Below are 144,179 nucleotides of genomic sequence, written 5' to 3'. Positions count from 1 at the left end.
ATATATATTTATTGAAATATATTTTAAAATATATTGAATATGACCAAAATTGTAGCATTTCAAATATATGGCAATAAATTTTGGGAAGAATATTTTTAAAATATATTTCAAATATATTTTTCTTCCATGTAGGTTGGTGCCAAAGAGTACAAGTCCCCACCCCACTTCTTCCTAGAACACCCACCTGCTTGAAGTCTTAAACCTTCGCCATCTTGTGCCCAACTCCTGGCCAAAGGCCTTTCCATGACATCCCGGGCCTTTAGCCTTTATATTCCGAAGAAAGGAATGTCCAAGCAAAAGAAGTATAGTTGCTGCACTTTACTGGTGTTGCTTCAGGAGATGGCATTTACAGTCTTGTCACAGACATACTATCCCGGGTCACTTGACAGTACTTTGTCAATCACATACAGTGGATGAACTGCAACAGTCACATGTGAAAACAGTATACAGCAATTCACCCTTCAGCCATCTGGGCTCCCATGCCCCAAGTGTCCTAAGGTTCCTTCCGTGTGGCTTATACACTCTCCAACCACTTTATTAGGTACGCCAGTTCAATTGCTTGGTGACACAAATTGCTAATCAGCCAATCACAAGGGCAGCAACTCAATGCATTTAGACATCTAGACGTGGTGAAGACAACTTGCTGAAGTTCAAACCGAGCATCAGAATGGGGAAGAAAGGGATTTAAGTGACTGTGAATGTGGCATGGTTGTTGATGACAGACGGGCTGGTCTGAGTATTTCAAAAACTGCTGATTTACAGGAATTGTCACCCACAACCATCTCTAGGGTTTACAGAGAATGGCGCGAAAAAGAGAAAATATCCAGTGAGTGGCAGTTGTGTGGAGTAAAATGCCTTGTTGAGGCCAGAGGTCAGAGGAGAATGGGCAGACTGGTTCAAGATGATAGAAAGGCAACAGTAACTCAAATAACAAATCGTTACAACCAAGGTATGCAGAATACCATCTCTAAATGCACAACACATCGAACCTTGAAGTAGATGGGCTACTGCAGCAGAGGACCACACCGGGTGCCACTCCTGTCAGCTAAGAACAGGCAAAAGAGGCTACAATTCACACAGGCTCACCAAAATTGGATAATAGAAGAAAAATGTTGCCTGGTCTGATGAGTCTTGGTTTCAGGTGCGACATTCACATGGTGGGGTCAGAACTTGGCGTAAACAACATGAAAGCATGGATCCATTCTGATTTGTATCAACAGTTCAGGCTGGTGGTGGTGTAATGGTGTGGGGGATGCTTGGCACTAGCAAGATGTACCTAATAAAGTGGCCGATGAGTGTATATGGGCACTGACTCATCCGTGACATCACTACAAGAGGGTTCTTGCTAAAAGGGACCTAGCACCTGATTACACTATTCTCTGTCATCACATGCTATTCTGGGACAGAGCCACCTAGTGGCAGACTAGATAACTGAACCTGCTTACAAAAAGTGCCCATGATGACATGTTCACAGCCAAAAGTGCCTACAATAGGCATGCCTTGACAAGAATGATGTGTACCTGATCCTGCAGCTTCGGGCAAGCGGCACAACGAGGCCAGACAACGTACTGGTACGTTGCACCCGAACTTCTGGGTTTGGGGCATGCATGTTTGATTGAACACAGCATGAGTTTGGCAGTTGATTTCAGGTAATGAGTTTAGCTAAAATCAGCTGATCGGCTGTGTTCTGGCTGTTTATTCTCCTTGGTAGAATAAACAGCCATAAAGTAAAAGGAGTACATATTACACACATTACACATAATTAACCCCTTGATTGCCCCTAAATGTTAACCTCTTCCCAGCCAGTGTCAGTAGTACAGTGACAGTGTACAGTATCAGCATTGATCACTGTATTAGTGTCACTAGTGATGTCAGTGTCAGTTAGACAGTTAGTGTGCCTCCCAGCCAGCATCAGCTAGCACCAGATTGCCCACCACACTATCACAGTGTGGTGGGCAATCTGTGGTAATAAGTGGTTGATCACCGCTATTACCAGTATAGAATAATAGCTGTGTAAATTCCAGTATATATACTGTAGTTTGTAAATGCTATAACTTTCACACAAACCGATTTATATAATCGTTTTTTTTACCAAAGACATGTCGCAGAGTACATTTTGGCCTAAATTTATGAAAAATTTGATTTTTTAATGTTTTAAAACAGAAAATAGAAAATATTTTTCCCCAAAATGTTCAGTCTTTTTCTGTTTATATAGCAAAAAATCAAAAAACGCAGTTGTGATCAAATACCACCAGAACTTTCACACAAACCAATTTATATAAACTTTATTTTTTGTTTTTTTTTACCAAAGACATGTAGCAGAATACATTTTGGCTTACATTTATGAAACATTAGATTTTTTAATGTTTTAAAACAGAAAATAGAAAATATTTTTTTCCCAAAATGTTCAGTCTTTTTCTGTTTATATAGCAAAAAATAAAATAAAACAGTTGTGATCAAATACCACCATAACTTTCACACAAACCAATTTATATAAATATTTTTTTTTTTTTACCAAAGACATGTAGCAGAATACATTTTGGCCTCAATTTATTAAAATTTTTTATTTTTTAATGTTTTAGAACAGAAAATAGAAAATATTTTTCCCCAAAATGTTCAGTCTTTTTCTGTTTATATAGCAAAAAATAATAACCGCAGTTGTGATCAAATACCACCATAACTTTCACACAAACCAATTTATATAAACTTTTTTTTTTGTTTTTTTTACCAAAGACACGTAGCAGAATACATTTTGGCTTACATTTATGAAACATTAGATTTTTTAATGTTTTAAAACAGAAAATAGAAAATATTTTTTTCCCAAAATGTTGTCTTTTTTTGTTTATATAGCAAAAAATAAAAACCGCAGTTGTGATCAAATACCACCATAACTTTCACATAAACCAATTTATATAAATATTTTTTTTTGTTTACCAAAGACATGTAGCAGAATACATTTTGGCCTAAATTTATGAAATTTTTTTATTTTTTAATGTTTTAGAACAGAATATAGAAAATATTTTTCCAAAATGTTCAGTCTTTTTCTGTTCATATAGCAAAAAATAAAATAAAACAGTTGTGATCAAATAACACCAAAATAAAGCTCTATTTCTGTGGAAAAAATAATAATTTGGGTACAGTGTTGCATGACTATGCAATTGCCAGTTAAAGTTGTGCAGTGCTGAATAGTAAAACAATGGCTTGGTCATGATGGGGGTAAAACCTGAGCTCAAGTGGTTAAATGAACTTCCTGTTTTAGTCAGGTATTCATTTGGAAGGATGTGGACACTTTTCATAAATCTCACAATGGGTATTGTACACGGTGTAAATGGGATTTCGGTCTATAACTCTGCACAGATTCCCTGGCAAAGTTGGCCCAAAGAGAGAATAAATTCCAGTCTACTTAGTCCTAAAATCGCAAGCAGCTGCCAGAAACGTTTTGCTCTTTTCAGTGTCTCTTTTCAAATAAAGCATCATTATTCTGTAAATGATTGGTGTGGCAATATCTTTTTGGGAGTCAGCAAATTCTGCTGGTAAAGAACAAAAAAAGTGCGGTGGCACAAAACTTAAACAGAAACAGTGACAGATTATTAGCTGGCACGAGTATTTTACTTCTGGTGATTAAGGTTGCTGTTTTTTTTTTTTTTTTTTACAAAGGAATGCATTTCATCCACTTAAAGCCACAATCTGTAATAAAAGAGGAAAAAAAGAAAAAAAAGAACTGTCTTCTTTATGATTGAAAGGTGAAGATAATGAGAGCTGATATATGATACACAGAAGAGGGAAGTAATGTGAAAATCTAACCAGCCAAGGATGTGGAATAATCACAAAGAAGTCAGAGTTGACTGAAAGTTTTATGGACCATAAAGCTATCTGGATGTCCTGGAGGAACTTATTAAATCAGTATTATCTCATTGCTGGCCTTCTGAGAAACAAACCAGTTAGGAGATAAATGGCCTTTTATTAATAAATTAGTCATCTTGAGTACTAATTCTTAAAGCTAAAATCCAGACAAACAGCTTAAAAAATGTTGGGAAAAAGCCAACACTCTCTTCTAGAGTAGACCTTTTACAATGTATCAAAGAGGTCCAAAACATGGTGTAAGCGGATTGTAAAGCTGGGTCAGTGAGACAGCTGGCTGTCCTAGTTGGGAGGGGAGAGTTAATGCAGTTCCTGCACTTTTTGCTGAGCTCTGCCTCTCTCCCTGTGCTGTAAATAAAAGGGGAGAAGGCTCTGCCCAATCTGTCTGCTGCATGGGAAGACACAGACAAACCCCAGCATGTAACCTCCAGCTTTTCCACAGAAAGGGGGCTCAGTCCTGCATTGCTAGCCCTGCTTGCTGAAGTCTGCAAAGACCACTCACTATGTAGGAAGACCGTTGGGACTTGCAGTCCACCCTGAAGATACCAGTTCTGGGGATCCGCCACTATAGACTTTCCTTGTCATGGCCTTCACCTGTGCCGGTATGCTGGGGAAGCCACAACCTTAGTTAGGGAAAAGACTGTTTGCCCTCTGTGCACTGTATGCTAAGGTTTTTAAAACTTTGTCCTTGCCTGGTCGGAAGTTACTAAAGTAGTGTATGCAAGTAACCGACACATGCTGCACAAGTCTACAACGTGGGTCGAGTTAAAACACATTGGGGTATGAAGACAGCTCCGTAAGGGTTAACACAGTGTAGAGTACAAGCAAGTGGTTACCAATGGTAACGGAGGCTTAACAAGCAGCCTGTCATGAAGCACGTTCCTGTGATGGGCAATCCTTCCTTTTGCAGCGAAGAAGTTGCCGTTATCTACCCTGGCGGTCCATCTCCCATAGCAATGAGAGCATATCAGCATTGCCAGCCTAAGCACTAGGTATGGAAGAGAAACAGTTAACAGAGCGTGCATGGAGTACGCGCTATGTGCTTTGCAGGACTCCAGTCCATTACTAGGAGTGAGGTAGTGGAGATACGTTGGACAGGTGGAGGGGGCATCGACTCAGTATGTCCCTCCAAATGGCAATAACTGACAGCGAAGGGGTACATTGACATGGTGATGAAGTCCAGTTTATTGTTCAGTGTACACGATGGAGGTCCACCTTAAGGTTCAGTTTTCCTTGAAAATGGCCTCCTCCCTGTCCTGGGGCACTGATGGGCACAGCACAAGTAAAGGGAAGGCCTATTATGTGACCCACACTTTGCACCCAACAAAGACGGGAAAATGGAGGACGTACCACCCATCTACCCCCACAGCTTACAATGGAATACCTCCGGGCACTGTTGAAAAACACTAATAAACTTTATGACTCTGGGAGCCCTGGAGAACATAGTTACATAGTTAGTCTGGCTGAAAAAAGACAAAAGTCCATCCAGTTCAACTATTAAAAAAAAAAAAGTTATAATCCTACACCCACAGTTGATCCAGAGGAAGGCATAAAAACCCAGCAAAGCATGATCCAATATGCTCCTGCAGGGAAAAAAAATCCTTCCTGATCCCCAGAGAGGCAATCGAATATTCCCTGGATTCCACTTTGCCTATAAATGTTAGTATCCAGTTATATTCTGTGTATCTAAGAAAGAATCCAGGCCTTTATGGAAGCAATCCACTGAGCTGGCCAGAGCCAACTCTTGAGGGAGTCTATTTCACATTTTCACAGCTCTCACTGTGAAGAAATCTTTCTGTGCTTGGAGATTACATTTCTTTTCCTCCAGACGTAAAGAGTGCCCCCTTGTCCTCTGTGATGACCTCGGGGTGAATAGCTCTACACCGAGTTCACTATATGGACCACTGATGTATTTATACATGGAGATCATATCCCCCCTTATTTATTATACATGGAGATCATATCCCCCCTTATGTATTATACATGGAGATCATATCCCCCCTTATGTATTATACATAGAGATCATATCCCCCCTTATGTATTATACATAGAGATCATATCCCCCCTTATGTATTATACATGGAGATCATATCCCCCCTTATGTATTATACATGGTGATCATATCCCCCCTTATGTATTATACATGGTGATCATATCCCCCCTTATGTATTATACATGGTGATCATATCCCCCTTATGTATTATACATGGAGATCATATCCCCCCTTATGTATTATACATGGAGATCATATCCCCCCTTATGTATTATACATGGAGATCATATCCCCCCTTATGTATTATACATGGTGATCATATCCCCCCTTATGTATTATACATGGTGATCATATCCCCCCTTATGTATTATACATGGTGATCATATCCCCCTTATGTATTATACATGGAGATCATATCCTCCCTTATGTATTATACATGGTGATCATACCCCCCCTTATGTATTATACATGGAGATCATATCCCCCTTATGTATTATACATGGTGATCATATCCCCCCTTATGTATTATACATGGAGATCATATCCCCCCTTATGTATTATACATGGAGATCATATTCCCCCTTATGTATTATACATGGAGATCATATCCCCCTTATGTATTATACATGGAGATCATATCCCCCCTTATGTATTATAGATTATTATTATTTTTATTATACAGTATTTATATAGCGCCAACAGTTCGCTCAGCGCTGTACATTACAATGGGGGACAATACATGAGACAGTACAATAACAATACAGTGCGATACACGAGGGATTCGAGGGCCCTGCTCCTTGGAGCTTATGGAGATCATATCCCCCCTTATGTATTATACATGGAGATCATATCCCCCCTTATGTATTATACATGGAGATCATATCCCCACTTAATCTCCTCTTCTCAAGAGAGAATAAATTCAGTTCCTCTAATCTTTCCTCATAGCTGATCTCCTCCATGCCTCTTATCAGTTTGGTTGCCCTTCTCTGTACTTTCTCCAGTTCCCCAATGTTCGTTTTGTCAATTGGTGCCCAAAACTGAACTGCATATTCCAGATGAGGTCTTACTAATGATTTGTATCGGGGGAAATTATATCTCTCTCTCTGGAGTGTATACCTCTTTTAATACAAGAGAGGATTTTGCTCGCTTTAGAACCTGCAGCTTGGCATTGCTGCCATTATTAAGCTTGTGATCTACCAGAACTCCCAGATCCTTCTCCACCATTGATTCCCCCAGTTGTACCCCCCTAGTATGTATGATGCATGCATATTCTTAGCCCCCAAGTGCAGAACCTTATATTTATCAACATTAAACCTCATTTGCCACATAGTTGCCTAATTACACAGAGCATTGAGGTCGGCTTGTAAATTGAAGACATCTTGTAAGGACGTTATTCCACTACACAGTTTGGTGTCATCTGCAAAGACTGAAATGGGATTTTTAATCCCAGACCCTATATTGTTTATAAATATATTGAAAAGTAAGGGTCCCAACACTGAACCTTGGGGTACACCACTGATGACCCCAGACCATTCAGAGTAAGAATCATTAACCACTACTCTTTGAATACCAACTTTTAGACAGTTTTCGATCCATTTACATATAGATTTTTCCAAGCCCGCAGACTTCACCTTACACATTAGCCGTGTACGGGGAACTGTGTCAAATGCTTTTGCAAAATCCAAGTATACCACGTCCACCACCACCCCTCTGTCCAAGTATACCATGTCCACCGCCACCCCTCTGTCCAAGTATACCACCTCCACCCCTCTGTCCAAGTATACCACATCCATAGCCACCACTCTGTCCAAGTATACCACGTCCACCACCACCCCTCTGTCCAAGTATACCACGTCCACCACCACCTCTCTGTCCAAGTATACCACATCCATAGCCACCGCTCTGTCCAAGTATACCACGTCCACCACCACCCCTCTGTCCAAGTATACCACGTCCACCACCACCCCTCTGTCCAAGTATACCACGTCCACCACCACCCCTCTGTCCAAGTATACCACGTCCACCACCACCCCTCTGTCCAAGTATACCACATCCACAGCCACCCCTCTGTCCAAGAATACCACATCCACCGCCACCCCTCTGTCCAAGAATACCACGTCCACCACCACCCCTCTATCCAAGGTTTTGCTCACCTCCTCATAAAAAGAAATCAGAACAGTGGAAGGTTCCATTCACTTGGAAAGGACTATCACCCAAAAGTGACTTATGGTCCTTTCAGTAACTGTGGAACAGTGCACGAGTTGTACTAACAGCTTTCTGTAGGTTTACCTTCACTGAATATAATGTGCAGCCCTTTGGTGATGTCAGAGTGGTTGTGCTTGAGACCCCCTTTATCGGGAAAGTTGACTACCACTGTATAAAATACTAGTGATACTTCAGGGAATCCTGAAGAGTTTTCTTTACAGATATCCCTACACCCATGAAACCATTAATTTGCCTAGATCCCCTCACTTTTCAACTGAAGGCAGAGCCTGTGCTCCCTAATTTTTTAGCCAGTGTGGTTAAATCAACTACAAATGTTTCTACCTGTCTTATTGCCTGTTCCCTGAAAGTAAGTATAGACTAAATTCTCTCACAGGGAACAACTTTTCTTTTAAAGAAAAGCAACAACGTCGCTTTAAAACTACATTGACTTTAAAGCTAATTTCCACCTTTCACTATACTTTTGGGCCAGCTTGGTCCCCCACTAACCCGTGAGGCAGCTGGATGTGTGGTATAAACTGTATATAGCTGTGGCTACATATAGCATACCGCACTATGTTCTGGGTTTGAACTGAGACTTCCAGTCTTAGATCTGGAACACATTAGAGTCTATTACAACGCTCAGCCATTCAGAGTAAGCAGTGTATTCTATCAATAAATACAAAGCTTCCTCTGATTGGCTGAGTCAGAGAGGCGGGCTCATGATGTCACAACCTCTGACTCAGCCAGTAAGAGGAAGCTTTACAGTCATTGATAGAATACATTGCTTACTCTGAATGGCCAAGCGCCACTGTGATAGACACTACTGTGTTCCGGGTATGATACTGGAAGTCTTGGCTCGTACCTGGAACACATGCAGTATGCTGTAGCTGCAGCTACATACAGTATCTCCCAGAAGTGAGTCCACCCCGAACATTTTTGTAAATATTTTATTATATCTTTTCATGTAACAACACTGAAGAAATGACACTTTGTTGCAATGTAAAGTAGCAAGAGTACCGGTTGTATAACAGTATAAATTTGCTGTCCCCTCAAAAAAACTCAACACACAGCCATTAATGTGTAAACCGCTGGCAACAAAAGTGAGTACACCCCTAAGTGAAAATATCCAAATTGGGCCCAATTAGCCTTTTTCCCTCCCTGGTGACATGTGACTCCTTAGTGTTATAAGGTCTCAGGTGTGAATGGGGAGCAGGTGTGTAAAATTCGGTGCTATCGCTCTCACTCTCTTACTGGTCACTGGATGTTCAACATGGCACCTCATGGCAAAGTACTCTCTTAGGATCTGAAAAAAAAAGAATTGTTGCTCTACATAAAGATGGCCTAGGCTATAAGAAGATTGCCAAGACCCTGAAACTGAGCTGCAGCATGGTGGCCAAGACCATATAGCAGTTTAACAGGACAGGTTCCACTCAGTGATTCCATACTTTCCCTATAATAGAAGCTGGTGAAGGTTATCAGAGAAAAACTCGGATACTGGTCAAACACCAATATTCTGACAGTGACCCAAACTAAACTGACAGGTGCCACTCAAGGCTCCATTGGGTCCTTTTATGTAGCAACCACTTGGAGTGCGGACAAGGACAGAGCTTGTTCTAGCTCTAAACATCTAATGAAAAGGGAGCAGTCCTGGAAGGATTGCACTTCTCTGCAAAACCTTGTATGAAGGTGTATAACAGCCTCAGCCCGGGCTCCAACCAGGGAAGGTCTCTAATGCGTTTCACTCCGTCCAGGGAGCTTAGTCATACGGATAAGGATCCCATGCATAGGGGGGAAATAAATGCACCATTGGCTGCCATTTAATTAAGAAAAATAGGTATCAGGTGAACATGAGCCTTACACTAGGATTACACAGCATAAAAAAGCTAAAGTGCAAAATGCAAAAAAAAAAAAAATGCCAAAAGCATACAAAGGATAAATATGGGCACTAAAAAATACAGTGATGGCGAACAATGAAAAAATAATAAAAATGAATTTGTATCCAAATATCCAAATACATATTCATTTTTATTATTTTTCCATTGTTTACCATCACTGTTTTTTTTAGGGATTATGTTTATCCTCTGTGTGCCATGCCTCCACTGGACACCAAAATGTAGGATGACACAGAGATATACCCTGATGGTGGGTTCATGAGGGCTACGCTAGGCTGGGGTCACTCGTCTTGCCCATGGGGTACCTTTGCTGTGTCATGCTCATCAATGCCCCGAAACAAGGCAGAGACCGCTTTCAAGGAGACTCAACCTTGAGTCAGTGCTCTAACTTAGAAATGTAGACCATGTATACTGATCAAATAAACTGGGCTCCAGTTAACTCTTTTATCAATGCACACCTTGACTGTAACTTTTGCATTTAGGAGGGACACGCTGAGCCTATGCCCACTCCACCCAACCAGCGTATCTCTGTCACGTCACTCCCAGTGACAGAATGGAGTCCCATTGTGCACCTAGCAGAGACCTGATGCGTACACTTTGTCTTCTTACTCTCCCGTACCTGGCGGTTAGGTCAAGGGCCTCCGTAACGCTGATATGCTTGCGTTGCATGGGTTGACTCTAGGGGAAGGAGTCCCAGAGTCAACCTTCTTGCTACCAAAGTATGTTTCGCCTGGAACATGTACCTCGCTTCACGACAGGCTACTTGTACTGGTTAGTATACTTTTGTCACCCTTGGCAACTACTTGCTTTAGTCTGCATCGTGTTAACTCTTGCAGAGTTATCTTCATACCACGATGTGCTTTAACTTATCCAAGCTGCAGAAGGCTGTGCATAGACTACCGGTTACTTTCATACACTCCTTTAAATAACTTCAAACCAAGCATTAAAATGTTTCAATGCTTTAATAAAGAAACTCAGCAAATACAGTTTCAGAGAACAAATAGTTTCTCCTAACTGAATCTATAACTGTGGCTGCCCTCAGCATACCTGCACAGGTAAGAATCCTTTATTAGCAGAGTCCATAGTGGCAGAATCCAGATACTAGTGTCTATGGCGGCCGACTTGGCCAAGTTAGAGTACAGGGAAGCCCTGACCACACAGTGACGACAACGGACACGACAATGACATAGGTATCCCTACACAGATGACCTCTGTCCCTTTTATAATGCCACAGGATCAATGGGTTGGACCCAAAAAAATCTGCCAAGAAATCCCTGGAGCAGCAGCATAAAGAATTAACTCCTTCCCTCTCATTAGGGCACCCATATTAGCTGACGACCATAGGCAACCTGCCTACAAACAGCATGTACTTCAACTTGAAAGGCGAATCTTAAAGAAGAGCTAAACTCTGTAAGTTTGCCAAAAATAATGCAGGCAGAGGGCACAGGACTAGACAGCAGTATTGTCTGTGGCCTCTCTAAAGCTGCTCTTTTTCCATTACTGACCCACCATGAAAATGGTACAATTTCAGGGCACTGCTTAGGCACAATTAACATATCTAGATGCAAAATCTTTACTTTTTTCAGTTTCAATTTAACACTGGATTTTGCTGCTAATGCTGGGCGATTTCAATGAAAAAAATGAGGAATTAGTTTTGTTTGTTTTACAGAAAGTCACGTTATTCAAAAGAGACATTTTTTTCAATGCTCAATCCTAAAAGATGTAGATTTTAATCTTTATTGTTCTTTTAGGCTTAGTCCTAGATTATAGAAGGGTCACATAGGTCATGTTGCAGGCATCAAAATAAAACACAACGGATTTTTTTTTCAACTAATATTTATGTAATATACTATACATTTATATTATAAAAGGTGTTGTGACCTCTGTATGCACAAAAGTTTATACCATAAAAAGGAGCATGAGAAAGTCTAATTGAAATCTGGCCCTATGCAGGCTAGTTATGTTGTGACTTCGATTCTTTTCCAGTAATTCTCTACAAATCGGGCTTTAGTTATAACCAGGGGTGTATTTACCACAAGGCAAACAAGGCATTTGCCTAGGGCGGCATTTTTCAGGAGTGGCAACACTGCCCCTTGGAAGAAGGAACCTGGTGGGTTCCGAGAGAGTCTGTGGGTTTCATGACGGTGTAAGCACAGCCCGACTCTCAATCCTGGGGATGTCTGGAGCTGTGAAGGTGGCTGGTGTATGGGGGGCAGTGGTAGTGGAAGGCTTGGGTGGAGGGCAGGGGTGCTCTTGGTCAATGTCAGGCTCTTTCTGTGGGGGGGGGCCCAATTTTTGTGTTGCCTAGGGCAGCACAAAACCTAAATACACCGCTGGTTATAACTATACCAACTACACAGCAAAGGCAAATAATGAAGAAGGAAGTCTGGAATGCGACACTGCTGAAAACACCATTATTACAAACGTTTCATAACACTTGGTAAAGCATTAAACAGACAGTAGGGAAATGAAAGGAACCCATTAACGTGTTTTATGTTGTACTAGCACCTACTCATAGTCATGCTTGCTATGAATAAACACTAGCACACTGCGAAACGCATTAGTTTTGTTCCTATCATTCCCCGTCTGTCTCTGATGTTTTTATGAAACTTTTGTAATAAAGGTGATTTCAGCAGTGCGCTAGTCCAGACTTCCTTCTTCATTAGCATTTCTGCTGTGAGCTGGGCTGGTACCTAAATATAAATAAATAGAACCTTTTTTGTGTCAATCAATGAATTGAAAAATAAAGTCCACAAAAAATATTATTTACAAAAATTACTCTTCTGTGTCCAACTTGCACCTTCACATACTGTAAATCCTGTGTGTACCTCAAAAATAAAATACTACATAGTGCATTACCTTCAATAACAGCTAGTATATACTTTAGCAAACAATAAGTATATACGTAACACAAATAAGTGCAAAAATTAGTGCAAAAATTAGACAAGATTCAAATCGTGAGCAACACGTGAATCATGAAATCATTCCATGTACACCTTAAATAAATTAATGTGAGCAAAAAAAAAAAGAAAATCAATAAAAAAATATATAACTCAAATAAAATAAATAAATAAATATTGCACTCTCCTGATTCTTTCTGCATTCTTCTGATCCCTTCAGAAGTAGTCCGGAAGTGACGAAACGCGTCAGACCATGACATCAAAAATAACGGCGCAAACCGTAAGTCGCGGAGCAGCCATCTTTACTATTGGAAAACTGCATTAGAATGTTCCAGGAAGCTGCTCAGGCTATGTCATGGGAATATGCAGCTGACAGATAAGATGCCTATGTAAGATTTATTTAATAAATGTTTATGCTCTTTGATACTACACTACACGGGCTTCCTTTCTATTTTATGAGGATGAGGATACATTAGATGTTTGCCTAAAAGTGGAATCCCACCTGTATTTACTGGAGTGAGAGTCCAGGGAGTGACTACTACACTGGAGTGACAGTCCAGGGTGTACTCTACAAAGGCTTGTTATTAGTCTGAAAGGGTAATTGTATGCATTTCAGCTTTACAGTAGAAGTGTTCATGAAGAGTGCACTATTTATTTATTTATTTTATTTGAGTTATAGATTTTTTAATTGATTTTTTTTTTTTGAGTGTACACTGATTGCTCACATTTATTTATGTATTCAAGGTGTACGTGGAGTGATTTCACGATTCACGTGTTGCTCACAATTTGAATCTTGTCTAATTTTTGCACTAATTTGTGTTAAGTATATACTTATTGTTTGCTAAAGTATATACTAGCTGTTATTGAAGGTAATGCACTATGTAGTATTTTATTTTTTTTTGAGGTACACACTGGATTTATGTGGAGGTGCAAGTTGGACATGGAAGAGTAATTTTTGTAAATAATAATTTTTGTGGACTTTATTTTTCAATTCATTGATTGGTACAAAAAATGGTTTTATTTATTTTATTCACTTTCAGGCAGGGTGGATACAAATCAATGATTTTTTAAAAAAAAAAATCAAAAAAATAGGATTTTATTTATTTAAAACTGATTTTTTTTTATTTAAATCTGATTTTTTTTAAATAAAATGCTTTTTGAGGAAAATATATTACCATCCAAAGGTTATTCCATCATGAAATAAAGATTAGTTTTTTAATTATGTAGAATAATATATATTTTGTTTAGCCAAATTAGTTAACAAACATGGATGTTTAAGCAAATTACATATGCTGGAATGTGATTGTTTCAGTTGAATAAATCTATTTAAATTGTTATTAATGATTATTTTTCTCCTTCCTAAGTACAACAGAAAAGTTGTCCAAATATGAATGATTAACCTATTAAACTGGGGATAAAAAAACTAATATGAAAAGTTGTTATTCTAAAAATCTTCATCTACTTGCATATTAAAGTTATACCAGCAAGAATTAGTCTTTATGTAGAAAACTAGGATTTAAATCAAGCCTTTCTGACTAGTGATTTAAATCGTGATTTAAAACGTGATTTAAATCAGTTTGATTTAAATCAAATCCACCCTGCTTTCAGGGGTGAAAGTGTGACTTTTTTGGACTCTTTTTGTGGATTTTTGTGGGACTTTCTTAGAATTACAAAGTTTAAAGTATATTATAATGAATTATTTTTCTGGATACCGGAATTATATATTTGTATGGTACCTAAATATGCTACTGTAAAATAAAATGAACTAAAAGTAAAAAAAAAATATACGCCACATTTTTTTACCTGTGAGCATTCTATCTACATCACTGTTCCTACAAAGTTTATTCCCAGAGCTGTAGAAAAGTCTGGGCCATGATATGCCTTCTTTCCCTGTGTATGAGAATGTAGTTACCAAGCAGCTATATCGCTGGCACCACATTAGGAACCAAGACATGAATATGATCCAGCTTTATTTAAATCAGAGGTGCACCAATCGGATATTTATAATGAGAGGAAAAGCACTGAGTGTGTAATGTGGGGCCCTTTCTATTACCACCGGTTAGAATGTGGAGCTAAGGACCCGTATGTGTGGATAATGACTTGTGAATTCAAAACAGGGTTGACCCATTTGCTGTGGAAACTGCCAGAGGTGAGATGTAGGGACGCACACAGAAGACCCCTTTGTGGCAGCTGAAGGTTTAAAACTTAAATAGGATGTACAGCAGTACAGCATGAGGTCTGTAACCACCGAGGCTTCCTTTGATCTCCGTCATTAGGCAGGGAGTTTTGTGCTTGATTTCCATGTTAAGGATGCATATGATTGCCTGGCATACTTAATATGAAAATCAAGGAATAGCTTGGTGACAGTGCGGGCTCAAGCAGTAGCCATTCATCTGCTTTAAACAGCTTGAATTCAGGCACGATCTACAAGTCAAATGAGTTTAGTGGTGTCTGCTCCTTAATAAGCAGCCAGATGAGAGCAGCCCAGCATTCCCTTGGCCCTTTTGGGCTTGGGAACAAGGAAAATGTAAGCTCTTAATATGAAATGTTCTAAGTCCAAGGGCAGAATATTCTTCTACTTTGGCACCCGCTTTGCAGGCAGCTGTACCATCAGTAATCTAAGATTAGCTTTTATAGAGAAAATGACTGGACACGGAAAGATTCTTCGACATCGTGATAATGAAGATGTGGTTAGAACACCGAAACATGTCATTTGATGGCAGATGAAATAGTCTCTAAAAATCAACACTCACCTGCCTTCTTTTTGGAGACTGGATAATATATGAAGATTGCAGTGGGATTCATTCTTAAAATTTTATTTTTAAAACAAGGTTGGAACTGGTTTAGGTCAATACTGACCCCCAGTTCCTGTATGATGAAGTCATCAAGACTTTCTTTACTTATATGCATGAACGAGCAGACATGGTGAATTTCACCACGTTAAAGAAGAGATTGGGAATAGCAATGGTAATCTGCAAAGTGCTAATACCCATAGCAGTTCATTTTTCCTTTACTGTAGTAAGATAGATTAAGAAATTATTTCTTTTCTTTTCTTTTTTTTTAATCTAAACAACTTTTATTGTCAAGATAATAGAGAAAATGGAGCAGTACTTGCAGAATCCACAATGACAGTACTGCAACAGCAGGATTACACATAAATAGAACAACGTGGATATGCAAATCCCATAATAAACAGAAAAACAGAAATGGTAATCAAACAAAACAGAGACCACAAGGACCCAAAACTTTCTTGACAATATCTTGCTTTTTCTTTTTATGTCTTATACCTTCCCGACCAGATGTAAACAGAAAAGGGGGAAATGAGCAAAGCCCAAAACATGTCTTCAAACAAAAAAACAAAACAAAAAAAAAAATCAACAACCACCTCTGGTTCTTCCGACACGTCTCATCAAAAAGAATGGGAGATGCACATGAACTCCCCCAGGGGAAGGAGTGGAGCCACACACCTGATATAAAATATCACACCTGCAGAAGTTGGTCCACTATCAATTGAGGAGGGATGAGCCTAGGTGTATCCAGCCAATGCTGCCATACCCGCTGGAATTTACGATAAGCATTGCGACTTTGTGACGTGAGTTTCTCCCATGGGAGTAAAGAATTAACATAATCTATCCATTACTTACTAGTCGGAAGAGCCAACGATAACCAGTACCTTGCTATTAACTTACTAGCCGGATATAAAAATCTAGATACCATAATATACCCTCCTGGTTGGAACAGTACTTGGTCCAGTGCCCCCAACAGACAATGCAGGGGATCCTGGGGAACAGTATATTGCGATACTAGAGAAATAAGAGGGAGAACCTCACTCTAATATTTATGTAACTTGAGGCAATGCCAGAGCATATGAATGAAATCACCCTGTTGGACCCTACATCTCGGACAATCAGGTGAATCCCGCCTGCCCCACCAATACAGTTGCACAGGGGTCCTATACGCTCAATGAAGAATAAACAATTGAGACAATTTATGAGAGGGAGAAAGAGAAATTCCAGGAACAGATTCCAGGGCAGCCTCCCAGACATCTCCAATATCCCGGGACCACTGCGCTCTACTCCGGAGACTAGCTAGATCCTGTACTATAGACAATAGCTGGGAGTATACCCAAGAAATCATGCCCTTCTTATGGGTTGCCTGTGTGACATCCTTAAGAAAAACCGAGTTTGTCAATGTGAGATTAGAGAGCGAAGACTGAGCCTGTATCGCATGGTGTAGCTGAAGATAACGATAAAAATGCTTATGTATAAATGTAAATTCCATTTGCAGTTGAGAAAAGGACTTTAGGATTACCCCCAATTACAGCTGATATACAAATTTCAGACCTCGATCCCTCCAGTTGTGAAAAACCTCCAGTTTAGTCAGTTCTACATATTGCAGATTATTCCACAAGGGAGTATAGGAAAGAAAGCCAGTAATATGAAAGGATGCTTTTACCGTACTCCAGACGTGCCTGAAGAGGTCCACAGTTGGAGCCGTGGATGGAAGGACCGGTAGAGCCATCTCAAGACGTGAAAGAGCCTTGTGGGATCAGCCTGGTGGGATCAGGAAGGGAAATCAAACTAATAATGGGATCAGTATTATCAGGTGAATCCCAGCCAACCAGTTGCTGCAATTGGGCTGCCAGAAAATAAAATCTGGGCTCAGGAACCGCCAATCCCCCCGACTCCTTGCCATATTGCAACGTAGACAAGTTTATCCTAGCCACTTGTTTTTTCCAAATAAGACTCCTAAACTGGGTCTCTATGCGATGAAACCATTTCTTATGAATCCATATGGGAGAATTATGAAAAATATAAAGCAGTTGATGGGCCCAAATCATTTTAATTAAATTGACCCTACCCACCACTGACAGAGGGAGTTTGCACCAACTGTTACACTTTATTTTCTGCTGATAGAGTAGAGGTAAAAGGTTAAGAGAAATATACTGCTTAGGATCAGGAGAGACTACCACCCCCAAATACTTAAATGTAGACACTACTTGGATGTGTTGTGCACAGGACGGGAGGGGGAGTTCTACAGGATCCACGGGCATCAACTCCGGTTTATGCCAATTCATTTTAAAGACAGAAAATCCACCAAAGCGTTCAATAAGAGACATAACAGCCTGAACAGTTGATACAAGATAGAATGGATCCATGATTTCATGTTGTTTACATCAAATTCTGACCCTACCATCTGAATGTCACAGCAACCAGTCTGTCCAATCTCCGCTGACCTCTGGCATCAACAAGGTATTTGTGCCCACACAACTGCCACTCACTGGATATTTTCTCTTTTTCAGGCCATTCTCTTTAAACCCTAGAGATGGCTGTGCGTGAAAATCCCAGTAGATCAGCAGTTTTTGAAATACTCAGACCAGCCCATCTGACACCAACAACCATGCCTCGTTCAAAGTCACTTAAATTCCCTTTCTTCCCCATTCCGATGCTCAGTTTGAACTTCAGCAAGTTGGCTTCACCATGTCCTAGATGCCTAAATGCATTGAGTTGCTGATTAGCAATTTGTGTTACCAAGCAATTGAACAGGTATGCCTAATAAAGTGGCTGGTCATAGTTAAATAGTTACATAGTTAGTCTGGCTGAAAAAAAGACAAAAGTCCATCCAGTTCAACCAAAAAAAAAAGTTATAATCCTATACCCACAGTTGATCCAGAGGAAGGCACAAAAAAACCAGCAAAGCATGATCAAATTTGCTCCTGCAGGGAAACAAATTCCTTCCTGATCCCCCGAGAGGCAATTGGATATTCCCTGGATCAACTTTCGCTATAAATGTTGGTATCCAGTTATATTCTGTGTATCCAAGAAACAATCCAGGACTTTTTTAAAGCCACTGAGCTGGCCAGAACCAACTCTTGAGGGAGACTATTCTACATTTTCATGCACAGTAACAAACAGATAAAATAATTTCTTGCATTTCTCACAAGTCTACATGTTACATATTCAAAGTAAAAAAACCATCATAATAATGTAAGAATGCCAACACTCTCTAGAAACAAATAAAGCATGGTGGGTTATGTTAAAAGTGTTGCTTTTAGCAAATCTGATCTCTGATTCTTCCCTACCCAGCATCTATCATATTAGCGGATGTCTAGGCTTTTGGTTATGGAAGCTGCACTAGAATGAATTAGGACGCATCGCACCTCCACATAATACTTCACACACTTCATCAACACATTACAAAGTGCACTCACATCATAGATAACACATTCCACAGCTCTATGTTACAAACCGCACTCTTCAAATCATGACTCCACTCATCCAACCCTAACATCTTTAGCCTGTTGAAGAGTGGAGGATCTTTTTACCTGAACGGTACATTTCATACCAGATAAAACAAGCTTTGACCCATTTGTACACTATGGGTTAAAAACTATATAAGTGCATATCTGTGTGGGACACGGGAAATTTTGTGGAGTGAAGTGCAGGGGCGGACTGACCATTCGAGCACTCGGGCACTGCCCGAGGGCCCGGGGTCAGTAGGGGGCCCCATGAAAGGTCCCTGGTACCTTTTTATAGGCTTTTTTGGGTGTGCTTTGAGTGTGGGCAAGAAAACAAGGGCCCCATGATCCCCTATTGCCCGGGGCCCCATGACTTGTCAGTCCGCCCCTGGTGAAGTGTCACATCCATTGAAATTTGGTACACAGACTTTTTCCATTGGTGTGGAACCAGGGTGGATTTGATTTAAATCAAACTGATTTAAATCACAATTTAAATCATGATTTAAATCACTAGTCAGTAAGGCTTGATTTAAATCCTAGTTTTCTACATAAAGACTAATTCTTGCTGGTATAACTTTAATATGCAAGTAGATGAAGATTTTTAGAATAACAACTTTTCATATTAGTTTTTTTATCCCCAGTTTAATAGGTTAATCATTCATATTTGGACAACTTTTCTGTTGTACTTAGGAAGGAGAAAAATAATCATTACCTTAATAATAACAATTTAAATAGATTTATTCATCTGAAACAATAACATTCCAGCATATGTGATTTGCTTAAACATCCATGTTTGTTAACTAATTTGGCTAAACAAAATATATATATTTTAAGAAACTTAGACTGTCAGCCCCTTCCTCCTCACACTTAGTTTCACTTTCTTCTTGTGCAGATCTATTGCACTCCAAACAATCAGAAAAATATTGTTTCTATTCTGTTCACTGAACTTCTTGAAACTTAGCAGTGAAGGGGTTGATTCTGTATTCATAGGTTTGTAGAAGTTAGGATGAAGGTCTTTTTCTTAACTCTGTTCATGTTATAACATTTTTGCTGTGAAGAAGAGGCATGTGATCTCCGCTGAGTCAAATTCAGTTTTGAGAACTGCAAAAGTAAACCGAACATCTGTGATAATATCTTGTAGGCAGAGAAACTGCCCAATAATCTTACAAAAACCTCTGGAAGAGCATGACATTGTGAATGGATTCATGGAATTTATTTGCCAAAAAAATTAAACATATACAGCCTTATTCTACATAATTAAAAAACTAATTTTTATTTCATGATGGAATAACCTTTGGATGGTAATATATTTTCCTCAAAAAGCATTTTATTTAAAAAAATCAGATTTAAATAAAACAAATCCGATTTTTTTGATTTTTAAAAAAAATCATTGATTTTTATCCACCCAGTGTGGAACACAACAGTTGTGGATTTTAAGTACCAATTAAAACCACAACCCTTCAGAGGATTTACCCCCCCCCCCCCCTTCCTGACCAGGCCATTTTATGCGATACGGCACTGCATTATTTTAACTGAGAATTGCGTGGTTATGCAATGCTGCACTCAAATGAAATTTTACGTCCTTTTTTTCCCACGGTCCTTACAGTAGTATTTGATCACCTGTGCGTTTTTTAACCATTTCAATACCAGGCAATTTTACACCTTCCTGCCCAGGCCAGTTTTCAGGTTTCAACGCTCTCTCTTTGAATGACAATTGCGCGGTCATACAACATTGTACCCAAACTAAAATTTTATCATTTTCTTCACACAACTAGAGCTTTCTTTTGGTGGTATTTAATCACCGCTGGGGCTTTTATTTTTTGCTAAATTAACAAAAAAATACCAAAAATTTTGAAAAAAAAACCCACGTTTTCCTTTGTTTCTGTTATAAAAGTTTACAAATAAATAATTGTTCTTCATAAATTTAGGCCGAGATGTATTCTGCTCCATGTCTTTGGTGAAAATAACCCAAATTAGGATGTATTGTTTAGTTTGAAGGAAAGTTATAGAGTTCACAAACTATGGTATAGATCTGAAAATTGATCAATCCTGAAGTACTGACAGCCAATCTAATTTCTTGAGGTCCAAGAATGTCAGAATAGTATAGATATCCCCCAAATGACCCCTTTTTGCAGAGTAGACAGTCCGACGTACTTCATAAGAGGAATGGCAAGTTTTTTGAAGTTGTATATTTTTTGTCATAATTTTTCGGAAAATGAAAAAATTAAAAAAATTATTTTCACTATTTTTTTTTTTACATACTGTCACCAGTGCAGTACAGCGTCATCATATAACTGGCATGGCGGTGAACAGGGACACTGACTGGTGACAGTATGAAAAAAAAATATATATATATTTTTTTATTTTTTTATTTTTAATTTGTTATTACATTTTTTTTTATTTTTTTAAGATTTCTTTTTCATATTTTACTATGACCAAAGTAGTACAATGTTACCATAGTAACATTGTACTACTTTGGGGAAGTGATTAGTATTTTTTTTTTTTACACAATTTGCTTATAGCAAAGAATTACTTTGCTATAAGCAAGCATTTACCTGAACGACATCAATTCATTCAGGTTTTTTTTTTTTTTTTTTTTGTGCTTAGCTGTGATTTGGCCACAGCTAATCACATGGCATGTGCATGTGACCTGCTGTGACCATTCACAGCTAGGCACTAGTATACAATGGATGGCATGAATGAAGCCATCCATTGTATACAACTGTCATGTGACCTGCTGTGATTGGTCACAGCAGGTCACATGGTACCGGCAAAGGGGGCCGGTACTCAGATCTGTCATCGGCCGTGTCCGAGGTACACGGCCGGTGACAGATCGCGCCGTTGCGCGGCTCTGCAACCACGTGAACTGCGCATGTGCGGGAGCACGCCAAATGGCGTGCACCCGGAAAGCTGAAGCATTTTTGCAGCCGCCAAACGGCTGTAGGCCGGGCGGCTAATGGTTAATTTTTGTACTATAAACAAAAAAAGACCAACAATTTTTAGAAAAAAACAATATTTTTGACTTTTTGCTATGAAACATGTCCAGTAAAAAAATTAAAAAATAAAATTTCGTTATAAATTTAGGCCAAAATCTATTCCGCTAAATGTCTTTGCTAAAAAAAATCCCAATAAGTGTAAATTAATTGGTTTTTATTGATTTTTTACTAATAATGTCGGCGATCTGCGACTTATAGCGGGACTGCCCCCTACCTGGAACTGCGAAATCAGGTATATATACGTGATTTTGCACAGCCGTGCCACCCTGTAGCAGTATTTGTGCTATAGGGCGCCGCGGAAGTGGTTAAGGATAAATGGACACTTTTCTGATATTTATGAACTTTTATTATTAAGCTAAGAGCACATTGTACTGTTCTCTGAGCACATCTGTGGCACCTAAATGTGTCATTTGACTTGGTGGTACAATTGATAGGAGTTTGGTTGTGATTTGCAATATAAAATATAATTTAGTAGTGTTATATTTTATTTTATTAGTCACTAGGGTAGTGCTGCTATCTATTATATTTATTTACACTAGAAGGTTACAAAGTGTAAACCTAGGAAAGTGGTCTCCAAACTGTGGCCTGTGGGCTGGATGTGGCCCCTTACTTGCCCTTATCTGGTCCTTGGGGTACAATTTCTCCCACTTACACCAATGATGGGAAACTATTCCTCCCACCAACACTAATGATGGGGTAGCATTCCTCCCACTGACACCAATGATGGGGAAATATTCCTCTCACTAATACCAATGATGGGGCACTATTTCTCCCATTGATACCAATGATGGGGCATTATTCCTCCCACTGATATCAATGATGGGGCACTATTCCTCCCATTGATACCAATGATGGGGCATTATTCCTCCCACGGATATCAATGATGGGGCACTATTCCCCCCACTGATATCAATGATGGGGCACTGTTCCTCCCACTGACACCGATGATAGGGCACTATTGGGGCACTGACACCAATGATGAGGAACGTCTTAGCAACCTGTACACTGTACAAAAAGATGTGGATATGCAAAATATAGCACTGTCTCTTTAAGGAGCTCAAAATTCTCCTTGGTGTACCTCCTCCGACCCCAGATAAATCGTTCCTCTTCATCTGGCTGCACTGATGGTATCCCTGGGTTCGGGATTCCAAGATCTAGCAAAGATGTAGTTCCAGATGAGAACTAGTTGGGTCTTGCACCTGATCACCCTCTCCCTTTATCTGGCCCAGGGGGTGTAGGAGTACTCACACTGTCCTGTCAGTGTGGTGGGTTGTTAGCTGCTTCCAGGCCTTTCACTGGGTTGGCTCCTTCCGTGCTGCTCAGGATGTCCTCCCTAAGAGACTTTGGTAAGTGGAGATCCTCCTTTGAGCATCCTGCCTATAGGTGGGCCCCCTCCCTGGCTCCACACTCTATCCTTCTCTCAAACCATCTTCCACCTGATTCCCCTGCTGTTCAGGCTCTGCCACATTTAAGGGTTTGCCTGGATTCCTGCCTGGAGATCTGCCAAGGTCCCTCAAACATGCAGATCTGGGCCTCCTCCTCTCCTCCACCCCTCTCTGAGTTCTCTGAGTTTCATCAGTGCTCTGATGATCAGTGTAGATGCCCCCTCTGAGTAATGATTAACGGCTCTCCTCTCCTCACAAGCTGTCAGCGTGACAGCTCATGAGGAGAGAAATGGCGATAACCGGCAATTCCTTATTTACATGCGATTGGACACAACTGATCACATGACAGAACCAACGTCTTCATCTCTATTCATTGATCGGTGACCTGCTGTGTCCCAGGGACACAGCGTACCACAGATCGCAGCGCTGCACTCCCCCAGGGGCGCGCACACGCGGTTAGAGTGGGATGAAGTCATATGACGTCCTCCCAGAACGAGAGAACCGCCTTGCGCCCGTCATTTCCTTATATGGTAGGTGGGAGGCGGTTAGAATACCAAAAACAAATATGGGGAACTATTTCTGTAGCTGTATATGTAATCATTGTTATATGAATTCTGAATTCAAGTATTTATAAAGGGTAAGCAAATGCATGCCACAACACTAATTACACGTATGCTAATTTTTGTGTGATTAAAAATAAAAAATAGCATTTTATACGCAGAATTAAAGCAGAACGTCACTCTCTCAATCAACACTGACTATTTTTAATCCTTATGCTGCTAGAATTAGTAAATAGATAGGAAAGTTTATCATTTATTTGTTTTAAAGTTTTACATTTCTTTAGTTGCTTCCTGGTTTCTAGACCGAGGCCAAAATGATGTCATACATCCCAGGAGTCTTCAGGAGTGAAGGAGGGGTTTTCTCAGCTACCGTCCTGCCTGCATGCCTGAGTTAAGGGCAGATGGATTCTGTATTTACTCAAGAATTCCACAGCTAGAAATGCTGGGGGGGGGGGGGGGGCTGTTTTTAAAGTGATTTCTTAGCAAAGTAAAGCATGGAGACATGGATGGATGGAGGAGTTTGCCTTGAATATTAAAAATGAATTAACCATATGACATCCTGGGAGTGAAGTGGTTATACCAGGATGATGGGACCATAGAGGAACCTTCTGTGGCACCGCTCCAAGCTGGAACTAAGAGAAGGTCACCCCTCCGGCATGAGGAAAAATGAGGGAGCAGCATCCCAAAGTGGCCCCAGCAATTCTGATATAGTGGAGGGACAGACACCACTCAAGACCGACCCTGAGAGTCAGATGTGTAGGATGGCCTGAGCTCCAGCTCCAGCAGCGCCCTCTGACGCATTTTGTCCCACCCATTGCGGCTTGATCACAGAGGCCATCATACACATCTGACCCTCAAGGTCGGTCTTGAGCAGCATCAGGGGCGGACTGACCATTTGGAAACTCTGGCACTGCCCGAGGGCCCGGGGTCAGTAGGGGGCCCCATGAGATGCCCCTGGTACCTTTTTCATAGGCTTTGTTGAGTTTGGGCAAGGACACAGGGGCCCCATTATCCCCTATTGCCCGGGGGCACCATGAGTTGTCAGTCCACCCCTGAGTGGCGTCCATCCCTCCACTATATCAGAATATACTAGGATGATGCCTGCACCTGAAGGCATCATCCCGGTATCAAAGTTTTAAAGCCAGGAATTCCCTGAAGAGCCACACAATCAATTTTGTTGGCAGCGGAAGGGGGTCTCCATCGATCTGACTGGTGGCATCTGCAACCATGAACAGAGAGAGAGAAACTGACATTGTTTTTCCCTTTCTGTGACCCCAGAAACTGGAAGCAACAAAGATTTCAACTCTTTGTTTACCTGGTCATTAGTGGCCAGGAAGGCAGCCAATCAGACTGATCTGTGTCTGATCAGTTGCACTGGAGGCCAGAGGAGAGATCTGGGGTCTAATAAACCCCATATCTCTCCATAAAGAGGACCTGTCTCAGTCCATGCTATCACAAGGGATGTTGTTCATCCCTTGTGATAGCAATAAAGTTGATAAAAATAAAACAAAGGGACAGTAAAAAAAAAAGTAAAAAAAAAAAAATTAAAGCACCCCTGTCCACCCATGCGCACACACAAATGCAAACGCTTTGTAAGTCCCACATGCATATGTAAATGGTGATCGCACCACACTTGTGAGGTATTGTTGCGAACGTAAGAGCAAGAGCCGAACTCCGAAATGTCAACCTGTGAAGGCAATTAAAGCATCACCTATTGAGATTTGTAGCAACCATACCTTAGCATTGTTCCACGGGTGTATGCAGTTTTAAAACGTGACATTTTAGGTATGTATTTACTTACTCGTAACATCATCTTATATATTTTACCAAAAAAATGGGTATTACACTCACCGGCCACTTCATTAGGTACACCTGTTCAATTGCTTGGTAACACAAATTGTTAACCACATGGCAGCAATTCAATGCATTTCGGCATCTAGATGTGGTGAAGACGACTTGCTGAAGTTCAAACTGAGCATCAGAATGTGGAAGAAAGGGGATTTAAGTGACTGACAGGCTGGTCTGATTATTTCAAAAACTACTGATCTACAGGGATTTTCACGCACAATCATCTGTGGGGTTTACAGAGAATGGTCCGAAAAAGAGAAAATATCCAGTGAGCGGCAGGTACAGTTGTGTTCAAAATAATAGCAGTGTGTTGAAAAAAGTGAATAAAGCTCAAAATCCTTCTAATAGCTTTTATTTCCATCCACACAAATGCATTGGGAACACTACACATTCTATTCAAAACATGAAGAAAAATATATCAAATTTGTGTTGTCCCTCTAAAACAAATTAAAGAAAAGTGAATATTAGATTGTTCAAAAAAATAGCAGTGTTTGTATTCTTCTTTACAAACTCAAACATTCACTATATAAACTGAAAAATGTTTGAAGATTTTGCTTTCCTTTGAATCATTTAATGAATATTTGGTTGTAGTCGCACTGTTTCTGAGAACTGCTGTACATCTGTGTTGCATGGAGTCACCCAACTTCTGGCCCCTGTGATCAGGTATTCCAGCCCAGGATGATTGGACTACATTCCACAGTTCTTCTCTATTTCTTGGTTTTGCCTCAGAAACGGCATTTTTGATGTCACACCACAAGTTTTCTATTGGATTAAGATCCGGGGATTGGGCTGGCCACTCCATAACGTCAATCTTGTTGGTCTGGAACCAAGATGTTGCACGTTTACTGGTGTGTTTGGGGTCGTTGTCTTGTTGGAACACCCATTTCAAGGGCATTTCCTCTTCAGCATAAGGCAGCATGACCTCTTCAAGTATTCTGATGTATTCAAACTGATCCTTGATCCCTGGTATGCGATAAATAGGCCCAACACCGTAGTATGAGAAACATCCCCATATCATGATGCTTGCACCACCATGCTTCACTGTCTTCACAGTGTACTGTGGCTTGAATTCAGTGTTTGGGGGTCGTCTGACAAACTGTCTCGGCCACTAGACCCAAAAAGAACAATCTTACTTTCATCAGTCCACAAAATGTTGCGCCATTTCTCTTTAGGCCAGTCAATGTGCTCTTTGGCAAATTGTAACCTCTTCAGCACATGTCTTTTTTCCAACAGTGGGACTTTGCAGGGGCTTCTTGCAGATAGCTTGGCTTCACATAGGCGTCTTCTAATTGTAACAGTACTCACAGGGAACTTTACACCTTCTTTCATCTTCCTGGAGCTGATTGTTGGCGGAGTCCTTGCCATTTTGGCTATTCTTCTATCCATTCGAATGGTAGTTTTTGGCTTTCTTCCACGTCTTTCAGGTTTTGGTAATGACCTCACTAATAGAACTCCACACTGCTATTATTTTGAACATGCCCCTTTCAATTAGTGATTCAATTACACAGAATCAGCAGCATGCATGTCATGACTGTTGGGTCTGTTGGATTTTTATTACTCTATTACACCTGCTAGTAAATTATTTGCCATGTAGAAATATCATTTCTACCAAAAACAGTGATTGATCCAGTTAGTGATGTCTGACTGCTATTATTTTGAACACAACTGTTTGTGGATGGAAATGCCTTGTTGATGTCAGAGATCAGAGGAGAATGGGCAGACTGGTTGCAGATGATAGAAAGGCAACAGTAACTCATGTTAATATGGACCAAAATCTCTGAGGAATGTTTCCAACACCTTGTTGAATCTATCTATTCCATGAAGAATGAAGGCAGTTCTGAAGGCAAAAGGAGGTCCAACCCAGTAATAAAGTGGCCGGTGAGTGTATATTGTGAGTATATTGTGTGTGTGCGCAATAAAATTCAATTAGGTGTTCTTTTCCAAAATGAAAATTGTGTTTGAAAAACTGCTGCGTAAATACAGTGTGAAATAAAAAAAATTGCAAAACCCACCATTTTATTCTCTGCTAAAAATATATATTATGGTTGGGGTTTCTAAGTATTTTTTTAGCAAAAAAAAAATGTAGATTTTTACATATACAGTATGTGAAAAGTGCCCAATATTAAAGTGGTTAATCACTTGCCTACCAGGCACTTTTACCCCAGTCCTGCCCAGGCCAATTTTCAGCTTTCAGCACTGTTGGATTTTGAATGACAATTGCGCAGTCATGCAACACTGTACTCATATTAAATTTGTATAGTTTTTTTGAGACAGAGCTTTTTTTGGTATTTAATCACCACTGAGTTTTTCATATTTTGCTAAACAAACTAAAAAAGACTGGAAAAAATATTTTTCTTTAGTGTCTGTTATAAAATTTTGTAAATAAGTAATTTTCCTCCTTTAATGATGTGCGCTAATGAGGCTGCAGTGATGGGCACTGATAGGCGGCACTGATGGGCACTGATAGGCAGCACTGATGATGAGGCACTGGTAGGTGGCACTGATGGGCATTGACAGGCATCACTGATGGGCACTTAAAGTTAGCACTCATATATGGCACTGATAGGCGGCATTGATAGATGGCACTGACTGGCACTGATAGGCGGCATTGATTGGAACTGTTAGGCGGCACCGATAGGCAACACTGACTGATGGGCACTGATGGGCATTGACAGGCATCACTGATGGGCACTGAAAGGTAGCACTCATATATGGCACTGATAGGCGGCATTGATAGACGGCACCGACTGGCACTGACAGGCGGCACTGATTGGAACTGTTAGGCGGCACTGATAGGCAACACTGACTGGGGCTGATAGGTGGCACTGACTGGCACTGATATTTGGCACTGAAAGGCAGCTCTGATGGGCACTGATATGTGGCATTGATGTGCACTGATATGTGGCATAGATGTGCACTGATGGCAACTGGTATGTGGCATTGCTGGACACTTACAGGTGGCATTGATGGGGACTGACAAGTAGCACTGATGGGGCTACACTGATAATCAGGGCCTTGATGATCAGCATACATATCCCCTCTGAGGAATGCCGATTACCGGCTCTCCTCTCACGTTGTTAGCAACAGGGACACCCAGGGACACAGTGCACCATCGATCGCCGTGCCGAGTGCCCCCGGGGGCGTGCAAGCGCAGTTAGAGTGGGAGGACGTCATATGACGTCCTCCCAGAACGAGAGAACCGCCACCCGTCCATCATTTCCTTATATGGTGGGCAGGAGGCGGTTAAACAGTGTTTTTGGGTTGTGGTGCTCAGATGCATTGTAGTCTTGTTTTTTCGATGTCATATATTTCAGTGATATGCCTTGGGGTTCTTGATTTAATTTTTTCTCTTATACAAAGCTTGTATATTTATGGGGTTACATGTGTTTCTGGTGTGCTATGTTCCTTCCACACTCTGGTGTTATATATACTGGCAAATAATCCACTTCTACTCAAACAGTACTATGTTAAAAATATTAGACTGTAAGATAGCCTTACGTTAAGCAATTTTATTTCCCTCAACCACAAGAAAGAAAATCTCTCCATTTCCCTATCAACACAGTTAGTAGTGATGGGGGAGTCCCTCCTGCAGTGCTATCGTGTTCTGCTGATGGGAAGGGGGGGGAGTTTTCCCCACCGGCAGACTACAATGATCACTGCTAGCAGCTATAGCTTATGGCAGTGATCACATGATAACTATCCGACAGGCTGGTTGTAGATTGACTTGAGTACAACCAGCCTGCCATAGATGGGTCGCAATTTGGGCTGTCCCTGCTGAACTGGCCAAATTTCAATCCATCTATGGCTGTCTTAAAGTGGTTGTAAAGGCTCAAGGTTTTTTTAATCTTCATGCATTCTATGCTTCTGTGTGCAGCAGTCCCCCTAATACATACCTGAGCCCCATCTCGATCCAGCAATGTACACGTGAACAGCGACCCTCCTGGGTCTCACCCTCCTCATTATTTGAGACAGTAGCAGTTGTACTAGGAGTTGTACTGAAGTAGATCAACTTTGAGTACAACTGGTCTGCCAACGATGGATCGAAATTTGGCCGGTCTCTGCTGAACTGGCCAAATTTCAATCCTTGTATGGCCTGCTTAAAGTGGTTGTAAAGGCTCAAGGTTTTATTACTTCATGCATAGAAAAAAAAAACCTTCTGTGGGCAGGAGCCCTCCCAAATACATACCTGAGCCCCATCTCGATCCAGAAATGTACACGTGAACAGCGACACTCCTGGGTCTCACCCTCCTCATTGGCTGAGACAGTAGCAGTTGTACTGAAGTAGGTCGACTTGAGTACAACCAGCCTGCCATAGATGGGTCAAAATCAATCCAGCAATGTACACGTGAGCAGCAACTCTCCTGGGTCTCAACCTCCTCATTGGTTGAGACAGTAGCAGTTGTACTACCAGTTGTACTGAAGTAGATCGACTTGAGTACAACTGGTCTGCCAATGATGGGTCAAAATTTGGCCAGTCTCTGCTGAACTGGCCAAATTTCAATCCATATATGGCCTGCTTAAAGTGGTTATAAAGTCTCATGGTTTTAATACCTTCATGCCTTTTATTTATGAAGGTAAAAAACCTTCTGTGGGCAGGAGCCCCCCCCCAATACATACCTGAGCCCCATCTCGATCCAGAAATGTACACATGAACAGCGACCCTCCTGGGTCTCACCCTCCTCATTGGCTGAGACAGTAGCAGTTGTACTGAAGTAGATCGACTTGAGTACAACCAGAGTGCCATACATGGGTCGAAATTTGGCAAGTCTTTGCTGAACTGGCCAAATTTAAATCCATATATGGCCTGCTTAAAGTGGTTGTAAAGGCTCAAGGTTTTTTACCTTCATGCATTCCTTCTGAGCCCCATTCCATACCCGAGCCCCATCTCGATCCAGTGATGTACATGGGAGCAGTGGCTCCCCCGGGTCTTGACTTCCTCATTGGCTGAGATAGCATTGGAAGCCATTGGCAATTACAGCCAGTGAGCCAATGAGGAGAGAGCGGGGGCTGAGTCATACTTTGTGTCTGAATGGACAGACAGAGCAGCAGCTTGGGAATGAGTCTGCTTGGGTACCCCCATAGCAAGCTGCTTGCTCTGGGGGCACTGGGAAGGAGGGAGGGGAAAAAGGAGGGAGGGGAAAAAGGAGGATCGGGGATGCTGTGTGCAAAACCATTACACAGAGCTGGTAAGGAAAACAAATTTATTTATTAAAATATAGTCTTTAATGTGACTTTAAGTTCTTTCCAGGCAGGGGATGATGTGAATGGTCTATGCGTTCATTCTTCCTTTTCATAGAAAATGCTTACAATTAAATCAAAAGAGTATTGGCCATGGACAAAGGCTATTTAGCGCCACATACTAAGTTTAAATGCTAATTGCATTAAAGTAAAAAACACACCCTAGTCATTTGAAAAGATCTCAGCACAAGACTATTTTCTTGAAGCAAGCATGTTTTACTAAAGCAATGTCTTCAGCTCACCTGCACAATTTGTCAGCTGGTCATTTGTATCAGTTTAATTGAGAGAATGGTCTCCATTCAGCCATTGTTGTACTTTATTGTTTCTATTGATTATGTCAAAACAATTCTCCTCCAGACCTCACGCCATCTGCATTTTAAGAAAGACTTTGGGCTACTCTTGGGTTTTATTGACTAACTAAGACATTTTTTTTTTACAAGTTACAAGGCAGGTTAAATTACTCTACATAGCTCCTTCTTTTTTTGCTAGTTGACCTTAATCCCCATTCTGGGCTTCTAGTTCCCACACAGTGGAATTCTGGCTTGCACCAAAGGCATGTCTCGAGGTTACAGCCCTTCACTAGCTAGAACATATGTCCACTGGGTCTTCGAAAGACAATGCTGGAAGATGGGGGGTTGGTGTTTAATTGATCAACTGTCTAGCTGGGCAGATGGGACAAACAATCAGGGGGGTGGAGAAGCTGCATGTACTATTTACAATGAAACTACTTGACCAGCTGAAATTCAGCCATGTTATGACCTTTCTTATACAGCTTTATGGACATCGGGAAAGTGGGGTCATTCTTTTGTGACCAGTCCATAAAAACGTTAGCAGCAATTTAAAGCCAATTAGCAAGCATTAGTCTACATGGCTGTGCACGCTTCATTAGGCAACCACAAGCAAACTTTAGTCCAATGCCTACATTCTGTTAACAGTACATCCCCAAAATATGTAATTGGACCGAGAAAAACGATGTGTCTAACAGCTAGAATGATGCATTATGCACTGACTATACCTGATGTTTTTTTCATTACGCACCAAACATTTGAGACATTTCTCTTCCTGTATTTTAGTTGATGATATTTATCAGAAATTAGAAAAAACACCAAAGATTCAGGGAGAACGATAATAAATAAAATAAATATTAATAAAATATATAAAATAAAAAAGACTATGATGTAGTCATATCCAAAAATGTTTTCAAGTTTTTAAATTACTAATAAAGGTTAATAATTAAGAAACATGGAAAAGAATGTGTGTATGTACATTTGAAGCTGAACTACTGAGGAGGAGCAAGGGAAAATGTTTAGAATAATTCACGAAAATATCAGCATGTGGGAAGTTGAATTAAATTATAAATGTTTGGTAAGATGGCACATTACACCGAATGTAGAGCACAAATTGAATGGGGAGATCTCACCATTGTGTTGGAGAGGATATGGGGAGGTGGGTACGTTTTATCATATATGGTGGAAGTGTTCAAGAATACAAGTGTTTTGGCGGAAAATAGTTTATTTAATAAGGAAAATTACCGAAATTAATATTGGATTGGACTCAGAGCTATGTCTTCTCTATACAACAGAGCGCCCAGTGAAATCAGAAAAGGATTCGGGGATATGGCACTTTCTGAGTGCAGCAAAGAGGTTTTGGAAAAAAAAGGAGGTGCCGACAGAGGAGGATTGGATGGGCAGAATGAATCAGATCTGTGGGACGGAAAGATTGTACTATATGCATATAGATAAGATGGAGATCTATAATATAAAGTGGAAAAAATGGGAAGAGTATAGAGAAAAAGTGAAATATATGAGGATGTAACACCCCTAAAAATGGACATTAGAAATAATAAAAATGTTTGGTGTAGAAGAAAAGAGGGAAACGCAGAGTGGGGGGGGGGGGGGGGGAGAGGAGTGGGTTTGGAAAGGGGAGGAGGAGGGGAGGGAAGAGGGAGGGATGGGGTGCGGGATTAAGATAAATTATGTTAATAGGAAGATATTGTCTGGATGTCTTTTTAATTGAAAAAAGGTGATTGTGATTTGTATTTGGTTGAAAAATTAATAATTATTTATAAAGAAAAAAAAAAAGAAGCTGAACTACAGTACCTATATAAATAACATTTAAAAAGGTTATGTATTCGTCAAAATAAATTACCACGTCAATACCGAGCACTTTGACCCCCTTCCTGCCCAGGCCAATATTCAACTTTCAACGCTGCTGCACTTTGAATGACAATTACGTGGCCATGCAATACTGTACCAATATGAACTTTTTATCATTTTTTGAACCAGAGATTTATTTTGGTGGTATTTTATCACCACTGGGGTTTTTATTTTTTGCTAAACAAACAACAAAAACCTGAACATGTTGAAAAAAAAACCTTTTTTCTTCATTTCTGTTATATAGTTTTGCAAATAAGTAATTTTTCTTCTTCACTGATGTGCGCCGATGACGTTACACTGATAAGCGGCACTGATGTGCACTGAAGGGTACTGATAGCCAGCACTGATAGGTGGCACTGATAGGCATTGATATGCAACACTTTTCTTTCCTCAATACAGTGACAGTGCTGAGGAAAGGAAAGACCGATAACCAGCAATCTGTTTACATCTCTGAATCTAGGCATAGCTGATCACATGGTAAAGGGCCGCTGTGATTTGCCCTTTACAGCGATCTGTGATCAGCTGTGTCCCAAGGCAAGTTCTGGGAGGATGTCTATAGACACCCTATTAGAACGAGAGAACCAAGCCATCTTTCGGCTATAGCGCAGTAATGAGGAGGTTAAATATGTTTATAAAAACTAGCATAACCAATGAAACTACTCAATATTATTATTATTATTATTATTATTACTACGAGTTTATATAGCGCCAAAGGGTTTGCTCAGCGCTGTACAATAGGGGGGGACAATACATGGCACAGTACAACAAAGACAGACAGCGTACGAGGGGTAAGAGGGCCCTACTCTTACGAGCTTACAATCTAGGAGCCAATATCAATCAATATCAGCCTCAATCCCCTGTAAAGAAGCACTAGGACAGGAAGGAGGTTTATAACTCTCATAACTCACCTTACTAACCGCTCCGTATCCACCCCCCTCTGCCAATCCCTCCACTGGCTTCCGATTGCCCAACGCATAAAATTCAAATTACTAACATTGACGTACAAAGCTGTCCATAACACTGCCCCAAACTACATCACCAACCTGATATCCATCTACCACCCAAAACATACTCTCCGCTCCTCACAAGACCTCCTACTCTCTAGTTCCCTGGTCTCCTCCCCCCATGCCCGTCTCCAGGACTTCTCCAAGGCTTCCCCCATCCTCTGGAACTCACTACCCCAATCCATCAGACTGTCACCTACCCTCCTCACCTTTAGTCGCACCCTGAAAACCCATCTCTTCTGGGAAGCCTACCCCGCCCTCACCTAATTACCGATCTCCTCCACTCTTCCTACCACTCCACCCCCCCACAGCTATTTCGTCCTGTACCACTATCCCCTCCCTCCTAGATTGTAAGCTCCAAGGAGCTGGGCCCTCGAACCCCTCGTGTTTTGTATTGTATTGTTACTGTACTGTCTCGTGCACTGTCTCCCATTATAATGTACAGCGATGAGCAAACTGTTGGTGCTATATAAATACTGTATAATAATAATATTAATAATAATAACAACTCCAAGCCAGTCAGGGCTTTGACAGTTTTAATTTTTTATTGAAAACAAAAAGGTAAATAGGCAGGTCTTGGATGTGGACAGTAGCTGATATAAACAAGTGTATAAAAAGAACAGTAGTCAAGAAAAACAAACTTGCATACCAAATAGAACACCTTAATATGCTGATCTCCCGGTATACACACTTGTGGGAGAAAGGATAAGGTGTATCTTGTCACAGCAATAGATGTAGGGCAATGAATGGAAAGATACTTTGTTGACCCTGCTATTGAAAGTTGAGGAGGGGGTACAGAAAATGGCCATGGGGGGAAAGATAGGGGAAGGGGGGGGAAGAAGACAGTGCTTTTCCCAGGGAGGCAAGTATAGTATTCAATGGGTCATGCAGAATTCTTTTGTGTAGACAGGTAAGCATCAATGTACACAAAGTAGTGTTAGGATTTCCAGATAGTTTGGAAGTTTTCCTCCGTGTAAGGTAGACGTAAGGTCCTCCATGTCCCTAATCTCGATTAATTATTATTATTGAACCATAGAGACTTTGTTGGAAGACTAGGTTGTTTCTAGCAGAGTGGGATACATGCCTTCACTGCATTGAGAAGTGAACGGTCAGAGAGGACTTGTATGTCTTCACTGCAGCAGGCATGCCGTCAGGTCATCACCTATGTTTTCGAAAGTAAGTTTCTTGATCACACCAGTCACCTCTTGCCAGAAAGGCGTACTTTTTGGGCATTACCAGAGGATGTGTAGCATGGATCCCCTATCATCCCCACATCTCCAGAAATCACTCGGGATTTGAGGGCATATGCTGTGGAGTGTTGTTGGAACCCTGTACCACCTTGTAAGGATTTTATATTTGGTTTCATGGATTTTAGTGACAATTGAGGATTTTGTATTGAGGATGAAGGATATGCTTTCATTGATTAGATATGAAACAGGTTCCAAGATCAGCTTCCCAATGGGAGAGAAACGGAGGAACATAATCAGGGTCAGGCCCGGCGAGGGAGGTGTACATGGTGTAAAGGCAATGGCGAACTGGGTCTCCATTTCAACAGATGTTCTTGAGCTTGGTGAAAGGACGGGCAATGCCCGATTGCTTGGAAAATTGAAACTGAAAATGGTGAAGTTGCAAGCCTGTCACCTCCTCATCCCTGGAGGATGTCCCCTTTAGAGCCATCATCCCTCCCCTGCACACAGCAGAAGTGAACTGAGATCCTGGCACCGGACAAGGTCATTCACTGATCGCCTCCTGCTGCAGCTGAAGTCAGCCAAAAGTAATGGAGGAAGAGGGGAACTGTCCGCTATGGGGGACCATAGCAGAGATGAAGGAGTTCAGGCATAGGGTGGAGAGGCAGCTGAAGGATGTGCTGCGCCCTTCTCCCGGTCCGTCACCAACCTGCAGAGCAAGAACAAGAGGTTGCAGGGGCAGGTGGATAAAGTCAGCTGCCAGGCGGAACCATAGAATTACTGACCCAGGAATGAACATGGATGGACAAACCACGTACTCCAGCCATACACTGCTCACTATATCTGGCAAGGAAGCTCAGATCAGTTCAATGAGGGGGATCAGTTCAATAAGGGGGAAACACACATCACAGGGGGTATAGAGGTAAAGAAAGTATATTTTAGAGGTATAGAAGTTTTTTTTTTGGGGGGGGGGGTTGCAAGTAGTTGATCATGCCTAGGTAGAAAAATAATCTAGCACCAGAGTTAAGAAAACCAGAACCAGATAGACACATTGAGAATATTCCACTCCTCAAATAGATATCACACCAATTGTATTTGTGCACCCATCATCTCATTTAACAATCCAATCTCCCCTCACTCTCCAGTGCCTCTGTAGGTATCACCTCTAATTCAGATCATGCATCCACTTCTTGCACCTTAAAACTCGGCATACATTTTCAGACCCAATACTTTTGGAAACACAACAAATCTTTAATCACTGACCCCTAGCTAGCAGAGGTAGTTCAGAAGGAACAAGATCAAATATTTCTTACCATGATCATAACTCTGCAGGAAACACACAAGTGGTACATCTGAGGAATATTAATCCAATTAGGCTTCCAACACAAAGCAGCCCTAACACACTCCCTACTAGATAGGATCATACAACTTGTGAACACATAAGCAAAAGAACTACATAGCTGAGGCACTGAAGATGCCAAGAGAGAAACCTAAGCACAACCTTATGATCAAGGTTAAAGCGCAATTGACCAGATGCAAGAAAACTATGAACACTGCAGTAACCTTGGAAGACGTTTCAAAAATACTACCACAGGTTATCCCCATTCACTTAGAAGCCTTTAGAGCCTACCTGACAAACTCTAATCTACCCATCCTGTCACCATGTCAGGAGCAGGATCTGGACCCACAACCTCTGCTGTGCTTGGCGGTAGCTCTTCTCCCTGATCCACCGGGGATACTGGACAGATCTCTGTCTGAAACATTGGACGATTGTACCTTGTACCTTGTTTCTGGTGAACCTTGACCTCCTTGCTCCTCCCATGAACTTCCTATTTAAGCCATGCCTTTGCACTTACTGTTTGCCAGATTTTTGTGTTCTTCATCAGCCAATATCTTGCATTTGATCACAAAGCGCAGGCATTCGTTACCAACCTTTGGCCTGTTCCTTGACTACGCTTCCACTTGATCCCAAACTGCAACCACTTATTACAGACCTTTAACTTGTTTACTGACTACGCTTCTGTTTGAGCTCTACCTGCTATATCTGCTATTGGACCCTGGCTTGCTCACCTCCTAGTGGGGTGATCTTGAGGACTGCGACCTGCTACTAACATGCAGCAAAACTAAACTCCACCATCAAGAGCTCTGGAGAATACCGGTTATTACTTAGACCCTACACCTCGGGTGAGCCCACGTTATCTGCCAGGGTGATTTGCTTGTGTACTTGCTGGCCGATGGGAGCCTCTCTAATTCTATAGCTACTGGTCTTTGAGCCTGACCCCAGACCGTGACACACCAGTCTGGAAGATGTGATCTCTGCGGATTAGCTTGGCAAAGACCCAGATACCAAAACGGTTCACGTTATCTTACTATAAACATTTCACAACATTCTCATCCACAGGTTCATTAAAACATTCAATGTCGTGTTTTTACAGAAGTAGGGACACCATGCAATGGCCCAAACAGAATCTGAATCAGCTGTACCTGACTACCAATCAGCTTCTTTATTTTCAAAGCTTAAATGAATAGATTGAAAATAGAAGCTGCTTTCCATCTGCCTTGTTGGATACCTGCAAGAGGGACTTCAGTAAGTACTCCTAATACAGATTTACTGCCTGCTGTTGCTTGATGAGTATCAGGTGGTAACAGGGTCTCTTTAAACAGTCCCTTATAATCCATCTTTCTTCCCAATATAGCTGAAAGATGGCTACAGCATGGCTCTTCAGATCTGGGAGGACATACATGGACATCCTCCGATGTATGTGCTTTGGGCTCAGCTGATCACGGATCGTGATAAAGGGCCAATCACAATGGGTCACATGAAAAAATCTTGCCGGTTATCAGTATTTCTTTCTTCTGTCTCTGTGTGAGGAAAGGAGAGCCAATAACCAGCAAGTCTGACAGGGCACAGTGAGTACATTGTGTACACTGAAAATCAGGGCACTGAAAATCATTGCCCTTATTATCAGTCGAGCCCCATCAGTGCAGCTTATTTATGCTCATCAGTGCAGATTATCAGTCCTCATTAGTGCTGCCTGTCAGTCCCACCTCATCAGTGCCCATCAGTGCAGCCTCATCAGTTCCCATCAGTGCAGCCTCATCAGTGCCTGTTAGTGCAGCCTTATCAGTGCCCATCAATGTAACCTCATCAGTGCACATCAGTACAGCCTCATCAGTGCCCATCAATGCAGCCTCATCAGTGCTGATCATTGCAGCCTCATCAGTGCCCATCAGTGCAGCCTCACCAGTGCCCATTAATGTAGCTTCATCAGTGCCCATCAATGCTGCCTCATCAGTGCAGCCTCATCAGTGCCCATCAATGGAACCTCATCAGTGCAGCCTCATCAGTGCCCATCAATGCAGCCTCATCAGTGCTCATCAGTGCCCATCAATGCAGCCTCATCAGTGCCCATCAATGCAGCCTCATCAGTGCCCATCAATGCAGCCTCATCAGCGCCCATCAATGCAGCCTCATCAGCACACATCAGTGAAGAAGAAAAATTGCCTAAAGTGGTTGTAAAGGCTCAAGGTTTTTTACCTTCATACATTCTATACATGAAGGTAAAAAACCTTCTGTGTACAGTATCCCCCCCAGCCCCCCTTAATACCTAAGCCAACCTCTCAATCCAGCAATGTGCACTGGAGTCTTGACTATCTCAGGACTCCCTCTCCTCATTGGCCGAGACAGCCGAGACAGCAGCGGGAGCCATTTGCTCCCACAGCCAGTGAGCCAATGAGATGAGAGAGGGGGCAGGGCCAAGCTGTGGCTCTGTTTGTGAATGAACACATGGAGCAGCGCCTGGGGGAGTGCACCTGCTCAGGTGCCCCCATAGCAAGCTGCTTGCTGTGGGGGTACCCGACAAGAGGGATGAGCCAGGAATGCCGGCAGAGGACCAGAGAAAAGGAGGATCTGGGCTGCTCTGTGCAAAACCAGTGCACAGAGCAGGTAAGTATAGATATGTTTATTATAAAAAAAAAAAATGAGCCTTTAGAATCACTTTAATTGCAAAATGTTATATCAGAAACTAAGAACAAAAAACTTTTTCCAAGACTTTTGGTCTTATATTGTTTGTTTAAAAAATTAAAACCCCAGTAGTGAATAAATACCGCCAAAAGAAAGATCTATCTGTCTCAAAAAATGATCAAGATTTCATTTGAGTACAGTGTTGCATGAGCGCTCAATTGTCAAAGTGTGAGAACTGGCCTGGGCAGGAAGTGGTAAGGGTGGGAAAGGTGTAAGTGTCTGGTATTGTAGTGGTTAAAATTATCTATCGATCAACTTCAGCTATTCCCTTTTATCTTTGCTATTTTATCTGCATTTCTCTATCAGCATTTTATAGACAATTTACTGTGAGAATGTCTCAAGCATTAACCAAGCTCATAATTTGTGTAATATGTTTACTTTCTATCATCGTCAGCTCCATCTAGTGGCCATAATGCGTTATTTTCCTGAAATACTCCCATCAGGAAAATACTGCATCCATCTAGTGGCCATAACGCAGTATTTTCCTGGAACTAGATGGAGATAGATGATGGTCATAGAAAGCAAACATATTCCACAGATTACAGGAATTATTCTTGGCAGCTGTAGAAATGCTCGAGAGATTCACAAAGCAATTCCTTAAATATATATACATAGATCTCTTAGATTACAAGCTCTTATGGGCAAGATTCTTTGCCCAATTTTTTTCTGGAGTTTGTCATTCGCATCCTTTATTATTTAATGTAAATAACAGAGAATGTGAAAGCACACAAATATTACTAAGCAGCGTTTGCAGATTTCTTCATACATGTCTCATAATAAAACATGTGCTTCATTTAATTCACTAAAAAAAAAGTCTTCTACAATTTGAGGAGTGAAGTTTTCTGACTGCATTAGAAGCAATTTGCATGTCATTGAACAGTGAAGAGGATAAGGGCCTTTAAATTAGTCAGCCTTTACCTTCACTCGTGGCTGTCATTAGCACAGCAGTCTCTCTTTGTCAGGTGTGCCGGCACTGGAATAAAAGCAATGCACTCAGCTTTACTGCAGAGGTTACATCATCGCATATGGCGGAGAGTAGAACTGGTTCTCATGCAGTATACTTAAGGTGTTACTAAACCCCGGACCCTGCATTCACTATATCCACTCACCCCGGACCCTGCATTCACTATATCTGGTCTCCCCGGACCCTGCATTCACTATATCTGGTCTCCCCGGACCCTGCATTCACTATATCTGGTCTCCCCGGACCCTGCATTCACTATATCCGCTCTCCCCGGACCCTGCATTCACTATATCTGGTCTCCTTGGACCCTGCATTCACTATATCTGTCTCCCCGGACCCTGCATTCACTATATCTGGTCCCACCGGTCCCAGCATTCATTATATCTGGTCCCACCGGATCCTGCATCCACCATATCTGGTCTCCAGGACCCTGCATCCACCATATCTGGTCTCACCGGACCCTGCATTCACTATATCTGGTCCCACCGGACCCTGCATTCATTATATCTGGTCCCACCGGACCCTGCATTCATTATATCTGGTCCCATCGGTCCCTGCATCCACTATATCTGGTCTCCCCGGACCCTGCATCCACCATATCTGGTCTCCCGGACCCTGCATCCACCATATCTGGTCTCCCGGACACTGCATTCACTATATCTGGTCTCCCTGGACCCTGCATTCACTATATCTGGTCTCCCCGGTCCCTGCATTCACTATATCTGGTCTCCCCGGACCCTGTATTCACTATATCTGGTCTCCCAGAACCCTGCATTCACTATATCTGGTCTCCCAGACCCTGCATTCACTATATCTGGTCTCCCCGGACCCTGCATTTACTATATCTGGTCTCCCAGAACCCTGCATTTACTATATCTGGTCTCACCGCACCCTGCATTCACTATATCTGCTCTCCCCGGACCCTGCATTCACTATATCCGGTCTCCCTGGACCCTGCATTCACTATATCTGGTCTCACCGGACCCTGCATTCACTATATCCGGTCTCCCCAGACCCTGCATTCACTATATCCGCTCTCCCCGGACCCTGCATTCACTATATCTGGTCTCCCCGGACCCTGCATTCACTATATCTGGTCTCCCCGGGCCCTGCATTCACTATATCTGGTCTCCCTGGACCCTGGCATTCACTATATCTGGTCTTCCCGGACCCTGCATTCACTATATCAGGTCTCCCCGGACCCTGCATTCACTATATCAGGTCTCCCCGGACCCTGCATTCACTATATCAGGTCTCCCCGGACCCTGCATTCACTATATCAGGTCTCCCCGGACCCTGCATTCACTATATCAGGTCTCCCCGGACCCTGCATTCACTATATCTGGTCTCCCCGGACCCCACATTCACTATATCTGGTCTGACCAGACCCTGCATTCACTATATCTGGTCCCACCGGATCCTGCATCCACCATATTTGGTCTCCCTGGACCCTGCATTCACTATATCTGGTCTCCCCAGACCCTGCATTCACTATATCTGGTCCCACCGGACCCTGCATTCATTATATCTGGTCCCACCGGACCCTGCATTCATTATATCTGGTCCCACCGGACCCTGCATTCATTATATCTGGTCCCATCGGTCCCTGCATCCACTATATCTGGTCTCCCCGGACCCTGCATCCACCATATCTGGTCTCCCGGACCCTGCATCCACCATATCTGGTCTCCCGGACATTCTATTCTATTTCTTTCCTTTATTTTCTATTCTACGCTATTATTTTCTATTCTATTATTTTATTTTTATTTTGTTTTAAGGGATAAGCAGAGCCGGAGGTTACTACTGAGTGGGGGATCAGCAGAGCTGGGGGTTACTACTGAGTGGGAGATCAGCAGAGCTGGGGGTTACTACTGAGTGGGGGATCAGCAGAGCTGGGGGTTACTACTGAGTGGGAGATCAGCAGAGCCGGGGGTTACTACTGAGTGGGAGATCAGCAGAGCTGGGGGTTACTACTGAATGGGGGATCAGCAGAGCCGGGGGTTACTACTGAGTGGGAGATCAGCAGAGCTGGGGGTTACTACTGAGTGGGGGATCAGCAGAGCCGGGGGTTACTACTGAGTGGGAGATCAGCAGAGCCGGGGGTTACTACTGAGTGGGAGATCAGCAGAGCCGGGGGTTACTACTGAGTGGGGGATCTGCTGAACGAGTGTACTAATAAGCTGAGGATCTGCTGAACAAGGGTACCCATGCTGAACAGGGGCACTAAGGAGCTCTGGATCTGATAAGTGGGGGTACTACTGTGCTAAGGTAATCTACTGGGCCTCTCTAAAAAAAACAGGGCTTTTTTTCAGTGGGGTGGGAATGCGAGGGAACGCAGTTCTGGCACCTCCAGCACTGAATATACTGTATGTAATGACAAGGGGTGCTGGGGGGTCTATTGATGCTGGCTGCTGGGGGAACTAGGCTGCTGGAGGAAATCTATTTTTGCAGAGGGGGGATCTATTGTTGCTGGGGAGGTCTATTGTTGCCGGTGCGAGATCTATTTTTTTGTCTAGGGGTGGGTCTTATGTTGCTGGGGATCAAGCATTGTTGGGAGGGATCTACTGATGGGAGGGGCCTATTGATGCTGGCTGTTGGGGGTCTATTGTTGCTGCGGTGGATCTGTTGTTACTGGGAGGTCCATTGTTGCTGGGGAGGTCTATTGTTGCTGGCTGCTGGGGATCTGTTATTGCTGAAGAAAATCTATGTTGACAAGAGAAGGAGGATGTATTGTTGCAGTGGAGTCAATTGTTGCTAGATACAGGGGATCTATTTTACTGCATTTATTGTCTTCGTTAAGAAATTCCATACAAATTACTTATCACCACAAAATGATACTTGGTTCTGTATTCTGTAAAGGGGCGGTACTGGGAGGTGGGTAGGAGGTGGAACCAAGAATAAGGTGCTTGGAGGTGGGTAGGGGGCGAAGACAAGGGGTGACTTGGATGGGGGGAGTTCCTGCACCTATTGTCTGAGAAAATAAGCCCTGAAAGCAAATTTAAAATCAACTAATCACAGGGCATCTGCCAAGATTCATTAAAGCTTCACAAATCACTGAAGCAACACCGAAGCATCAGAAACACATAAAAAAAGCATGTTGAAGCACGTGTTGAAGTAGAAGCAAGCGTAAATAAGCCCTTAGTGTCACTGGAGATGTCAGTGTCAGTCAGTTCCCACCGAACTATCGCCGTCCCATCACTAATATAAAAATAAATAAAAATTCCAGTATGTATATACAGTATATACACACATACAGTGGGGCAAAAAAGTATTTAGTCAGCCACCAATTGTGCAAGTTCTCCCACTTAAAAAGATGAGAGAGGCCTGTAATTGGCATCATAGGTAGACCTCAACTATGAGAGACAAAATGAGAAAAAAAATCCAGACAATCACATTGGCTGATTTGGAAAGAATTTATTTGCAAATTATGGTGGAAAATAAGTATTTGGTCACCTACAAACAAGCAAGATTTCTGGCTCTCACAGACCTGTACCTTCTTCTTTAAGAGGCTCCTCTGTCCTGCACTCATTACCTGTATCAATGGCACCTGTTTGAACTTGTTATCAGTATAAAAGACACCTGTCCACAACCTCAAACAGTCACACTCCAAACTCCACTATGGTGAAGACCAAAGAGATGTCGAAGGACACCAGAAACAAAATTGTAGACCTGCACCAAGCTGGGAAGACTGAATCTGCAATAGGCAAGCAGCTTGGTGTGAATAAATCAACTGTGGGAGCAATAATTAGAAAATGGAAAACATACAAGACCACTAATAATCTCCCTCGATCTGGGGCTCCACGCAAGATCTCATGATTGTCTGGATTTTTTTTTCATGTTGTCTCTGTTGTCATAGTTGAGGTCTACCTATGATGCCAATTACAGGCCTCTCTCATCTTTTAAGTGGGAGAACTTGCACAATTGGTGGCTGACTAAATACTTTTTTGCCCCACTGTATATATATATATACAGGGTAAATATATATATACATATACAGTGTGTATATATATATATATATATATATATATATATATACACACACACACACAAACACCATCTTTTGTACAGTGGATGCTATAACTTTCATGCAAACCAATTTATTTTTTACCAAAGACATATAGCAGAGTACATTTTGGTCTGCATTTGGCCAGAAATATTATTTATTTATATGTTTTTGGATATGTTTTATAGCACAAGAAAAAAAAAATATTTTTTTTCAATGTTTGGAATTTCATTTATATAAACATTTTAAAGAAAAAACCCAGTGGTATTTAAAATACCACTAATAGAAAGCTCTATTCATGAGAAAAATATGATATAAATTTAATTTGCTTATAGTGTTGCATGAACGCGCAATTGCCTGTTAAAGTAGCACAGTGCCAAATAGCAAAAAATGCCCGGGTCAAGGGGGTAAAATCTTCCAGAGCTTAGGTGGGTATTAGTGGCAGTGTTGGGGAGGAGCTGGGAGAAGACACCCAGGCTGCTAAGCCATGCAGCCATGGTGGTCCAGATAGGACTGTTGCTCGTTCTGGGTCCGGACCGTAGCCCACCATTTAGTGATAGCTGTTCAGGAATACAATTAAAAAAATGGATTTCTTTTTTTTATCCTCTTAATAGATAACCAATGGATTTTAGTTCAGGATCCGGAATGCTTTCTCAGTTTTTAATTTCATAGAAGTTTTTTAAATTATTCTGAAAATGAAACATGACAAATGGAAACCTTGACGGCCAGGTAAACAAGCAGCTAGTCTACTCCACAACCTGCGAATGGCCACTTGATAAATCCATCTCGTATACGGCATCAGACAACGGCAGGGCGCTGAGGCAGCAAGAGAATAAAAAAGTTCCTGTCCGTGGAAGGGGGAAAACTGCTTTGCTTGGAAAGTGGTATTTATACCTAATATGAAAAAAAAAAAAGTTGTCAAAAAAATAAAAGAGGGAAGCGACGGCAGAAACCATAATAACAGACAATAGCTGCGGCTTCAAATGATATCCTGAGTGCTCTATGTAATTTGTTTCCTGAACACACAGATACACATACACAAACATTACCTGTCTGGGAAAAAAGGAGCAATCATGCTCTTTGTATGTAGTGCATGCCAATGCCTGAGTCGCTGACAATTCAATTAGGAAATAAAATAGAAAAAAAATATATATTTAGGTGTATTAAACTGCAAGAAAAATGAGCTTCTATGATCCGGAAGGACCTTACTATTCAATTAAGCCAACAATAACAAAAAACTGAGATTTTTCATTGTCTTCCTGCTGGCGGCTTATTATTCATGGATGAAAGGAGAATTCTAGTATCTATTGTAGTAATGGATGATGCAAAGGGCCAGCGTGGTTGGAGGAAACTCACTGGTTTATTTACAGGTCTCTCCCCTATCAGTGTTACTCGGCAATCACCGGGTGCCGTCATGGAATCTCCGTCCGGGACCTGGTGATTGACATCTGTACATACAGAGCGGCACAGGGGCATACAGGGTTCAAAATCGCGTATATTTACGTGATTTTGCAGTTCCAATTAGGGGGCATGCACGCCACCCTGCCTGCGCCGACGTTGGCGGCTACATCTGACTATTGCCAGGTCCCTGCCAGAGATTCCCTGCCTGCACCCATCTGTGTGAAACCCACACAGACAACACAGATTACTCACTGGCACCCGGTGATCGCCAAGTATCTCTGAAGAGGGAGAGACCTGTATGTAAACAATACAGATCTCTCCCCTGTCAGCTCCAGCACACTGCTTTGTATGGCTCTGCATAGCAGAGCCATATAAAGCAGTGTGCTTACAGTGAAGCACACACAACCCCTATAGTGAAACAGCACACAGTTAACCCTTTGACCGCCCCACATGTTAACCCCTTCCTGCTCAGTGTCATTAGTACAGTGTCAGTGCTATTTATTATTATTATTATACAGGATTTATATAGCGCCAACAGTTTGCTCAGCGCTTTACAATATAACGGGAGACAATACAGCAACAATACAGTTCAATACAAGAGGGTTAGGAGGGCCCTGCTCCTTGGAGCTTACAATCTAGGAGGGAGGGGCTAGTGGTACAAAAGGTAGTAACTGTGGGGGATGGACTGGTAGGAAGAGTAGAAGATTCCATTATTAGCTGAGGGCAGGATAGGCGATAGGAGAGGTTTTTAGAGATCGCCTAAAAGTGAGCAGAGTAGGCGATAGTCTGATAAATTGGGGTAGAGAGTTCCAGAGGATGGGGGATGCTCTGGAGAAGTCCTGGAGACGAGAAGGGGAGGAGGAGACAAGGGAGCTAGAGAGAAGGAGGTCGTGCGAGGATATTTGAAGACAAGATCGGTGATGTAATTTGGGGCAGAGCTATAAATGGCTCTATATGTTTTTGTTAATGTTTTGAATTTTATCCATTGGGCAATGGGAAGCCAGTGGAGGGATTGGCAGAGAGGGGTGGCAGATACAGAACGGTTAATAAGGTAGATGAGTCTGGCAGCAGCATTCATGATAGACTGCAGAGGGGATAGCCTGCGATGAGGTAGGCCAATGAGGAGGCAGTTATGATAGTCAAGGTGAAATATAACAAGGGAGTGAATAAGTTGCTTAGTGGTTTCCGAGGTTAGGAACGGGCGTATCTTGGAGATGTTATGGAGGTGAAGTCTACAAGATTTGGACAGCGATTGGATTTGGGGCTGAAAAGACAGATGGGAGTCTAGGATTACACCTAGTACCCTGGCATGAGGGGAGGGACTGATGATTGTGTTATTGATCTTGATGGAGAAGTCAGGGGAGGGGGCACGGGATGGGGGGATACTAAGAGCTCAGTTTTGGAAAGATTGAGTTTGAGGAAGTGGAGTGACATCCATGTCGACAAGTCACTTAGTAGGTTAGTAATGCGAGAGGAGACTGAGGGGTGAGGTGAGGAGACTGCAGGCCGTCTCTCTCTCCTGGAAGAGAGAGACGGCCTGCAGCCCTTAGAAGCCATCGTCTGCAATGAGAGACACCGAAGAATCCTGAACACACATCCATGCCAAGAAGAGCCCACCATCGATGATCCCAGTCTCCAGAACCCTGGATTTCAGCCTGCCGGAGGGATCAGAGAGCCAGACCAGCTAGCCATGGGACTCTGGGATCTGGAGTACAAAGAGTGAAAAGCTCCACCATCACCACTCACTGATTTACAACTCTTGGTTGTCTGAGGACATCGCTGGAGGTGTGGCTTCTATACCAGCAAATCATGTGAAGCTATTTGCTTCTAGAGCCCATCTTGATCCAGCCACCCATCATTACCCAGAGAGGGGAGTTCCTTAAAGCAGACACCCACACCCATCTATCCCTTAAAGGGACCTCTGGCCAGCTTGATCCTTTATCTTCCTACGAACCCCTGACAGCACCACCATACCTAGAGGGAGGATCATTCTAGATTAGGACCTTATCCAACTCCTAAATGGGACCTCTACATACCCATATAATGCGTATATACATTACGCATCTGGTGAGTGCGTAATTTTACCACACTATTTGGAGCACCATTATTTGGATTCTACTGCTTTCTTGCACCCAGATCTGTATAGACTGACACCTTTTAATTTGGCATATTAATATATTTTTGGACACTAGTAATTTTTATATTTATGTCTCTAGCGCTGCACCTTTATTTTTATTATGTATGAAGCCTGCAGGCAGGGATTGCAGGCTTCATTCACACAGGAGCCCCAATCATCACTCCTAAAACCATCAGTCAAATCCCACCATTACCCCACGTAGAGCACAGCACAGCAATGGGTGTGATGGGGTTGTGGGATGGGGGAGGAGTGTGTGTTCAGTTTTTTATACAGTCCGTTTTAAGCAATTAAAGAGTTGGACAGCATTTATAAAATGTGTCAAACCTGGACAGGAGGAAACCCTATGACCAGCACAGTATGTAATGACAGAATCATGGCTCTATTGCTTTTAGACATGTGCAATTTTTTTTGTTATGAAGCAAAATTCGGATTTATTTCCAAATCACTATAGTAATACATTTCAATTAATCTGAAATAATTTATAACTAAATGAAATAATGTAATGAAATAATGAATTATCTGAATTCTAATTCAAACATGAATTTGAATTAGAAATGGAAACATATTGCAATAAAAAGTGATTAAATAGGTATAAAAGTGAAATAATGATGATTCCTGCTTAGGCTGCTTTCACTCAGTTTTTACTTAGGTGCATTGCGTTTTTTTCCCCTGGACAAAGCACTTTCCTTAGGTTTGTTGCATTCTTATATGTCTTTTTGCCACTGTTTCTATTCACTTCAATGGAGAGGTGAAATTTTTTACCACACCAAACATGAATAAAAAATGCAGCAAGCAGGACTTTTAAAGGCCCTTTCATACTGATCAGTTTTTTTAAATCAGTTTTTCAGTAACAAAAGTAGGAAAAATGCATGAAAAATACATCCCTTTAAATCCCATGAAACCCTTCACACTGGTCCGTTGTGTTTCAGTTGCGTTTTTAAAAGTCCTGCTTCTTGCATTTTTGGTGCACATTTGGTGGGGTAAAAAGAAAAAAAAAGAAAAAGCACCAAAAATTCATGTATTGAAATTAATGGAAAATGTGGCAAAAAGGCATAAAAAATGCAGCATATCTGTGGGAAGTGATTTGTCCAGTCAGATGTCTATGGGAAACAGGTTAGATTAGAATAAAATAGAATATAAATGAATATCAAAAAAAAAAAGGATAGAATAAAATTGAAAGAAATATAACAGAATGAAGTAGATTAGAACAGAATAGATTAGAATAAAAAAAACAGACTAGAATAGATTGGAATAGAACAGAATAGAATAGAATAAATTATAGCTGTCTTCCAAAAAAAAAAACGATTTGAAAATAACAATTAAATTAGAATATACCAAACGAATCCGAATACACAAATGAATCTGAAACGAAACAAACATTTTCCATCATGCACATCTCTAATTGCTTTGCACAGGCATTCTTACAAGAAGAATGAATCAATGAATGTACTGTCGCTCCATTATTTATATCAGGGATTGGAGTGCGGCTGAGACCAGGCTGTATTGTTTAGCTTAGACTACAGAGCAGTTCAGGTCCTGGCTGGGTTGCCTGGCACCTAAGATAAATAGTTCCAGTTTGTGCAGTAAGGTACTAGAGAGTGCTGTAGGATCATAACAGCAAATCAGAAATCCCTTTTCAATGACCTAACCACGCATCTGTCTAGTGGTCTATTAATTTAAAAAAAAATCACTTTAGCAATATCACAGGCATTTGTCCAACCGTCATGAATTTTCACAGTATTTTGTCTGTTTATTTCCTATAATTGTCAGCTCCATCTAGTGGCCATAATGCAGTATTTACCTCAAATGCCCTAATCAGGATGCTAACATACACTATATTATTATACAGTATTTATAAAGCGCCAATAGTTCACTCAGCGCTGTACATTACAAAGGGGGACAGAACATGTGACAGAACAATACCAATACAATGCAAAACTTGCCAAAAGTATTGGGCCAGCCCTCCAAATCATTGGGTTCAGGTGTTCCAATCCCCTCCATGGCCACAGGTGTATAAAATCAAGCCCCTAGGCATGCAGATTGCTTCTACAAACATTTGTGAAAGAATGGGTCGCTCTCAGGAGCTCAGTGAATCCAAGCGTGGTCCCTTGATAGGTTGTCACCTGTGCAATAAGTCCATCCGTGACATTTCCTGGCTACTAAATATTCCACCGTCAACTGTTAGTGGTATTATAACAAAGTGGAAGCAACTGGCAACAACAGCAACTCAACCACCAAGTGGTAGGCCACGTAACATGACAGACCGGGGTCGCGCATGCTGAAGCGCACAGTGCGCAGAAGTTGCCAACTGTCTGCACAATCAATAGCTAAAGACCTCCAAACTTAGTGTAGCCTTCAGATTAGCAACAACAACAGTGCATAGAGAGCTTCATGGAATGGGTTTCCATGGCCAAACAGCTGCATCCAAGCCTTACATCACCAAGTGCAATGCACAGCGTCGTATGCCGTGGTGAAAAGCACGCCGCCACTGGACTCTAGAGCAGTGGAGATGTGTTCTCTTGAGTGACCAATCATGCTTCTCTGTCTGGCAATCCAATGGACTTGTCTGAGTTTGGTGGTTGCCAGGAGAACGGTACTTGCCTGACTGCATTGTGCCAAGTGTAGCGTTTGGTGGAGGGAGGGATTATGGAGTGGGTTTGTTTTTCAGGGATTGGGTTTGGCCCCCTAGTTCCAGTGAAGGGAACTCTTAAGGCGTCAGCATACCAAGCAGGGGCGGACTGACAACTCATGGGGCCCCCGGGCAATAGGGGATCATGGGGCCCCTGTGTCCTTGCCCAAAGTCAAAAAAGCCTATGAAAAAATACCAGGGGTATCACAAGGGGCCCCCTACTGACCCCGGGCCCTCGGGCAGTGCCCGAGTTTCCAAATGGTCAGTCCGCCCCTGATACCAAGACATTTTGGACAATTTCATGCTCCCAACTTTGTGGGAACAGTTTGGGGATGGCCCCTTCCTGTTCCAACATGACTGCGCACCAGTGCACAAAGCAAGGTCCATAGAGACATGGATGAGTGAGTTTGGGGTGGAAGAACTTGACTGGCCTGCACAGAGTCCTGACCTCATACCAATAGAACACCTTTGGGATGAATTAGATAGGAGACTGCAAGCCAGGCCTTCTCGTCTGACATCAGTGCCTGACCTCACAAATGTGCTTCTGGAAGAATGGTCCAACCTTCCCATAGACACCTCCTAAACCTTGTGGACGGCCTTCCCAGAAGAGGTGAAGCTGTTATAGCTGCAAAGGGCGGGCCAACTCAATATTGAACCCTACGGACTAAAACTGGGGTCCATTAAAATTCATGTGTGTGTAAAGGCAGGCGGGTCAATACTTTTGTCAATAAAGTGTATTATGACCACTAGATAGAACCTACAGTCCTGGGAAAAAAACATATTAGACAAAATACAGTGAAAATTAATGACAGCTGAGTGATTGCTTATGACATTTGTCCAAGAACTTTTTATAAATAGACCCCTTTGTGTTATTTCACATGGCATATTACCATTGCTCATTTGCTTGGTCTTACGTACAGAAGGCCTTTAGAGAGCATCCTGTTTTCCTAGCTCGGCAGAGGAAGACGGCGTATTCTAATTATTGACACGTCTAGTCATATATTCAGTATGCTTACCTATTCTGAGATGAACCAAATATGATCTCTACTGACCACACACTATAAATGCGTACAAAAAATGAAAGTCTGAATATATTCAAACCACACACATGGGGAAATAATAAGTCCAGACACATGGAAATGGAGGTATTACATCGACATGATTAGTAGGGGAGCCAGAGTAATGAGTGCCTTATTGCTTTGCTAGAGCAACCCCCTGTGGTAACAACATGTAACACACAACTCAACCGACAGAATGGGAAGGTAAATCAATTCCCTGCTAAATAGCTCATTTTGTAGGATTTTGGATTCAGCAGTCCTGGCCAATGGTGTCGTGATTTATCATGGTATTATTCCATCATTTTATTTTTTACTAGTGTCATTCCGAAATGGAATGAGATACAAGAATGAATGTATGGGATACCAGTATATATATACAAATCCAAAGCAAAAGAATGAAAAAATAAACTCCCATGAGCAGGACCCCGCTATATAGTAAAATTCCTGTATAAAAATCATAATAAAAAAGAAAGTTATAAAAAATATAAAACATAATCCATGTTATTTTTAATATTATTATTATTATTAGACGTGCACATTGGAAATGTTCATAGTTACATAGTTAGTCTGGCTGAAAAAAGACAAAAGTCCATCCAGTTCAACCATAGGAAAAAAAAAAAGTTATAATCCTATACCCACAGTTGATCCAGAGGAAGGCAAAAAAACCCCCAGCAAAGCATGATCAAATTTGCACCTGCTGGGAAAAAAATTCCTTCCTGATCCCCCGAGAAGCAATCGGATATTCCCTGGATCAACTTTACCTCACTGTGAAGAAACCTTTCCATGTGAATACCTCTACACCGAGTTCACTAAATGAACCACTGATGTATTTATACATGGAGATCATATCCCCCCCTTATGTATTATACATGGAGATCATATCCCCCCTTATGTATTATACATGGAGATCATATCCCCCCCTTATGTATTATACATGGAGATCATATCCCCCCTTATGTATTATACATGGAGATCATATCCCCCCTTATGTATTATACATGGAGATCATATCCCCCTTATGTATTATACATGGAGATCATATCCCCCCTTATGTATTATACATGGAGATCATATCCCCCCTTATGTATTATACATGGTGATCATATCCCCCTTATGTATTATACATGGAGATCATATCCCCCTTATGTATTATACATGGAGATCATATCCCCCTTATGTATTATACATGGAGATCATATCCCCCCTTATGTATTATACATGGTGATCATATCCCCCTTATGTATTATACATGGTGATCATATCCCCCTTATGTATTATACATGGAGATCATATCCCCCCCTTATGTATTATACATGGAGATAATATCCCCCCTTATGTATTATACATGGAGATCATATCCCCCCTTATGTATTATACATGGTGATCATATCCCCCTTATGTATTATACATGGAGATCATATCCCCCCTTATGTATTATACATGGAGATCATATCCCCCCTTATGTATTATACATGGTGATCATATCCCCCCTTATGTATTATATATGGTGATCATATCCCCCTTATGTATTATACATGGAGATCATATCCCCCCTTATGTATTATACATGGAGATCATATCCCCCCTTATGTATTATACATGGTGATCATATCCCCCCTTATGTATTATACATGGAGATCATATCCCCCCTTATGTATTGTACATGGAGATCATATCCCCCCTTATGTATTATACATGGAGATCATATCCCCCTTATGTATTACACATGGAGATCATATCCCCCTTATGTATTATACATGGTGATCATATCCCCCCTTATGTATTATACATGGAGATCATATCCCCCCTTATGTATTATACATGGTGATCATATCCCCCCTTATGTATTGTACATGGAGATCATATCCCCTTATGTATTATACATGGAGATCATATCCCCCCTTATGTATTGTACATGGAGATCATATCCCCTTATGTATTATACATGGAGATCATATCCCCCCTTATGTATTATACATGGTGATCATATCCCCTTATGTATTATACATGGAGATCATATCCCCCCTTATGTATTATACAGGGAGATCATATCCCCCCTTATGTATTATACATGGAGATCATATCCCCCCTTATTTATTATACATGGAGATCATATCGCCCCTTATGTATTATACATGGAGATCATATCCCCCCTTATGTATTATACATGGAGATCATATCCCCCCTTATGTATTATACATGGAGATCATATCCCCCCTTATGTATTATACATGGACATCATATCCCCCTTATGTATTATACATGGAGATCATATCCCCCCTTATGTATTATACATGGTGATCATATCCCCCCTTATGTATTATACATGGAGATCATATCCCCCGTTATGTATTATACATGGAGATCATATCCCCCGTTATGTATTATACATGGAGATCATATCCCCCCTTATGTATTATACATGGAGATCATATCCCCCCTTATGTATTATACATGGAGATGATATCCCCCTTATGTATTATACATGGAGATCATATCCCCCCTTATGTATTATACATGGAGATCATATCCCCCCTTATGTATTGTACATGGAGATCATATCCCCCCTTGGATCTGATCTCCATGTAGATATATGAATTATGTCCATTCAGGTTAAAGTGACAGGTTCTTCTGAAAAAAAAACAACCCTCCACCAACTGATACCTGCCTTCCCCATCCTTTCCTGCTGCTCCATTCCTCCATTGAAGCTGGAAGTCCAAACACCGAGTAAGTCCCGTGTCAGATGGTTTTGAAGTTGAAGGATGAGATGTTGCCAGTACTGTGGTGCAATTAATATACTGTACATTTGTATTAGTGTAAAGTCACATGTGTCGTCCTCAAGGCAACATATTCGAGGTCTTTCTGGAAAAAGTACGGCCATTGTTAATATAACAAGAACGGCTTGCGTAACATTGATATGACCTGACAGTCAAGGAATGGACTGGAATGCGCAAGTGTGAGCAATGAAGACTTCACTGTACTAGTCAGCGGGGGTGCTAAACACTGTTGAATGAGCATGTGTACTGTGTGGCCCTCATTATGGGCAACACAGTGGCCAAATGGTTAGCACTTCCACCTGGCTAATACTAGGGTCATTGGTTCAAATCCCAACCACAGCACCACCTGCCTAGAGTTTGCATGTTCTCCCTGTGCCTGCGTGGTACTCCAGTTTCCTCCCACACTCCAAAGACATGCTGGTAGGTTAATTGGATTCTGTCTAAATTGTCCCTAGTATGTGTATGTATGAATATAAGTTATGGACCTTAGATTGTACACCCCTTGAGGGTTAGGAACTGATGTGAATGTACACTATATATGTAAAGTGCTGCGTAAATTGATGGCGCTTTATTATTATACAGTATTTATATAGCGCCAACAGTTTGCTCAGTGCTATACATTGCAATGGGAGACAATACACGAGACAGTACAATAACAATACAATACACGAGGGGTTTGAGGGCCCTGCTCCTTGGAGCTTACAATCTAGGAGGGAGGGGATAGTGGTACGGGAGGAATAGCTGTGGGGGATGGAGTGGTAGGAAGAGTGGAGGAGACCGGCAATTAGCTGAGGGCGGGGTAGGCTTCCCTAAAGAGGTGGGTTTTCAGGGTGCGCCTAAAGGAGAGGAGAGTAGTTGATAGTCTGATGGATTGGGATAGGGAGTTCCAGAGGATGGGGGAAGTCCTGGAGAAGTCCTGGAGATGGGATTATACAGGATTTATATAGAGCCAACAGTTTGCTCAGCGCTTTACAATATAACGGGAGACAATAGAGCAACAATACAGTTCAATACAAGAGGGATAGGAGGGCCCTGCTCCTCATATATAAGTGCCTGTAATAAATAAATTGTCACAGACAGGGCTGCTGTTAGAAACCACAGGGCCCCATACAGCCAACCTGACAGAGCCCCTCCCCACCCCCCTCAAAAAAAGTTTACTAGGCTTCAGATATGAATGAACACAGTGAGTGATCAGTACCTGAAACAAATAAGTAAAAATAAATAAAATATTCAAAATGATTTAGAGAGAAAAGCAACAAGTCTGCATCAAACTTTGCGTTAAGCTTGAACATTCCTCCGTGGAAACTAGCTGGATGATGATGCAGCGCAAATAAAAGTGTGGCACCACAGCAAACGTCTTTGTTATTTCTGCACATGCCATTCCCGATGCCTTGCCAGTGTATGCCTTTCTTTGTATAGTGCCTTTGCAATAAAACTCTTATGAAACTAAAAATAGTGTGGCACCAACACTTTAAAGATGGTTGAGAATCTGTTGAAATCTGTTGAAAGTGGTAGCCGTGATCTCCCACTGCACATCGACAACCGGGGCTGTCCACTTGGCACCACCACAATTCATAGCATGCCTTGTATTTTTTGCTAAAAACAAGGAGTTGTCTGATTAGATGAGGTGGAGAGGAATGGCTGTGATGTCACAACCTCCACCTTGTCTAATAAGAGAACACCTTGTACTGACTGAAAAAACTACAAGGCTTTTGTGAATGGCGAAGATGATGAAAGAGCGACCAGTGGTCAGTGTGCCTAGAACCTGAGCAGGACCCAGAATATCGTGGCTATCACTGCAATAGCGCTGACTGCTACAGTGATTTCTAGCTTACTGAACAGGCCATCAAGTACGAGTAATGCAAACGTATATTGTGCTAAGCTGCACCTATGAACTTTAAGTGTGCAATACAAATAATTCCCCACATGGAAGAAAAATATATTTGAAATATATTTTAAAAATATCCTTCCCAAATATATTGACTTATATTTGAAATGCTATCATTTTGGCCATATTCAATATAGTTCAAAATATATTTCAATAAATATATATATATATATATATATATATATATATATATATATATATATATATATATATACACTGTATGTTAAAATGTGTTTTTATTACAAAATATATGAAAAATATTTAAAAAAATACATTTCAAATATACTGTATGCCTTTAAAAATACAAATTACATTTTTGGAATGCATTTACAAATATATGTAAAAATTTATGTTAAAATTACTTTTTTATATTTAAAAAAAAATCTGAAGAATATATTTAAAAAAATTAATATTTTTTTAAAATATATTCTTCAGATTTTTTTTAACATTGAAAATGGGTCGTGGATGGGTGTTCCAGCATGACAATGCTCCAAAACACACGGCCAAGGCAACAAAGGAGTGTCTCAAGAAGAAGCACATTAAGGTCCGGGAGTGGCCTAGCCAGTCTCCAGACCTTAATCCGATTGAAAATCTGTGGAGGGAGCTGAAAGTTCGAGTTGCCAAATGTCAGCCACCAAACCTTAATGACTTGGAGAGGATCTGCCAAGAGGGGTGGGCCAAAATCCCTCCTGAAATGTGTGCAACTAAAGGAAACATCTGACCTCTGTGATTGCCAACAAGGGATTTTCCACCAAGTACTAAGTCATGTTTTGTGAAGGGGATCAAATGCTTATTTCCCTCACGAACATGCAAATCAGTGCATCATTTGTTAGACATGCATTTCATTTGCATTTTTTGTTGCTATTCTGTCTCTCAGTGTTACAATACACCTACCATTCAATTTTTAGACTGATCATTTCTTTGTGAGTGGGCAAACATTCAAAATCAGCAGAGGATCAAATACGTATTTCCTTTACTGTGTATATATATATATATATACATATATATATACACACATACGTATATATATATTCTGTCTCTCCAATCTAAGCATTAATGGTGTGATCTCTGTAACTTACAGTTGTGATGAGATAGCGATAACTTCAACCTCAGTTGGATACCACAGTCAGTGACTCAATCGATAAGACATCTTGTAGATCGTGTGTAGTTTATTCCATAAACTGAGAGAATCTTACAATGAACATTCGATAGGTCAAAAGCTCATAATGTTTCTGTTCCATGCCATGAGGCTTGCTACAATGCCTTACTGGGAAAAGGGGTGGGATATCTATACAGCATTAACTAAACCAAAGGAAAGGGAGGAGCAGAGACAAGATATAGAAAACACTTAAAGGCATATGACAGTCATGTGAAAGATGATAATATATATATATATATATTGAAATATATTTTGAAACATTGAAATATATTGAATATGGCCAAAATTGTAGCATTTCAAATATATGTCAATATATGTGGGAAGAATATTTTTTAAATATATTTCCAATATATTTTTCTTCCATATAGGTTCTGTAGTTCAGCTTTAAGGTAATACTGTATATTGAGATAACATTTAGTATTAAAAATGCTATTTGTATATAGCCTAATCCATGCAAGTATGGAGGTAAGAGCTCATATGAAGTTACAACAGACCTATAGGCAAATGTTCTTCTAAAGCTGTGTTAAGAACCTTTCTGAGATGGATAAATAGAGAGAAATAGAAAAGGTGAATTATTTTTCCTGCTCTTTCCAGCAACAGAAATGTGTTTCTTCATTTATTTGAAAGCATTATTCTGTTGAGCTTCCCTGTAAAGTCAGAGATTTCTTTTCCCAAGTTCTCTCCAATGTGATAAAAACATCAGTAAGAAGTGGAATGAGTTTTGCCAGGTAATTGGTCACTCACAGAACTGTTTGCAGCACTCGTTCATTTTCTGGTGGTCTCATGTTAGAGATTGCTGATTTGGTCTTAGGCCATGGAGGACAAGGCTAAGATACTTGACTTTGCCTTCCCAAAGTATGCATTTGCTGCGTGGAGTTTAACTATTTTTTTTCTCTTAATCTCTCAGGTATTGTTTTAAGACTGGAATGATATTCAATTATGCTTTAATAGTGACAGATTGTCCAACTAAAATGCTAGGCTGTTGAGCCCTGCGTATGCTTCAACTACATTGCTTTAAAGAAGAATTCCAGGTGCAGAATCTTTTACATAGCTATCCTGGTACAGCTTGCTAGACCTTGCCAACGTGTGACTGTAGGGAAAAGCAATACAGGGTTCACACTAATGCCAAGTATGGGGCTCCAGAGTGTGACATAGTTAGTCTGGCTGAAAAAAGACAAAAGTCCATCCAGTTCAACCATAACCAGTGTTGCGACTGAGCAAAGAAAACTAGGTATTTACTTTTCTCTAGGGTTTGTAATTCTGGATCAGGGTCCAGAGTCTTAAACCTTCAAAGATTCTTGGATAGGACAAAGCCTTCAATCATTTGTCCAGGTCTTAGTGGTGACCTGCAGATTGTGTGCAGGTATGCAGACTTGGTATAAACAAGGATCTGGCTAAAGCTCAGGGTTCCCATTTGTAGACAGGTCAGAGCTCCAGCCATGAGACGGGTGTGTGTCCCCATCAGGAAAAGGGAGAGGTGCTCCAATCGTGAGGCAGTACTCCATATTGGAGAGACTGTATGTCCATCAGGCTGAAAAAGTTGAGGCAGCTAATCGGGTCTAGGATATTGGGAGAGATGGGACAACTAGATGAGTCTAGGGGACTAATGGAATCTGTAAGTCCCGGAGGAATGAGAGACCCTGGGTGCTACTAGAACCCCAATTGAGAGGCCAGGTGTGGGCCTGTACAGCAGGGAGTTGTAGCTACAGGCTGAGACAGGAAATTCCAAAGAGCCAGAAGAAGCTGGGTGACACGGTCTGAGGAGCCATTGGCATGAGCAGCACCAGTGATGATTATAAGGATAAAATGCTCATGTGCAGCCACAACTGAATGATAAGCTGCTGGAAGCACCTAAATGTGTTCCCACATCAAAAACATTGACCAAGAATAGTGCTATGCTGCCCCCTAGTGACCCAAAAACAAACTAATAGTAAATAAACACCCTCCTGAGCATTGGGTTTAATGTTCAGGAGGGTGTTTGTTTACTATTGGTTTGTTTTTTGCATCACTAAGGGGCAGTACAGCACTATTCTTTGGGAATTTTACCAGTGCTGATTCCACTTCTTTCTTTGCCCGCATCCTCCACCACTTGTCATAAGGGGATTGTTCAGCTCAGTGGTAGATGCATTTCATTGAGTCCAAACCAGTATGAACTGTGGTTTTTAGGGCTTCATAGCTTAGATGAGTGGTTGCATACAAGTAGCGGCTGTGCTGCCCATTGATTTCTACTGAAAATCTGACAGCTGCAGTTGTTCACACAAAGTTTGTGTAGGCAGCACATACAACCGGCGAGAATCTTCTTATTCTTACCAGCGTCTGCCCCTGACCACTGTTATTCAACCATATGAATGAAGCCTTAATGGGGTTGTAAAAACAAAGTCTGAAAATAGTCTCCGGAGGATCACTAAGGATGAACAATATAGCTAGATATTTGGTGTTCACACATAATGACCATATTATCACTCTTTACACAACTCTGCTCACCTGTCAATCAGTGTTTCATATTCCACTAGACTTTCTGTTTCATTGTAGAACAATACTAGAAGAGGGAGAGCAGAGTGACATAGCAGTCTATGGAAAGAAGTGAATGACACAAAGGACATCAGAGAAATACAGTAGGGTTGGATTATATAAAGGCAGGTCAAACTCATCTACCTTCAATTCAAGGCAGCATAATATAGTATTTCCTGTGCATAAAGCCATAAAAAAGATTTCCGGTTTCTGCCAGGGCTACAGTATTTACTCCCTATTCACTCCTGCCATTATATTGAATCTTACTGCCAGAAAAAGTTAAAATGAGATATTTAGTCTCCTTACCTGTATTTTTATATCACTTTGGCTATAAATAGCTTGTTTAAAGGGAATGATGTGACCATTCAAACCCTTCAAAAAATGAAAGTGATGCATTAACTAGTGCTTGTCATTTTTTACAGCAAATTTAGCTTGAGCAGTTCAGTGAACAAAATTAAGAGTTTCCACTTCTGCGAAAATTTCACTAATAGCAAAATCTGAGTTTTGGTAGTCTGTGTAGACCTCTAAAGAGCTGACAGTAGAGGTTGCTGCTGAAGAATCACTCAGTCATGAGCTAGGTTTAGATCTCCCTAGTGTCTTCATTGCAGTGGAGTACCTGGGGAGTGCTTACAGCCATACTGGGGGTGATTTGGACCGCACTGTCCACCTGAGGTATATTGCTGGGATATCTATGGTTCTGCAGACTCTACAATACCACCCCCAACAACCCTGCCAGACCTCAAATACAAAGATGGCAGTGGGTATAAAAATGCTCTCCTAAGCTCTTCCTCAGCTTTGATGTGTCCCGTGACACCACTGAGGGGACTTTTAGTAGGACTTCTTTGCCAGATGCCACAGTTCCTGAGGTCTGGTAAATGTGTTAAAAGTTTCAGTGCAAAGTGGTGGCCTGCTTAGGAAAAGTGAGTGGGTGGAGTTGCTGTTGGGAGGTTTGCTGGGGGAAGGAGGTATGCTGGTGGAGGCTTTGCGGGGGGGAGAAGGGATTTGCTAATGGGGGGTTTTATGATTGAGGGGGTGGTTTGCTGCTGGAGTAGGGATTTTTGATGGGAGTGGGTGGGAAATAAGGAAGGAATTTTGCTTGTGGGTGATGGAGATATTTTACCATTTTTCCCCCATATAGCTATGATTGCCTGTGTGTTGCCCTCATATTGTCGTATCTGTGCATTTTTTTCACAATTGACAGTTTTCTACACCAGTATTGTAATAATTCCCTATATGCTGATGTTTTGCTTTTCCTAAACAGCTTATACAGCATTTTTACCAGCACAAGCAACAGAACACACCAGAAAAACCAGGTCTGCTTCAGTTGAACATTAGTGCAAGTCCCGGGCAATCCCCCAATTTTTTTGCTTTGGTGTCTACTAAAGGTTTTTTCGGTAAACTCAAGGAAGCTTTATTTTTCACCACAAGGGACTTTATGGAGTTTTTTATTTGAAGATTCCTTTGTTACAAATATGCACTAAGTGATATGGGATTTTGATATTTTGTGATTTATTAATATCTATTTTGCGCTGTTTATTTATATATCTCACTGTTTGTGTACTCACAATTTTTGTACAGCAGCAATTTAGAAGGGTGATTAATTTAATTTGTATTGGCGCAGGAATATTTTTTCTTTATTCAAGGAAGCTTAGACCTCTGCAGTATATTAATGTGCTTTTACTAAACAAAATACAAACTACTACAATTATAGGGAAAAAAAATGCAAGACTGACAGATATACATACAACAAGCAAATTGCTACCTATTTCCTAGCAAATAGGCAGAAACTATGGTCTGTATACAACAGAAATATGCTGAAAAGTTGCTTAGCTCAGGTTAGAGCAGCTTCTCGATCTTTGTAGGCAATGAGGACCCCAGACTTACTCTGCAGGAGATCGGGCAAAAAGCGTAATCAGGTGTACCTTGTTCTTGTACAGACCATCCTTGGTGTTACGCCATTACAGAGTCCTTCTTTCAGTCTCTATTGTTGGCTTTTTATTTAGAAAGAATAGGTAGCCAATCCCACATGAGTGTATCCTTTTTCTAACTGTTACACTGATGTAAACATTCTCAAATTCAGCCTCTGGATTGCACTGTTGTATCACACATGCCACAGGTCATATATGTCGAAAGGTCAAACTATTGCCGACCATTATTTACCTGAAAGCATTGTGTAATCGTAATACCTGAAAACACAAAAACTACCAACTGACTTGAGCCTAAAATTCAACAAGTTCTCGAAGAGCTTGTGTAAATGGTTTTCAATAGCATTTGTTTGAGAAGTATCCACTTAAACAATCAAAGAAACTTGATGTCTGTTTCTAAGACAAATGAAAAAAAAATTAATTTTCCATGTATATTTGTATGTGTACAATTTTCCATTTGGGCACATGTGTTGTCAGGATTGGCATTTTATTTACCTGGGTATTGTACAGTTACCACTGTTTAGAGGTCCATATTGCTATAATTCAGTCCTCTGTAGGCCTGCCACAGTCCAAGTATGCTGCTAGTATGGTTATTCTTCATCATGGTGCACTACAAGTGCCACACTTAAACCCTTTATTTTATTTAGCATGCCACTATTATCCCCATGTTAAGATGCAGTGCACTATGTGCTCTGGGATAAAATACTTCAATTTTAATTTATCTAGGGCAGTGTTTCTCAACCTTATTTCAGTCAAGGCACCCTTTAAAATTATGGACAGTTCCTCATTACACCTTTTTGGATAAAATGCACTTATTTGATAACAAATGGTAATCTTGGAGGGATTATAGACATTTATTGCATGACTAGCAACGTTCCATGTGAAGGTTGACTGGCATATACTGTTGACAGATGTATCATTCAACCTATTTTACTTTCTATGTTTTCATGTACTTGCAATCTACTCTTTTCTATTTCCTTTCTTTCCTATATTAATATAACTTTCTGTATTGTACTTTTCAAAAGTGCCTTGCTTTTGCTGTAAGTATCACTTGAAACTGTACTGTTGTTTTACTGTCTATTTTTGCAAAATAAAACCGTTTGTAAACAAAATTATGGACAGTTCAAAGGCAAATACAAAAAAGAAAAAGTGTCATAAATAGGGGCGTATCCACCCACCAAAAAGCATTTCCTCAACTCACCATAATTGAGGTGTGGATTCTAAACCAAAAAGCTTATAAGAAAAAGTAAGCAGCTGACAAGAGCAGACCTGCCACAAAAGATGGTATATTATGAATCATATGCGGACTAAATATTCACTATTTATATTGGATGCAAATATTTTATTGAGATCATTAAGATCATGAAAAGGTAGGCATTGGAATCATGGTGAACACATTGTCAATCATGAAAATAAAATTAAAAAAAAACAAAAAAAAACAAAAACGTTCTGCGTTTTCACTTTGCTGCGTCTATGGCAGAAAAGGCCAAAATGGATGTTGGGCAAAGATTTCTTCTATATAAGGTATAGGAAGTCCATAGTGTTGAATACAAATATACATACAGTATATCTTCAGCAGGGGCGGACTGACCATTTGGAAACTCGGGCACTACCCGAGGGCCCGGGGTCAGTAGGGGGCCCCATGAGATGCCCCTGGTACTTTTTCATAGGCTTTTTTGAGTTTGGGCAAGGACACAGGGGCACCATGATCTCCTAATGCCCCGGGGCCCCATGAGTTGTCAATCCGCCCCTGATCTTCAGTGTTTTAGTTTCTTAATCTTAGTCTTCTATCTTTGAGATATCAAGCATTTCCTTCAGATGTTCATCAGAATGTGATGATGAAACATGAATGATGAAAATCCTGAAGAATAAATATGTGATAAGTACAAGGATCCTGCAATAGATTCTATAGGCCTATTATAATTTTGCATCATCAAGTTTAACCCTAAATACAAAAACCATGGCTTCTAAAGGAGGAGTATATCATGGTATTCAACATTACCTTCTTTGCAATTCATCATCATCACATAGATTGGTTAAAACAATTTTGTTGTGTGTGGCCAATTTCAGTTGGCCGATATTCCTTAAATAGGATACTTGCAGTGGATAGCAGAAATGATCAATCTAAAATGAATAAAACAGATGTTATTACACAGAAAATTCTCCACCTTTAGAAGAAACCTCAAGGCACCCAAGGGTACCTGGGCACACTGGTTGAGAAAGGTTGATTTAGGGTATATGTTTCCCCCTTTTTTCACCACGATGAACAACTTTCACCTATGTTTTTACCAACAGGATTAGAATATCAAACATTCAGATACTGAAAATCTTTACTATTTCCATTTGATTTTGCCCATTGTTAGTATTTTTTTTAATTTCATAATTACTACAGAAAACGATTTTCGCATACAGGAGCGTGGAAGGAGTTAAAAAATAATCCAGCTTGGATGTCAACCACGGCAGGTGTGCCACTGCTTTATTTTTTTCGCTTACCTGCAGTCTAAGGCTGGCTGAAGATTATTTCTTTTTATTTTGAGTATGAACGCCCATAGATGGATCAAAATTCAGTCAGTTCAGCAGACGTCTATGGCTAACTTAAGATATTTGTTGCATGATTTATTTTATTTTATTACATGTACTCATAAAGCGCCATACATTTTTGCAGCTCTTTACTATAAATTATACATTCACATCAGTCCCTACCCTCAAGGAGCTGACAACCTAAGGTTTCTAACTTACATTCATACATACACATACTAGGGCCAATTTAGACAGGCGACAATTAACCTATCAGCATCTCTTTGAAGTGTAGGAGGAAACCTGAGTACTCTGGAGGAAAGGTAGGACAAGGAAGTGCGATAGTTCAGATTCAAAACGATGACCCTGCTAGGTGGAAGTGCTATGAGGAAGGCTGCTACAGCTGAAACATGTTAGCATACTTGTGATGCGACTTATATTTAGCTGAAAAAGATATTTCATTTGACGGGTCTACCGGATGCCGGTTCACCTCTACTATGGAAGTGCTAACCACTTAGCCACTGCACTGCCCATAAACAAATAAGTTACCACTACGGTAGGGCTGTAGAAAGTGGTTCAATTCATGTTTGTGTCTTGCAGTTGTGACTACTTCACCCATAATAGCATACCATTGCCCAGTTTAAGGCATTTTTTTTGTTGGGTTTAGATGGAGGGAAGACTAGAACCTCTGAAAAGTTGTTATTGTTGTTTGGCATGGAGAAGTAAAGGGAAATCTCTCCAATGGGGACATAGACACCAATAAATACTGTACTAGCAAATTCCACAATTTTTCTACATTTTTGTTTTTTATTGTTTTTTGTGTCCAACAGAAAGATTTCCCTTCACCTCCTGGCCCGGTAACAGATGGACAGAAAGAAAAGGGACGCCTTATCAAGGAAGACATAGGAATAACAACTTGAATTAGGTTTTAAGTCTTCAATATCTACCATAAACTTTGCATTGCTTTTCCTACATACTAGACATATAAAATGAAAAAAGATGCAAAAAATGCTCAGAGCAAGTATCTGAAAAAAAGGTAAGGTGGCGCATTTTAAAAGTAAAATGTAATTTATATGTTTTCAGTATTATCAGCTCACAAGCCTCATCAATATTTAAATTGCTAGAGGAAGTCAGCCTGTATGTAATCAGAATTTAACAATTAACAAACTAGCAAGTATTAGCTATATAAGTTAAAGGAAATCCCCCTAATACACTTCTCGATCCTTCTGTCTCAATACTGTAAATTATTCAAACAACTTCTTAGTAGCTGCAATATTAGAATGTGAAATAGAAGAGAACAAAGCAGTGCATAGTGCTGATCAAATTGGGAGAATTGCAGATTCATCAATTTTTGATTTCTCAAAATATTTCCATGTAGGTCTGTCTGTTGAGAGGAGAATCACACAATTTAGGAATTCAGGCAATCATAAATCATGAATTGTATAATTCCCTGTAGATTGGACAAATCTACACATGTATAATCAGAGGACTCATTTAATTGATTCACCTGGTTTCCAACTGATGTCCTTGTCAGTAACAGTGAAAGCAAAGTAAGATTTTTTTTTTGCACGCAAAAAGAAACACATAACTAAAAAACCTGATACAGTTATCACAAATAAGAATAGCTAAATGCACAACTTTTATAAATGTAATGACTGCTTAGTCAAATGAACACTTGCAGTGGAGTGTCAATTTACTCACCATGCTCAGATGCAGGAGCAGGCCTGCAAGAAGGTTGCTAGCAGGGGTGGACTGACCATTCGAGGACTGCCTGAGGGCCCGGGGTCAGTAGGGGGCCCCATGAAATGCCCCTGGTACCTTTTTTATAGGCTTTTTTGAGTGTGGGCAAGGACGCAGGGGCCCCAGGATCCCCTATTGCCTGGGGGCCCCATGAGTTGTCAGTCCGCCCCTGGTTGCTAGTGAGACAGCTGCTGCCACAACCAGGAGGGGAACAGTTATACCTGTTTCTTGCACTTTCTGCTGGGCTGTGCCTGTCTCTCTGTGCTGTTAAAACACAGACCAGGACTCAGAAGTCCCCAGCCTGTGCACAGGAATGGAAGAGAAGGAGTTATGTGAGTGCACACATGGAGTCCACACTAGGTGCATGGCGGGATCCCATTCTGTTACTGGGAGTGAAGTAACGGAGATACGCTGGACAGGTGGAGAGGGAATCGGCTCTGCATTTCCCTCCTAAATGCAATAAATGACAGTAGTGGTGTACATTAACATTGTGCTCAAGAGAGTTATCTAGAGTTCAGTCATCTGTTCAAGTGTACATGGTGTACGGCCATCTTTAAATTAGAGGTCCGCCTCAAGATTGAGCTATCCCTGAAATCAACCCCTGCCTTGTCCCAGGACTTTGCAAAGCATGGCACAGTAAAGGTATCCCATGTGTAAGGCGAATGACCCTGTTCTAGGTACCCAGCATAGCCCAGAAGAACCCACCCTAGGGATAGGCCTTGTAACGGACCCCAGACACCCAGGACTGGGTAGCTCCGTCAATAGGCTGCTTCTCAGGCTCTGGAACATGAGACCAGTGAATCTGGCTATTGGTACCCCAAGTTCCAGACGACAACAGATTTGAAGTAAGCCAGAAGGTAGACTACTTGAACACAGATACAAGATATATAGTATACATTCAGGGGACAGTCGCCCCTCCCTGCATAATTACACAGGGCAGGGCAATCTACATTTAGTAACAAGAGACACACAGGTATTCAAACTTCACACCAGCAGACAGTCCCATCGGGAGGGAGGGCTGCTGGAGACACCCCCACTAAGCTAATACACATAAACACATACATCCCATAATAATTTGCTCCCAAGCAAGACAAACAATAGAACAATGGGATGCACACAACACCAAACAATTCGCAACCCCCACCCCACCTATCTCCTAGACATGGTTACACAATATTAGGACAGATCACCCTGTACCCCTAACAGGCACAGGGTGACTTACACATAATATGGATATCTCCCCACCTCGTTTTTTTTATTTATTATAAAATATATGAAAAATATACTGTATGTCTTTGAAAATACAAATCTACAATTTTGGAATGCATTTACAAATATATGTAAAAATATATGTTAAAATTACTTTTTTATATGTTAAAGTAAATCTGAAGAATATATATTAAATATATATATATATTTTTTACATATATTCTTCATATATTTTTTAATATATGTCAATATATTTGGGAAGAATATTTTTAAAATATATTTCAAATATATTTTTCTTCCATATGGATATAGACTAGGTTGTTAAACTTTTTTCTAATGCCCATCTAACCACCTGCTCCTTGGTCCCTGTTCCCTTGGAAATACTAAGGTCCCCCTTTGCCTCTTTCCCACACTCCACTCTCTAACTCCCATCTTCAATCTCTTCCTCAGCTTCTGGCATCTTCCCCAACTCTCTGAAACATGCACTGATCACCCCCATACTTAAAAAGCCTTCACTGAATCCCACCAATTTTAACAACCTAAGACCCATTTTCCTGACCCCTTTTACCTCCAAACTCCTTGAACGTTTGGTCTACAACCACCTGAACTACTACCTCACTGAGAATAACCTTCTTGATCTCCTTCACCCTGGATTTTGCCCTCAACACTCCACAGAAACTGCTCTTCTAAAACTTGCAAATGATTTACTAATAGCTAAAACCAATGGGTACTATTTTGTACTCTTACACTTGGACGTCTCTGCTGCCTTTGATACAGCTGACCACCTCCTCAAAAAAAAAACTCTACTCCATAGGTCTCTATGACTGTACTTCTCATTGGTTCTCATCTTACCAGTTCCACCGCACCTTCAGTGTTCATTTCTACCTCCACCTCTCCTCTTCCTTTTTACGTTGCGGTCCCCCAAAGTTCTATTCTCCGACTTTTATTCTCACTCTACACTTCATCCCTACGTCAGTTAATAGCCTCCCATGGGTTTCAATACTATTTCTATGCTGACAACACCCAAATCTATCTCTCTACCCCTCACCTCATTCCATCCGTCTCTTCACGCATCACTTCCTCAAACTCAATCTATCCAAAAATAGCTCATATTTCCTTCTCTATGTGCCCCTTCCGCTGACTTCTCTGTCAAGATAGATGGCACAAGTATCAGTCCATGCCCACATGCCAGGGTGCTAGGTGTGATCCTGGACACTGAACTCTCCTTTTGGCTACACATCCAATCACTTTCGAAATCTTGCCACATCAACTTTCGCATCATCTCCAATATATGCCCTTTCTTAATAAATGATACCACAAAGCTTATAACTCACTCCCTGGTTATCTCTCGACTACTGAAACTCCCTTCTCATTGGATTACCTATACATAGGCTATCACTTCTTCAGTCCATCATGAATGCTGCTGCTAGACTTAGCAGTAAGGTGCACATGGAAGGGCAATGCACATCGCAAACAAAGGATTTCCCAGCTGGATATAGGTTGTGATGGTTGCCATTTTTTGTGTAGTTGGCTAATTTGGATGCAGGGACGCATTGGATGCCTTTGCTGTCACTATGGTATAGCTGGGCATCACGTGCATCCCTGTACCTTTAAGGTGGGATGGGCTCCTTCAGTCACACCTGCCCTTAACCTATCCATTTATACATGTGCTCCCACTATGGAGGCTCTGGAAATTTTAGAGTTAGGTCCACAGTATACAGAGGGCCCATGACACGGGACTGTGACTTATACTTGTATTTGCAAATGTGTGCAAACAAAACCCTTTGTTTTGATCACAAACTGTTAGACAGGGCCAAATTGGTTGTTTTGCAAAATGGCTGGTAAGTGCTGCTGGGGAATCCTTTGTTTGTTTGTGATGTGCATTGCCCTTCCATGTGCACCTTACTGCTAAGGCTGGTTATAGGTTGGGATGGTTGCCATTTTTTTGTGTCCAGCAAATGTAGCAGTTAGAGGGTTCAGACAAACCATGAACCACTGACAGCAGTGCTTGCAATGGTCAGCTTTAATTTTTTTTTATATAAAACCTTTATCCCAAAAGGAAAAAATAGTTGCTATAACTGCTTAAAAAGTGTAAGCTGGAGTTTGGCTTCAATGTGTTTGTGTATCTAAATCTGCTAGTTCACCTAACACTCCCCTCCTCCAAACTGATAGTGTTACTGTCCAAAGGTGTCTCTGTTGCTCCTTAAAAAAGAGGTACAGCCAAAGCTTGTTTGGCTGTACTTATCCTGTGGATTACAGGAGTGCAATTTGTTCTGCACTCCTGTGAACTGTTTTCTGCTGACAGCAGGCTAAAGTCCACTTTCAGTTGACATCACTCAGCTGGTCCTGGTCCCATATGATCGGCCTGGACTGGCACCTGGCTCAGGCCTCTCAGCGAGCCACTGAGAGCCTAGGCCAGCCCCTCACTCGCCTTCCACAGCCTAGAGCCCCAGTGAGCTCTGTAGGGGCAGAGTAGAGATCCAGAGACTGACAGTCCCACCTCTCTGCTCAGAGCGGCAGGAAGAACCGAGTGATCAGTGGTGTTTGATCGCTCAGTTCTCTCTGCAGAACCGGATCAATGCTGCATCCACCTAGGTAAGTAAGTTCAATTTTATAAAAGAATCTCTAATATAGGAGGTGTTTTACTGGCCAGATCATCAGGTTAAAACCTAACGTAACGCCCTCCAGGTTGGCCAGAGTTTGTTGTGTTTTTTTAGATAGCGGCAGAGTAGCAGCCTGGGAGTGAGGCAGAAGTTTACCTAAGGACAAGCTGGATGGTTCTAGGAGCCCTCACACCTTTCCAGATGCTTGAGAACTTTCTGGAACAGGGGAAGAAGAGGAGAGGAGGACCGGATCTGCATGTTTTAGGCACCCTGGCCAATTCCCTGGCAGTAGGCTGGGCATGGTGACAGAATTAACCCTCAAATATCAGAGTGCCTGGGGGAATAGTAAGCAGAGTCGGGTGGAAGATGGATTGAGAAAGGCTGGAGTGAGGAGCCTGGGAGGGGGCACCAGAGAAAGGAGCCTACCTACAGGCAGGTCACTGGTAAAGAGGATCTCCACTGTCTCAACGTCTCCTGGGGAGGACAGCTTGTGTAGCAGGGAAGGAGCCAGCCTAGTGTCAGGCCTGAAGGCAGCTGCCATCCCACCAAGCTAACAGGAGAGGACAGTGTGAATACTCTTACACCTCGTGAGCCGGATAAGGGCAGAGGGTGGTGAGGTGCAAGACCCAACTAGCTTCTCATCCGAGACTGTTCAGTTGACAGCTTCTGGGCCCCCTTGCCCAGGGATACCATCAGTGCAGCTGGGTGAAGAGGGGGAATCATCCAGGGTCTGAGGAAATACACAGAAGGGGGTTAGTGCTCCTTAAATAGAGACTGCTGCTAATCCACATTTTTTGTACATAATTACTAACCAGTTGTCCTCAAGTTGTAAAGTTCCTCTGGCATCCCATATACCCATAGGCCCCATCCAAGTTTAACCCCTAAATAAAATCACAAAACAAAGCTCAAGGACTGTTTACTGACTCCAAAGTATGAGAAATGCGTGTTGCCTGGCCGTGCAGAGCATAGGGGTGCCCATGCAAATTCAGAGGCCCCTAAAGGGGTAGTGCAACACTGAAAAGAAAACTAACGCAGTCACAACATCTAAGGATTGGTAAGCTACAATATATTGTGGTTTTGGGTTTATTACTGCTTTAATATTGTAAAGCTCTGAGTAAAGTATTGGTGTTGTATAAATCCTGTATAATATTAATAAATGTCATATGTATTGTGAAGATACAATTGTTTCACACAATCATTGATGAAATATGATTGTATATATAAAAATATCAAGAAATAAAGAATGTATTAAAAAAATCAACAATACTGTGAGATGTGAAATGGTTATATAGCTGCTACGAAGATAATGACACGGGTTATCCAAATTTAAAGTGGTAATAAATCCAAAACCAAAAATGGAATATATTGCAGCTTACCAAACATTGGATGTGGTGGCTGCATTTCTTTTCTTTTGTTTGGCTTTTTCCCTTTGTTGTCACCTGGTTGTCTGACCAGTAACACAACCCCCATATTAGTGAGATATAGCACTGGAGAAATTAGATAGGAGGCACAGCAAACAGCACCATTGCCAGTCCGGGGGGAGGCTAGTGTTAAATGTACTAGCAGATTTAGATACACTAACAAATGAAAGCAAAACTCCAGCTCACACTTTAAAAATAGTTACAGCAGTTTTTTTTTATTATTTTGGGATAAAGGTTTTGCATTAATAAATAAAAGCTGATCATTGAAATCTCCCCTGCCAGTGTTAAGTGGTTTGTCTCATCCCTGTAAACTGATGCATTCTGCTGGAGAGCTGGAGAGGTAGCTTTTGAAAAACAACAGACTTGCTGGCTGGTTCTTCAGATAAGATAGTAGAATGAAAGCCTAAAAAAAAGAAAACAAATGCAGCAATTACATCTAAGAACTGGTGAGCTGCAATAAAATTAATGTTTTCTTTTGGGTTTAATAAAGCTTTAACCACTTGCCCTCCAGAGGATTTCCCCCCTTCGTGAGCAGGCCATTTTGTTTTGATATGACGCTTTGATACTTTAACTGACAATTGCACGATCATGCAATGCTGTACATAAATTACATTTATGTCATTTTTTTCCCACAAATAGAGCTTTCCTTTGGTGGTATTTGATCACCTGTGAAGTTTTTATTTGTTGCGCTATAAACAAAAAAAGAACGACAATTTTGAAAAAACACTATATTTTTACTTTTTGCTATAAACATATCCAGTAAAAAATTTTTAAAAATCTAATTTCTTAATAAATTTAGGACAAAATGTATTCTGCTACATGTCTTTGCGAAAACAAATCCCAATAAGTGTAAACTAATTGGTTAATGTGAAAATGATAGCGTTTACAAATATATATATACTGGAATTTTTATTTTGAATTTTTTTATACTAGTAATGGCGGCGATCAGTAACTTATAGCGGGACTGCAGGACTGTGTTTCATTTTGACACTGGGGTGGAAACTGACTAACTGCCACTGACTTCCCAATGACTAATACAGTGATCAGTGCTAATAAAAAGCACTGACACTGTACTAATGACACTGGGCGGGAAGGGGTTAACATCTGGGGTGATCAAAGGGTTAACTGTGTGCTGTTTTACATTATGTGCTGTGTTGTGTTTTACTACGGTGACATGCTGCTGTGTATTTCTCTGCTGTGCAGAGAGATACAAAGCAGCATGTCCTTGCTGGCAGGAGACCGGCGGGGAATCACCAGGTTCCTGCCCGGAGTTCCCCTCCAGCAACAGGCGATCACCGCACAAGAGGGGATTGGGGGGAATTTGTGCTAGGAGGGGGGATTTGGGGTATTTTGTACTAGGAGAGGGGGATTGGGGGGAGTTGGGTTAGGAGGGGGTATTGGGAGGGAAATTGTGCTAGGAGGGGGAATTTGGGATGAGTTGTGCTGGGGGGGGGGGATTTGTGCTAGAAGAGGGAATTTGGGTGGGGAGGAAGGATTTGTGCTGGGAAGGGGAATTTGGAGGAGGTCCCTGCTGCCGAGAGATGAGTGGTCATTGGAGGAGATAGGGGGAGGGAGATTGTGGGAGATTTGTACTAGGAGGCGGAACTGGGGGGATTTATGCTAGGAGGTGGGATTTGAGGGAGAGGATTTGTGCTAGGGTGGAAAATATGAGGGTAAAGAGGATATATGCTTGGAGGGGTGAAGTAGAACTACAGCTGAAGTTTTTTTTTGGGGGGGTAGAGGAGCTGGTCTTGCCTAGTGCGCAAAATAGTCTAGCACCAGCCCTGGCCATCAATACATCAGAATTGATCAGCTCTTTAATTATCACACAGACTGATTTGGGTTATTTTTACCACGAAATGTAGCAGAATACGTTTTGCCTTAAATTTATGAAGAAAGATTATATTTTATTTGCTATGTTTTTAACAGTTGCTTAAAAAAAGTGTTTTTTTTTTAATTTTCAGCATTTTTTCATTTATATAGCAAAAAATTAAAAACCCAGTGGTGACTAAATATCAGCAAAAGAAAACTATACTTGTGTGAATAAAACAATATATATTTAATTTTGATAGTGTTATAATTGCCACTTAAAGTAGCGTAGTGCTGAATAGCAAAACCCGTTGCGGTCATGAAGGGGATAAAACCTTGGTTAAACATGTATATAGTAGTTTAGGCCAATAGGAAAAAAAAAGAAATTTAAAAATGTTTAATTCTAAATTTTAATTGAAGTCATTGATTGATGAAGTCATTGATCGGATTGATCGGGTAAAGTACACAAAGAAAAAAGTATGTATCATAGTTGTTCCAATGCGCACACGTTGTACAAACTTTTTTTTTTTTTACAAATGACTGTACTAGAAAATAAGTAATTTAGGCCAATCGGGAAAAATATTTAATTTAAAAATGTTTAATTCAAAATTTTTGATGAGTCAACATCTTCCTTAATTTCTGATATACGCTGATTGATTGGATAAAATGAGAAAAGAAGAACAATGTATCATTTCTGTTCCAATACGCACACGTTGTACAAATGACTATGCTAGAAAAGACGTGGGTCATAGTTGCTATTTGGTTCCAAGACAAAAGGGAGTGTATATTCCTGTGTGCACAATCCTGAGGCTTCTACTCATCCTCCTAGTTTGTGGGAGGGTGTGGATGTTTGCGCAGAAATCCATCTCCCTCCTTCCGTCGCCTTCTTCGGGCTCTATCTAATTATGCGCTGTATTTTCGAGGATTTCCTGTGTGTTAGCAGCTCTATATTGTCGGATTTGTGTTTCGGGTAGCAATGTCTGGCTATTTGCATACGTGCCGTCTGGCAGGCTCTTATGAATTTACTGTGAAGTAAACATGGTTGCCACACCAATTCCTTTGTCTGTTTCTGCTCCCCAGTGTACCAATTTGCCTTTCACGAGCCCCCCCCCCCCTCTGTCTTGGGGCTGCATAGGAATTCCAATATCCCTTTGCATCAGCAGGAAGATATTAATGGATGATACAATACAGTTTTTTTTTTATTTTCCCGTCTTTGCAATAAAACAAGGCTATGCGTTAAAATCCAGGGAAGAGAAGATACATTTCTTCGGCAGCAGAGAGGTTAAAAAGAACAAGAGAATGGCAGAGAACCACCTTAGCGCATGCCAAGTAAATGAGCCATTACCAGCTGGTTTTCTCTGTGCGTCGAAGGCTGTGTGCCATAGGCTACATGTCCAGCTGCTATTACTGTCCCCTGATTTCATTTTAGTGTCACATGCTCTGAACAGCACGCGTAGGCACGATTTCTGGGTAAAGTGCAGAAAGAGGTGGATATCACGATGCTTATTACGTGCAGGCTCCTCCTAGCATGGCTTCTAGCCCAGTATCAATCTGGTAAAATGCTCCCTTGATTACCAAGGACACAATGAACAATCTGTGGAGCAGAATTGCCGCTCAGTGGCTGTTTGAAGCATATGCATACAGTAAATGTGTTAACGGCTAAGCTGGATACAATCATATGGAGGACTAAGAGTCACCAGGACCTGGTGCTAAATCTAGACAGAGCCCTTCATGTCCCATGAAAAAAACCTTTGGTGGATGGACTTAATGAACAATCTGTGGAACAGAATTGCCGCTCAGTGGCTGTTTGAAGCATAGGCATACAGTAAATGTGTTAACGGCTAAGCTGCATCCAATCATGTGGAGGACTAAGAGTCACCAGGACCTGGTGCTAAATCATGGCCCATGAAAAAAACCTTTGGTGGATGGACTTAATGAACAATCTGTGGAACAGAATTGTCGCTCAGTGGCTGTTTGAAGCATAGGCATACAGTAAAAGTGTTAATGGCTAAGCTGGATACAATCATGCGGAGGACTAAGAGTCACCAGGACCTGGTGCTAAATCTAGACAGAGCCCTTCAGGTCCCATGAAAAAAATCTTTGGTGGATGGACTTAATGAACAATCTGTGGAGCAGAATTGCCGCTCTGTGGAACAGATTTGCCGCTCAGTGACTGCTTGAAGCATATGCATACAGTAAATGTGTTAACGGCTAAGCTGGATACAATCATATGGAGGACTAAGAGTCACCAGGACCTGGTGCTAAATCTAGACAGAGCCCTTCAGGTCCCATGAAAAAAACCTTTGGTGGATGGACTTAATGAACAATCTGTGGAGCAGAATTGCCGCTCTGTGGAACAGATTTGCCGCTCAGTGACTGCTTGAAGCATATGCATACAGTAAATGTGTTAACGGCTAAGCTGGATACAATCATATGGAGGACTAAGAGTCACCAGGACCTGGTGCTAAATCTAGACAGAGCCCTTCAGGTCCCATGAAAAAAACCTTTGGTGGATGGACTTAATGAACAATCTGTGGAGCAGAATTGCCGCTCTGTGGAACAGATTTGCCGCTCAGTGACTGCTTGAAGCATATGCATACAGTAAATGTGTTAACGGCTAAGCTGGATACAATCATATGGAGGACTAAGAGTCACCAGGACCTGGTGCTAAATCTAGACAGAGCCCTTCAGGTCCCATGAAAAAAACCTTTGGTGGATGGACTTAATGAACAATCTGTGGAGCAGAATTGCCGCTCTGTGGAACAGATTTGCCGCTCAGTGACTGCTTGAAGCATATGCATACAGTAAATGTGTTAACGGCTAAGCTGGATACAATCATATGGAGGACTAAGAGTCACCAGGACCTGGTACTAAATCTAGACAGAGCCCTTCAGGTCCCATGAAAAAAACCTTTGGTGGATGGACTTAATGAACAATCTGTGGAACAGAATTGCAGTTCAGTGACTGCTTGAAACATAGGCATACAGTAAATGTGTTAACGGCTAAGCTGGATACAATCATATGGAGGACTAAGAGTCACCAGGACCTGGTGCTAAATATAGACAGAGCCCTTCATGTAACATGAAAAAACCTTTGGTGGATGGACTTAATGAACAATCTATGGAACAGAATTGCCGCTCAGTGGCTGTTTGAAGCATATGCATACAGTAAAAGTGTTAACGGCTAAGCTGGATACAATCATATGGAGGACTAAGAGTCACCAGGACCTGGTGCTAAATCTAAACAGAGCCCTTCAGGTCCCATGAAAAAAACCTTTGGTGGATGGACTTAATGAACAATCTGTGGAGCAGAATTGCCGCTCTGTGGAACAGAATTGCCGCTCAGTCACTGCTTGAAGCATATGCATACAGTAAATGTGTTAACGGCTAAGCTGCATACAATCATGTGGAAGACTAAGAGTCACCAGGACCTGGTGCTAAATCATGTCCCATGAAAAAAACCTTTGGTGGATGGACTTAATGAACAATCTGTGGAGCAGAATTGCCACTCAGTGGCTGTTTGAAGCATAGGCATACAGTAAAAGTGTTAATGTCTAAGCTGGATACAATCATGCGGAGGACTAAGAGTCACCAGGACCTGGTGCTAAATCTAGACAGAGCCCTTCAGGTGCCATGAAAAAAACCTTTGGTGGATGGACTTAATGAACAATCTGTGGAACAGAATTGCCGCTCAGTGGCTGTTTGAAGCATAGGCATACAGTAAATGTGTTCATGGCTAAGCTGGATACAATCATATGGAGGACTAAAAGTCACCAGGACCTGGTGCTAAATTTAGACAGAGCCCTTCATGTACCATTAGAAAAACCTTTGGTGGATGGACTCAATGAACAATCTGTAGAGCGGAATTGCCGCTCAGTGGCTGTTTGAAGCATAGGCATACAGTAAATGTGTTACGACTAAGCTGGATACAATCATACGGAGGACTAAGAGTCACAAGGAATTGACACTAAATCTAGACCAGCCTTTCTCATCCTTTTCAACATGGAGGAACCCTTGAAATAACTTTTCGGTCTCAGAGAACCACTGCTAAAAGCTATAATATCTACAACTCTTGATACATTACTGTAATTTTTAGTGGGAGGAATGCTCCTTACATTTGTAATCATTGAGAAGAATTTCCCTCTTACAGATAGCTAAAAAGATCAATGGTATCAGTGGGAACTGAGAGGCAAAAATTGCTCATTGTTCAAGGAACCCGTAGCAACCTCTGTAGCAGGGGCGGACTGACAACTCATGGGGCCCCCAGGCAATAGGGGATCATGGGGCCCCTGTGTCCTTGCCCACACTCAAAAAAACCTATAAAAAAGTTACCAGGGGCATCTCATGGGGCCCCCTACTGACCCCGGGCCCTCGGGCAGTGCCCGAGTGCTCGAATGGTCAGTCCGCCCCTGCTCTGGAGGAACCTTAGGGTTCCATGGAACGCTGGTTGAGAAACCCTGATCTAGACAAAAACCTTTGGTGGATGGACTCAGTTCTTGGACAGCTAATGTGCCATAAACTGGGTTGGATGGTCTTATTTTAAATAAGAATGGACACACAAAATCTGATAAAGACAACAGATGTAGGACTCTATATATGTAGATTTGAGCAATACCCAGGGCTTGAAAGTCTAAAATGTGTTTAGAAGTTGGACAATTTTTTGAGTAAGTAATCAGTAATCATTCTCTTTTCTACAGGCTAAGAGGAGCAAACCTTCAATGGATGTACACTATATCTATTTTTCAGACAAGTTGGAGAAAAAAAGGCCTTTGGGTTCCCATGACAATCCCGTAATGCATGGAGGAGCTCAGCTATGGGGAAAGATTAGCTGAACATGATCACCATGTATAAATACATAAGCGGTCCATATAGTGAACTTGGTGTAAAGTAATTCACATTCAGATCATTACAGAGGACAAGGGGGTACTCTTTACATTTGAGGGAAAAAGAGATTAACCTTCATAAATGGAAAAGCTTCTTCACTACGAGCTGTGAAAATGTGGAGTAAAATCCTTCAAGAACTAGTTCTGGCCAGCTCAGTAGATTGTTTTACAAAACACCATCCACTGCTCTACTGAATGATATCCTCCACTGCTCTACTGATTGATATCCTCCACTGCTCTACTGACTGATATCCTCCACTGATCTACTGACTGATATCATCCACTGTTCTACTAACACCATCCACTGCTCTACTGACTGATATCCTCCACTGCTCTACTGACTGATATCCTCCACTGTCCTACTGACACCATCCACTGCTCTACTGACTGACATCATCTACTGTCCTATTGACACCATCCACTGCTCTACTGACTGATATCCTCCACTGCTCTACTGACTGATATCCTCCACTGGTCTACTGACTGATATCATCCACTGTTCTACTAACACCATCCACTGCTCTACTGACTGATATCCTCCACTGCTCTACTGACTGATATCGTCCACTGTCCTACTGACACCATCCACTGCTCTACTGACTGATATCATCCACTGCTCTACTGACTGATATCCTCCACTGCTCTACTGACTGATATCATCCACTGTTCTACTGACACCATCCACTGCTCTACTGACTGATATCCTCCACTGCTCTACTGACTGATATCATCCACTGTTCTACTGACACCATCCACTGCTCTACTGACTGATATCCTTCACTGCTCTACTGACTGATATCGTCCACTGTCCTACTGACACCATCCACTGCTCTATTGACTGATATCATCCACTGTTATACTGACACCATCCACTGCTCTACTGACTGATATCCTCCACTGCTCTACTGACTGATATCCTCCACTGCTCTACTGACTGATATCCTCCACTGCTCTACTGACTGATATCATCCACTGTTCTACTGACACCATCTACTGCTCTACTGACTGATATACTCCACTGCTCTACTGACTGATATTGTCCACTGTCCTACTGACACCATCCACTGCTCTACTGACTGACATCATCTACTGTCCTACTGCCCAGGGCCGACATGGCGAATGGGTGGAGGGGAGAGAGGAAAAAAGACATACATCCGCTCTCCTCCCCTTCTTACTGTGACCCGCAAAGCGAAGTTTATAACATCACTTCCGGGTCACCACTGTCACTTTCCCCCGATCAGCATTAAAATACATCCAGAGGAGACATGCAGGATCTTTTAGACCCTGTCTCATTAAAGAGAACCTGTCACTTAAAAATCATCACAAGGGGACTTTGCATCCCCTATGTGATGAAAAAAAGTTAAGTAAAAAACTATTTTTTTAAATTGCAAAAAAAAAAGTTACACCCAAGCACATAACATCCCTCCCCCCAAAACAATGTTGAGACCCCCCCATCCCCACATATATGCACATACGAATGTGTCGGGATTGCCTATGTGTGAAACTGTTGATTATGATCTACAGAGCAATAATTCTAGCACAAGACCTCCTCCATAACACTAAACTGACGACCTGTAGGGGCTTTTGAGGTGTCGCCTATAGAGCATATAGGGTTCTGAAGTTTGTAGATTTTAACAGGCACACATAAATTTAAGGTTTGACATGTTGGGTATCTATTGACTCGGCATAACCTCGTCTTTTATATTTTACCAAAAATGTGGGTATTTTATTGGAACTACCACTAGTTTATTCTCTAGGGTCTCTGCTTTCAGAAAATATACAATGTTTGGAGGTTTAGTGTAATCTTCAGGCCTAAAATTATTTTTTAAATGTGCAAAAAATGCAAAAATGGCCCTGGCGGCGAATGGGTAATGTATGGCTAGCCTTACTTTTTATAAATTCACAGTCAAATTTTCAATGCTTTTTTGTAATGATTTTTGATCCTAGATTATTGTTTCTCACTCTAGCATGTGCAGTGATTTTTAAAATGTGTAGCGCAATCGGCGTTCTCATATGTAGGCCCCACTGACACATGTGTTTATGTTCATATGTGTGTTTACATATCAAGGGCTCATAGAAAAAGTTTATTAAACTTTATTTTATATCTTTTAAATCTCTTTCTAAATCCTTTTAAATTTTCGTTTAAATCTCTAATGTGATATGAATTTTGGTGACAGGTTTTTTTTAATGGGACATCAGAGGAATTTTAGACCACTGACAGGGGCGGACTGACCATTTGGAAACTCGGGCACTACCCGAGGGCCCAGGGTCAGTAGGGGGCCCCATGAGATGCCCCTGGTACATTTTTCATAGGCTGTTTTGAGTTTGGGCAAGGACATAAGAGCCCCATGATCCCCTATTGCCCGGAGGCCCCATGAGTTGTCAGTCCACCCCTGACCCCTGATGTCTTACCTGACCTCTACTAAACCTAATGGTGCACAGATCACACTGCATAAGCTTCTTTGGCAGCCACAGCAGCCAGGGAAAGTGACAGCAGAACCTGGAAGTAATTTAATGCATATTTATGCTGGGTTCATACTAGGTAGGAGATATTGGTGAGCAAATGTTCTCTGGTCTCTCTTACCTTTACCCAATGGGACCCGCCATGCCCATCTCAGGTTCGCAGATTGGAATTCACCTGCCACCACGGCACACAGATATGTAGTTTTCAATGGAATGCAAGAGCATTAATCAGCACCCTCCTAGTCTGTTGACACTTCCTCCAGCTCTCCAACTGACAGCCTAAAACTAGGTATGGACGGGGAGCTGGAGGAAGAGTCTGCAGGAGCTTGACATTGTACTTGTGACCCACTAATCTCAGGTGCAATTCTTTGCAGACTCCTATGTAAAAAAAAGAATAAATGCACATTTTTTTCCTGGAATGGAACCTAGCCTTCAGGAATTGTGTTTAACTACTTTCCTGTCAATGGTACACATATATATATATGCGGCCTCTCGGTCGGTGGTCTTTAACACAGAGAGACCACGTATATGTGACCCAAAGTAAATACTTTTCTCTGTTGAGAGATGCGCCCTGCAAGCTCCCAACACAGTTACTAGCAGGCAGTGGCGGAACTACCAGGGTTGCAGAAGTTGCACTTGAGATCAGGCCTTGGAATTTGGGCACTGTGGGGGGGCCCGCCGCCCAGAGTCCTGTCATATGACGTCCTCCCAGAACACGCCCGCCCACAGTGCTGCCACTCAGTGCCACCCAACAGTTCCCATCAGTGCTGCTTATCAGCACCCTTCAGTGACGCTTATCAGTGCCCATCATTGCTGCATATCAGTACAGAATCATCAATGCCTCCTCATCAATGCCCACCAGTGCCGCCTCATCAGTGCAGCCTATCAGTGCCTCCTCATCAATGACCATCAGTGCCACCTCATCAGTGCCACCACATCAGTGTTTTACCTCATCAGTGCAACCTATCAGTGCCTCCTCATCAATGACCACCAGTGCCACCTCACCAGTGCCGCCAATCAATGCTGCCTATCAGCGCCCATCAGTGACACCTATCAGAACCCATCATTGCTGCATATCAGTGCAGCATTATCAATGCCTCCTCATCAATGACCACCAGTGCCACCTCATCAGTGCAGCTTATCAAGACTCATCAATGCACATCAGTCAAGGAGAAACATTATCTGTTTGCAAAATTTTATAATAGAAACAAAGAAAAACTTTTTTTTCAATTTTTTGCTCTTTTTTGTTTATAGTGCAAAAAATAAAAACCCCAGTGATGATTAAATACTACCAAAAGAGAGCTCTATTTTTGTGAAAACAATGATAACAATTTCATATGGGTACAGTGCTGCATAACCGCGCAATTTCCATTCAAAGTGCAACAGTACTGAAAGCTGAAAATTGGCCTGGGCAGGAAGGGGATGAAAATTCCCGGTAAGCAAGCGGTTCAAGAAAACCTGTGTTGAGAGATGTTTAGAGACTGCCATGGTTGAGCTCTCATTCTAATCATGCTACCTGCCTGGCTGTCATGTTGAGACAATTGAATCACCACTTTCTGAGTTACAAATTTGCATAATGGGGGTCCAGATCTCACTCTGACCTCCCTTACTGCATCCTTTTTTCTGGATAGTGCTTCTGCCAGGCAACCACTATTTTGGGTAGGTCAGCAATGGAAGCCCCCACATTGTTCTCATTATAGATTTCCATCTACCACTGAGGGGAACCAACAAATGCAGAGGTAGTGTAGACTGCTTCAGCACATTCCCACTTCTATATTCACAGTGACATTCGGTGATGACTTCTCTCTGAAGTCTTCTAAAGCATTTCGTGTTCGCCATCTGGATACAGCTCTGCGTGCACTCATTCACACTCATTTACACGTCAATACTGGGATCAGCTATGTATAGAAATGAAAGCAAAGTGAAGGCAATTCTGTTCTGTGATATATGCAGTCTGTGAGAGCATGGTGTACAGTAACCTGCGCAAATTGAGCACAGCATTCCCATGTGTACACCGTGGGGGATACAGTAGGTGAGAAATGCTTGACTTGGTTATTATATATAAATACTATTTATATCCACTAGAAAACATACGAGTACAGATATTTAATAGATAGATAGATAGATAGATAGATAGATAGATAGATAGATAGATAGATAGATAGAATGTCCTCTTAGATTGTAAGCTCCCAGGATCAGGCCCTCCTATCCCTCTTGTATTGAACTGTATTGTTGCTGTATTGTCTTCCTCTATTTTGTAAAGCGCTGAGCAAACTGCTGGCGCTATATAAATCCTGTATAATAATAACAATATCTGTCTAAAATTGTTGGCCCTATATCCACTTGCCCTCCAGAAGATTTACCCCCCTTCATGACCAAGCCATTTTTCGCTACTTTAACAGACAATTGCGCTGTCATGCAACACTGTACACAACTGAAATTTAGATCATTTTTTCACACAAATAGAACTTACTTTTTTTGCACTATTAATGAAAAAAGACCAAAAAACCCCAATATTTTTCAATTTTTGCTATAAAACATATCCAATTAAAAAAAAAAAAAAAAGATTTCTTCATAAATTTAGACCAAAATGTATTCTGCTACATGTCTTTGGTAAAAAAAAAACAAAAATCAAGCAAAAAAATACAAAAACTATTTGATATTAATAATATATGATATATAATAATTCTATTATTTATTATACAATCATTTTAAGCAGTTTTTAAATAATCTTAATTGAAATTACAAGTTCCATTTCTGTCAATGGGATCTCCCTTTCAGGATCAAGGAAATACAAAAACAAGCCAGCACCACAATCCTTTTTCTACATTATTACTTCATCTTCGCTGTGTTAGGGTACTAGAAGAAGGAAACGGTGTTTGCAGGACACAGGACTCTTTCATTAGAAATGGTAATGGCTTGGTTATTATATATAAATACTATTTATATCCACTAGAAAACATACGAGTACAGATATTTAATAGATAGATAGATAGATAGATAGATAGATAGATAGATAGATAGATAATAGATAGATAGACAGACACATAGATAGATAGAATGTCCTCTTAGATTGTAAGCTCCCAGAATCAGGCCCTCCTATCCCTCTTGTATTGAACTGTATTGTTGCTGTATTGTCTCCCTCTATTTTGTAAAGCGCTGAGCAAACTGCTGGCGCTATATAAATCCTGTATAATAATAACAATATCTGTCTAAAATTGTTGGCCCTATATCCACTTGCCCTCCAGAAGATTTACCCCCCTTCATGACCAAGCCATTTTTCGCTACTTTAACAGACAATTGCGCTGTCATGGAACACTGTACACAAATGAAATTTAGATCATTTTTTTCACACAAATAGAGCTTACTTTTTTTTGCACTATAAATGAAAAAAGACCAAAAAAACCCAATATTTTTAAATTTTTGCTATAAAACATATCCAATTAAACAAAAAAAAAAATTACATTTCTTCATAAATTTAGACCAAAATGTATTCTGCTACATGTCTTTGGTAAAAACAAAAAACAAAAATCAAGCAAAAAAATACCAAAATTATTTGATATTAATAATATATTATATATAATAATTCTGTTATTTATTATATAATCATTTTAAGCAGTTTTTAAATAATCTTAATTGAAATTACAAGTTCCATTTCTGTCAATGGGATCTCCCAAAAAAAAACCCCAATATTTTTGCTATAAAACATATCCAACTAAACAAAAAAATAAGTAAATTTCTTCATAAATTTAGACCAAAATGTATTCTGCTACATGTCTTTGGTAAAAAAACAAAACAAAAATCAAGCAAAAAAATACCAAAATTATTTGATATTAATAATATATTATATATAATAATTCTATTATTTATTATACAATCATTTTAAGCAGTTTTTAAATAATCTTAATTGAAATTACAAGTTCCATTTCTGTCAATGGGATCTCCCTTTCAGGATCAAGGAAATACAAAAACAAGCCAGCACCACAATCCTTTTTTCTACATTATTACTTCATCTTCGCTGTGTTAGGGTACTAGAAGAAGGAAACGGTGTTTGCGGGACACAGGACTCTTTCATTGGAAATGGTAATGTCCTCTTTGGAGAATAGATGAGAACAGCTCACACCAAAACTTCCTCTTCTGGCACAGTAAGAAGGACCACGGAGAGAGGGGACGCAGTGTTCCTGCTTTGTTGTTTTAAGTCACTGAAACTCTCCACTGCCAGAAAAGCCAAGAATGACTGCATTTAGCGATGAACTGGTTCTCACACAAGCCCATCTGAAAAAAGAGAAACAGTGAAGGCTTCCTTTATTTATAATTAAATAAATGCATTGTTACGTTTCCTTAACAGCTGAACGATTTTTCCGTGTTCAGAATAAATAGTTCAATAAATACAACTTGATGGATGCAATGACGTTGGGTCTATTTATAATGGTTGTACTGAAGACAAGGGTCCGTGTTGACGAGTGTCCTAGAAACCAACGAGATTTTGGTTTGCAGTTTCCAGCTTATGTTAAAGTAGAAGGTAAGTCAAAAACTAACCAAGCCTAAATCTGCTCCCACCACCATTCCTAGCCCTATTCCATCTACCCTGGAAAAGGAAAAATGCCTAGAAATACCTAGACTCAGGACACTCCAGTCACATGATCAGCACCCAGTAGCGGCTTCAGTGTAGAGGAGGGACAGCCGACAGTGCAATATGTAGGTGGGGATTTGTGTGGGTGTGGATTTAGTGTGGGCGGGGACACAGGGGGCCCCATGATCTCCTATTTACCATGGGCACCATGAGTTGTAGGTGGGGCTTTGTGTAGGTGTGACTTGTGTGGGCAGGGACACAGGTGACTCCATGATCTCCTATTTCCTGATGGCCCCATGAGTTGTAGGTGGGGATTTGTGTGGGTGTGGATTTAGTGTGGGCGGGGACACAGGGGGCCCCATGATCTCCTATTTCCCACGGGCACCATGAGTTGTAGGTGGGGCTTTGGGTAGGTGTGGCTTGTGTGGGCAGGGACACAGGGGACTCCATGATCTCCTATTTCCTGTGAGCCCCATGAGTTGTAGGTGGGGATTTGTGTGGGTGTGGATTTAGTGTGGGCGGGGACACAGGGGGCCCCATGATCTCCTATTTCCCACGGGCACCATGAGTTGTAGGTGGGGCTTTGTGTAGGTGTGGCTTGTGTGGGCAGGGACACAGGGGACTCCATGATCTCCTATTTCCTGTGAGCCCCATGAGTTGTAGGTGGGGATTTGTGTGGGTGTGGATTTAGTGTGGGCGGGGACACAGGGGGCCCCATGATCTCCTATTTCCCACAGGCACCATGAGTTGTAGGTGGGGCTTTGTGTAGGTGTGGCTTGTGTGGACAGGGACACAGGGAACTCCATGATCTCCTATTTCCTGATGGCCCCATGAGTTGTAGGTGGGGATTTTTGTGGGTGTGGATTTAGTGTGGATGGGGACATAGGGGGCCCCATGATCACCTATTTCCCACAGACATCATGAGTTGTAGGTGGGGCTTTCTGTGAGTGTGGATTGTGAGGGCAGGGACACAGGGGACTCCATGATCTACTATTTCCCACGGGCCCCATGAGTTGCAGGTGGGTCTTTGTGTGGGTGTGGATTTAGTGTGGGCAGGGACACAGGTACCCCGTGATCTCCTATTTCCCACAGGCACCATGAGTTGTAGGTGGGGCTTTGTGTGAGTGTGGCTTGTGTGGGCAGGGACACATGGGACTCCATGATCTTCTATTTCCTGCGGGCCCCATGAGTTGTAGGTGGGGATTTGTGTGGGTGTTGCTTTAGTGTGGGCGGGGACACAGGGGACTCCATGATCTCCTATTTCCTGTGGGCCCCATGAGTTGTAGGTGGGGCTTTGTGTGGGTGTGGCTTGAGCTCCATGAGTTGTAGGTGGGGCTTTATGTGAGTGTGGCTTGTGAGGGCAGGGACACAGGGGACTCCATGATCTACTATTTCCCATGGGCCCCATGAGTTGCAGGTGGGTCTTTGTGTGGGTGTGGCTTGAGTGTGGGCAGGGCCACAGGGGGCCACATGATCTCCTATTTCCCGCAGGCCCAATGAGTTGTCAGTCCACACCTGCCAGTAAGTCTGTTTTCTTTTCAAAAGAACAAGCTCTCTTGCAGATGTATCAGTTTACTGGGATGAAACAAACCATTCAGCACTGACAGGGATGCTTACAACAATTAGCTTTTTTTTATTTATGTAAAATATTTATCCCAAAAGGAAAAAAAAACTGTTTGTTGGGACTGCTTATAAAATGTTAGCTGGAACATGGCTTCAAATTGTTAGTGTATCTAAATCTGCTAGGGATCTCCAAACTTTGACCCTCCAGGTGTTGAGGAACTGCAAGTCCCATGAGGCCTTGCAAGACTCTGACAGCCACTGGCAAGACTCCCAGAGGCAGAGGCATGATGGGACTTGTAGTACTTCAACAGCTGGAGGGCCATAGTTTGGAGACCCCTAAGTACACCTAACACTCCCCTCCCCCCAGACAGACAATGCTGCTGTCCAAAGGTGTCCCCCGTGCTCCTTCATCCAGAGTGGGGGCGCTCTAAATCAGAAAGTGTGTTACTGGCCAGATGACCAGGTGAAAACATAGAGGAAAAAAGCCTAAAAAAGAAAACTAATGTAGCCACTACATGTAAGAATTGATTAGCTGCAATATATTTTCTGCTTAGGGTTTAATACCACTTTAAAGCCAAAAAAAAAGGAAAACTTGCAAATTTCGATTCTGTAGCTACGAAGCTCCCAGAAGATATCCTTTAATCTTCAAAGTGATCGTTTGCATGTTCCAACACAATGGCAACCACATCTGTACAAAATGCAGACGTTCTAAAGTCTTTCTTGCCTGGATCCTATTCTGATTTTTTTTTCTGCTGCTCTCTTGAAAACAAATGGGAGAGGCTCTTAATTAGGAGAGGAAATTGCAGCCAAATTGTGCTTTTCATGTCATGCACATTCAGATATGAACCTACTAGAAGCCCTTGGATCTGACTTCAGTCATCTTCTAATTCCAATTTCAAGAAGAGGCAACTATGACCATTTAGAATAGAAGGTGGTAAAAAAAAACCTTTTATCCAAAGGAAGGGAAAAAAAAGGATATAAGTCCTGCACCTGGGTATCTGCATTTGTTTTTACATCCAGGGGGTTGGATTCAGACTCTATTCTGTCTTGCTAATAAACCAAAAACAATGGAAATCCTCTCAATTCGGCAGTTTTGTTGCTGTTAGCATGAAGAACAATTCATTCATTGAACACTTTTAGACTATGTTCACACCATATGCATGGGATGGAGTGTGTACGCTTTTCTGTGCATTTTACACACATTCCTGCATGTCGCATATAGGGCAGCCCATACATTGAAACTGGCTGTGTGTAGGTGGGGCTGACTGGCCTGGTGCACACAGGGTCTTTCGCTCTCTTTGCTGTGCCTCCCGGTCCTGCTCATGATGCAACATTTTAAAGGAGACACCATATTGCAATGGCCTGTTCCACCAGTCCAGCTAGATTCTGTCACCCATCCCTCAGTGGCAGAGTGGGTCCTGCTTGAAACCAGCACAGACCACATGTGCACTCATAATGAACTCTTCCATACCATACAGCTAGATCCCTAGGGTCTCCATCACACAGGTTTGGTCCAAATTGCTGGGGCTCTGACCACTTTGGAGGTAGGCTTTGAACAGCTCCTCTCACTGTACCTGAAATCCATCACCACTACTGGTACCACTCTCCGTGTCTGGGTGTCATAACATCCTTTCCTTGTGCTTGTTGCCCCTAGCAATGGCTTGTCACCATTTCACCCCTGGTGTGCATCACAGTGCTGTTCTGTATGCCATTACCACCATGCACCCCTTTAAATAACTTCAGACCAGGCATGAAAAAGCTTTAAACATTTTACTTGAATAATGCATCATGATGAGAATAACAAGATAATAGTTCAACATAAAATGCAGTCTTTTCCTAGCATCCCTAGTCCATACCTACTGGCTTGTGTGCTGCCCTGGCATACCTGCTTAAGAAAGAGTCCATGGCTAGTATCTTCTGAGAGGACTGGTCCCAACATTCCCCCTACATGTGGAATGAGTCAGGACTCCAGGTTTGTAACAGCTTTGCTGGAAGCAGGAACAGAAGCACTCTCCCATGTCTTGCTGGTGGTCTATGCTCTTCCTTCCAATGTAGCAGGCTGTTTGTTGTGTAACCACAAGGCTGGATCCCATCTGGGCAGAGCTCCCTTCTGATTTTATAAACACAGGAAGGGTGGCAAAGCCCAGCAAAACCCACCAAAACAGAGACCTGTGAAATATAGTTAACCCCTTCCCTCCCAGCCGGGCAGCAGCTGCTAACTAGCATTTCAACCTGCTTACATGCCCTACACGTGAGAAGCACGCAAAAAAATAATGCAAACAAAATAATGCGGCATGATGAGAATAACAAGATAATAGTTCAACATAAGTAGCAGTCTTTTTCTAGCATCCCTAGTCCATAACTATAGGCTTGTGTGCTGCCCTGGCATACCTGCTTAAGAAAGAGTCCATGGCTAGTATCTTCTGAGCCCACCAAAACAGAGACCCGGGGAATATAGTTAACCCCTTCCCTCCCAGCCGGGCAGCAGCTGCTAACCAGCATTTCAACCTGCTTACATGCCCTACACATGAGAAGCACGCAAAAGAAGTCCCCAAACGTTTTTTAAAAATGTGCAGCACCAAACTACATGATGCTACAGCACCATATGGTTTGGCGAGTGCGAAACCATGCACATTAGCAGAGGCATGAGGTGCCATCAACAATTAATGGCTTTAACAATTAATGGCACTGCCACACATCTGCTGAAGGGGAACGCATTTCTATGTGTGTCAAGAAACTGCGTGATTTTGTTCCCTACATGCACAAGGTTTGGACATAGCCTTTTATATGCTGCCCTGTGGCTCTGGATTTCACCACTCTGGTCATTGCACTATGGACATACCGTAAGCCAAACGATTACTGAAAGCACTAGTATAATTCTTCTTGGGATTATCTTTACACCAGCAGTATCATGAAATCTGGGGCTGATATAACACATTCTATATTTTCTGCTGGCTGTTCACAGCCTTTTATGCTTGCAGGCTATATAAAACTACCATTTTAGTGGGCCCTTTACAGATATATGTCTACATCCTGACTTTGCAATATTGCACCTAAGGTCAGGGTTGGATCTACCACTTGAACACAACCATTTGTACCCGAAACATCAAGCAAAGCATCATGACCACTGCATGTGAACACCCCTGTCCTCTGCCATTGCAGCTTAAGTTTAGTTTTTGGGTAGTTTTTTTAATTTAATTTTTGGATAGTTTTGCTGTGGATGTGAAGCAAAGCATTGCAACCGTGGCATGTAGACACCCCAAGTCCTTTGCCATTGCAGTTTTTAACACCCCCCTTCTTCCCAACTGCATGTCTAAACCTAGTCTTACTGTCTATCAAAGCAGCCATCATAATGACCAATGATGTTGTGCAGCTGCTTGCACCCTAGCAATGAATGGCATAATTGGTTACTGGGAAGCTGGCAGCCAGCCCACACAGTCTCCTTGGTTACTAGAATGAAGGTAGCTGCCAGCGTCCTAGCAACCAAGGAGCATGAAGCTGATGTTTAATGGTTGGGTAAGGGAACCAGAGAAATCTAGACATCTTTTTCACACATTCGGTAATCTGAAGACATAAAAAATCCTTGTCAAATGTGATTCTCATACATAATTTTCAGTAACATTTACTCTGAGAATGAGTTGTGTTGTATTTCTCCAGATGCAGCTTTAGCCTGTCATATTCAGCTACATTCCTTCTGCTTTTTTTATATTGCTGTCAAAAGAAACACATTGTAGGTGGTTTACAATGCCTCTGACATGCATTTGAGCTCCTTCTATGATAATGACCTTGAAAAAAAATCAAGCAAATAATAACTGCTGATCAAACATACCAAATTCACAAATAGCATCACAAATGCATTGCAAACGCAGCATAAAAGCTTGTCAGATGCATCAAAAACACATCATAAACATAACCCATTTTTTTTTCTGAATGCAGTTAAAACCATTTACTCTCATGAGTGTGTTTTGCCTGATCCTGACACTGAGAGCTGTATAGACAAGTCCTCGTAGCCCTGTGCCGCTGTGCTCCCTGGCCGACATAAGCTGAGTAACCAATATTGGGCAATAAAAAAAATTGCCTTTGGGTTAACAAAGGGCAAGGTCATGTTTTCCTTTGGTGCCATCTGTCGGGAAATCTTGTCATCCAAATGACCAATATCTTCATGATAAAGTAGAAAACACTCAGAGAGCACACAGCATTCAGAAACATTACTTTCAACAAGCCCTGGGATATATTAACTGCAATAGCACTTGTGGGCCAGTGCCTAGGGCACATAAGGCTAGGCTAGATTCACACCTTGTGCATGGCGAAATCACATGCCAAACTGCACACTTTCCTGACACTCACAGAAATCTGCTGCTGTTTTGCAGATGCACAGCTGTGCCAATTGTTTAGCCCTACAGAACAGAGCACAGTCACATGTATTTATCTGCTGCTTCTCTGCAAAAAAGAAACAGGGACTTTTATTAAAAGGAAAAGACAAAGAGTTGATCATAGATGCAGCTACAAACTTATAAACACTGCCATCTACTGGTTGAAGAATGTATCTTTACTAAATATTGATACTGATGTAGTTGTACAAAAATACTTGAACATTGCATTCCAACACTCTCACTCAACAACTACTCATTATATTAGTCCTATTTCAGGACCCCAGTTCTATAAATCTGTTTCAGTTCACTAAGAGATGTCATCTCTTCATCAGCAGCTCTTATCCACTTTTGTTTCTCATCGGATCAAAGTCTTTGCATCTCATCCCATGAATCTGGCTCTGGTTATGTCAGGGAAAAAGACGAGGAAGCCCTGGCAAATGCGTCATTGCCCTAATATGGCCGCGCTAACGCGAGCAAAAATGTGCGCATAGGCACATGGCACGTAATCGCGCATCCATGTGTGTGCACATGCAGGGCGCGATAATTGCTGACACTCAGTGGCCTTTTTAAGGACTGCAGCTCCTCACAAGAATTGCTGGATTACCGTCAGCCTCCCAAGCTTTGAACATCTCACGGAACACTGTTCAATCCATCATCCAAAAATGGAAAGAGTACGGCACAACTGCAAACCTACCTAAGGCTTGGACATGGCCATCCACCTAAACTGACAGGCTGGGCAAGAGGAGCATTCATCAGAGAAGCAACCAAGAGGCCCATGGTAACTCTGGAGAAGCTGCAGAGATCCACAGCTCAGGTGGGAGAATCAGTCCACAGGACAACTATTAGTCGTGCCCTCCACAAATCTGGCCTTTATGGAAGAGTGGCAAGAAGAAAGCCATTGTTGAAGGAAAGCCATAAGAAGTCCCATTTGCAGTTTGTGAGAAGTCGTGTGGGGGACACAGCAAACCTGTGGAAGAAGGGGCTCTGGTTAGATGAGACCAAAATTTAACTTTTTGCTCTAAAAGCAAAACACTATGTGTGGCTGAAAACTAACACTGCACATCACCCTGAACACACCATGCCCATCGTGAAACATGGTGGTGGCAGCATCATGCTGTGGGGATGCTTTTCTTCAGCAGTGACAGAGAAGCTGGTCAGAGTTGATGAGAAGATGGATGAAGCCAAATACAGGGAAATCTTAGAAGGAAACCTGTTAGAGTCTGCAAAAGACTTGAGACTGGGGCGGAAGTTCACCTTCCAGCAGGACAACGACCCTAAACATCCAGCCAGAGCTACAATGGAATGGTTTAGATCAAAGCATATTCATGTGTTAGAATGGCCCAGTCATAGTCCAGACCTAAATCCAATTGAGAATCTGTGGCAAGACTTGAAAATTGCTGTTCACAGACGCTCTCCATTCAGTCTGACAGAGCTTGAGCTCTGTCTTTCTAGATGTGCAAAGCTGGTAGAGACATCCCCAAAAAGACTTACAGCTGTAATTGCAGCGAAAGGGGGTCCTACAAAGTATTAACTCTGGGAGGCTGAATACAAAAGCACACCACACTTTTCATACATTTATTTGTAAAACAAAAATGTCAAAAGCATTTATCATTTTCCTTCCACTTCACAACTTTGTGCCACTTTGTGTTGGTCTATCACATCAAATCCCAATAAAATACATTTATGTTTTTGATTGTAGCATGCCAAAATGTGTAAAATTTCAAGGGGTATGAAGACTTTTTCAAAGCACTGTAGTTTAGTTTGTTTTGCATTATAGCTTACAGATTCTGCAATCTGCTTTTACATGGCCTTGTTTCTTGCAAACAAAACATTCACGTGTTTCTTGTTGCATGTTACTGTTTTCATTCCTATTTGTTGTCTTTAAAGCAGACTCTGCGACAGATACACCATCACTCATAATGCTTTCTGTTTTATATAAGTGTTGTGACAAGCACTTCATAACTTTCATAACTTCATAACTTTCTGGTAAACCACAAAGTAATAGTGTTGCCACATGAAAATTTCTTACCTTACCTCTCAGGCATTCAACCATTTCCAAGATGTGCCTTATATAATCCTGCATATCCTGGTCTTTCATCAGCTTGGTTTGGTATAGTTTTCTAATCAAATACAGTTTATTGCTGAGATTAGCTCGTTCGTGTACCTTTTGTAATCTTTCCCACAATTCTATAGCAGTTTCACACTTACATATATGTATGATTTGATCATTTTTTATGCTAAGATAGATTGTGCTCTGAGCTTTCTGATCTTTTGCGATCCATTCATCTGAAGGATGTTCTGGCCTGACTTAATTTATACACTTCTCCTATTAGCATCATTTTCATCTTGAATTTCCAAGACTGGTAGTTCTGGTTTGTCAGGTTTGCAAATTAAATCTTTGTTGCAGCTATGTTACTGGCCATTTTCTATTATTCTGTTGCAGTCTCCCTTCTGTTGCTGTATCTTGCATTCCTTTGCTGTAGCTGACTATGACTGGGTGTCTGGGCCCATAACCTGTTAGAGATTCAGTATATAGCCCTACAGAACCGACAGTGCACAGTCAACATGTGTTTATCTGCTGCTTCTCTGCAAACAGGAAACAGGAACTTTTATTATAGAGAAAAGACATAGTGTTTATCATGGATGCAGTTATAAACTTATAAACACTGCCATCTACTGGTTGAAGAATGTATTGCCACTGAATATTGTTACTGATGTAGCTGTTGTACAAAAATAAATGGCATCCCCACACACCTGTTAACACATCAAAACACATTTTTTGTGTGCACCAAAGTATATGGCATCACAGCAGCATGCAGTTTGGTGCAGTGAAATTTTGGATAAGGGTAACAGACTTATTTTCTGCATTTTTCATGCAGAAGACAGCCCATTGAAATGAATGGCCTTCCCTACACAAGACGTGTGGAGACCTGTATGGCCTGTTACCTGTAGGTGTACCAAGCCTTAGGGCTTATTTACACTTGCTTTGTCTTTAACACACATTAAAGCTCCTACCTCTTCAACATGTTTTTATGTGTTTTTGATGCTTCTGTGATGCTTTTTTGAAGCTTTAATGAAGCTTGACAAATGTTTTGTGTGTTGATTTTCTGTATTGAACCAAGAGAACCCCAGCTCAGTAGCACACCCACTCAGTAGATCCCCAGTGCAGTAGAACCCCTGTTTAATAGATCCCCAGCTTATTAGCACCCTCATTCAACAGATCCCCTGCTCAGTAGTTCCCCACGGCTCTGCTGATGCCCCACTCAGTAGTAACCCAAGCTTTTTTTGATCCCCCACTCAGTAGTAACCGCCAGCTTTGTTGTTCCCCACTCAGTAGTACCCCCGGCTTTGCTGATCCCTCACTCAGTAGTTCCCCCAGCTCTGCTGATCCCTCACTCAGTAGTAACCCCCAGCTCTGCTGATACACCACTCAGTAGTACCCCCAGCTTTGCTGATCCCCCACTCAGTAGTGACCTCCAGCTTTGCTGATCCCCCACTCAGTAGTACCCCCAGCTCTGCTGATCCCTAACTCAGTAGTAATTCCCAGCTCTGCTGATCCCCCACTCAGTAGTAACCCCCACCTCTGCTGTTCCTTTTGTTTGCTGATCCTCCTGTCTCTTTGGTCCCCGCTCACCTATATTGCTCTTATGTGTGACATCTGCTAGTTTTTCCTGCTCCAGTCCCCCAGCTCTGCTGATCTCCCTCTGGCCAGTCCTCTCTCTCTGGTCCCCGCTAACCTTCCACTATAGCATTCCTATGTTGCACACCAAATGTGCCTCTTGCTAGTTGCTCCGGTCTGGACCCCGCTCACCTCCCTGCAGCTCCACACTGTACACCACATGTGATGTCTGCACCAGACACTTCCAGAATATATACACATGCATATATACTGCTGATGATGTCTTTCTGATTCACTTGTTGGTTTATCAGTGCATTCTGGGATAACTCATACCTGCAATACCTCCAAAGCAAAGCTTTATTCAATTATTTAATCAGTCATTAGTGCTCACTCAGAGGGCACTGACTTGCCCATTAGGCTTTAGTCATCCAGCTGTTGAATCCTCTTTAGTCATTCCATAGAATCTATTGCTGCTCCTACTGTACACCTCTCCTGGGATTTCTGCCCTGAGCAGAGCTTTGGCTGTGCTGACAACATCTGCATAATTGTGGGGTATTTGGCCCCCATGCCCCATCTGCAGTAAGGCTGCTCCCCACCTGGCTTATACATGGGTGCTGCCTCACCCAGGACATCACTGCAGGAGGGCTCTACCTAAAAGGGGCCTAGTACCTGATGACACCGTCCAATGTAGCCAGACACATTTCTGGCACAGAACCACCTAGTGGCAGACTAAATGACTGCATCTGCCTACAATCTGTGGTACATTGTTTTTCAGAGGACGTTTGTTAGGCCTCTTAGATTGTAAGCTCTAACGAACAGGGACGTCTGTTTCCTCTTGTACCAAATTGTATTGTAACTGTAATGACTACCTTCATTTTGTAAAGCGCTGTGCAAACTGTTGGCACGATATAAATCCTGTATAATAATAAGATGCCATCTCCTCACCGCCTGCTTTAACACATAAAAGCCTGCATCATTGGGCTGCCACCATGTGGCTCCATTAGCTTAAATACAAGGATAACTTTTGCATGGGTATACCCCCTTATGGCTTCCTTTACCTACTTCTTTTTGCTATAAAGGTTTTACATAAATAAAAGCTGATCGTTGTAAGAACACCTGTCAGTGGTAACTGGTTTGTCTCATCTACCAAACCACTTTTCCATTCTGATGGAGAGCTTGCTCTGGTGAAAAACAACACACTTATTGAACAGATCCCTAGATGAAAATAAAGAAAGGCAAAAATAGAAAACTATCACAGCCATCACATTTTTGGGTTTAATACTGCTTTGACCTTTAACTGCCTCCTGCCCGCCATTTAGTAATATGACGGGCACAAGATGGTTCTCTCGTTCTGGGAGGACGTCATCTGACATCCTCCCATTCTCACCGCGCAGGCACGGCTCCGGGAGCACGCAGCATGGCGATTGGCCGATCCACGGAAAGAGCTGACGATGTCAGCTTGGTCATGTGATCAGCTGTGTCCAATCACAGCTGATCGCATGTAAATAGGGAAATGCCGGTTATCGGCATTTCTCTCCTCTCGAGCTGTCACACTGACAGAGGAGAGGAGAGCCGGTAATCAGCATTCCTCGGAGGGGACATGTACACTGATCATCAGGGCACTGATGATCAGTGTGCCCTGATGATCAGTGTAGCCCCAGCAGTGCCACCTGTCAGTGTCCATCAGTGCCAGCTCTCAGTGCTCATCCATGCCACCTGTCAGTGTCCATCAGTGCCAGCTCTCAGTGCTCATCCATGCCACCTGTCAGTGCCCATCAGTGCCACATCAATGCCACATATCAGTGCCTACCAGTGCACATCAATGCCACATATCAGTGCCCACCTGAGCTGCCTTTCAGTGTCACTCATCAGTGCCAGTCAGTGCCACCTATCAATGCCAATCAGTGCCACCTACAAGTGCTGCCAATCAGTGCCACCTATCAGTGCCCGTCAGTGCTGCCTATCAGTGCCGCCTAACAGTGCCAGTCAGTGCCGCCGAACAATGCCAGTCAGTACCACCTAACAGTGCCAGTTAGTGCCGCCTATCAGTGTCACCTATCAGTGCCACCTATCAGTGCCATATATCAGTGCTGCCTTTCAGTGCCCATCAGTGATGCCTGTCAATGCCCATCAGTGCCACCTACCAGTGCCTCCTCATCAGCGCCCATCACTGCCACCTATCAGTGTCCATCAGTGCAGCCTATCAGTGCCCATCACTGCAGCCTCATTAGCGCACATCAGTAAAGGAGAAAAATCGCTTATTTACAAAATTTTATAACAAAAACTAAGAAAAAAAATTTTTTTTTCACAATTTTCAGTGGTTTTTGGTTTGTTTAAGAAAAAATAAAAATCATATGGGTACAATGTTGCATGACCGCGCAATTATCATTCAAAATGTGACACCGCTGAAAGCTGGAAATTGGCCTGGGCAGGAAGGGGGTATAAGTGCCCGGTAGGCAAGGGGTTAAAATTCATGGGTTATAAAACTGGCAGCTTCGTAACTCACTGCTGGCAAGGGGAGCAGAGCTACAGTAAATAAGTGAAAGTATGATGTTTAGCTGCAAAATATGTGGATGAATTACTCTAGAGTGACTTCAGCTACATGGGTCAATAAGGGTTTGTTCAAAAATGTAAGTATTTGACTGTCCACAATCTAGCCACAGTTCTACTTTTTGCTCCTTAAAACACAAGATAAAACAAACACTGAAATATGAAAAAGCATGAATAACATGCACAATAAAATGGCCTTCTGGTGTTCTATAAATACACAAAAGTACATGTCAAAGTGTGACAAAAATACACAAGAAGCTCATGCATTCCCAAAAGTGTGAAGTTAATGCTAGGAGAAAGACACAAAGACAGCTTCTCAATTACCCCCAGAACAGCTCTGCACTGAACCTTTGAGGACTGCAAGAGTTATCTCCTCTATTTCATATTTACATGTGCCAGAAAAGTAAGCCCATTAGTATCAGTAGATCAGTGAACGTGCCATCTGATCCATCCTGTGCATCAGCTGACAGGAGAGCTCATACTAATCATTTAAACAGAGAAACACAGATAACAACATACGTAAAATATACATAATCATCTAGGGACAATTATTCTGCTGATTAGAATACAGGCCTTATGGAGCACGCTGTAATGACTCTGGAGCTGAAAATATGAGGTACCAGATTTATGAATAAAAGAAAACAGCGTGAAGCTGTAGCAGGATCTGCCTGGTTAAAGAAGCTCAAACTGTAGCTGGAAGTAGAAGGGCAATTAAAGTGGTTCTAATGGCAGAAGGTTTGTCATTCTATGCATTAGGGTAAAAAACCTTTTGAGTGCAGATTCCCCCCCCAATACTTACCTGAGCCCCATCTCAATTCAGCAATGTGCATGAGAGCTGCGTCTCTCCTGGGTCTCTCTCTCCTCACTGGCTCACAGAGCCAGTGTCAGGGTCTTGTCCAGGGGCGGACTGACAACTCATGAGGCCCCCGGGCAATAGGGGATCATGGGGCCCCTGTGTCCTCACCAACACCCAAAAAAGCCTATGAAAAAGCCAATGAAAGGTACCAGGGGCATCTCATGGGACCCCCTATTGACCCTGGGCCCTCGGGCAGTGCCCGAGTGTTTGAATGGTCAGTCCGCCCCTGGTGCAAACCCAATATATGGTGCGGGTGCAGTGTGATTTGAGCCATACAAAATGTATGGCTCCAATCGCACCGCACACAAATCGCATGTGTTTTGCACAGGAATGCGGTGTGGTTCCTGTGTGAATCACATGTGATATGCCGCACCACATATATGTGAACCCAGCCTGAAAGTCAGAGGACCGCATCAGGATCGCAGTCCGTTCATGCGAACCGCTGTGGGTGTGTATGTTAACTTAAAAACACCCCAAAATCGGTCTGCAAAACACGGTGCGATGTGCAGAATTGGATCGCTAAGGTGTAAATACCCATGTGTTCTGATTCTAGTGCAGATCCAAAAAAAGGTCCTGCGCCTTTTTGGTGCGGGTGCAGTGCAATTTGAGCCATACAAAATGTATGACTCCAGTTGCACCGCACACACATCACGTGGTTTGCACAGGAATGCGGTGTGGTCCTGTGCAAATCACATGCGATATACCGTACCACATATATGTGAACCCAGCCTGAAAGTCAGAGAACCGCATCAGGATCGCACCCCGTTCATGTGAACTGCTGCGGGTGTGTATGTTTACAACACCCCAAAATCGGTCCACAATGTGAACCCAGCCTGAAACTCAGAGGACATGTCAGTGAACTCAACAGTGCTTCAGCAGCCCATTGAAGCTGCAGGTCCGTCTGCCACAGTGGAAGACGGTACTTGTAGTTTATTCATTCACAGGTATCTGTGAATCAAAGGTGTGGCTGTGTGGGAGGAGCCCCATACAGCCATGCTGTTTTCCAAAAGTGACAGCAGGTATGGAGAGAAGAACCCCCACCCACTGTCACAGGGAGGGGGAATCAGGGGGAGAGGGGGCTGGGTCTGGAACATGTTACGTGTTCCAAAGCTGAACTTATCCTTTAACTAACCTCTATAATAAATGAAACCCTCCAGCTACATACTTACTTATAGCATGCACATGACAGGGTACTAATCAGGCTCCAAAATGTTATAGTTTTAAAGAATGGATACCACTGCTATGGACCACTTTACAACGTCCTCACAACTTTAATTGAACATTAACATTTTTAAAAAGCTACAATAAAAGTAGTTAGAATTATATTACAATTTCTGCATTCTCTCCAGGCTTTTAAAAGTAGTGTATTGCTATAAAGTAACTGCATGTTTATAGGATAATTGGAGCTAAAAAACTAGAACTGTATATTTAAGATCTAGGGAGGAAAGAAAAACCCACAGCACGATTCTAAATATTCCTCATTAGAGATATCTGTAGGTGTTACATTATTATGCAGCGACAAAACAATGCATATGCATTACTAATCTCTGTTTTCTGCCTCACAGGTTTTTTTTTTTTAGAAGCCCATAGACTACAGCACTGCAGAGCCAAAGCTGGCTCCTCACACTTCACAAGATGAGCTAGAAACTTTATTCATACCAATTATTTTATTTTTATTAATTTAGAGAGATAGCCCTGACATAATATGTACATTTTGCAGAGGGATTCGACGCATATCAGTGCCTGCTCTTTGTGGGAATCACTATCTAATATATATATAAGGTGCAGCGCTAAAATAACATAAATATCATATTATAGCATAAAATCAAGTGCAAATATCAGATCACACTGAGGTGAAATTGAGTGAAATAAAAAGTCCCAAAATAAATAAAGGCCCAACGTGGGGATCCGATAGATCCACCCAGGCAGGGACTTTTTTGTTATCTCCTTCTTCAGCGCAGGGCGGAGGGATACCACAGCGAAACTCTACTTCCTCGTTGCCAGATTTCTGGAAGATGGGCTGTGCCAGGAGGCAGCTCAGGTCCTGATCAGAGAAGTGGAGAAGAAGGAGCTGCTGCCTAAGAGGGTGGACTGGACGGGCAAGGAGCACCCGGACCTACCAGAATTTGTCCCCACTTGCAGAACCTGTTCAAAAAGGGGACCCCAGATGGTGACACGCTTGAGACACGTTTAAGAATCTTGGAGTGCCTACCCTGAGTTGCGATTGGAAGGTGTATGACCCTGTCCTTATCTTGGCAATTGATGACTGCTACCTGATACAACAGGATAAATCTTACATGCGTATTTTTGACGCACTTCTGGTGAGTGCGCAATTTTTACCCCAGATTCAACGTGTGGTACACTGGAACTTTACCCCACGCACCCATTAGGATCTATCGGGTCCCCACGTTGGGCCTTTATTTATTTTGGGACTTTTTTTTTCACTCAATTTCACCTCAGTGTGATCTGATATTTGCACTTGATTTTATGCTATAATATGATATTTATGTTATTTTAGTGCTGCATCTTATATATATATATATATATATATATATATATATATATATATATATATATATATATGTACTTTACTGGAAGGTTCTTTCTTGGTTACCTTTTTTGGTGTTCTATCTGCTATCCTTTATAGATTCCCAGATAGCGCTCGCATATTATCTCTTTAATCACTATCTAATGCACAGGTGTCAAACACAAGGTCTGCTGGCCGAATCCAGCCCTCCAGGCCATTTCATGGGGCCCTTGCACCTCTCCTGCGGTTACGGTACCTCCCTCATCTCTGCCTCCACCTTGTCTCAGCAGTCGGCAGCAGAGAGGACAGAACTCCTCTGCCAGATCCTGCACCTCTGCAGCACCCCCTTATCTCTGCCTCCCCTGATCTCAGCATTCGGCAGACTCTGGTAACTGACTCCACTTCTCCTCTGGTCCTCCTCCAGACCCTGCACTTTCTGCTTCCCAGCTCTGCCTCCAAAGGGGGTGCACGGTGATGTTAGGGAGGATGAGGATTCTTGACATCTGATGTATAGGGGGTGAGCTGCTCTAGTCTTACAGACACAATTGGCCCTTTGAGAGCAACCATAATGCTGATACGGCCCACGATGAAATGGAGTTTGCCACCCCTGATCTAATGTGACAATCACAACCATATAAAGATAAACTCCAAGGCAGGGGCGGACTGACCATTTGGAAGCTCGGGCACTGCCCGAGGGCCCGGGGTCAGTAGGGGGCCCCATGAGATGCCCCTGGTACCTTTTTCATAGGCTTTTTTGAGCTTGGGCAAGGGCACAGGGGCCCCATGATCCCCTATTGCCCGGGGGCCCCATGAGTTGTCAGTCCGCCTTTGCTCTAAGGTCAATTCCTGTAGTAAGCCGATTGTTTTAGACCAGAGTTCCTCCTAGACACGTGCATGCTGGAAATTCTTGTTTGTTTTGGATGCATTCGTCCATTGAAGAATTTTGTTTCGTTATGTTGAACCCAGGGGTGGACTGACCATTTGGAAACTCGGGCAGTGCCTGAGGGCCTGGGGTCAGTAGGGGGCCCCATGAGATGCCCCTGGTACCTTTTTCATAGGCTTTTTTGAGTATGGGCAAGGACACAGGGGCCCCATGATCCCCTATTGCCCGGGGGCCCCATGAGTTGTCAGTCCGCCCCTGCTCCAGTCTTACCTACATGGAAGAAAAATATATTTGAAATATATTTTAAAAATATTCTCCCCAAATATATTGACATATATTTGAAATACTACAATTTTGGCCATATTCGATATATTTAAAAATATATTTCAATATATATATTCACATACTGCATGTCGAAATGCGTTTTTTATATATTACAAAATATATGAAAAATATTTTTAAAAATATATATATTTTTTAATATATTCTTCAGATTTTTTTTAACATATAAAAAAGTCATTTAGACATATATTTTTACAGTGCTATCATAAAGACGAGTACAGAGTACAGGCATAGGCAAAAAATTAAAAATGTTTAAGGTCTTTATTAATGGCTGAGACTCAATGGCTCTGTCTCTTTCTCTCTCTGATATATGAGAGCCTGCTGCTGGGTGAATAGAAATTCTATGCATTAAGGTAAAAAACCCTTCTGGGTGCAGCTCCCTAAATCAGCCCCCCCCCCCCCCTACACTTATCGGAGCCCCATCCTGATCAAGCAATGTGCATGAGAACTTTGGCTCTCCCAGATCTCTCTCTCTTCATTGGCTCATACAGCAGGCAAAGCCATTGGCTCCTGCTGCTGTTAATCACAGTCAGTGAGCCAGTGAGGAAAGAGTGGGGGTTGGGGCTGAGCTACGCACGGTGTGTGAATGAACAATGTTGAAGATATGACTGATCATGCCAAAAAATGCTCTTTTTATTGAAGGATGATGATCATATGAAGCCATTTATTATCAAATAGTTGTTTGGCTCCTTTTTAAATCATAATGATAACAGAAATCACCCAAATGGCCGTGAGCAAAAGTTTCCCTCCCCTGGAATGTTGGCTTTGGTACAGACACACAAGGTGACACACACGGGTTAATGAGTTTGTTAGCTCTTACGTGGAAGCACTGACTAGGCTAGATACTGAGCCATGAGGATAAGAAAAGAACTGTCAAAAGTCCTGCGCAGCAAGGTAATGGAACCTTATAAAAATAGAAAAGGACACAAGAAGATGTCCAAAGCCTTGAATATGCCAGTCAGTACTGTTAAATGACCTATTAAGAAGTGGAAAGTTCGGGGATCTCTTGATACCAAGCCAAGGTCAGGTAGACCAAGAAAGGTTGCAGCCATAACTGACAGAAGAATTTTTTGGGATACAATGGGAAACCCATAGGTAACCACAAGAAAAATACAGGCTGTTCTGGAAAGACAGTGTGGTTGTTTTGAAGGAGCACAGTATGATGACACTTAAACAAAAATGAGCTGCATGGTGGAGGTGCCAGAAAGAAGCCTTTACTGCATCAATGACACAAAAAGGCCCGGTTAGGCATGTCAAGGTGTTGTCAGGCATATTGTAACCGGGCTTTTTTGTGGCATTGGTGCAGTAAAAGCTTCTTTCTGGCACCTCCACCAAACAGCTCATTTTTGTTCACGTATCACCATATTGTACTCCTTAAAAACAACCACACCATCTTTTTCCAGAGCAGCCTGTACTTCTTTTGAGGTTGCCTGTGGGTTTTTCTTTGAATCCCGGACAATTCTTCTGGCAGTTACGGCTGCAATCTTTCTTGGTCTACCTGACCTTGGCTTGGTATCAAGAGATCCCCGAACTTTCCACTTCTTAATAGGTGATTTAACAGTACTGATTGGCGTATTCAAGGCTTTGGACATCTTTTTATGTCCTTTTCCATCTTTAGAAAGTTCCATTACCTTGTTACGCAGGACTTTTGACAGTTCTTTTCTGATCCCCATGGCTCAGTATCTAGCCTAGTCAGTGCTTCCACTTAAGAGCCAACAAACTCATTGACTATTTATACACTGACACTAGTTGCAATTTAAAAATCCACAGATGTGGGACATTAACAGGGGCGGACTGACAACTCATGATGCCCCCGGGCAATAGGGGATCATGGGGCCCCTGTATCCTTGCCCAAACTCAAAAAAGCCTATGAAAAAGGTATTAGGGGCATCTCATGTGGCCCCCTACTGACCCCGGGCCCTCGGGCAGTGCCCGAGTTTCCAAATGGTCAGTCCGCCCCTGGACATTAACCTCTAATTGGCATTTTTACTCATGTGTGTCACCTTGTGTGTCTGTACCAAGACCAAACATTCCAGGGGAGGGAAACTTTTGATCCGGGCCATTTGGGTGATTTCTGTTATCATTATGATTTAAAAAGGAGCCAAACAACAATTTGATAATTAATGGCTTCATATGATCCTCATCCTTCAATAAAAAGAGCATTTTTTGGCATGATCAGTCATATTTTCAATATCAATGCCAAAATTTCACAATTTCTGCCAGGGTATGCAAACTTTTGAGCACAACTGTAGAAGGCACTTCTAGGTATCTGCTCTATAATCCGGATATCAGTTTAGTAACTTCTTTCTGTGCCGGTGTTACTTTAAATGTACATTTTTATTTTCATTTACGCAGTTTTTTTATGTTGTTTTGGTGTAATAAACACTTTCTTAATTTGTTTCAATGGTATTACAGTTTTCTTCAATAATACGAATAATGTGTGCCATAGGTAAGAGGCAGCTTCAAAGACTGTGATTACAAAAACCCAAGCAATTAGCAGATCTGTACGCCTCTACCTTTGTTCCTTCTGCAGTCCTAGATAAAATGGCAGACTTAAGAGCATCCAAAGCATAACCAGCTAACGGTTAATCACAGACGACTCAAACTGTGCTAACGCATTCCTGGGATTTTTACTAGGCTGCATTTTCCCCGTTCTCTATAATTTAGATGCATCTGAATGTGTACATTAGGCATTGACAGTTTTTACAGGATATGTCATCAGATTGGCTCCCACTGTATAAAATAATATAGTGGAAACCACATGGAACTGTTCCACTTGTCACCTTTAAAGGTTTCCAGGGCACTTAACGCTGCCAAACTACGAGACTAAGTCAAATGGTGAATATTTAACCAAAACAAGCATCTATGTTATTTGTTACTCCAAAAGATTATACATATGTATTGATGACTTTTATTTGAATGCATACATAGAGAGTGACCAATCCAAAAGAAGATTTAAAGGAATAGGTCATCAACAAACATCAGCAACTTTTCTGCTCAACGGGGACATTGCTAGGATTGGAAAAGGCCGAAACATTCTTAGACACTGTGTGGGTTGCTGGGAACGGGGGGGGGGGGGGGCAGTCAAAGTTAGAATGTGCCTTAACCACATGCCACCCAGCCACTGTAGAAATACGGCGGCAGGGCAGCACTGGCAGGCAAAACCACGTTTTAAAACGCGTGTTTTGTAAACAGATAGGGGGCGCGTGCGAGGCGCGTTGCCGCCCTATCTGTCCTGCCGATCACCGCCGCGGATGTCAGTTGCCGGGTCACAGCCGGTCTTTACCGGCTGTTTCCCGGCGATCGGCGGCAAACAGTGACAGACAACACAGCTGCAGTAGCTGTGCTGTCTGTCACTTCCCTGACAGCTCGAGGACGAGCTGATCGAGAAAGAAGAGTTTCTCTCTCTCGATCAGCGGTGTCCCGTCCAGCACACACCCCCGCCCCCTAGTAAAACACTCCCCTCACTCCTATAACCCTTCCCTGCAAAATAAAGTTAACCCCTTCCTCCCCAGTGCCATTAGTACAGTGTCAGTGTTTTTTTTTTTGCACTGATCACTGTATTAGTGTTTTTGGGGATGTCAGTGACCCCAAGTCAGTACCCCCCAATGTCAGAATGTCCACCGCAGTCCCGCCATAAGTCGCTGGTCGCTGCCATAAGTCACTGATCGCCGCCATTATTAGTATAAAAAAAAAACTAAAAATCCCAGTATCTTTCCCGCCATTTGTAAACGCTATAACTTTCACGTAAACCAATTAATTTACACGTATTGGGTTTTTTTTTTTTAGCAAAGACATGTCGCAGAATGCATTTTGGCAGAAATTTATGACTAAATTTGATTTTTGCATTTTTTTTTTTAGGTGGACATGTTTTATAGCAAAAAGTCCAAAATATTGTTTTTTTTCCCTCAAAATTGTCAGCCTTTTTTTTATAGCGCAAAAAATAAAAAACGCACAGGCAATCAAATACCACCAAAAGAAAGCTCAATTTATGGGGAAAAAAGGATGTAAATTTCATTTATGTACCATATTGCATGACCGCGCAATTGTCCGTTAAACTAGAGCAGCGCTGTATAGCAGAAAAATGGCGTAAATTGCAGTATCTATACCATAGTTTGTAGACGTTATAACTTCACACAAAGCAATCAATATACACTTATTGGGATTTTTTTTACCAAAAACATGGAGCAGAATACATTTTGGCCTAAATTTATAAGCAACTTTGAGTTTACTATGAAAAATAAAAAGCGCACAGGTGATAAAATTATACTGAAAGAAAGCTCTATTTGTGTGAAAAAAAGGACGTAAATTTCGTTTGGGTGCAGCATTGCATGACCGCGCAATTATCAGTTGAATTAGTGCAGCGCCGAGTAGCAAAAAGAGGCCTGGTCATTAAGGGGGGTAAATCCTCTGGAGGTCAAGTGGTTAAAGGGGTTGTAAACCTCAGACATGAAATATGAACAAAGCATATCCCTCTATAGTGTGTACTTGTCTCAGATAAGAGCACTAAGTGTCACTTCTGTCTGCAGCTTCACTCCTCTGCTATCAGCATGAATCACTTCTGATGAGTTTTTCTGACACCAAGAGAAGAATGGTGACAGGGGAGGGACCTTCTGCTGATTTACAGCCTCAGCCTCAGTGCCTGCACAAGGTCCTCTAGAGCCCAGAGTGAACATGCTAAATTGCACCCCCCCAAGATGTATGAGCATTATGTATCAGCGAAAATTACCCACCCCTAAAAAAAAAAACTGAGCACTAATCTGCATGCTTCCCCCCCCAAGCATAAATTCCCCCACCTCCCAGTACAAATCTGTCCTACTGCTGAAATCCCCCCTCACAGCACAAATATCCCCCCCCCAGCTCAAATCCTCTTTCTCTCCATATGCACGCAGTACAAATCCCCCTCCAAAAAAAAATTCCCCCTCCTAGCACAAATCCTCTACCCCTCAAATTTCCCCTACAAGCACAAATCATCCACCCCCCACTCCAAATCCCCCCCTTTCAGCACAAATTCCCCTCCCCCAATCACCCCTCCTAGCACAAATACCCCCCAATCATCCCTACTTGCACAAATCCCCCCGCCAAACAAAATTCCCCTCTACCATACTAATTTTATAGCACAAATCCTCTTCCCACATCCCCCCTCCTAACACATATCCCTCCAAATTACCCCTCCTAGCATACCTCCCTAATTTGCCCTCCTAGAACAATTCCTATCCCCTGCCAACCCCCAAATTAACCTTCTCAACACAAATCCCTCTCCCTTAATCTCCTTGTGGTACCTTCCCCATCTCTCATGATCTCCCATGATGTCACAGTGCCCAGGGAGCCACCCCTCCTGCTCACCCCTTGTCCCCGTCCTGGCCTCAGGTCTGTTCCTGTGAGCTGTGTGGAGGGGAATGTGTCTCTTCCATCCAATCAGCTCTCAGGACTCTTCTCACTGAGCTCTGCAGAGTGTAATTTCAGCTCTCCGCCCATTTTTTCTATACTCTCAGACAAGCTTTAAAAATTCAGCACTTTGAATGGATGTAGGGAAGATAATACTACAAATAAACAGGTACAACTTATGTAGGAGGATTTGTTTCATCTCTGTGTATCACCTCAGGCCAGTCACTTCACTGGGTATATGGAAGGGTTTACAACCATTTAAAGGTACATTATATACAGTAGGTGCAATATGGACCATATGTTACATTGCTCATTGCATGTGGATTTATACCACCATGCTGTACCTGGCAATGTGAATGGGGGAATCCTCCCCACCGAGCTATTGTATTCTGACGGCGGGGAGACTTCCCCGCCGTCAGAATACACTGATCAGCGCTGCTGGCTGTAGCTGACAAGTTGTAGCTGTTTATCTGAAGTCTTGTCCTCTCTATATCTGTTCAAAGTCCAGAATTTATAAAGCTTGTATGAGCTGTCAGAAACAAGAGGGTGCATATCTGACATTACACACTGCAGAGCACATTGAGGAGAGTTCTGAGAGCTGATTGGAAGGAAAAGACACCCCCACACACACAGCACACAGAAACAGAGCTGAGGCTGTCAATCAACTTGAGGTCCCTCCCCTGTCACCATTAGAGATGTGCATGATGGAATAATTTTTTTCATTTCGAATTCGCTCATTCCTTTAATTAATAATTTTGTTATGTCTTATTGGTTATGTTAGAATTATTTGTTTTCTGAATTAATTTTGTATATATTCGAAATTTTCAAATTCAAATTTCAAAGATGGCTATATTTCTAGTTTATTCTAGTCTATTTTTTATTTTATTCTATTGCATTCATTCATTATTTATTATATTATTTTCTATTCTCTTCCACTCCATTCTCTTCTTTTATTTTCTATTCTATTCTATTTAGCAGCCTAAGTAGCAATCATAATCTTTTTTCACTTATATACCTTACTTTATTTTAATGTTTCCATTTCAAATTCATTTTATTATTTATTACAGGTACATATATAGCGCTGTGAATTTCCGAAGCACTTTATGTATATATTATACATACACATCAGTCCTTCAAGGGGACCATCAAGGGGTGCACAATCTAAGGTCCCTAACTCACATTTGTACATACACATACTAGGGCCAATTTAGACAGGATCCAATTAACCTACCAGCATGTCTTTGGCATTCTGGAGGAAACCCATGCAGGCACAGGGAGAACAGGCAAACTCTAGGCAGGTGGTGCCGTGGTTGGGATTCGAACCAACGACCCTTGTACTGCCAGGCGGAATTGCTAACCGTTTAGCTACTGTGCTGCCCATATTTTCAATTTAGGATCATTTGTTTCATTCTGATTTATTTTGGATTAGTTGAACTGTGTTACTATTGTGCTTCAGAAATTCAAATATAGCCAAATTTACGTTTAACGAAAATTTCATGATAGCAGAGGAATGAGGCAGCAGGCAGAAATTGCGCTTAGTGCTCTGGATTGAGACAAGTCCATCCTATAGAGGGATATGCTTTGTTCATATTTCCTGTCTGATGTTTATCTCCACATTGGAGATGGATTGAAATTTGGCCAGTTCTGCAGGGAGCCGACAAATTTCAATCCACGTGTGGCTGCTCAGCAGAAGTTAATCTATCAACTTCTGATGACTGGGAATGTTGAAGAATTTTTGACGATCAGCAGCTGTAGCTGCTGATCAATGAATACTGACAGCAAAGAGTGCCTTTGCTTTTTCCACTATATTACCCATGTGATAGCTAAGGTTTGTTGTGTGTACAATGCACTGTGCTACTTGGCCACAGGCCACCAACAATTTGATTTTAGGAAGCATCAGGATGAGGTGTCTCAACCCCACTGTGTTTCTTCACTCTGCCATTTCTGTCAACATAACCAATATCCGCTGGGCCTACAGCAGCCACTACAGAACACTTGATATGATGGCCAGTTTTTTTCTAGCTGCCATGCCTTACTGAGATGGTGGGCCAGTTATAGAAAAAAGGATCCCATGATCTGCAGACTGGACCAATGGCATGTCTGAATCAAGGTGCTTCCTTCCCATCCAGTGTTCTTTGGGATAAAAATGAACACAGCACATAGTATTGTCACAGGCATCTGGAGACAGGCATTTAAAAAAATACATGAGGGCAGCAGAAAGTAGCTTACTGAGCCCTTAAAAAGTAAAAAACCAATCAACAGTTAAAATGTCTCCTATAACTTTTGCAGCAGAGTTGCTGAATGAGACCTTAGAATCATTTTCTCACAAGGCCTCGTGTCATTTGATGCATGGTGTGCCACCAGGGTTGCCAACTCATCCTTTCCAAATTGGACACATATGCATTACACAGGTTCTGTGAATGAATAATGAGAGGATTAGATTCATCCAGTGCTTTATCTGCATTTATTATCGGCATAGCCTGTGAAATTCAAATGTGTTAATTATTAATGGGTTAAGGTGACAACCTTAACGGGCCTATGTGTGCTTAAAAGTTTTCAGGCCTAGTTTAAATAACCTTTGTTGACAGGAAGAAATATAACTGAACATAAAAATGAAGAACTGCTTGGCAGATGGAACAGGTGTGTCAAATTATTTTCTGGAGCCTGTATGAGTGCAAGCTTTGGTGCCCAAAGCAACATCCTCTGTTAGCATCATATCTTTAAAAAATAAATTTAGCAATACAAGGACTGTACCAAAAGTAATAACTTTATTATTAACTTACATACAGTTGTGTTCAAAATAATAGCAGTCAGACATCACTAACCTGATCAATCACTGTTTTTGGTAGAAATGATATTTCTACATGGCAAATAATTTACTAGCAGGTGTAGCAGAGTAATAGAAATCCAACAGACCCAACAGTCATGACATGCATGCTGCTGATTCTGTGTAATTGAATCACTAATTGAAAGGGGCATGTTCAAAATAATAGCAGTGTGGAGTTCTATTAGTGAGGTCATTCATTCTTTGAAAAACAGGTGGCAATTATTGCCCTTATTTAAGGAAGGAAGGCAGCAAATGTTGTACATGCTGGTTACAGTGCATTTCCCTCTGAAATTCTGAGGAAAATGGGTCGTTCTAGACATTGTTCAGAAGAACAACGTACCTTGATTAAAAAGTTGATTGGAGAGGGGAAAACATATAAAGAAGTGCAAAAAATGATAGGCTGCTCAGGTAAAATGATCACAAATGCTTTAAAATGGCAACCAAAACCTGAAAGACGTGGAAGAAAGCGAAAAACTACCATTCAAATGGATAGAAGAATAGCCAAAATGGCAAGGACTCAGCCAACAATCAGCTCCAGGAAGATGAAAGAAGGTGTAAAGTTCCCTGTGAGGACTGTTACAATTAGAAGACGCCTATGTGAAGCCAAGCTATCTGCAAGAAGCCCCCGCAAAGTCCCACTGTTGAAAAAAAGACGCGCTGAAGAGGTTACAATTTGCCAAAGAGCACATTGACTGGCCTCAAGAGAAATGGCGCAACATTTTGTGGACTGATGAAAGTAAGATTGTTCTTTTTGGGTCTAGTGGCCGGAGACAGTTTGTCAGACGACTCCCAAACACTGAATTCAAGCCACAGTACACTGTGAAGACTGTGAAGCATGGTGGTGCAAGCATCATGATATGGGGATGTTTCTCATACTACGGTGTTGGGTCTATTTATCGCATACCAGGGATCATGGATCAGTTTGAATACATCAGAATACTTGAAGAGGTCATGCTGCCTTATGCTGAAGAGGAAATGCCCTTGAAATGGGTGTTCCAACAAGACAACGACCCCAAACACACCAGTAAACGTGCAACATCTTGGTTCCAGACCAACAAGATTGACATTATGGAGTAGCCAGCCCAATCCCCGGATCTTAATCCAATAGAAAACTTGTGGTGTGACATCAAAAATGCCGTTTCTGAGGCAAAACCAAGAAATAGAGAAGAACTGTGGAATGTCGTCCAATCATCCTGGGCTGGAATATCTGTTCACAGGGGCCAGAAGTTGGGTGACTCCATGCAACACAGATGTACAGCAGTTCTCAGAAACAGTGCTTATACAACTATGGTGTCCGTTTATGAACCAGCCATAAATGATCGTTGCTCAGTTCTCCGGCATTCTCGGAGCACACAGTTCTCCTGGGAATGCCTTTTATGAAGCAGTTCTCCGAACGAAGGGAGAACGGTCTCCAAACGCTGGAGAACGGTCTACAAAAGGTGGAAAACGGCTGATTATACTATAATCTCACTAGATTATAGTAAAAGATCAGTTTACTAAACAGAGGTAAATTGTCGCTGCTTAGTTTGCGGTCCCTCCGATTCTCCAGCTCTGGGCACAGAGCTCTGGGAACACAGATCTCCAGTGAAGAGCTGAACAGTTCTCCACTGATGTCCTGAGTGTCATAAACTGTGAATGACCAGGGAATAGCTGCGATCCTCTGAATCGCAGCTATACTCTGTGTCATAAACGGACACTTAAATATTAATTAAGTGATTCAAAGGAAAGCAAAATCTTCAAACATTTTTCAGTTTATATAGTGAATGTTTGAGTTTGTAAAGAAGAATACAAACACTGCTATTTTTTTGAACAGTCTAATATTCACTTTTCTTCAATTTTTTTAGAGGAACAACACAACTTTGATATATTTTTCTTCATGTTTTGATTTGGAATAGAATGTGTAGTGTTCCCAATGCATTTGTGTGTATGGAAATAAAAGCTATTAGAAGGATTTTGAGCTTTATTCACTTTTTTCAACACACTGCTATTATTTGGACACAGTTGTAGGTCTTTCACATTTCACATGTTGATAGAGTAATGCTTTCTCTATAGAAACTCTTCTTCTTTTTGCATTGCAGGTGTAGCATTACCCCTTTAGGAGTCGCTGAGTTTTTCAGTCCCCCTATAGTCCTGCACAGCAAAACAACATGCATTTTTCTTCCACACTTGCATTCAGAGTCAGTAAACAGTCCTTGAGCTTGTTTTTAAAATTTTATTAAGTGGTATTTAACTTGGATGGGGTTGAGGAGCATATGGGATGCCCATGGAACTGTAGAAACTTGAGGACAAACTCCTTAGCAACCATGTACAAGTCCATAGACAAACAGTCTCTCCTTGAAGAGCTTTCCAGCCCTACTGGTGTACCTACTCAGACCCCAGATGAATCTTCCTCTTCAACCAGCTGTCTAAGGTAATCCCTGAGCAAAGAGACCCAGAAACTGCCACAGTAGTAAAGCAGCCCCAGATGAGAAGTTAGCTGGGTTTGCCACCTGACTGCCTTCTCCCCTTATCCGGCCCAGGGGGTGCAGGATTACTCACTCAGTCATCTTGTTGGGTTAGTGGCTGCCTTCAGGCCTTACACTGGGCTGGCTACTTCCCTGCTTCCTAGGCTGTCCTCTCTCAGGGGATGGTGAGGCTGATAGATCCTCCTTCCCAGCTGTTGCCAGCAGGTAGGCCCCTCCTTGGGTCCCCTTCCAGGCTCCACAGTCTAGCCTTTTTACATCATCCTCCACCACGACACTGACCATCTCCTGATCAGGCTCTCTCACACTTGAGGACTGTCTTGACCCCATGCCAAGCGTCCTGCTTGGGGATTGGTTAGAGTCCCTTGAGTATGCAGATCAGCCCCTCCTCATCCCCATCCACTGCCTTCTAGAAACTTCTCAAGCTTCATCTTTAGTGAGGGCAGTGCTTGTTTGGGATGTATCAGAGAACAAACCTGTAGAGCCCTCAGCCCTGACTCAAAATAACCTTGCTTACTCTTCCCAGGCTGACTCATCCCAGGTTGGTATCCATACTCTAATTAAAAAAAGTCTAGCTAGCTCTCCCTGGCTAACTAGAGGAGCGCTACACAGGTAAATAATAGTTTCCAAGCAGAAGCAATGTGCCATCATTAAGTTCTTGACAAAAGAGGAATTCAAACTCGTTATTCCCAATGCACATGTTCCTGTAAAGTGGCTTGTAGGTGTAAGTGGGTGCTGTAGTGACCACAGGTGGAAACTGAAGACATTCAGAGAAGGAAGTATGTCACCAGCACACCAAGGATCTTCATCAGGTATGTGGCACAGGCCTGATGAATGGCTCCTGTGTGGCTCCAAAATGTTGCTTTTGTATTTAAGATGTGATCGCTCAATAAAACTTTGGACTTGTTCTGACGATTGTTAGTGTGCTAGTGGCATACAGTACTTCCCACCATTGACAAAGGAGAGGTGCAGGTTCTCCAACATTCACAGAGGCAACAGAATGTTTACAGAGATGACACCATTGACAAGAGTCACCAATGACAAGACATTGCTCTAGTCAGTGTTGTCATCCTGATAAACATTCTGCAGCCTTCTGTGGACGTCAAAAAGGCCGGCACCCCTCTTTCGTGAAGAGCTTAATGTAAATTAATAAAAAAGTTATGTTCACTTTTGCATTACTTTAGGTACACCCCTCATATATGAGATGAGTAATAATAGGAAAACATGTTTAACTGATAACTGTACAACCCAAGACTTTATCTCTGCTGCCTGTAGGTACAAGCCTGTGAGCAGGGTGTAGCATGGTGTCAGTGAGTAATGGTCATGCAGAGGCTGAGGTGCATGAGAAAATGCATTACAGAAACTTTCAACCAGGGGCGGACTGACAACTCATGGGGCCCCGGGGCAATAGGGGATCATGGGGCCCCTGTGTCCTAACCCACACCCAAAAAATCCTATGAAAAAGCCAATGAAAAGTACCAGGGGCATCTCATGGGGCCCCCTACTGACCCGAGTGCCCGAGTGCTCGAATGGTCAGTCCGCCCCTGGTTTCAACAGAGTCGAACCAGGCCCAGTGGGTAGTCACAGCCATTGAGAGCCACTTACGGAACTGTAGCAGGAGTCTGTTAACTTCGGATGATGTCAACAGCTTCTGCAATGAGGAGCAGGAATGCAACCTTGCCATTCCACACCCAAATGTTAGGCTTCTTACAGCAGAGGATAGGCATAGTCCCTACACAGTCCCTACTCCTCCATAACCTTTCCCTAACTCTTAATACTCTCCCCGACAGTCGGGGCATCTGTCCCTACATTAACCACTTGCAAAAACAAGCGCTGACCCAGATAGTCAGTGGCTCAAACAAGCACTGCCCTCACTAAAGATGACCGCAGAGGTCAACCAGGGCAGCAGTGTTTAATCAGACAGATGCTTCCCCAATTGGGGCAGGAAGTTGCAGAGAAAGTAAGTTCCTCGCAACTTCCTTCACCTTCTGTGTTGCAGCTGTGATCCAGGACCACCTACAGATGGAAGGATAGATTGAACCTGCCTACAAGCCTAGTGTGTTCAATGATAAATCCGGTCCTCTCAGGTACAGTTTAACCCTTAGTTGATAACATTATTGCATGATGATGCTTGTTTACTTCTATTTCTTCCGATTTGCTGAAAGTGGAATTGTGGGGAACGTAAAAATCCTCCCATGCTGTGGACTTCGCCCAACATTGCAAGGGATAAATGCTCATTTAGGTATAGGGGACTGGAAAAAAAACAGTTTAATTACCCAATCCCCCTCTCCTACAAGATTCTTCCATGCTGTAATGTACAACTGACCCCCACATCCAAGTCCAAGGTAGAGCCCATTGGACTGGACATTAGGATGCTGAGGAACAGTTCAGGGCATAAGGGAGTACTGGGTGCCAAGAGAGTGGAGGATCAATGCTTTTTGCTTTCCTCTAGACCTAAATGATTACTCTAGCCTTGTCCTCAAAGCTTCTTCTCCCCAATGCACTGCTGATCAGATAACCTCTGGTGTCATCAAGTCCAATGCATAGCCTATAGCCCTGCAGTAGATATGAGGATGCTAAGGTACAGTCCAGGGCATAGGGGAGCACAGGGTGCCAAGGGAGTGGAGGATCAATGCTTTTCCCTTTCCTCTAGACATAAATAAGTAGTCAAGCCTTGCCATGTGGAGGTAGCCCCATTGCAAGGGAAAATATTTACTTTGCCTGGAGATAGGCTTTAAAGTCCCCAAAAAGTTGTTTTTTTCTGAATTAATGCTATGCATATTAAATGTAGCCAGGTGCCTTGCTAAGCAGATGGAGCAATTTAGGACACTGTGCTGCAGCTGCTCTGTGTGCTTTCACGGGACTGTCATGTTAGGTAACACTGTTCTGCTTCCAGCCAGCAGAAAGAGCTAACAGAAAGTAGGACTCAAGAGACTTTGGTGCAAGCCTGTATAGAACTGTGGGAGATGTAGGAGAAAGGATCTGGCTATGTAAGTGAATAAAGTGATGGACTACAATTCCCAGGAAGAGACTCTTAAGAGGAGAGAGTAGGCAAGCTTCCCAGAAAGAGTGACCAGTTTTCCCAGGCTGTAAAGTGAGAAGCTTTTTCTTGCTGTGAGGGGACCTGAGCAGTGACACTTCTGTTCCTGTGTGTGCACTTGCCAGCTACAACCTGAGGCCAGAGATAACAGACCAGTGCACTGAGGACCAGAGTCACCCTGAGTACGGAACCAGACAGCTGAGTGTCCACATCAAGGTTTGCTGTATTACCGGGACTGGTGAGTTGTGTTTGATTTTACTGTTGCAAGAAGATTAAGAAAGAGAAAGCATGACCATCTATTTAGTAGCTTCAAATCACTGCCTATAAAGTTTTAAAGGGACTGTAGTCAAGTGCACCACCTTAAAGATTGGGCCCCACCGATTAGCTGGCTTAAGGTTGACAGTCAGAAGCCATATACTTACCAACTGCTTCACAGGATCCCTGAACTCAGTTGTTCATAGCCAGAGGTACCCATCTCAGGTTATATGTAAGGTTATACTGTATATGTAGTATATAGAGAGTGCACTCTAAGACATTTACTGACAATTGATTGCAGAGGAGCTATTGTGTGATTATTCATCCTTAGCGTTACTTTTCTTTGCTGATACTGTTCTTTATTGGGTTATCATTCTTTAGTGGCATAGTGATTTAGACTGAGCAACTATAACCTAGTAATTATCTCATTCAGTTTACTGTGAGCAAAAGGTTTCTTCCAGCTGCTCATCTGTATTTGTGCATTGCTCTTTACTATTAACCTGTGACAATATACATGCTTTACTCATAACTGAGTAGTCTTGTGCTTATTTCCTGACACCCTAACATACTTGTGTGTATGATACTGATGCTTGTGCTCACTTAGGTATTTGCAGCAACCCATTACTCAACCAGGTGTTTCAGAGCAGACAAAGCTGTTCACAGAATCGTGGCAAAGAACAGAGAACCCATTATACCAAGCGGCTCCTCTGGGGGTAAGCGCTACATAAACAAATTCATTTATTTTTTGTGTGCAGAAAAAAGAAAGGGTGAGTTCATTTGGAGCATCTACGAAGTCTCTCCTTCTCTAGCAGTGCTAACATCAGGACAGTGGGGATCGCTTGCCAAGATATTATGGTCTGTCCATCTGAAATGAATTAATCCACATGCCTAACTGAATTCTTCTATCTATTATTTCAACTGCCCTGTAGCTTCTCTGCCAGATAAGCGGTGAATTAACCAGACAACTCAAGCCTCCTCCAGCCTCTTGCACTTGTATGTTTTTCAGCTTGTCTGCCCTCATTTTCAATGCTTGAGTGGGGATTTCTCTATTTGTTAGTGAAACAATACAAGTTCCCAGGGCCGACTGATGATGACATCACTGTTGCTCATGGGGAAAAGAAAAAGAATGGGGCTGGCGGGAGGTGTTGAGGTATTGCATAATGCAGTTTTGATCGTGGGAAATTGAAAGCAGCTGCTGGAAAACTGTCTGTGCCAGCAGAGTGGGGATGCGATGCAAATACGAAAGGATCTCAATCATAAAAACACAGAATGTGCTATTTATTATGTAGACATTGTAAGGAGGACAGGCTCAACTGGTATTCTCAGCAGTAAACCATGTATGAGAAAGAGACACCCAGGAACAGTCCAGGCAGGTTTTGTCTTCACTTTTATTTAGCAAGATGGCAAAAACAGATTCAATGCATGAGGGCTTTGTAGAGTAAGTCCATAGTATTATCAAAACATCTGCTCATCAGAGCCATTAACTACAATCAGGTCAGTCCCGGACTAATATGGCGCCTCCTAGTGGATTCCCCAAAACAAACAAACAGACAGTCTATGTTCTGTCAGCAGTCAGCTTTTTCACACAGCAGCACACTCCAATAGTAGAGGGGCAACAGAGAGAGAACTGAACATCAGTCAGCTAACAAATTAAAACGCCTATGGACAGCGAAGACTAATTAAAGAGGTTTGGCTACCAGGTAAAGTGTGCATCTAGGAATGAGGCTTTATCCCACCCAAAGTTCTACAAAGCCTCTGAGCTCCAGAGCCCAGATGGGACTTATTAGGATTCTGAGAAAAAGATTGTGTTCTCCATTTAAGATACAAACTCTGAAGCTCCTCACCATATGTAGGTGAGAAACTTAGATCACACAGTCTATAATCCTGCAAGCCAGTGCCTCATATACCCTTTACTCAGATCTTTGGGAAGGAGCATATTTTGCCAATATAATGTGGACGTATGGCAGTACAGTTGCAAGAAAAAGTATGTGAACCCCTTGGGATTACGTGGATTTTTGCATGAATTGGGCATAAAATGTGCTCTGAACGTCATCTAAGTCACAACAATAGAAGAACACAGTCTGCTGAACATAATACTACACAAACATTAGATGTTGCCATGGTTTAATTGCACATAACATGTAAACATTCACAGTGCAGATGACGTGATGACGTGCAGAGCACATTTTATGCCCAATTCATGCAAAACTCCACGTAATCCCAAGGGGTTCACATACTTTTTCTTGCAACTGTACATCAGTATTTCCTTGCTGGGTCCCTGGCCTGTGTTTTAACTAGAATGCTAAATCTTTCAGAGCCTCAAACCATCTTGTGACCTTTGTATTGTCCCTTTTGTTCTCCATTGTAGTAGATGTAGCACCCTCCAAGTTAGGTGCTAATAGTATAGGCAAATTTAGCAATTTTTGGGCTCTGCTGTACTGAGTAGAGCTGAGATTAATTAGTATGGGCTGTTCTGGGTTTTGCAGCAGCAGGCTTGCCTGTCTCCCCTCTCTTTCCAGAATGTACTGCATAATAGTGAGTGGAGATGGTGGGGTCTGACCTGGCCTGGTATGTAGTCACAGCCAATCCTTACCCAAGAAAGTGACCAGCAGGGGGCTGAGAGGTGTATAAAAGGTATGGAGGCCAGGAGAGCAGGGTCCTTCACCTGTTAGAGATTGACCCAGCCTGGAAGTGCTGTCAAACCTTCCAAGGACTACAAGGGAAGTCCTGGGTGGTTCAGCTGCAGGATTATTCCCAAAAGCCATAGGAATCATTGAGGCAACATCCAGGAACGATTTGGCCTGGAAGCTCATTCAGCAGTGTCTGCTGATACTGGAAGGAGGCGTCCAAGCAGCCCGTGACACAGTGAGAAGGCCTGAGAAAAATCCTGGGAGAGAGACTGTTGCTATTTTGCACCCCCTTTTTGTTGAGGGATTGTTCCAGACCTGCTGCCGGTGTTGTTTCCACTGTGGGATTCCTCCCTGTGCCGAGCTGTGAATAATTTTTCTGTACAAAAGACTGTTCTTATGGAGTAGGCAGAGTTCTAGATAGTGTGCTCACTCAAGTTCATCTAGTTTTGGGTATTCCAAAGCCCATCCCTATCCCCATCCCAGTTCTACAAAACAAATAAAAACCACAAAAAGACACTCTCTGCCTGATCACTGTGTGAAGGACTAAATGGGACTTTGTGCACCTGGCTGAAAATATCCTGTGACTGGCTGCTTGTATTAAATTGGAATCAGGGTTAAACAGCGGGACTAGTTTTTAAGTCAGCACTATATAGAGAAAAGCTCTCTGCCCAAAAGATAATACCTCAGTGACTCTAGTGCCCGCTTTATGGCCATGCACTCCCTTTGTTCAATAGTTCCTCTCTGCAGGCGTTAGTTTCCAGCTGAGGTATGCAAACATATATTCTTCCCAATTAATTTCCTGTGACAAGACTGCACCCAGGGCAACGTCATAGGCATATGTTTGTGGAAGGAATTCTTGATTTAAGTTGGGAGTGGTAAACCTGGTCTCTTATATAGTACTGCATTCAGCTCTTGAAAAGCATTCTCTACCTCTTTATTACATTTTGGTGACTTTCTCCCTTTGGTGAGATCTATATTCAGTGTGGAGCTGCTATAGCAGAATAGTTAAACACTAACCTAGACAGTGGTGTATTCATTTCTTGTGCTGCCCTAGGCTACACAAGAATTGGGTGCCCCTTCCCCCTCCCCCACCGCCACCCCCCTGCAAAAGAAGCACCTGGACATCCCTGCACCCTACAGCAGTGCGCAGCCTCCTCACCAGGTCCCCGCCCCTGCCACGTCACGCCGCCCCCCCTGAAAAACGCCACCCGAGGCAAATGCCTTGTTTGCCTTGCGGTAAATACGCTACTGAACCTACGGTAATATCCTACAATTTCTAGAAAGGCCATCACCTTTTTTTGATACATGCAAGGGCCAATTTTTAATTGCTTTATAGTAGGTTCACACCTATGCAGGTTGAGCTTGAATGTGTTTTCCCAATGCATTTTGAACGTTTTTGACATGCGTTGTGTTTTTAATGCATTTTTTATGTGTTTTGCATATTGCGTTTTTGGGGTGTGTTTTGTCTGTTGTCATACAGGAGAAACCAGCAAAACCGCAGCTGAAATGCATCAAAAACACAAGCACTGCATTTTTTATGCATTTCTGCTATGATTATATTGAAGTCCATGGAAGCAAAAACACATTGATGTGAGGCTCAATCACAATGTTAAGATAAATTGTTCGTTTGGCCAGGTAGTTCTGAAAACACCCCTCATTGTTTATTCAGGAGCTCTCGCACCTTCTGAATCTGAGTTGCAGAAAATGTCTCTTACATCAGGGCTTAAAATTTTCGAGTCTAGACCTACTAGCCAGGCACAAACCTTACTCTCCACCAGTTGCCCCACCCAACCTTGCCCAAGTCCGCCTCCAACCCCACCCCTGGCCCGCCCCCAACCCCGCCCCAGCCCCGCCCCAGCCCTGCCCCCAACCACTACTCCTTAAAGCTTATGAAATTACATTTTTCTTTAGAATAGAGTCTAATAGAAAGCTGGTTTACATAATCAAGTCTCATAGTGGCTAAGAGGCCAGACTGAGCCTAGAACCTAATTTATGAAACCTATGTAAATGTGTAATGTGTATTCACAGCATCTCTGTTATTATATTAGAAAGTCACATAACTCATTTTCTACCATTAAAGTATTAAAAAAGGACACAACGTGTTAAAAACTGGATGTAAGGTCTATCCATAGACATAGGACAATTGTCACCGAATCCTGGCAGACTGCCAGAGGAATCCCCTGGTGACCATTTGTTGCATATACTATGTGTATGTTCATGTCACTGATGTGTAAAGGTATGACACCATGTCTGGTGAAGACAACTTGGCATTCTAAAAAGCTTGCACTAAAGTATATTAGGTTAGCTAGCAAAAAGGTGTTGCTTACATTTTCACATCCTTTCTACTATCTATGGCTAACATGGCATATTATTATTACCGTACTGAGTACAGACACCAAGAGAAAGCACTATGCAAGTTTTCAGGTACTACTAAAAGCTATACAACATGTACAATAGGGTGTTTAATAAAAGATTAAACTTTATAAAAACTGTAGGAGTAGAGGTTGGACCTCTAACCGTACACAAAGAATGTACAAATAACCATACATAGACTGAACAAAATTTCCACAGACCATACCCAAAAATACTTCAAGGTCCCCCAAGGCGGTGGAGAGCGGGCCTCTCCTTGTGTCCCCCATGGTGGTAAAGAGCAGACCTCTCCTCGAGTCCCCCGCAGCGGTGGAGAGGGTGTCTCCTCTCAGCGGAGGAGAGCGGACCTCTCCTGCACCTGTTCCCTCAGCAGCGCTGCCAGTGTAATGGCGGTGCCGAAGAAAACCGAACGTTGGAAACCGGAACTCGGCTTCACAATGAGGCTTGGAGTGCAGGTGCAGCCGCTCCATCCATCATCTGTGCTCATCGCTCGCTACACAGGAATTTCTCCTTGCATTTGGCGAGTGGCCAAGCAGCTTTTTCAAGCCCTGTCTTACAGGGTGCCCAGACACCCCATTTTAGAATGGGGTGCCTCAAAACTGTCCATAATTTTAAAGGGTGCCTCAGGAAAACTGTCAATAATTTTAAAGGGTGCCTTGACTGAAAAAAGGTTGAGAAACACTGCTTTAGGGTTTTAGGGTACGGTATATTTGGAGGTCATCAAGGACAATCAATATGTGAGGACCAAGATTTCCTTAGTGCTTTAGGGTGCTTTTCAATGAATGAAAGGCATTGCACTTGATCACTGGCCATGAAAAAGAGCATATTGTTCCTCCTGCATCTTTATGCATGCAATACTGCAAGTAGTTACATTGGTCCAAGTCTATGCTCTAGGGGGCCCCTGCTGCTCCCCTGTACACCCACATAGGAGGGGTGGTGGGAGTGACATATAGAGGAACCGATGCCCTCCATGCCCTCCCTCAGCCTTTCAGCGGCTGCTGGAGGAAAATGGAGGGGATTGATTCTTTTAAATGCCACCCCTCCTATCCACTTTCTGCTGTGATCGGGCACCTGTGTGATCCCCTGGCCTCTCCTCATCCTCTGCAGTGCTGCCAGGGCCCTCGCTCCCCTCTCTCACTGGCCGCTGTGGGGATGGGTCAGGATGGAGAGTGGGGAAGGGGCCAGTAAATGTGCCATTTACTGATTTACTGGCCCCATCCTTTTCTTAATGAGCACAGTGAGTGATCAGTACTGCTGTAAAACTGTGTTTACTATGCATCAGTTTGTGAATGAAGAGGAAGCTCTATATAGAGCTATTCTGTTCCTGTATTTTTTTTTTTAGGTTCCCTGTCTTGCCCGACCCCTGCTGACACCACCTTAAATCTATGGTCAGGAGAACCCTGTGGCTGCAACCATAAAATAGACCCACACACAGTTTGGAGTGAACTGATATTTTGGCTGTAGGTCAAGAAATAACAGTTATCATTCTTAATAACTTCAAATAAAGGTCACCACATAGCACCATCTCAATCAGTTCTAGATATCCTGCAATTCAGAATTTAAATGGTAGTCCCAATCCTAAGATATTTCTTTCCCAGCAAGCAAAGAAAAACTACAAAACAGAGAGGCTAGTTCACTTTGGGCTCTCAGGGGCTGTTGACTGGGTTTAATTTTGAAAAAAGAAGAGCTATTCACCTAAATAGGCCAATGTCCCTTTAAACTGCAGTATCTGATCTTCTGCACGCTCAATGGGACCCTAGTTGGTGCACATAAAGATTCAAATCTGCCTTAAGGCAAAGGTAGACGTTCCTTCTTAGAGACTAAAAAGGAGCTGCCCCTGTAGGTGGCATTTAAATTTGGACTGTGCCCCTTTCAACTCCCACAGGATGACATGTAGGATTAGGCAATGATTAATGATTGGGTAAAACACTCTTCTATAGGGATTAGTTCTTCCTTGGACCACAGTGGCAAACTGTGGCAATAAAGGAGCTCCTTGACGAATGAGGCCTACTGTGTTGAAAGCAATAATACAGCTTGATCTGCAGAAGGCAAACACTGAGGTGGGCTCTTGTGATTGGATATGCTGAGAGTACAATAACTAGTAGGCCAGGAGAACTGGGCCTCAACACATGTAACCTGGCGGCAATGTGGAAGGAAGCTATGATGCAGGCTAGGCAGCCAGATGTCTTGTGCTCCGGCTTGTGGCTGGTGCGGAACCAAACTGGTTTAGTCTCAATGCAGACAAGAAACCAACAGATGTGTCTGCCTGGATTCCTGCCAAGAGAGAGTTTTTTTCTGTGCAATTCTATTTAAGCCCCTCTTATCTCCTCCTTTGTCCAAGGGCATGTTGGTATATGTGGTACCAAAAGTCACTTGCTCTTTTACATGGTTGTCAGTATGGACTACACCTTCCAAGATTCCGATATACCTGCATTAAGGTATATGGGCTCGCTTGACTCTGGATCTCCCCCTCCTGGCTGGAGGATAACAGTGCAGCACAATGTCAATATTTCAATGAAGAAAAAAAATGCTTCTTTATACACACTATTGTAGTCCAGAACATATGTATGGATGTTTCATGCATCCGCATGCAGGCAGTCTTATTCATGTCTGTTGGGATGCAGGCGCTGTACGGACACAGTCGTTGGTCCCAGTTTGATATTGCAAGTGTGGGTGTGTGGCACCGAATGCAGACAGTTTGCTTTTTGGGCCACACTCCTACACAGTTGTCAAATTGGGACCATACAGCCACTGCGTCCCGATAGACATGGATGAGACTGCATGGAACACCTGTGCATCCCATGTGGGTGAAGTCTTACCTAGAGATGTGAATGACAGAAAAATTTGTTTTATTTTGTTTTGGATTTATTTGTTAAAGTGTTATTAAACCCAGGACCCTGCACTAACTATATCTGGTTTTCCTACAGTACACAGAACATGGAAATGCTATTATTTTAGTAAATACAAAACTGCTAAATACATTTTCTCATCAGCAGTATATAAAAGTCTTGTGACTTCTATCAGTTTCCGCAGTGCACATGTTAAAGCTTGTAGAAGGAGTTTTTCTGCAGGAGGATGCAGGACCCCTGACCTCTGTCTGGGCAGTGCTGATTGGCCCTGTGCTGAATCACATGCACATTTATCCAAGAAAAAAACAACAACAACTCTAGCAATACACACCAAACTGAGCATGTGCAGTGTCTCCACACGATATGTCTTATCAGGACATAAGAGGGGGACACTGGAAGAAGGGAAGGATTAGAGTAGACAGGATCAGACAACCTTTTTGCACAATGCAGAGCATTAACCCCTTAGGTTACATAGTGAGTATAACAAGCATGCTTTACTGCCTATACAGACTGATTTTAATGTTGTGGGTTTAATAACACTTTAAGTTAATAATTTTGTTTTGTCAAATTCATTATGTTAGAATGATTCATTTTTGGAATTTTTTTTATATATTCGGATTCATTTCGTATGGTCGTTATTTTCAATCCAATTTGAAATTTGAGTTCTATTCTATTCTTTTATTCCTATCCTATTCCTTTATTTTGTATTCTGTTCTATTCGAATCCTTTATTATCTATTCTGTTGTATTCTCTTCTTTTATATTCTATTGCTATATTCTGTTTTCTATTCTATTCCATTCTTTTCTTTTCTATTCTGTTTTATTGTGATTCTGAATCACAATAGTAACAAATTTCAACAAATCTGAAATAAATGATAACAAAATGGTTATCCAAAATCGAAAATAAATTTTAATTTGAAAATGAATTTGAATTCGAATTGGAAATGTATCGCAATAAATACAGTAAAGTATAAAAGTTAAATATGATGATTTCTTCTGATGAATACTATTCTATAAAGCTGCCTAAGAAGAAATCATCATCTTATTTAACTTTTATACTTTACTGTATTTATTGCGATACGTTTCCATTTCGAATTCTAATTCATTTCCAAATTAAAATTTATTTTCGATTTTGGATAACCATTTTGCTATCATTTATTTCAGATTCGTTCAAATTTGTTACTATTGTGATTCAGAAATTCGGATAAATCCGAGTCTCCGAATTACAAAAATTTCACGTCTAGACTCCCCTTCACATGGGTGTACAGATCAGTATGCCCATGTGAATGAGGCCCTAACCACCTATGTAATATCTACAGGACCAGCAAGTTATATTAGCATTTTGAATAGAAAACCACGTCAAGGTAGACAAATACAAAGAGAACATGCAAAACTGTGAGTCACGCTCACATAGGTCACGAGATTTCAGTTTCTTAATTTCTAGATGCGAGTAACTTGACTTTACACTCTTTCTTTCCAAGGTTTGTGAATCACGCGTGATTATGTCTGACAGGCGCCTTTTTGTTTTGTGGCCCGTTATTATCCGTGATCTCAAAATATGAACATTGTACTTCATCTTCCCTGACTGTATCTTATCTCTGAACTTCTCTGTTTTATTGTATTACTTCTTTTTTTTTGCCATGGGAGATAAAATAGAAGACGACCCTGGTAATGGCAGTAATAACAGTATTTGAAGTTAAATTTTCATTGTGGTAATTATTAAGTCAGATGACTAATGTCATTAAATTTGACAGTCGTAGCTTGACATGTTCATGACAGCTGGTGACAGCTCGCATGCAATACTTTTGTTCAATTCTCTGAAAACATAAACCTACCTCATCAATGATGAGCCAAAATTTTTGCATGAAACTTTATGAATTTATCAAGAGAAGAGTGGTGTTTTCTATTTCAATGATTTTTATTAATTTCAAACATTATAAAACAGAGGCAATAAACCACACAAGGGCTATCAATTGCACAGAAAAAAAAAATGCAAAAGAAAAAAAAAGAAAGACAGTGCTCTAACGCCAACAGGGCAAAAGGTACGCCCACGCAGGGGCTATCAATGGCACATAAGGTACAAAACATTAATGCAACTGATTATAACTAAAGGCAGCTGTCCAGTCACATTGAAAACAGAGAGAGAGAGAGAAAGGGAAAAAAAAATGGGGGGGGGGGGGGCAAAGAGCGCCAGTATCGAATGCCATTACATCCCCAGACTAGCTGGGGGGCAGGGGCAGAATGACCATTTGGAAACTTGGGCACTGCCCGAGGGCCCAGGGTCAGTAGGGGGCCCCATGAGATGCCCCTGGTACCTTTTTCATAGGCTTTTTTGAGTTTGGGCAAGGGCACAGTTGCCCCATGATCCCCTATTGCCCGGGAGCCCCATGAGTTGTCAGTCTGCCTCTGCTGGGGGGAGTGTGGGAAAGACATATTGCAACCACGGCTCCCATATTTTCAAAAATTTACGTTGGGAGTCGTTGCGGATACTCGACATCTGTTCGTTGATCATCATAGTGGTCATACGATCCTGCACCCCCAGAGGGACAAACGGACTCTTCCAGGCCTGAGCAATTGTTCTAGTGACCGATAAAAACAAATAGGAAGCCAACTTCTGCTGGTGAGCCAAGAGGCCCGGTATGGGGCAATGAAGCAAGGCACACCGAGCATCCCGGCGTATGGAGAGATGCAACAAGGTGAAAAGGAGGCCAAACACACGAGACCAAAAACGAAACAGTCAAGAGTGTTGTTTTGATATACCAGTGGTCTAGGGTTGTGAATATATACACCATAAGGGCTTTTGCATATGGGCGGCTAAGCCTGTTCAATGTAAATGATGGTGTTTTTCCTTTATCTGTGTTCAGCAGCTCATAGACATCAATGGCTGTGCGCAGCTGTACCTTGCATAATCAGGGGCGTCCCTAGGGTTGGTGTCACCCGGTGCGGTAACACGTGGTGTCACCTCGGGGTGAGGACACCACTGGATGCATGAACAGGTAAGTGCCCTAAAATTAAAAGTCAGTAGCAACAGTATTTGTAGCTGCTGACTTTTAATTTTTTTTTGGGAGGTGGTGGGGGCCAGAACTCAGCTTTAAGGTAAAAAATGGTTAGGCTTTACAGCCACTTTAACATGGAAGAAACCTTGAAAAACTTTATGGTCTCAGGGAAGCCCAGCTAATTATTGCAATATCTAAAACTCACTGTACATTAGTGTGGTGGTCAGTGTGTGAGCAAGGAGGGGATTTATTGGGTTCTTCTGGGTTACACTAGGCACTGTGGGCGGGGTCACTTACCCCGCACATGGGGTACCTTTGCTGTGTCGCGTATATCAATGCCCCGCGACAAGGTGTGCAGCGCTTTCAGGGAAAATCATCCTAAAGGTGGTCCTCCAACTTAGAGATGGTCCGAACACATTGATTTTATAAGGCGGATTCCAGCTAACCTTCTGGTCCCGTGTCAATGCACACCTTGACTGTAATCGTTGCATTTAGGAGGGACACGCTGAGCTTATGCCCACTACACCCATCCAGTGTACCTCTGTTATCTTACTCCCAGTAACAGAATGCGGTCCCGCTGTGCACCTAGCATGGACCTCATGCGTTCACTTTTTTTCTCTTGCTTCCCATACCTGGTGGCTAGCCTTAGGGCCTCTGTGACACTGATCTGCTCCCCATTGCTATGGAAGATGGACTGCTGGGGAGGGAGCCCAAAGCACAGTTCCCCTTGTTACTGGAGTATGCCTCACTAAACGCAGGTACCACACTTCACAACAGGCTGCTTGTACTGGTTACTAGCCTCTAGCTACTCTTGACAACCAGAAAGCAATGGGCGGGGAGCTGAAGTTACATCAGTGAAGAGAGCACTGAGAGCTGATTGGAGGGAAGGGACACCCCCCCCCGCACACACACACACACACACAGCTCACAGGAACAGAGCTAAGGCTGTCAATCTGCTGGAGGTCCCTCCTCTGTCACCATTTTTCTCTTGGTGTCAGGAAAACTTGTCAGAGGTGGTTCATGCTGATAGCAGAGGACCGAAACAGCAGACAGAAATGACACTTAGTGCTCTGAACTGAGACAAGTACACACTATAGAGGGATAAGCTTTGTTTATAATTCATGTCTGAGGTTTACATCCACTTTAATGCAATGCAATAGAATGGCAATGTTTAAAGGTTTTCTAATCATTTCAGGGCTGTGAATGTGAATCTGGGCACAATGGGCTATTTGGCCATATTCGGTCAATGATGTCACAAGCATGCCCTCCCCTTTGTGTACATGCAGCTGGGAATGCCTTGGCTGCAGTTGATTGGGCAGGAGTTGCAACATCTTTCTGGAACTGCTCCAAACCCAGGTTCTGATCAAATCCAAGCTCATCCCTGGCAGTCAGTTGCTGCTTTCTCTCAAAGGTGATTTGTTTTTTTTCTGTCAATTTTCTTTCATAAAGGAATATTTTCTACACTGGTCTCAGTGTTCCTGTATTTGCTTTTGAACATCAAATCACAAGACTTTCCATTTTAATAAAATTTACATTAAACTGGTTGTTTTAAAAAAGACATTTAGCCAGAATAACTATGATAATTATTTTCTTGGTTCTAAAGGCTAATGTTTTACCTTAGTGTAGGCCCAGACTGGCTATTGGGCACACCGGTCATTTGCCCGGTGGGCCAGGGCAGCATGTCCTAACAAAATCTGATCCTATGCTGAACTTCTCCAACCATGGCTTCACTCACCTCCCTTCCCCCATCATCTTCCAACTCTGGGGGCTGGGCCTCAATCAACGCCGACTGTGGTTGCTCGGTGACAGCTGCCCCCTGAAATTACAGAGAAGACTCCGTCAGGGAAGATCAGGAGTGACAGCAGAGCGGGAGACGAAAGAGTCCGGGTACATGGACATTGTCACCTTGGGGAGCCGGCCTTCCCCACCATGGAGCACACAGGGGAACACATCTTCACTGTGGAGAGCATCAAGAAGAAGAGAATCTGCCAGGTAAGTCAATGGGACTTCACTACTTCTTCCCCTGACTTCTGAATAAGAGTCCATGTTACAGATCACCCCTATGACTAGGCTGATTACTCACCCCCCAGACCTTTTTATATAAAAGATGATCACTTGATCCGTTGGCTTCTTATATATTAAAAATGCTAACTAGATCTCTTGGATTCCTGATTTCAATCCCCTGGCTTCTTACTTATGAGAGATGGTACTTAGATCTCTTGGTTTCTTATCAAGAAATGATAATCACACGATCCCCTGGCATCTTATATACAAGATGTATACTAGATCCCTTGGCTTCTTATATACAAGAGAAGATTACCAGATCCCTTGGCTTATTAATTGTAATTTGGTTTAAAAAAAAAAAAAAAAAAAAGGACTTCTCAGTCTAAAATGCCTTGCCTATTTTTTGTCCCAGTCCAGGTCTACCTTAATGCATCCCTTGCATTCAAGTGGCTGTAAACCCTTACATATACAAAGTGGTGAATCCTCCTACATAAGTTGTACCTGTCTATCTCCAGTCCTCTCTTCTCCATTCAAAGAACTGAATTTATACAGCTTGTCTGAGAGTTCAAAAAACATGGGGTAGAGAGCTGTAATTACACACTGCAGAGCTCAGTGAGCAGAGCTCTGAAAGCTGATTGAAGGGAAGGGACACACCCCTCTACACAGGACACAGGAATGAAGCTAAGGCTTTCAATCATAGGCTGTGTGCTGGTGCTCCCTCCCCATCAGTGATTAATGCAGATAGCAGAGGAATGTAGCAGTAGAGAGAAATAACACTTAGTGCTCCTAACTGAGACAAGTACACACTATAGAGTAGGGTTGCCACCTCATCCCTTTAAAACCGAACACATATTAATGACACAGGTTCTGAGGTTAATTTAATGCAGATAAGGCACTAAGTGCGTTTAATTATCACCTTAATCAGCCCCAGCACCTGTGTCATTAATATGTGTTTGGTTTTAAAGGGATGAGGTGGCAGTCCTACTATAGAGGGATTTGCTTTATTCAAATCTCACGTCTGAGGTTTACAACACCAGATTCACACCTAAGCGGTTTCTGCAGCGTTTTGCAGAAACGCAGTACAGTCCATTTAACATGATTTCCTATGGGACATGTTCACATCTCCACGTTTTCACCCGGTGCGTTTTTTGGAAAGAGTCAGGGACTTTTTTTAATGCACAACATTGCGTTTTTTGTTCTATAGAAAAGCATGTATCGCATTTTTAATGTGTTTTTGCCGCATTTTGGATTTGTTTTGTGTCTAAAATCTGCCTAGCAACAAAAAAACACAAAATGCATCAAAAAAGCAAGTGCAAAATGCAATGCAGAAATGCCTTAAACGCAACCTGCATAGGTGTGAACCTAGACTTAAGTTAAAAAATGTTTTGGTAAACGTATTGCCCCTCACACCCCAAAACTTACTTAACACTAGCCACATGCCGCCCAGCCACCGCATATAAACGGCGGCAGGGCGGCGCTCGTAGGCAAAAGCACGTTTTAAAACGGCTGCCTTCAAAACAGGTAGGGGGCGCGCGCGAGGCTCGCGCCTGCCCTGCCTGTCCCGTGGGTGTCAGCAGCGGGTCTCCGCCGCTGGGTCACGGCCGGTTTTTACCGGCCGTTTTCCCGCGATGAGCGGTAATCACTGACACAGAGCAGGGCTGCATTGTTTACACACAGCCTGCTCTGTGACAGTTCGCCGAAAAGCTGCAGAGGGAGAGAAGAGTTTCTCTCCCTCGATCATCTCCCCCCTCCCTCCCCCCCTTCCAGTACACACCCCCGCCCCCTAGTAAAACACTCCCCTTACACAGCAAATTCTAAAAATGTTAACCCCTTCCTCCCCAGTGACATTAGTACACTTTCAGTGGTTTTTTTTCACTGATCACTGTATTGGTGTCACTGGGGATGTCAGTGACCCCAAGTCAGTTCCCCCCCCAGTGTCAAAATGTCCGCCGCAGTCCCGCCATAAGTCGCTGGTCGCCGCCATATGTCGCTGATTGCCGCCATTATTTGTATAAATAAAAATTAAAAATCCCAGTATCTTTCCCGCCATTTGTAAACGCTATAACTTTCACGTAAACCAATTAATTTACACGTATTGGGTTTTTTTTTTAGCAAAGACATGTCGCAGAATGCATTTTGGCAGAAATTTATGACTAAATTTGATTTTTGCATTTTTTTTTTTACTGGACATGTTTTATAGTAAAAAGTCCAAAATATTGTTTTTTTTTCCTCAAAATTGTCAGCCTTTTATTTATAGCGCAAAAAATAAAAACCGCACAGGCGATCAAATACCACCAAACGAAAGCTCAATTTGTGGGGAAAAAAAGGATGTCAATTTCATTTATGTACCGTATTGCATGACCGCGCAATTGTCCGTTAAACTAGCGCAGCGCTGTTTAGCAGAAAAATGGCGTAAATTGCAGTATCTATACCATAGTTTGTAGACGCTATAACTTCCACACAAAGCAATCAATATACACTTATTGGGATTTTTTTTACCAAAAACATGGAGCAGAATACATTTTGGCCTAAATTTATAACCAACTTTGAGTTTACTATATATTTTTTATAGCAGAAAGTAAAAAATATTGTTTTTCTTCAAAATTTTTGGCCTTTTTTTGTTTATAGCGTGAAAAATAAAAAGCGCACAGGTGATCATTACACCAAAAGAAAGCTCTATTTGTGTGAAAAAAAGGACGTAAATTTCGTTTGGGTGCAGCATTGCATGACCGCGCAATTATCAGTTGAATTAGTGCAGCGCCGAGTAGCAAAAAGAGGCCTGGTCATTAAGGGGGGTAAATCCTCAGGAGCTCAAGTGGCTAGGTTCACATTTGTGTGGATGGTGCCGCTGCGGATCCGCACGAAAATCTGTGCAACCGCACCACCCGCACAGAGAATTGCGGACCCGCGGGTGGATGCCATTAGTTCCGCCTGCACTAGGAAACGCAAACATACTGGGAACCGAGGTTCCCGTGCGGGCTGCGTTCTCCAAAGAAGTGCAGGGACTTCTTTCCCTGCGTGTCACGGGCACGGGAGTCCAGTCAAATGAATGGGCTCTTGTGCCCGTGCAAAACGCCACATAGATGTGAACTGGGGGTAAATCCTCACTCGATCCAGTGCTGTGCCTGCCTGCAATGGATCTCCTGCCTCCCTCTGCTGTCAATCAAAGCTAATGGCGAGGGAGCGGGCCTGAGCTGTATGTGTCTATGCATTGAGCCCAGAGGTGTGATACAATAGGAAGCAGCTTCCTATGGTGGTACACGAAGAACAGGAGGAGCACTGGATGGGTACCAGGAAAGAGGAGGTTCGGGGGGTGCTCTGTGCAATTCCATTGCACAGAGCAAGTAAGTATGAACCTGTTTGTTTTTTTTTGTTTTAAAAATTGAGTTAACAATCACTTTAATATGGTGGACAAAGAATTCTCAGAAATGCAGTGTACGAGTGTATACAATATAATTATATCTTGCTGAAAAATAATCACCAATTAGGCACAAAAGGAGGCATCCTCTTACATGGCTGATATCGTCTCCTTGACTTTCCTCCTCCTTCTCTGCTGCTGCCTGATATCCCATCTTGAGAGCTCATTTTTGTTCACAATGGTCTCCACTCCAGATCAGGAAATTATACACAATTTAGCACCTGGTCTCTTCAAACGCCTATAGAAGACCTCTGAAAGTTGTGATGTTTCCCGGGATCCCTATGATCACAGCGTGCACACATTGCTGCAGATATATTGAAGTAGAGTGACTTGGGCTGAAGAAGGGGGTTACCCTGCGCCAGTCAATGACATTGGACTAAGCCCCGTTCCCACCACAAAGCCTTCTCATTAAAGGGTTAATGCGGATGTGAACTTTGGAAAACCTTCAATTACTCCAGGCAGAAATGTGTTTATTAGCGCTTGCCTGTTCATTAACTGCTTCTTTGCAGCTGCCTAATTATGGTCACCATTATGTGCACCACTATCCCCACCCGACACCACTCAGCCGCTTTACTAACCATAATTACACCTTTTACTTTTAAATCTTTCACTCTCACCTGAGGACCAAGGCAAATAGTACAGCTGTGATGACTTTACGGGATATTGAAGCCTGACTCGTGCAACCTGCCTTCCATTTTCAAAATATAAAATATTTAAGCTGTGAAATAGGCACCTTTTGATAACAATGAGAGTGGACAGAACACCAGATGTTCATTGTTGAAAGGCTGAATGCTGCCCTATCATTGAGCTAAGAGCTCGCAATTAGATCACTGCAATAGCTCTGAAAAAAAAGTGTTTAAAGGTTACTCTACCTGAACTAATGGGGGACACCACAGTGGGAAGCTCAGCTGCTTGAGAATATGAAATCGCTACCAATAAAACGCACTTTACAAAATTCATCTTCAGCTATGCAAGCAGATACATTAAAATAGACAAGTGACCACTAAAAGTGCTATTAAACACAACAAACATGTATTACAGTACTGTGAAAAAGTATTTGCCCCCTTCCTGAGTTTTCTTTGCATCTTTGTTGCACTTTAATTATTCAGAGCATCAGACAAATTTTAATATTACACAAAATTAACCCAAGTAATTACAAAATGCAATTGTTTAAATTATTTCATATATTAAGGGAAAAAAACTGTCCAAACCTACCTGGCCCTATGTGAAAAAGTAATTGCCCCCTAAACTCAATAACTGGTGGTGGCAACAGCTGCAATCAAGCGTTTACAATAACTGGCAATGAGTCTTTCACATTACTGTGGAGGAATTTTGGTCCACTCTTCTTTGCAGAGTTGTTTTAATTCAGCTGCATTGGAGGGTTTTGGAATATGAACGGCCTGTTTAAGGTCATGCCCAGGGGCGGACTGACCATTTGGAAACTCGGGCACTGCCCGAGGGCCTGGGGTCAGTAGGGGGCCCCATGAGATGCCCCTGGTACCTTTTTCAAAGGCTTTTTTGAGTTTGGGCAAGGACACAAGAGCCCAATGATCCCCTATTGCCCAGGGGCCCCATGAGTTGTCAGTCCACCCCTGGTCATGCCACAGCATCTCAATCGGATTTAAGTCTGGACTTTGACTAGGCTACTCCAAAACCTTCATGAGATGCCCCTGGTACCTTTTTCATAGGCTTTTTTGAGTTTGGGCAAGGACACAGGGGTCCCATGATCCCCTATTGCCCGGGGGCCCCATGAGTTGTCAGTTCGCCCCTGGTCATGCCACAGCATCTCAGTCGGATTTAAGTCTGGACTTTGACTAGGCTACTCCAAAACCTTCATGAGATGCCCCTGGTACCTTTTTCATAGGCTTTTTTGAGTTTGGTTAAGGACACAGGGGCCCTATTATCCCCTATTGCCCGGGGGCCCCATGAGTTATCAGTTTGCTCCTGGTCATGCCACAGCATCTCAGTCAGATTTAAGTCTGGACTTTGACTAGGCCATTCCAAAACCTTCATTTTGTTTTTTGAGCCATTCAGAGGTGGACCTGCTGGTGTGTTTCGGCTCATTGTCCTGCTGCATAACCTAAGTGTGCCTGAATTTAAGGTCACGAACTGATGGCCGGACATTTTTCTTCAGGATTTTCTGGTAGAGAGCAGAATTCATGGTTCCATCAATTATGGCAAGTCGTCTATGTCCTGAAGCTGCAAAGCAGCCCCACACCATTACACTGCCACAGGGGTAGGCAACCTTAACCCCTTGGCGCTGGCGCCTCCTGGCCCTTTAAGGGTTTCAGAAGCCAGGAGGCGGGGTTTAGGGTCATGTGACCGCCTTGACACGCCGTCACGGCGATCACATGATTGGGAAAGGTCCCGATCGAAAGAGGAGATCGGGACCTTTCCGTGAGTACCGGACATGTGTGCTGGGAGTGCGCAGGGCGCGAGCTCTCAGCACATATGCATTTTTTTAATAGAACGCAAATGTGCAGCTGCTCGGCGTCTAGGCCCAGATGCCGGGAGGCCACACATCTGCGTTCGGCCGGCGTGAAGAGGTTAAAGAGGTGGAGATCTACCTGAACAACATGGGAGAAAGCAAAGATCACCAGGCACAGTGTCACCTCTTCATACCTGATTTAAACCCCTAATTGCCGTACTACCGTGTCGCGATCACGTGCATTGCACAGCAATCATGGGTTTAAATCGGGTGGTGAGGAGGCAGCATATCGCCTCCTCTCCACCTGTCAAACACACTCGGATTGCATTTCAGGGGAGCAGCAGTGCTTGCTGCACTTGTTTATGAGCCCTTAGATGCATTCAGCAGCGGCACCCTTAGGGCTTGTTCACATGTGAAGTTGGGGGCTGGTAAAACCCTGTGGCTGAGTTGCAGTTTTACCACCACCAATCCCTTCCCTACACCCCACAAAGGTGTACACATGCCACATCAGAAATTAAACCCCCTGTTGCTTTTGGTGGGTGCTACCGCCTGTCAATCACAACCCATTCAAGTAAATGGGGCCACATTGCAAGCACCCCGCAACTGTATGCTTCTGCCGGGTCCAAGGGGTTACGGTACAAGGTGTTAGGGAACTTGTAGAGCAGCCTCATTAACTTGAATGGGTCATGCCTGGCAGGTGCTGCACCCACCAACCATGACAGGGTGTATAACTCCTGCTGCAGCTGCGACATGTGTACACCCCTGCCCACAGCAGCTAAAGATGGCGTGGTCCGAGCGAGGGTGGTAAATACACATCTTTAACAATCAGTTTTTTATCACCCTCCAAACTGCAAACGTAAATGAACTCTACTGTTCTGAGCCCCCTAGAGTACGGGTGTCAAACTGGCGGCCCTCCAGCTGTTGCCAAAGTACAAGTCCCATGAGGCATTGCAAGATTGACAATTACAAGCATGACTCCCAAAGGCAGAGGCATGATGGGACTTGTAGTTTCACAACAGCTGGAGGGCCACCAGTTTGACACCCCTGCCCTAGAGGGCTGTTTTCACACTGATATGCTGCGGTTTACCTGCAGCGCAGTGCATCTCTGACTTTCCTTGGTTAGCTGCGCTTTGCCATAGACTTCTATTATATTCTGCAGGTGTGATGCGCTTTCAGAAAGTGTACCAAACCCATAGGATATAATAGAAGTCTATGACTAAGTGCAGCAAACTCAAACAGTACATCAGCTTGATGGCCAGTGGGAAGATTTTTCCTTACATTTGTGGTCATTGTGAATAGCGCTCCTTACAGAAAGCTAAAAAGTCTTTGGATCAGTGGGTACTTATCTGAGAGGCAGGAACTGCCCATTGCTCAAGGAACCCCTGGAAAGCTCTGAAAGAACCCCAGTTAAGCCTACCATAGATAATCAAACTTTCCAAAAGAAAAACTAATTTTTCAAAAAAATTCTTCTGGTGCATGGTCCACTTTGTAAAGAAAAATGGAATGTCTGACCACAGATTAATGCTAATATGACTTTTTACAAAGGAGAAATTTTAAAACAGAAAATTCTAATAATACAGTGTGCAGTCCTGGTGGGATACAGAACAAGTGGATCTTCAAGGTAATATTCATCACACTATGTTTCTGGTATTTGGTATAAACCAGGGGTGCTCAACCCATGGCCCACAGAGCCCTTTGATGTGGCCTGCAACCTCAAACCAGAGAAGTACATGCCTATGGAACGGTGGTTTGGCAAGTCTAGATTGCAATCAAAGGGCTGCCATCCCAGAGCCTCAGAGTACATGGAGCCAACACTGGCTCCTGTCCCAGGTAGAGTGATTCCAAGTGCACTTCACCTGGGACCTTTCTAGCAGCCCGTAGAGCAATGCCAGAAGAAGCTGGAAGAGGAAAAAGGTCAGTGCACTGCACACGCAAGACCAAGGGTGGACTAACCATTTGGAAACTCAGGCACTGTCAGTAGGGGGCCCCATGAGATGCCCCTGGTACCTTTTTCATAGGCTTTTTTGAGTTTGGGCAAGGACACAGGGGCCCCATGATCCCCTATTGCCCGGGGGCCCCATGAGTTGTCAGTCCACCCCTGCGCAAGACATAATAGGAGTCTATGGGTTGATTTACTAAAACTGGAGCGTGCAAAACCTGGTGCAGCTGTGCATGGCAGCCAATCAGCTTCTAACTTCAGCTTGCTCAAGTTAAGCTTTGACAATAAAATCTGGAAGCTGATTGGTTTCTATGCAGAGCTGCTCCAGATTTTGCACTCTCCATTTTTACTAAATCAACCCCTTTGGCTCAGTGCAGCTCTATCGCAGGAAAGCCACAGATGGACTGTGCTGCACATACGGTATGAGTAATCAAAAGTGCATCAGTATGAAAGCAGTCTAATAGGGGGCTCAGGACAGTAAGGGCTTTTTTATATTTGTGGTTTGGGGGCGGTAAAACCCCATAGTTCATTGTGGCCCGCAACCAGTTACCATATCACTTCAGTGGCCCTCGCTCTTCGAAAAGGTCGAGCAACTCTGATATAAAGTAAATGTATAAAGTATACCAGTAATCCTTAGACATCTAGAATGCAGGTCCTTGGTGTAAGTAAAAGTTTATTGCTTGTCTTGACATCAATAAAAGTATAGTTAATGTTAGCCTTTGGTATTAGTAAATATTTAATGCCAGTCTGTAAATGTGTAATGCAAACCTATGATTCTTAGGAAGAAAAAGTAAGAGAAGCCTACTTTCAAACACCCAGGGGCAAGCCCATGGAGCTACAACCACTGTTGTATTGATATTTGAGAATTTGTCATTTTGCCCATTCACGTTCTTGCAAGGTCCCTCATCTAAAATCTGCAACCAAGCCTTTGTTAAAGTGTTTTTATATTCTCAAGGTTTTTTTTACCTGCATGCATCCTATGCATCCTTTAGACTTGACCCTATCACTTTACAAGGAGGAGGAAGAAGTTGATTCTGTGGCCTCATGCAGAGCATACAGTATAATCCAGCATGTGGTCCAGCATCTGCCCTCCTCAGCCTTCATTGGGGAGGATAGGATTGTCATGTTATACCCTGGACAGCCCAAGATCTGTAATAAGTGCTGTTTTTGGGGTAATTTTGCCTCCTCATGTCCAGAGATGAAGTGCTCTCTGTGTCAGGACCTGGGGCATCTGGCTAAAGATTGCAATATCAGGTGCAATCTTTGTGATAAGGTTGGCCATTTGTACAGCCAGTGCCCTGAGGTCATGCATAACCAGTTTGCTTTGGTGGAAGAGTTTTTTCATCTGGACATGGAGGAGGCAGAGGAGAGTGGGGCTGTGCCAGGGGTCCCCGATGTCTCTGTCCCTGTTGTCTCAGTGGTATCAGTGTCTGATGATCCATCCAGTATTCTGTCATCTCCTTGTGTTGTGCCCATTGAGTCAGTGTCAGTGGATGTTCTGTCTGATCCTCCTGTGTCAGTTTCCCCAGAGGTAGTGGGGGCTGTGGAGGGAGCCGGACCAGTGTGTATGGTTGCACCAACCCACGCTCCCCGGCATCTGAGGAGGCACTGGGGGGTGGAGAGGATGATGGTGGGGGTGCTGGGGTGAAGGTTGGGGGGACCGCTGTGGTTTGTGGAGAGAGTGGGGTGGATGATGTTGTGAGTGATGGTGGAATGGAAGGGGAGGGGGCTTTGCAGTCCGGGTTGTCAAATGATGATTTGAAGTGGTTGGAGGCAAAAAGAAAGTCTGGGAAAAAGAAGAGGAAGTAGGATGTGCCTGTATCTGAACCTGGGAGGGTGGAGGTGTCTAACACATTTGATGTATTATTCGAGATGGAGGGTGAGGGTTCTTCGGGTGATGAGTTGATGGCTTTCATGGAGGAGGAATCACAGAGGACACTGAAGCATGCAGGGTCTCCAAGTAGGGAGAGGGGTAAGCAGGCTAAGAAACGCATACCTTAATCATCCTGATGGCGGTTCCTACTCCTTTGAAGGTGGCGACCATTAATGTTTCCAGCATAAAATCAGTAAGTGCTCGTAACATGGCCTTATTTTTGCTCAGCACGTTTAATGTTAATATATTCTTTTTGGAAGAGACCAGGTTGCACAGTTTGGTGGATATTCATAAGGTGAAGAAGGACCACCCCTTCTGGTATCTTGTGGCCGAGCTTTACACTGGAGTTGTGGTACTTTTTTCTGGCATGGGAGATGCATGGTCTTAGACGTCTCCATGGGGGGGGGGGGGCAGGATCTACGCCTGATTAACATCTATGGGTCCCAGACAAAATGGGACAGGAAATGCCTCTTCATGAAGATTAAGCCTTTTCTTTTTACAGCCCAGCAAGTTGACTTCAGTGGTGGTTTTAACACCATCACTAGGACTGAGGACAGAAAAGGTACAGGAGCCAGGCTGGACTGTGATGGCTTTATTTTTAAACAAAATAGCTAGAGAGGCAGGCGTCCTTGATGTGCACATTCATTGCTGCCCAGACAACATGGGATTCACTTTGCAGCGAGGTGCTAGCCAGGGTAGAATAGATAGGTTTTTTTTAATGGAGAACTCCGCCTTCTCGGCACCAGTGTGTCCGGAGGTGGAGTTTTCTGATCACTGTATTCTGTCTGTGACTCTGAATAGCTCCAATACACCAGCTAGGGGGAGGGGTACCTGGAAGCTGAATTCAACTCTCCTGGATGATGAGAAGGTGAGTCAAGTGAGGATTTTTTTAAGGCACAGGTATCAACCATGGACTTTTGCAGCAGTAATTCAGAGTGGTGGGAGCTTACAAAATGAAGGATCATTGGGTTTTTCAAGGACATAGGAAGAAATAAACAGCTTGACATGTATGTCACCTACCCAGTGGTGTGTTTAGGTTTTGTGCTGCCCTAGGCAACACAAAAATCGGTTTCCCCCCCTCTTCGCCAGAGAGAGCCTGACACCAACCAACACCAGCCCCTCCCCCCCGCGCAGAGAGAGCCTGACAGTGACCAACAACACCCCTGTCCCATCCCCCCCCACCTGAGAGTGCCTTCCACTAACACCCCCCCCTGACGAAAGAGAGAAAGACACTCACCTTCACAGCTCTGGACATCCCCGGGAACGACATTTGGACTCTGCATACACCATCAAGCAGCCCACAGCTTCTCTCGGATCCCACCTGGGCCCCATGGCATATATGTCCATTCTTCCAGGGGGCAATGCTGCCCCCCTAAAAAATGCTGCCCTAGGCAAATGACTTGTTTGCCTTGTGGTAAATACACCCCTGCACCTACCAGCATCTGCAGGGGAAGCTTGATAGGCTTGTCTAGAATAAAGGAGATCCAGGGGCAATCTCTGAGGTTAAACTCTTGCTCAGGAAGTGTTAATATGACAGGCATGCCTCTTTGGTTCTGGAAAGGGATTATGGGAAATATCACTTGCCTGACCCTTACCAGACTTGCAAACAAGGTAGAGCTGTTAAGTCAGTTGTAGGCCTGGTTGACAGTTCTCTGACAAAGTCCAAGTTGGGGATCCTGGAAACCTCCAGGTCATAATATGCTGACCTCCTGGGTAGGAGGGACCTCAATTTGGTGAGCATGTCGGTTTTATGAACTCTACTCCGGGACTAGGAAATGGCAGTTCTCCTGTGAGTTTGACAGAGGACATCACGGCAGATGAGGTGGTTAAAGCTATTGGTAAGCTTGCCATTAAGAAGCCACCTGGGCCAGACGGATTGACAGCTGAGTTTTATAAGCAGCACAGTGGCTAAATGCTTAGCATTTCTGCCTGTCAGTACTAGGGTCCTTGGTTCAAATCCCAACCACAGCATCACCTGCCTGGAGTTTGCATGTTCTCCCTGTGCCTCCGTGGGTTTCCTCCGGTTTCCTCCCACACTCCAAAGACATGCTGTTAGGTTAATTGTCTCCTGTCTACATTGGCCCCAGTATGTGTATGTATGAATGTAGGTTAGGAACTTTAGATTGTACACCCCTTGAGGGTTAGAGACTGATGTGAATGTACAATACACATGTACAGCGCTGTGTAAATTGACGATGCTATATAAGTACCTGAAATAAAATAAATAGGTATTAAAGGTTACTCTGGTCCCATATCTGGTGGAGGTTTTTCATAACTGTCTGAGAGAGGGTTCACTCTCTCCCTCCATGCGGCAATCTGCAGTGATTCTTCTGTCAAAGGGTAAAGATTCTTTGAGAAGTTTCGAACTGGCGGCCCATTAGCCTTCTCAATGTTGATAGGAGAATACTGGCAAAGATAATTTTCTGGCGTTTATCTTCTGTTGCAGGCAATTTACTTTTTCAACATCATCATTGATCAGTTCAAGGTAGAAGCCCTTTTTCAGCAGTGTTAGCTGTCCGGAAGGCCCTGGAATGGTGCAGGGCTGCAGGCTGGGGAAAGTTCTTGCTGGCATTGGATCAGGCCAAAGCTTTTGATCGGGTTAATCATGAGTAGTTATGGCTGCTTCTTGAAAAGTATGACATGGAGGTGGGCTTTATCGATTGGCTAAAGACTTTATACAGAGGGGCTGAAAGCTTCATGCTTGTAAATGGTTGGATTGGATGGCCTTTTGAGGTTGGTTTAGGTATGCATCAAGGGTGTCCTTTGAGTCCTCTGCTATACGCGTTCACAATCAATCCCTTCATTCAGAGGTTAGAGAGTTGACTGTTGAGTGGCATTTGGGCATTCCTGGGGAACCTCCTCTGAGGGTTGTGGCCTATGCTGATGACGTGTCTGTTTTCATCTCTGGGATGCAGGAGGTGAAAGAGGTGGTCTCAGTGATGGAACAGTATGCTGAGGCATCTGACTCAAAGATCAGTCAGGATAAGAGTGAGGTTTTCTGGATAGGAGAGGAAGGAGAAGGCTTTACCCTTCTGGACGCATCAGATTTGGTCCCAGTGATTACAGCCTTGCAAATTGGGTAACCAGGCTACAAGATGCCGATGCCAAGGTTGCTAGCTGGAAGGATTGGAAACTCTCTTACATTGACCTGATTAAAACTTACCTGATCCCAGTATTTCTGTATGTCAGCTTTGTCTGTGTTTTGCCAGTCTCTCTCTATGCGAAGATATACAGTTATTTCTTCCAGATGTTATGGGGGAACAGACTGAACATCATTAAGAGGTCTGTAACCTATCTTCCCAGGCAGATGGGTGGCCTAGGTATAGTCAACCTGGTGTTTTTATTTTCTTTGATGTTTTTGAAACATAGGTTTTGTAGCATGCTGGCAGAGGAACCGCCTGGGTGGGTTGGTATTTTTCAGTCCTGGTTTATGCCTTTTCTGTGGAGCTGGGAGAATGGTGGGCCAGTGAAAATCCTGAGGATCCAACATGGTAAGCTCCCGACTTATGTTGCCCCATGCCTGAAAATACTTCGGCAATGGCGAGTGATGGCGGAGTAAATTGTCTCTTCCTAGGAAGGCCCTGGAGAGGAGGGTTGTTGAATCTGCCTTTAGCGAGCCATTGGCCTTGAGGGATTGCCCAGGCCCTGTTATGAGGGAGGGTCTGCATTTGATGAATCTGGAGAGAATCCCATTAAAGTTTTGGGATTTGGTCCAGCTCTCGTTCTATGGCAGACTGTATGTGAAGGGCAACCTGAAGCATCACTCTGTGGAGAACCGTGATTGTCCAAGAGTGGAGTGTGGTGGGCTGGAGGAGATGATGGACCAGTTTTTGCTTCAGTACCCCTTCAATACAGAAGTCTACAAGTGGGTGGGTGGGGCTCTGGGTATCCCTTTCCTTTCCTGCTTGAGTTAAGTGAAATGGTCTTACGGAGCCTTTCAAACTCGCCGGGACTTTGATTTTGAGACACTTTTTCTAGTTAGCTTAGTAGTCCGTTACAACACGTGGAATGCACGGTGTCAGGTTTCCATTTACAAAAAAGTCCTTTCTGTCGAGGTGGTGGTGTACAACATTCTGGGTGAGGTTGGGAAGATTCGGGGTCTTGAGAAGGACCAGGAGCCTGGATAAATGCATGGAGGAATGTCAGGTCCCGTAGCTTCTGTCTGTCAGTCTCTGGGTGCGTGGCTTCTCTTTCTGTCCTTTCACATCCTCTAGATTTTTGTAAGACCAGATTTTTTTTAAAAAGGCTGCATGCGTGGGATACATGTTTAGTTGTTTCTTTGCCTGAGGGTGTGTTTAGGTGAAGGTAGGGTTGTGTTTTGCAGAATTTAGTAAGTTTTCGGATAATAAAATTTTCTTTGTATATAGTTCTGTTTATTTTCAGAAAAAAGATGTTTTCTTTTCTGTTATTTGCTGATGTAAGCTTGTTTGGTTTTGTTTATTTATATAGATATATATTAATTTTATTTTATATTTTGTATATATGGAAATATGCTTTTATTAATAAGCTGTATGTTTGCAAGATTTTAAATAAACAAAAATGTACAGTATCAAAACACAGAAAATGCTGTACAATAGACCCTCAAAAACTATGTATAGTCCAAAACCCACAAGTCCAATCTTTAGATCAACTTCTTCTTGTGTTCAAAAATTCCTCCATTAATGTACCTCAAACAGAAAAAAATATTCACATAGTGCATTATCCTTTTAAATGTATCCAAATAATAGTGACTTTATTAAAGTGAATACCCAATCACATAAATCAGTGAAAAAAGTGAACAAAATGAAAAAAATGAGAAAACTGTGAAGCCAAAAAAAATTGAAGTGAAAAGCCACGTGAATGTGAATCACTCTTCAGTGCTTTCATCCAACCAGCACTGTGACACTTCTAAATAAAAGAATGCATACCCTTACCAATATTCAAAAAAAGAGAAGCTTTTTCATATATCTTTTCCCCAAGGGGAGGTGGGAGACAGTCCTCCTATTGATCTTTACTCCATATAGCCTTCATATCACCACCAAGATTCATCAGCCTTGAAGCTCCATATATCCAAAATATAAGCATACAGGAAACACAAATAGCATAATACCGCCAGAACCAATCTTAAAAGGTAACTTTAATTAAGGTGCTCACATTTTGACAATATAAAAACCGCTTTAAAAGTATTAAATGTTTAGCAGCAAACCAGGAAGTGTCCAAAGGAAAATCAGACGATCCACCCTCATCAAAAATGGCCGCCGGTCAACTTCCGGTTCTCGTGTGCGCGTTGACGTCACCTCCCCTGACGCGTTTCGTCATCGACTTAATCATAAGGGATCCCTTATGATTAAGTCGATGACGAAACGCGTCAGGGGGGTGACGTCAACGCGCACACGAGAACCGGAAGTTGACCGGCGGCCATTTTTGATGAGGGTGGATCGTCTGATTTTCCTTTGGACACTTCCTGGTTTGCTGCTAAACATTTAATACTTTTAAAGCGGTTTTTATATTGTCAAAATGTGAGCACCTTAATTAAAGTTACCTTTTAAGATTGGTTCTGGCGGTATTATGCTATTTGTGTTTCCTGTATGCTTATATTTTGGATATATGGAGCTTCAAGGCTGATGAATCTTGGTGGTGATATGAAGGCTATATGGAGTAAAGATCAATAGGAGGACTGTCTCCCACCTCCCCTTGGGGAAAAGATATATGAAAAAGCTTCTCTTTTTTTGAATATTGGTAAGGGTATGCATTCTTTTATTTAGAAGTGTCACAGTGCTGGTTGGATGAAAGCACTGAAGAGTGATTCACATTCACGTGGCTTTTCACTTCAATTTTTTTTGGCTTCACAGT

The sequence above is a fragment of the Staurois parvus genome, unplaced genomic scaffold (genome assembly GCF_062004578.1).
Source record: "Staurois parvus isolate SC_StPar_1 unplaced genomic scaffold, SC_StPar_1.0 ptg000342l, whole genome shotgun sequence".
NCBI lineage: Eukaryota > Metazoa > Chordata > Amphibia > Anura > Ranidae > Staurois > Staurois parvus.
Note: the sequence above shows the minus strand (reverse complement) of the source record.